Source organism: Trachemys scripta, chromosome 9 (assembly GCF_013100865.1).
Source record: "Trachemys scripta elegans isolate TJP31775 chromosome 9, CAS_Tse_1.0, whole genome shotgun sequence".
In the NCBI taxonomy this organism is placed as follows: Eukaryota; Metazoa; Chordata; order Testudines; family Emydidae; genus Trachemys; species Trachemys scripta.
Genome location: NC_048306.1, coordinates 97,760,990 through 97,903,368, shown reverse-complemented (window position 1 = coordinate 97,903,368; position 142,379 = coordinate 97,760,990). Strand labels below are relative to the sequence as shown.

Here is a 142,379-nt window from a genome sequence, read left to right as displayed (position 1 = left end):
AGGGGTAATAACTTCTCTCGTGGCGAGCAAGACCTAGCTGCAGCTGATGCAGTAACATAAGGGGAGGATGATGCAGACACGGGTGCCAGAGCGTTCTTTTTAGCCATGTGCGGGAACAGCAAGTTGGATCCTTTCAGCCTGTTTGCCTAGTGACTTGGCATGACGTCTTGACAGTGATCAATAGCAAAAACATACGGGCGCTTGCTCTCGCCTGCCTGTGCTTGCGGTTCCGATGTGAACTGGTCTAGCAGTGTTCAATCGAACGGCGCCATGTTCCTTGGAGTAATGTGGAAAAAATAGCCATCTCCCTGCTGTTTGACTAAGAGTCTTGAGATTTATCCTGGAGTTTCCACTCTGTGACTACAAGTAAGAGCAAGGCGGTTGGGAGAGACACCACAGGCTCGGCTAATCACAATTTGGGCTCCGTTCTCTACCCTTCCCTGTTGTGAAGGCAGCAAGTGGCTGTGCGAGTCTGCAGACCCTGGGGTGACTGATTCTGTAATTCAGCGTGCGCCAAAGGGCTATCAGTGGGAATGCAGCCGTTTCCCCTGAACACGATAAGGTGGGAAATGAGCCAATTCTTTGGCTGCAAAGCAGACGCAGGAGACCAGCTCTTTTACGTTTCAAAGATCCTGGGAGTTCCTAAGTTAAATGTAGCCACTTCTTTTAGGACCAAGTACCTTTTGCTTTAATAAAGTCTAGTAATACAGACTTAAAATTTCTCCCTGGTTCCAACCCTCGCAACAACTGCCCAGAACAAGTTGCTCGTGCAAGGGATGTGAAGGGTAATTGTCTCCCAGATCTTTTCCCCCCCCCCCCGCCCCTCCTTATAAGTTTCCTACCATGAGGATTGTAGGCTGGAGTCCTGATGACTCATTGGTTATTTCTGTTCCTTTAAGGATCTAAAAGAGAAGAAAGAAGTTGTGGAAGAGACAGAAAATGGCAGAGATGCACCAGCCAACGGCAACGCTGTAAGTATGGCTAGACCATCCTTTGCTCGCTGATGTTCCTGCGGACTCATTGTTTGGCATCCTTTGGGAGGAGGAAACGTTCCATGCAGCAGCCCTCTGCTGTGTAACCCCGTTGTGAAATGCTGCTACGGTTTCAGAGTCCGTGAAAGCCTCCAGCCCGCGGGTGATTTCCAGGTGTACAGGAGGTGTGGCGGGAGCTCTCTTAAATCCCTCAGAGAATGCGTGTCTTCGGTGCCGCCTCCTTCTAGAAGCCATCGCGTGGTTTGAAAATGTGGCAAACAGATGGGTGGGAAAAGCCTAATACACAAGCAAATCTGGGGTTTGCTTGTTTTTTTTGTTTTTCTAAAAACTGCCAGAGGGAAACTGACAATGCCATCTTTTAATCTGACACGATGTCACAATAGACTTTAGATTCCTGTCTGAGGCTCGAGATGCAGCCGCCGCATTACCATCAAATTTAAGTCCTTTATCTTTGTTTCTGCATGAAGCGTAGACAGAACGGGGAACAGCCTTGAAGTGAAAACACACGTAGCTTGCCTGTCAGCCGGTGGGCACCTGCTATGAAAGCTGAGGGGGGAGCAAGGCGGGGGCCTGTCTCCTCAGCTGCACTTGCTGGTGGGTTCCTAGATCGCTCAATCTCAGGCAGCGGCTCTGTATGTGTGGGTGGGTGGGGATGGGATGGGATGGGGAGGCGAGCGATTTCCCTCCATGCATTTTTTTTTTTAAGTGAGTGTCTTGTCTTGACAAGGAGAACGAGGAAAACGGAGAGCAGGAGGCTGACAACGAAGTAGACGAAGAGGAAGAAGAAGGTGGCGAAGAAGAGGACGAGGAGGAAGAGGGTGATGGTAATTTTTCACCCTGCTTTCTCACCTTAGAGTAGCCAAATCCGGCTCTTAAATGCGGCCCTTTAGCAAGAGGCTTGAGTTACTGCACGTGGCCAGCGAGTGCCGGGAGCAGCATCTCCCCCTTGTGGCTGCTCTGGGCAGTTCTCTGCTTGCTGCAACGGACGGTCTAGCCAGCCTTGTATTGTCCCTCCCCTGCCTCCTAGCGGCCCCGATCTGCCAGCCCGGGGCTGGATTTGTTTCCAGTGAAATCAGCCTGAGTTTGTTCTAACAGGTTGAGGACAGATCGTTCCCCATTCTGGCCATGCTGCGTAGTGCAGAGGCCCTGCGTAAACACTTCAGCTCGTGGCGCGTGGTTGAAACACCCGCCCTTAATCCCAGGAGCTGTGCCGGTACCAGCGAAACGGCAAACCGACGTCGGCCGCACGTGGCGGGCGAAGCCACAGTCTGACTGGCCGGGGAATGAGCCAGGGCTCTGGGGGCCTCCCTTTGCCAGGCAGGTGAAGCGCAGAGCGTATAGGAGGTCGATGCCGCTCTCGTGCAGTCCACACACGTGCTGCTCAATCATACTCACTTCCCAGGCTAATGATTCATGCTAAGCAATTGGTTCCACTTAAGCAGATGCATGAACCGTTAGCTCTTTCCTGCAGCGCGTCTTATCTGCAGCTAGAACGGGAGCAAATGGCTCATTTAAACTTTGTTTGAAATGTCTCCCCTTGCAGCTCCCATCTCCCTCTGGTTTCCTAGCGTAACCCAGCCTGCAGGCGGGCGTCAGTGGACCACCAGTCACTTCCCTACCTGCTTCCCTTCTCAGCCTCTCCCGCTCCTTGTCCAAGACCCATTTAGCTGAATAAAAATCTCTATTTTTAATCCCAATTAAGGCTGGGAGGAGGTTGCGAACCATTATTAGCAAACCATGCTGAAACAAGTCCTTTGATTAGCTATTCCTGGTTAATCCCCTGCAATCTTGGGCGGCAGCAGTGGGTTGTGTGGGGTTTTGAGGCCGGGAATTGAAGGCCTTTAAGCAAGCCCCTGTTTGAATAGAGGAAAGTCTGGGCTCTTCCTAGCAGCAGGGAGGAAAGGGGGACACGGCGCTCTCAGTATAGGGACTGGTTCCTGGATACACCAGCAGCCTGGAGATGCACCAGCAGCCTCAGCCTTGCAGGATGGAGGTTTTTTTTTTTTTTCCAAGAAACCCTCGAAGGGCTGCCTGCTACTTCGGGGTGGTTTGCATAATTGGGCTTTGCTGTGGGTGTGGGGCGTTGCTTAGATACCGTGGTGGTGAGCATGATGCCCCCCCCTCTGCCCCCCCCCCCCCCCCCCAAAAGAAAAGCATGGCTACGATTCGGAGCACTGAGCCATCTGCATCCCTGCTCCCTGGTTAGCGCCTGGCATGGGGGAAGAGGCAGGCGCTCTCCGGGATTCGAGGAGGGATAACGCGTGGCTTTCTAGCCTAGCCCCAGGTAATCTCTGCTTGGAAGAGGTTCCTAAGGGGCTGATCCCAGTAGCCTTGGCATTGCAAAGGAGAGAGAAAAGCCAGTAAGGGCTGCCAGGGACTCTCCTGCCTTCTGCTGGTTTGAACTATTTGGAACTAAACTTCAGCCCAAAGTCATCAAATCCGTTTTTAAAGATCCCTCCCCGCCATCCCCATCCCATTATTTGCTTTGCTTAAAGACGCTCAGGCAGCTAAATATGCCCCCAATCAGCTTGACTGCGGGTCACATGATCCACCCAAGTAACCCGGTGCGTGAGCTCGCTGGCGAAGCGTTGAGCCATCACTTGCAGCTAATCTGGCAGCTCCAGAGGGTGGGGCGATGCTGGGTCTGAGCGTATGCTGGTGGGGGGGGCGTGCCGGGCAGATGACCCTAATCCCCCGCTGTCTATACGTGCGGCTCGTGGTGACATTTAAAGCCAGCTTACTGGCCTGAACGCTGTCCGTTTAGCAGGGCCTCCCGTTATGCAAAGGACTTAGGCTGGTCACTCCCCTCCCGGTTGGACTCGGGCGCAGTAGGCGACATTGTTCTGATCCACTGGCCTATTTGAGCTCAAAGTGGGTCAAGTCTGACTCTCTCTTCCCCCCTTGCTGGAAGGCTGCGGCCTGTCAGCAGAATTTGTTGGCCGTTCTGATAATTAGAATGTGTTCTGACTCAGAACTAATGTGTTCTGGCTCTCTTAACTCATTAAAGACGGACTAATCGCTGCGAAGAGAAGCAGAAGTAATCTGGAGCAGTTAGAGCAGCCGCTAGGAAAAGCTTTATTTTTTTTAAGCAAACGTGGTGCTCGTCAGTCTATTTATCCCCAGAAGGACTGGGCTCCCTCCCCGCCTCTGCCAATGAGCCCCTCTCCAGATGTGGAGGGGACCTTCTCTAGCGTCCAGGTGGCCCACTCAGCTCTTGGCCCCTCTGCTGAGACCCCCCCTGCTTCCCCCCAAGAAAAGGGCCGGGCGATGATGACTTTGCAGCCCAGGCACCTGCGGCGATCGGCATCGGGGCCCCAAGCAGCTGTCAGGTGGTAACTGCTCAGCTAGGATGCAACTGGCTTTGAGCTAGTCGTATAGCGGCCCCGTCTCCTATTCCCAGCTGCCGTCTTTTGTAGTAATCTCCACCCTTCTCGTCCCACCCCTGCACGGAAGACGCGCTGATGCGGTGTCTGGCTGCACGAGCCCCAGGGCGTCTGATGCCAGCCGAGGGCAGCGTGTGCCAGCCCTTGCAGCGGGGGTGGGAGGGCTGTTCTGGGCATGGCAGTGGAGATGCGCACTGTGCCACGAGTCCCTGGCTGTCTGGAGGGGGCCCGCGCAGGCTGGCGCTGGGCAACACGCACAAAGAGCTGGCGCTGCCCTTGAACGTCCGAGGAGCAGGAGGACACGCCCTGAGTTTGTCCCCGTAAGGGTCGGGTTTCCGTTCCAGCGGGTCTCTGCCTAGTCTGGCGCTTTCCTCGCCTGCCTGCCAGCCCCTGTGTCCTTTCCACGTCAGGCTGGGCCAGCGTGAAGCTGCCACCAAAGGCTCACGTTCCTTGTTCTTCCTGCCCCCCCACCCCACCCCCAGGTGAGGAAGAGGACGGCGATGAAGATGAGGAAGGCGACGCACCCACAGGCAAACGGGCAGCTGAGGATGACGAGGTAGGTGGGGTGCATCAGGATTGTCCTCAATTTGTCAAGTCCCGATGAGCGTGGGAGCTGTAGCGCTCGGCTAGAGAGTAGTTGTCTCTGCTAGAGAGGCTGCGTGGGGAGGGGGGAGGAGCCGCTTGCCTGAACTCTGGGTGGCTTTCCATGCTGCACCTCCTCCCCTCGCGCCTGGCTCCGGCGTCTGTTCTGACTGTTCGGCGTGAACTTGGTTTCCAGCCAAACACCAAAAGGAAGGAAATGCTGGGAGCCTGTGTAGGGTTCGGGGGTGGGGGGGGGTGAATGGGTGCTTCCTGGTGGGGGGGGGGGGGTCTCACTTGCTAGCCAGGGGTACGTCTACACAGCACGTTAAGCCTGGGTTCTGATTCAGATTTGAGCCCAAACCCCAGTTCTGTTACACATACGTCAGTTCGACTCTCAGCAAGCACTCAGGTCCTAGCACCCTGCTGTGGGGCGGGGCGGGGGTGGGTGGGTCAGCCCGCTTCCCACTGTGACTGGGGGCCAAGCCCTGTCATTTTGCAGTGTGGACGCAGCTCGAGTTGCAGACCAGAGTCAGAAGGTCCGCAGGGGGCAGTATGGATGCATTAGTGCTGCAGTGGGCAGGCTTGTGTTTCAAAGGGATCTGCTCACTGGTGGGGGGCCGTGGGATGGAGAGGCACAGGCAGGCAATGAAGATATTGTGCTATTAACTCCTTATCCCTGGAGGGAGAGGAGACCTAAACCCCTGCCACCGGAGCAAATGCTAAATCCCTTCTCACTGGCCCAGGCTCTCGGCCTGTCTACCCATGCAGCTGCAGGGCTGATCCCAAATATAGCCAAGACCGAAGGGATGAGAGCTCCACCCGCCTTACCTGCTTAAAGGGGCTCTGGTGGGATCCCCCCCCCCACGTGAAATCCACACTTCCCGTGCCGCCTGGCAAGGCTTGTAGCTGGCACCCGTTGCTGCAGCGCCAAAGGTCCCAGCCCCCTAACGCCTCTGCTCTTCCCCAGGACGAGGACGTCGATCCCAAGAAGCAGAAAACCGATGAAGATGACTAGGCAGCACATATATATATTTTTTAAAATAAGGAGAAAAACAAACAAAAGGCCAGCGCGACCTGTTCACTTTCAGCGTCCCGTCGCAACCCCCCCGCCGTGGTCACCCTCCCCAAGTAGAGCGAACCTGCCCACGATGCCGACGCCACTCGGAACGAATGCCCGAAAAGATTCCCCACCCCACCCCCCATCAGTGGGGCGAGAACCCCTCTTTCCCCAGCACCAAAACTTCAAGGCCCTGCTTTCTTTCTTAAAAATACTTTAAAGGAGAATTTGTTTGTATTTTTTATTTACATTTTATATTTTTGTACATATTGTTAGGAGGTCAGCCATTTTTAAGTGATCTCGGATTGACCAAATGGGGGGCTTTGAAGTGTGTGTCTCTCTCTCTTTCTCTCTTGTTACCCATCTCTGACTTTACTTGTGGTGTGACCGCGTCCCAACAAACCATTCTCCCGAAGGAGAAAAAACGACCTTGTAAAAAAACAAAAACACACAAAAAAAAAAAATTTACAATCTTATTCCGAGCATTCCAGTAACTTTTTTTTGTGTATGTACTTTAGCTGTACTATAAGTAGTGGGTTTGTATGAGATGGCAAGGCCAAAGATAAAAGGTTTTTGGTTTTTTTTCTGTCTATGAAGTTGCTGTTTATTTTTATTTTTTGTTTATTTTTTTTTTATTTTTTTGGCCTGTTTGATGTATGTGTGAAACAATGTTGTCCAACAATAAACCGGAATTTTATTTTGCTGAGTTGTTCTAACGAAGCTGGCTCCCAATTGCTGGTTTGTTTTTTGGTTTTATTTTTTTAAGTTGATTTGATTTGTCTGCTCAGAAGCTGGGCTGGGACGGAGGCAGGATTTGATGGTGGTATTTTGCTGGGAGCTCCAGGCCTTCCCTGTATTCAGTGGGCTTCCTAGATTCCAAGACCAGATGATGGTCTAATCTGAGCTGTATAACACAGATCCATAGAACTTCCCAAATTCCTAGAGCAGATATTTTTAGAGAAACATCCCATCTTAAATTAAAAATGGTCAGTGATTGAGAATCCACCGTGATCCTTGGTAAATTGTTCCAGTGGTTAGTTATCTTCCCTCTTAAACATTTCTGCCTTATTTCCCATCTGAGTTTGTCTAGCTGCGACCTCCATGTTCAAGACCTTTCCTTGCTAGCCTGAAGAGCCCGTTATGAAATATTTGTCCCCCAGGTAAGTACTTATAGGCTGATCAAGTCACCCCTTAAACATCTTTTTATAAGAGAGAGTGAGTGTCTGAGTGTCTCCCGGCTGAGGATCCCAGCATCTAAACGCCAGCCGCTCCCTGGGAGGGAGAAACCCTGGCCTTGCTGTGGAGGCTAAATACTATCTTGATGGGAAAGACGCATGATTTCAGAGGTGGTACTCTGCGGCTGTAGGCCTAGCTCCTCGAAGCTATTGAACTCCCAAGGGAATTGGATACCAAAGTACCTTTCAGGATCTGCTCCTCAGTTGCCCCCAAGGATGAGCCAGTCTCTGCACTGCCAGGGCCCTGGTCTTTCAGCCGAGCAGACTACTTTCTTAGGCATCTTCCAGCTGGTTTCTGGGTTAGTAGGACAGGAGTCATCAGGGGCCTCGTGAGAAGCTGTGCTAGAAGAACATCTGGGGGAGTGTTTAGAGCAGGGGGGTCTCCCTGCAGAGGCCGCTCACGGGAGGTGGCAGCTCCGAGAGCGGGAAGGCGCCGCGGGCTGGCCATTAGGGACGTGAATCCCAGCAAAGCTGCCAGCTTCTCCAGGGTAGTTTCTTCAGCAATTGCAAGAGGCCTGGCTGTGGGCGGGAGCATATGTACAGGTATGGACACCATCTACCTAACCCTGCCTGGGGTTTGCACTCAGTTTAACCTGCCTGTCGCTGCAGTGTTGGGACTCCCCGGCTGCATCTGGCTAGGGTGGTTTCCCCTTTAAGGTCCTGGTGTTTCTAGAAGGCGCAGTGGCTGGGGGTGGGACTAGCACTCAGCCCGTCCTGACAAGGTAGCTGGGAGAGGCACAGGGCTGGCTGTGGTAGGGGAGAAGCCGCTGGAGTGTGATGGGGAGGCAGAGGTACTTTCATGGGCTCCCTTCCTAGCGTGGATTTCTGAATCCCTTTGTAGGACTAGGGAGGAGTTTAAAATAAAAACCCGGCAGCCCCTAACCTGTAGCCTCTCTCTGCTGCTTCGCTCTAACCTCCCTCCAGGGTTTTACAGCTAGGAATCACTTCACCTCCAGCACCAGCTGAGCTTCACCAGGTGGGCCAAGCATTCATGAGGACATGCCCCATCTTTTTGGAACGTGTAACGCTGGTCTCTGTCTGAACTGCGCCAGCACAAAACTGGGAGATTTCCCCTCTGCTGGGTTCCAGGTCCAGGGTGATAAACATATCCTGGCTGTTGGGGAAAGCGGTTTCTCCGCTTCCTTGCTGCTGTGAGCTATCTACATTATCTTCATCCTCATCTTCCTCATACCCCGAATCTGCTTCCCTGTGTGTTTCTCCAGTGAAGGAGTCAAAGCACACGGGTGGGGTAGTGGTGGCTGCACCCCCTAGCATGGCATGCAGCTCCACGTAGAAGCGGCATGTTTGCGGCTCTGCCCCGGACCTTCCGTTTGCCTCTCTGGCTTTGTGGGAGGCTTGCCTTAGCTCCTTAATTTTCACGCGGCACTGCTGTGTGTCCCTGTTATGGCCTCTGTCCTTCATGGCCTTGGAGACCTTTTCTAATATTTTGCCATTTCGTTTACTGCTCCGGAGTTCAGCTAGCACTGATTCATCTCCCCATATGGCGAGCAGATCCCGTACCTCCCGTTCGGTCCATGCTGGAGCTCTTTTGCGATCCTGGGACTCCATCACGGTTACCTGTGCTGATGAGCTCTGCGTGGTCACCTGTGCTCTCCACGCTGGGCAAACAGGAAATGAAATTCAAACGTGCGCGGGGCTTTTCCTGTCTACCTGGTCAGTGCATCTGAGTTGAGAGCGCTGTCCAGAGCGGTCACAACGAAGCACTGTGGGATAGCTCCCGGAGGCCAATAACGTCGAATTCCGTCCACACTACCCCAATTCCGACCCGCTAAGGCCGATTTTATCGCTAATCCCCTCGTCGGAGGTGGAGTAAAGAAACCGGTTTAAAGGGCCCTTTAAGTCAAAAAAAGGGACTTAGCCGTGTGAACGTGTCCAGGCTTAATTCGATTTAACGCTGCTAAATTCGACCTAAACTCGTAGTGCAGACCAGGCCTGAGTTCCTGGCCTTGTATTGTGTTCCCTAGAGTTAGTGGAAAAGACCACGTAGGATGGAGCCTGCTGCAGCCATCAGCGGTTTTCGCTGGTTGCAAGGGTTACGGCTGCCTGCTCATTTTAAGGCATCTAGCTGACTGATGCTCTACATCTGAGTCTCTCTACACTTACGCGGATGTTACTGAGCTCAAAGCCTGGCCCATTGTCCTGAATCACCTGCCTAATTGCACCAAGCACTGGTATGCAGCATTGTGGCCGCGGGGGTCCCAAGATATAAGAGACAAGGTGGGTAAGGACTGACTTCTGGGGGTGAGAGGGGCAAGGTTTTGAGCTTACCCAGAGCTGGTCTTCAGGTCTGTCTTTCTCACTCATGGGGATTTGCAGTAGCTGGTTCCATACCAGCTATGGGGGCTTCCTCTCAGGCTGGGCTGGCTACATCCAGCCACACTCACTACCCTGCCTCTTTGAGGGATGATTAGCAGGAGTGAAGGGTGATTGATGGGTGGGTTTTCCGCTCTCCGCCTGAACGGCTGCCTTGACCGGATTATGGCTTGCCATGGGTCAGAACCATGCACCAAAATGGAACTGGCAAACACGGAGTGTAGGGACCACAGCTCTGTCCCACAAAGTAGCTGGGAGCCTTGGCCGGGGGAGGAGGCGTTGGAGGTGGAAGCACTAAACAGATACGGGAATCAAGGATGTTTGAAGTGAGCACCAGCGAGCACATCCCCTGCTCAGCGGAGGGGCCCTACAACGCACTCAGCCAGCCAAGGGTTCCGCCTGATGCCCTGTTGAAGGCTCTGGCTTTTGGTGGGTGACCAGCGTAGCCCAGATCATCTGTTTCCTGGTAGAGCCGGGGGGGAGACTAACCACGTTAACCCTTTGGAGACTGCAGACGGAGGGGGCAGCTGATGGAGACCTGGCTGGAGGCTGGGCTATCTCTAGCCCTGTCTGGCAGTGCCTTGGCCATCCTGACTCTGACCGCAAATGGGCCTTCCCTTGGAGGGCCATGGCTGTGTGCACATGAGGAATAAGAGAGGGGGGCAGGCCTCTTAAGCCCGCCCCTGACCCTTGGCTGGCAGCAGCAGGCCCCAGACCAGTTTAAGGTCAAGCTTGAGCTCTCTAAAGGACCTTGCTTGTCTCTGGGCCTTTAATGGCCGCAGTGAACAAGACAGAAAGTCAGACCAGGGGCAGCTTTCAGGCAACGTCCGCCCAAGCTGTGATGGGTTTAGCCTGGAGAAGGGGCCTTATCCCTATTTTACCAATGGGGAACTAAGGCCCAGATCCTCAAAGGGGCCTAACTTCTACCAACCTCAGTGACTAGCCGAGGGTCGCCCAGGAACTGAACAGAGGTCTCCCACGCCCATGGCTGGTGCTCTAACCACTGAACCGTCCTCCCCCTGCCATTTGCATGAGGATCTCGCTTTACGAGCGTGGGTGAGTTTAACCCCTCGGAAGTAGGGCGGTACCATCCACCCCAGACACAGAGGCAGAGTGAGGGGCTCAAGGCCACCCAGTGACGGAGGTGGGAATGGAACCCAGGAGTCCTGAGCCCCAGTCCTGTGCTTTAGGGACCAAGCTTCTCTAGCTGGAGATGTTAGCTAGGGCCGCGGGGACGGAGTGTACGGCGATGCCCGTCGTGGCCCCACCGGAGGTTTGAACGAAGGTCTCCGCGCACGGAGCAGGCACAGGCTGGGTTTAGGGCTGCGTGAGGTAAAATATGCCAATGAGCTGCCGGCGCTGCAGAGCGTGGGCGGAGCGAAGCGCTGGCCTCCACAGAGCCCCCGTGGTCCTGCCGCTTCCATGCACACTGAGGTGCTCGCTTTATATTAACAAGAGGTTAAACGAGGGCCGGGAGCCGGAGCTGGGTTGAGTTGGCACAGAGCCGCCACCTGCAGCGTCTGCCCAGGTTACTGTCCAAGGTCGCCCTTGCAAAAGGAGGCTTTGTCTGCAGGGTGAATTTGCCCAGATCCCATCGATCCATGGCCAGCCCCCAGTGCAGCTGCCCTCCTGTAACCCCACATTGTGGAGAAAGGAAGCGGTATTTACCCTGGGGGAGCGCAGCAGATATAAACCCTGGCTTGGCCGGCCTGCAAAGGGGTTTGCCCCAGTGTAACTACGCCAAGGGCTGCGATCAGGACAAAACCCCAGTGCGGACAAGGCACAAGACACGGTGGTTATCGGGTGTCCGCAACTGGGGAGGGAGAGGAACCGGTTGGGGGGGGGGGGATGAGAGACATAGCGGCTGTGACGAAACCGCTGAGTTTATGAACCTCCAGGAGAAGGGGGGAGTGAAACAATCCTGTGAGCGTGAGATCGGGAACGTCCGCTAGAGCCCAGCCTGCAGGCCAGCTTCCCCCGGTCCACCGCTTTCGGCCAGCCCTGAGCCCGCCCACTGTCCCCGCTCATCGGCCTGCCAGCCAGCGGCCCTCGGCCCCCCACCCTCGCCCTGCCAGCCCACCATCCTCAGCCAGCTGCCCGCCACCTTTGCCCTGCCCCCCAACCCCCACTGCCCTCCGCTCCCAGCCTCACAGTCCGGCCACAGCTGCCTTGTATGCCCCCGGGGGTGCATACTGCAGGGCAGACTTGGTGTTGCTAATTGCCAGGAGGGGGGAGCTCTCCTCCCCTGACCGTTCCCCTCAGTCCTGCCCCCCCAGCCAGGAGGGAATCTGGGGGGACCTCTTGACACCCCCAAACCAAGCCCACTGTCAGTACCTCCAAGGCAGCTGGGCCCAGCTGTAACCATAACAGCCTGTGCCTCTGTCCCAGCCAAGCACAATGGCCGGGCAGCTTGGGAAGGCCCCTCCTCCCCCATGTGTGTCCCTCCTGGGGGGTCTGGGAACACATGCAGACCAGCCCTTTGCACGCCGGGCCCGGGCAGGGAGAAGCCCTGAGATGAAAGGGCCCAGAGGAAGCCTCGGTTAAATTTGCTGGCAGGGGACTTGCCTCCCCCTCTGCCCTTCCCACCACGGATCTCCAGGTGCTTCACTGAGCCTCACGGCCCCCTGGGAGGGAAGCGAGTGTTTCAATTGCCATCCTACCGATGGGGAAACTGAGGCACACAGCGGCGAGGAGACTCGCCTAAGCTCCCAAAAGAAAACAGTGGCAGAAATAGAACCCAGGAGTTCTGACTTCCCCTCCCCCGCCTCGTTTCAATCACAAGGGCCTGCCCAGCTGGCCACCAACAGATTGCTAAACCCTTGCTGCAATCCTGGGCTTTTGCAATGGGACTGGGTGCAGTGATAAAGACAGCCACAAGGGGGCGTAGGGGGCTGACCCATAACCTCCCAAGGGGGGGTGGGGAGGGCACAGTGCCCCTGCCAGGTTAGCAGAACATGACGTAGTCGCAGCTTCTGTAGGCAGAGCTCAGGGGACACACAGTAGGTGCCTGGCATCCCTCCCGTCCCCACTCCGGGCCATCCTCCCATCCCCCTCTCTTTCAGGGACTCCTTGCAACCCGCTACGCCCACCCCAACCCTTATACCAGGGGCTGTGTGTGTCCCCCAGACCCTCTCCCCCCAGGGCAGAGTGTCCCATTGTCCCCTCCACCATATGCCAGGAGCATTGTGTGCCCCCAATTTGTCCCTTCACCCCCTGCCCATGGCCCTGTGTGCCCCCTCATGCCCTTTCCCCATCTTCACTCCCTCCTCTGGGTTCCAGCCCTCCTCCCACGGCCCTGTTTTCCCCTCCGCAGGGCCCTGCTTCCCCACCCACCCAGTCCCTGTTCCCTTATCACCGCGCCCCCGCAATCCTTTGTGGGTTCCTGCTTGCCCCACCACCCCATTGGATCCCTGCAGGCTGTCGAGTTGTGGTCGGACCTCTTTTGGTTCAGCCAATAAACCTTCTGTGGGGGGTTTCCACCCCAAAGACACAGGAGAGCCGGGGGAATGGACGGCGTTCCTGGAGATAAAGGGTGAGACCTGCAGGCCCAGCAAGGACAGCCTGGCTTTCCCCACTGGAGTGTCAGTGAGCAATATTTATAAAGCACCTTCCATCCAAAGTATCCAACCGATTGATTGCAAACTATAGACATAGAATGAGGTGACTTAACCCACCCCTGAAATGCAGCCACCTCTGGGGTGGAATACGACAGCTGTTTAGCAACCACACAGCGATGCTCCACCGCAGAATTTAGTGTGCTGCCTCCAATGAGAGCTGCAGGGGAGAAATAGGTCAGCAGAATAGAACCGCCTTCTTCTCTGTTTCCAACCTATCTGGCCCCCTTGCCAGTTTCATTCCTACCTGTTTTGCTTTTCCACTTGCCCGAGGGCCGTGTTCCCGATGGCTCTCCTGTAGTTTGTTGTCTGTCTTGGAGCAGCAGACAATCTAGACAACCCCGGTGCTGGGCTGGGAGGGGTGTCTAGTTTTACTGACATGGGTTAGCATCCCTCCGCCATAGCCTCTTTCTCCGCCAGGAGGCTGGTGTCCCATTCCCTTTCAGTCTCCAGCTCTGTCTTCGTGAGCAGTCAATCTGGACAAGGCCCTCCCTCGCCTGCCCCACATTAAACAGACCCGGGGTGCTCAGACTCTCCGTCCAGGGGCTGCGCCGCACCCATGCCACAAACCAAAAGGCTGCATCAAGTGGAAAACCTCCCCACCAATGGCACATATGAGAGGTTACCTCCTGGACAGTACCAGTCCTTGTAAACCCTGGCCTCGGGGGCAGAGCTGGAGACAGCTCGGGTGGGCCGGTAGCGGGGGCATAAAGCCGTCTTTTCCCGCATTGCCCTGGGCTGTGCTTCCAGGATGAGCAGCTGTATATTGGGGTTGCCTGTTACTTGGCCGGGGTCCCTTTGTGAAGGGACCTGCAATGAGAGACGCTCACAAGTACAGATTCGGCTCTGCAGCAGCGCTTCTCCCGACAAGCCCAGAGACCAGGGACGTGGTCTAGCGAGCTGCCCAGAGACCAGGGACGTGGTCTAGCGAGCTGCCCACGGCCAGGGGGGTCTGCTGATCCGCTGAGGAAAGGCAGCAGTTTTCCCCTTTGGAGGGGAGAGGGAGACAGCTCCTGAGACCCACTGATGCCCAACATGCATCGGCCGGCGGCCTGGGTATGTGAGGCAGAGGCCCCAGATGTTGGAGAACAACAAAGAGCAGGGAGACCACCCAGCCTGAGAATCGAGCCTTCCTAGTCACGTTAGCCTGTAGACTAAAGCAGTACAAATGCTTGCAATTAACCACCCCGGGACGGAGCCCCCGCGGGTGCCGCTTGCTGTGGGGTGGGCGGAGCCGGGCTGGTTTACATCAGCAGAGGGCCTGGCCCTAAGAACGTAGCAACAGCCTGAGCTTGGGTTGGAGTGAAGAGGGGAAAGGGGTGATAGCCTGGCTCCAAACCATGGGAGCCCAGGAGATGGTGCAAAGACAGCTCCTGTGCTGGAGAGGGACCAACTGTCCTCTTCAGAGAGGCCGATCCTAGGCAGACGTTGGGTGGGGCCGTGTTCTGCGCTCCAGGAGCCCCGGCTGGGTTCTAATCCCTCCGCAGACCCTGATTCCCTCTGCAGACTTGGGCGAGTCACTTATCCCCTGTGCCGCTGTTTCCTGCTCTAGGAAAACGGGGGCCAGTGGCAGTTAATGACCCCCCCCCCCGGGAGGATCTGGGAGGTGCTTTGAAGACAGAGTGAGGAGGCTGCACTAAAGAGGAGTGGGGGAAGTGAAGGTGGCCACCGGGCAGCGTGATTGCATAGGAGGAAATGCACAAGACAGCACTGAGAGCCCCAGCACCTGCAGCGAGAGTCGTGGCAGCTGAAGTCTAAGAGCTGCTCAGAGGCCAGGGTGATGGGCAGGGTGTGAGTACCTAGAACAGAACAAGCCAGAGCACTGAAAGCTGCCGGGCCTTGGAGTGTTACGGGGCGGTCGAGGGGGGGAAGGGACGGGGAATCTGGCAAACTGGGTTCTGTTCCTGACGCCGACATGGGCTTCTTGGCTGTGTCTCGAATTCTCTGTGCCTTCTTTGCCCCTGTCTGTGTAACGGGGCTACCAGTGCCTTACCTGGGAGGGACGTGGCACTGCTCAGCCGCTACGGGGCGCTTACGGTCATACACAGCTGTGACGCTGTTGCAAATGCATCTACACAGCAGGAAGGCCCTGGCACCAAGCCCGGGCAGCATCGTCTCTCTGCTCCACCCTGCCGGTTCCTGCTGTAGCAGCCACGGCCCCAGGTGGCGCTGGCGAGCCGGGGCTCGCTGGGTGGGGCTGTAGCAGGCTCCTTCAGTCGTGCGTGGATTGGCACAGCAGGGCCGTCACACACGCCCCAGGGAGTCACAGTTCCTCTTAAGCTGTGCTGGCAGGGGTTGGGCCAGGGGAACCTGTCCCTACTCTGAGGTGCTCCGGGGAGGAGAAGGCCGAGCCCCGGGTGTGCCCAGGGTGATGTCTAGGGCAAGGGAGGCTCCACTCTGCTTCAGGGCCCCGCGTCACCATTGTCACAAGCCCCCCAGCCCACACTCGTCCTGGTGCTTTGGATCTAATCCCTCCTCCCCCAGCAAGGAAAAGCCGTAGCAGCCCCAGTGACAGTGACACAGAGCAGAGAGGAGCCCGGGCACCAGCAGCTTCCCCTCTCTGGGATTAGCAGCCAGTGCCAGATGGAAATCGCTTTGACTGAGCTTAGACACCCAGGGGACTGGAGCAGCAGGAGCACAGTGGCTAAATCAGGGCGTGCCAGGAGCTGGATAGGCCTTTACCAGGGGAGAAACAGGCTCTCAGCCTCCTTCCCCCTGAGCTGCCAGCCCCTCCACCCTGGAGCCTGCTTCTGGCTTCAAGTCCTGTGAGTTTCCCAGCCCGTTGGGCCCAGTAGCAGCGAGATCAGAACCATGGCCCCGGGCTTGTCTAGGTGGGGATCATCGACTGCAAGGCAACAGGTGCTTTACCCGTGCCAAGCGGGTGCCCCTCACACCTCACTCGCGAGATCGCGGTGCCCGTCTGCTCGGTGCTGGCTGGGTTAGCGCCGTAACTGGAGGATTGGGGAAGTGTCCTCTGTTTATAGCACCCTGGTGGGACGGGCTGTGGGGCTAGTGCGTGGTTTTGCAGTGAGTTCAGAGGCCTCTCCCTCTCGGATCGCAGACTCCCACACCCCCAGGGCAATGAGTGCTGTGAGCAGATGGGCTGCAAACTCGCCCAGAGTCATGGACTGGGACCCCACTGCGCTAGGTGCTGTACAAACCCAGAACAACAACACGGTCCCTGCCCTAAGGAGCTTCCCGTCTAAGTACAAGACAAGAGACAACAGATGGGTACAGGCAGACCAACGGGGGAGTACTAGGAAGCAGTGAGACACTATTGGTGAGCGGCCATGGTCACGGCACAGAAACAGCTTACCTGGTGTCCATTTTTTGGGCAGATTTCCCGACAAAGAGTAGTTCTGAAGAGGGATTTGAAGGTGGCTAATGAGGTGGCTTTGCAGATGTTTATGGGGGCAGCCCTGCAGAAAGCACCAAGGGGGTTCTTTGAACCTTTAACAGGCAGTAGTGGCTGAGATCCTGGGCCGACCGGAGCCAGGATCCCACATCTCGATAGCGATGGAGAGATGACGGGTCAGGTGGGGATTGCCTGGGTAAGGCCCGGAGAGCAAAGACAAGCAGCTTCGGTTGGATGCGACAGAGAAAGGGGGATGAAACGAGAGGGGTCAAAGAATGAGCTTTATTACTGAAGTGACGAGTGATCCTGAGACACAAAGAAGGGCCCTGAGGGACTTTTAGAAGATGGGTGTTTAGCCCTTTCTGAAAACCAGGTCCCTTTAATGCATCTCTTGCCGGGAAGCCAAACGCTGAGGCCCCACCAGGTCACTGGTCACTACTGAAAGCGTAGGTCTTAGTGACGGTGTGATGCTTGTCATGTGGGGCTGGATCTCCTGGCTGTCCCCCAGGGGAGATCAGAGCCTACACAGCATGTCCAGGCTTTTCTGCTGACCTCCACGGATCAGTGCGTCGCCCCTAGGACAGCACTTTTCCAAGAGCCCTGGCTGCAACCTGAAACCCAGCCCCTGAGCCGGGCGAGCTGGATTTCTGAAGAAAGGGGGATCTCTGGTGGAAAGTAGGAGAATTGCAAGGGGACTGCAAAACTGCAGACTTTCTAACGCCGCCTCTGCCAGCCCATGGGGCACAGGCATGGCGCTGCCCTTCTCCCGTGTGCCCTCAGCTGGGAAGGTCTGCAAGAGGAAGGTTGCCAGTGGAGACCAGATCCCCTTGCCTGGCAGGGACACAGGCGTGAGCATGTCACGTACAAGCCCCCAACAGCTTGTAGCTTCCCTCCCAAAGATTCATTTGCTACCAAACAAGCTGCCCTGGTGTGGGGGCACCAGATGCCCGGGACGAGGTTTTCCACAGGACACTGTTTCAAACAGCAGCCGCTCCAGTGGGCCGGCCGCTCTCCAGCAGTCTGCATGGCCAGGGACGGCGGCGGTGGGTTCTGATCACGGTACTGAGCCCATGAGATTGAGGCCATCTGAAGAGCCAGGGGTGGAGTAACTCTGCTGCTGGGCCTTCTTCTTGCCCCTCAGGAAGCGTTGCTACAGCGGGGGGCGGGGGCTGACTAGTTCCTCTTGGGCGTGGCTAAGGGGAGCAGGGGGAGTGCTGCTGGGGAGCCCAGCCGGCCGCACACACGAGGACACCGGGCAGAGCAGTAGGTGGATCCCAAGACCAAGATGGAAAGCTGGGGGGAGAGGCCGGGGGGTCATCGCTGCAGGGGATGAGGATGGGTTGCCTTGTTAGTGCGTGTGATGTAGCCGGGGCAGGTGATCCATAGCGCTGAGCTCCTCTGGGAGGCCATGGAACCCAAACCCTCCATCCCCCCAGCTCGGTCACTGCTCCGGGGGGAGGGGGGGTACGCAAAGAGCCGTGTGTGGCTGGCCCTGCTAGCTAGCGCCCCCGGCTCAGTGCACCCTGCTCCCTTTGTCCAGAAGACTCAGGAGTTGCATTTCAGCCAGGATCTGCCACTGGGTTTATTGGCCTTTCACCCCGGCCACTGCTCCCGCTGCCTGTCTCATGCTAAGGGGCAAGGACGCATGTTGTCCGGCTGCATTAAACAGCTGGCGCTGAAGATTTACAAGCCGAGGGCATTCAGCTGGGTATCCCAGCCGGGCCTGGCAACTTTAGTCTTCGCTACATTTCTGAGTTCTCTCCTCCATCGCCTGGTTTGCCTTTTTTGGCCAAAGATTCCTGGAACTGATTAGGGCCCGTCCAGCCCTGCTGGTACCAAGATCTATGAACGGTCCGAGGCGTCCGCCCGCCTTTAACTTCTCCAAACGGATCTCGCTGTCTAGTCTGGGGAGGGGGCTCTGCTTGTTGGCTTATCAGCTGCGTTTCCTGGCTGGTTGACCCACGGGGTGAAGGATCGTGTCCTCTCCGGGAAGGAATCAGCCCTTTTCTGTCTCCTGGGGGGTTTGGGTACGGAGCTCTCGCTCACAGCTGTTGGTAGCTGGGCAGGCGGCTGATTCTTTGCTCTGCGCTCACAGGATCCCCCGCGGCTTGCTCATCCTCAGGCCTCCCACATGGGAACTTGCAGGGGCGTGAGACTGAAGGCTGGTATCTGAGCCTCCCTTGAGTCCCGCTCTGGGTAGGGCTGCCAAGGGGTTGGAAGCATTGTTGTGGTACAGCGCCATCTGGTGCCCCCGCAGGAGAAGTGGCAAAGCTAAGGATGAAAGGCCAGCCCGAAAGATACTGTAATGAATCGGAGGCCACCCACGATTCCGCAGCTGTTCTGGTGCACCCTAGGGCAGTAGCCGGGAAAGACTCCCAGCCTGCTGCTCCATCAACACAGGCGGTGGGAGGCTGTGGCGCCCGGTAGAAAGCGCACTACCCGGAGACTCAGGAGACCTGGGCTCTGCAGCGGGGTGACTTCTGGCAAGTCACTGCACTTCCCTGTGCCTTGGTTTCCCCATCTGTAAAATGAGGATACCAATAGTGCCCACCTTTATAAAGTGCTTTGAGTTCTACTGAGGAAAAGCTGGATAAGGGTTAGGGGGTATTATTATTACTATTTTTATTATTTGCAGTATAGGGGTTAGGATGTATAGTTGGGAGTTCTGGGCTCCTTCCAGCAGGGGGCAGTGGTGCACACACACCCATATGACAATACTTTGGCCATTGCATCTAACTGCAAATTTACAAAGAGTAAAGCACAAAAAAAAGGGGTGTCTTAGAATAAAGATGAATGCAAAATAAAACCGGGACAGAGCAGGGCACAGAAAGGAAATCCAGTTAATATGGGCAAGAAGCTGGGGGTCTCAGCTCCCTTTTCAGACCCGTAGCCTGGGGCTGTTACACTCTGGGAGTGTACAGACAGCTCTTTGTGGGTGACCATGGGCCAGCAGAGACTGTTACACCCATTCCTGTCGCTCCAAAAACGTGAGGTCAATTTGTCCCGATTTTTAAAAAGATCATCGCACTTTAGCGGGCGTTGGAAAGTTCCCGCTCTCTTGTGCATTCCACTGGATGCTCCAGGCTCATGCCCCTACCCTTCATTACCCACCCGGCCGCCTGCTAGGACAGATGAGCCGCTATCTCTGACAGATGCACCATCACGGCTCGCAGCTCTGGGGACAGGGAAGCAGGCGCTGGTGTTAGAATAACCCCTGGCTGGAGATTGCCACCTGGGAATTCTGCTCTCGGCATTGGTTCACACTTCCCCCTGCTTTCCATGAGATCACCGAGCCTGAACGAGGGACATATCCTGGACAGGATGAAAGGGAGATGCTGGGAGTGTAATCCTAGCCAGCTCCTGCCCTCCTCGGCCACACTAGAGTCCCCCGAAGAGGGAGACGGACTGTAAAAGGCTGGGCCCTGGTACTGGTTTTTTGGGTCATCACCTTTTTTCTGTCACAGGCCATTGACCCACAGAAAAAATCAATCGCAGGCCACTCACCCACCCGAGGGGCACAGAGGCTCGGGGCTGGATGAAATTAGCCAACGGGCCTGATCCGGTCTGCAGGCCGTAGGTCCCCACCCCTGGTGTAAAGGGATTCACCCACTGCAGGAACACCGCCTTGTGGCCAGGCATGGCATAGCAGCTCTTGCCCCATATGGCGCCCCCTACCAACGGTTGTGCCATGGTCTCTTTTCCCACAACTTGGCCCTCAGGCCAGGTCACAGTTTAGTCCACCCCTTCCAGGGGAACAGAGCATCCCACACAGCTGTGGTCCAATGACCTACAGGAGGTCTTCCCGTTGCCTTTGGGCTGCATGGTCCTCACACCCCTTACCTCAGTGGAATTCATCCCACCTTCCTTGGTGCCTGGTAGAGGAACCCAGCCCTCCCTCTGCTCTGGGTTCCAGCCAGGGACTCTGTGTCTGGCAGTCAAGGTCTGCTCCCTCAGACGGCTTGCTGACTCCCTGGACTGCTTCCTCCCTCGTCTATCGCTCAGAGAGTGACTGTCGTGTCTCTTGCTGCAGCCTGTTTCTGCTACAAACTCCCTGGTTTTATAATTACCATCCAGCCCCTCCCCGGCTGGGTTTCATTATCAGTGAAGCCTGGCTTCTTTCTCTTCGTCAGATGCTGCCAGGTATCTCAGGCCCACATGAACCACTCCAGGGCCTGTATGGGGTACACACCCCGTCACCCTCTGCCCTGCACTCACTTAGGCAAGTCACAGCCTCTCAGTGACTCAGCCCCCCAATCTGTAAAGTGGGGATGATCCTTCCTTTGACTTGTCTATTTGGATGGTAAGCTCTGTGAAGCAGGGGCTTTCTCTTGCTTTGTGTCTGGGCAGCACCCAGCAAATGGGGGCCCTGGTCCCAAATTTGGCTTGGAGCCACAGATACTACATACAACTACTGATAAGGAGTGATAGAGACGTCGCTCAGAAATTGACGCTCTTTCTGGATTGGCTTTTGGACACCCCACTCTCTAGCCCTTCGTCACGACTAGCGCTGGTCGGGAACTTGCCGATGAAACTTTTTGTGGTGGAAAATGCTGAGTCATCAAAACCGAAACCGTTCAGGGAACAGGGTCAGGGTTGAGGCTTTTTTTTTCTGCTTGAAAAAGTTTTGAGAACAAGAGTTTTGAAATGTTATGTTTTGGCACTATTGGAACAAAAAAATTCCAGTTTGCCAATTCCAACCAGCTTTTTGTTTAGAAAGTTAAGCTAATTATAGTAAAAAAAAGTCAGAAAATTAATCAATGGCCAGACTGAAAATAAAACATTTTGTTTGACCTGAATTGATTTATTGTGATGATGATGATGATGGTGGTTGTTGTTTTGCAAAAAAAATCTGAGATTTCAACTTTTTGTTCCAATTCGGGACAGGAAATTTTGTAGATATCTCAAAAAACATTGCGGGACTGGAAAACTGTTTCCCACCCTGCTCTAATCCTGAGTCCAAACAATTCGACTGTCCTCCCTGGACTTGCTCCAGCTTGTCTCACAAACAAGTTCTTTGCTTTTTTCCCTGGTTCATCTAGCCCCACCTCTCTCTGGGCCCTTTCCCATTCACTGCGGCAGGGCAAAACTCCATCTCCACCCTGCATCCTGGTCCCTGGTGTTCATAGATTCATAGCATTTAAGGCCAGAAGGGGCCATTAGATCATTTAGTCTGAGCTTCTGTATAACGCCGACCATTACATTGCACCCAGGTAGCCCTGTCTTGAGCCCAATAACGTGTGTTTGGCTAAAACGTCTTCCAGAAACAGATGGAGACTCCACCACTTCCCTTGGAAGCTTGATCCAAATGTTAATCACCCTCACTGGTAAAAATTGGTGCCTTATTTCTAATTTGAATTTGTCTGGTTTGAGCTTCCAGACGTTGCTTCTTGTTGTGCCTTTCTCTGCTAGCTGAAAGAGCCCTCAGCTTCCCGGAGGTCTTCGTGCCTTGACCATCGTTGGTAAGAACGCTGTGGCTTGACTTGACCAGGTGGCACATGCCAAATAAATAAATAGTATCTGGTGTTTTCTCCCTGTGTACGCACTTCTATACTGTGATCAAGCCACCGCTCAATCTCCTTTTTGTAGACTAAATGGATTGAGTTCTCGACGTCTCTCATTGCATGGAATTTTCTCCGGCGTTGGAATAATTTTTGTGGCTCTTTCCTGCACCCTCTAGTCACCATGTGGACATCAGAACCGGAGGCAGTATTCCAGTATCCATCTCACCCATGCCCTGAACAGAGGTAAACTCACCTCCCTGCTCACTACGCCCCTGTTTATACATCCACGGGTCACAGCTCCCCTTTTTTGCTACAGCGTTCCTCAGGTTCAAGAGAGCCTTCCGCGCAGCTGCTGGCATCTGGACCCGCCAGCCTCCGTGCCCAGCCTCATGGACTCTCCATCTCATCTCAGGTCATGGTCCCTCAGCTGGGTGTTAGAGATTTCCCCTTTCCCTCTCCTCTGATTGGATACGAAGCTCCATAGAGTGCTTGGAGGATGGAAAATGCTGTTCACATGACACTGGGCGGGGGGTAGGGGACGACGACATCGCCCTTCATTTATTTCCAGGGTTATTTTTCTACAAACACCCATAAAAATAAAAATCCCTGATCCCCAGCCAGCCTCTGTGTTTGCTCTGCGTCTGCCGGTAGCCCGCGAGCCTCCAGCGGGAGGCCAAGAGCGGCCGGGCACCGTCTGTGGGAGAAGCCCAATATGGCTTGCTCTCCAAACCATCCTCTCCCAGCGCTGCCCCTCCCCACCAGGCTGGGATTAGGGTTGTGGTGGCAAGGTGGAGGGGACTGCCGTGGGCGGTCAGTGCCCCCTCGACGGGCAAGGAGCAGGAGGGAGGGGTGGCAGAGGAGCAGGACACTGGCCTATGATTCTCCCCCCCCCAAAAAAATTTGGACCATGGGTGGGTCGCAAAAAGAGAGAAAGTGCAGTTGGTGGGTTGCCTTAGTAAAACGTTTGGAAACTATGATCATCTGACATCAATACACTGTTGCAATTCATGTTCTAGTCTGCAGCTGCTGTCAGGCATGGACATGAATGGCTTATGTTTAGGGCTTCTGATTTTTTGTTTTAACCAATAAAACAGCCATAGAACACCCCCTGACAGAGCCTTTTAAAAAAAATCCATTTATCCAATAAACACCAGAAATGGCTACTTGGACCTAAGGGCTTGTCTACATGGACAGTAGTGCAGACCACGCGGGTGTGATTTCTAAAGCGCACTAACATGTTGCGCGTAAATTGGTCCATGTAGACCCTGTTGGCACACACTAAAGTTTCCCTAGTGCACTTCAGCACGGCGCGGTTTGAAACAGTTTTACGTTAAAAACACATGAGGGAAAGTTACCAAGAGATGACTCATCACGGTATATACTACTGCAATGAATAACGGACATAAATCGCAGTAATCTATACAAAGAGAAAGCCCCGAAGGACCCCGACTTTTGGACAACTACATAAAACTCAAAAATTGCTAAAAATAAACTCCAAAACCTGAAACAAAGAAACCCTGAAAAGCCAAAGCCCTAATTATGTTCCAGCTTTACAAAGATCGGGTTCTCTGTTGGGCAGATGTCTTACCTGGGGATCTCCAGACCCACACGGTATTTTGTAAATGGGGAAGGAGAGGTTTAGAGTCAGGAAAATCAGCTTACCCTTAACTACAGCATGGCTCCCATGGAACAAGGCTAGTAACAATGGGGTTGTGCCTGTGGCTGCCTTAACAGATGCTTAAACCCCCTTACGCTCCGTGGCAGGCTTCCCTCTGTCTAATCTCCAGCCTCCACTTCCTGTGTTCATCTAATACAACCCTCTTCTTCGTCTCACTTTTGGTGCAAGAGTCTTCTCCTTTTGCAGCTCTGGAAATAACTTCTCCTATCATTCGCCCCATGTTGATGTCTCCAGCTTGTTTCAAGTCTCAGCGGAAAATAGCACAGGAAACATACAGAGAGCTCATAAGACAGTTACATTTTCCGTAACTGGTGTTCTTCGAGATGTGTTGCTCATGTCCATTCCATATTAGGTGTGGTGCTTGCCACATGCACCGGTGCTGGAAGTTTTTCCCTCAGCAGTATCCGTAGGGGACCGGCTCTGGCGCCCTCTGGAGTGGCACCCGCATGGCACGGTATAAGGGACACCGCCGGCTCCCCCCACCCATGCCGGAAACTCCGACCGTGGGGAAGGAGGGTGGGTCGTGGAATGAACATGAGCAACACATCTAGAAGAACACCAGTTACGGAACAGGTAACTGTCTTTTCTTCTTCGACTGCTTGCTCATGTCCTTTCCATATTAGGTGACTCCCAAGCAGTACCCCTGGAGGTGGGTACGAGTTCATGGACACGTAGATTGCAGCACAGCTCTGCCGAACCCAGTGTTGTCCCTGGCCTGCTGAGTGATGGCATAATGAGCGGTAAACGTGTGGACGGAACCCCCGCCAGGTCGTAACAGGTCCTTATGCACGAGATAATCCGATTGGAAATCCGCCGCGAAGACACCGGAAGTCCCTTCATCCCATCTGCTGTAGCGATGAAGAGCTGAGTTGATGTAACAAAAGGCTTGGTACCTTCTAAGTAGAAAGCCAAGGCCCTCCAGACGTCCAGGGTGTGAAGACACCTCTCTTCAGTGGTCTTGTGCGGTTTGGGACAGAACACCGGGAGGAAGATGTCCTGGTTCATATGGAAGGTGGAGACCACCTTCGGCAGGAAGGCCAGGTGGGGCCACAGCTGAACCTTGTCTTTGTAGAAGACCGTGTACGGTGGTTCTCAGGTCAAGGCTTTAATTTCCGAGACCCGTCTCTCCGATGTCACCACCATCAGGAACGTGACCTTCCAAGACAGGTGGGAAAAGGAGCAGGAATCAAGCGCTCAAAGGGCAGGCTGGTGAGCATAGAGAGGACCAAGTTAAAATCCCACTGCAGGACAGGAGCCCATACCTGCGGGAAGAGTCTCTCGAGCCCTCTCAAGAATCCAACCATCATATCATGTGAAAACACTATCTGTCCTTGGATTGGCGGGTGAAAAGCGGAGATGGCTGCGAGACGCATTCTAATGGAAGAGTGTGCCAGGCCCTGGTTCCTCAAATGGAGCAGGTAGTCCAGCCTGTATGGAGGAATGCGAGGGAGAGATGCCTGGGCCAAGCAATTCAGATGCCTCCTGACCAGCTTCCTGGCACTGCATTATTTCTGGCCACCCAGCGAGTATGAATGACATGTCCCCCTCCATCCCCCAACTCCCTCCAGATGAGGCGGTCCCGGGGAACTGGGCCTTTAAGGGGTTCAGGTGCCATTTCCCCATCGGCTCCCTTGATCACACGACAGAGCAGGTGACGGAGAGCCAGGCTGCTGGGGATATAAGAGGCAGCAGGATGTGCAGGAGCCAGCAAAGGGCCAGAGCCGAGGTGACCGAAGGCCCTGGGGAGCCAGAGGAGACACCTGCCCAGCAGCAGGCACTGTAGGGAGTGGCCTGGTGGAGCAGGGTGGGCTTGGGGTTAGGCAGGGCAGCTGCCCATGTTATGGAGCACCAGGGCTGGGGTCCACCGCAGAGAGAGGGCAGGGGTCCCTCCTATGATGCCATCTGCAGAGGGGATGGCTGCACTAGTGCAGGGAGCTGTGATGGGCATCTTAGCTTTTGTGGGACTCTCCTTTTGCCCCGGACTGGGGGGCCAATCACCAGCAAGTCCCAAATCCTCTGTCCAGCCAGAGGAGAAATGGAGGCAGCAGGTGCACCCTGCTACCAGCCCAGGTACGCTGTTATTCTGTGCTCATGGGAGGCCAGGCATTTCCCCAGGGCTGCATTTCACCCCAGCTCTGGCCTCCTCGCTGTGCCAGTGCAGCGTGAGCAACTTGAGGGGATGCAAGAGTTGCAAAGCAGGCACTGAATGTAACGTGCCCTCAGGCTACCTGTGCACCTTTTGTTTGCCTGAATCAGATCATTAACTTCATTAAGAAGGCTCAATTGACCCAGCGGAGTGTTAGCAGACAGAACAGATCCAGGGCATCGGGCCAGGAGGAAGGCCGATTTCGCTTTCCAAGGAGTTGAATGAGCTCCCAGCTTTCCCAGCAGTCAGGGATAGACGGTCCGGCCAGAAACATGGCCAGCAATGTGAGATACAGCGTCAGTGGCGTGCTGGCAGCGCCTGGCTGGCTGGATAGACAGTGTGGGAGAGGGAAGGGAGAACGCGGGTGGATCTAGCTATTCTCCGTTTTGCTAGTGACAAGGGGCTGGTTTGACTTCCTTCACTGGGATGTCCCTTTCCCTCCAAGCCAGCCGGACCCACCCCCCCATTCATCAGTATGGGAAGGACAAGGTGACGGCTGATGAATCTCAAACCCCTTTCCCCCCCAGTTGAAAACATCTGGCCTAAGGACCTGGGAGCATGAGCTTTGCACAGTGCCAGGCTCAGTGACTCGACTCCAATCCGAGGGTGGCTTAATCTTCATCTCCATTCAGCCCACAGCCCCTGGGCTAGATTCCCCACCCGTGGTGCCTCTTCCTGCTTATGGCTTTGACGTTAGGAATTCCGGTCTGTCCTGGAAAACTCTACAGGCACCTGGGGATCCAGCGGGTCTCTTACATCACAAGCACCAAGCAAAGGATTCTTAGCCCAGCTGGTTAAGAAAATGGCGTTAGCCCTTAGGTAACTCGAAGGCCCAATGTTCTGTTAGGAGAAAAGGCCTTTCTGTTAAAGACCCAACCATCTGGCTTTGATTGCTCCCAATGCCCACTTCAAAGAGGCTTCAGTAAATAGATAGGGAGGATAAGGCTTGATATGTGTAAACAAACACACAGACCCTAATTTAGGAGGGGGGAAAGAAAGCTTTTAGGCCTCTTCTTTCAGAGAAAAGAAGCTCAGAGGTTTGCAGGCAGGGTTGCCAGGCGTCCAGTTTTCGGCCAGAACGCCCAGTAGAAAAGGAACCATTAAAAGTCCGGTCGGTGGCACAGCGGGGGCCCAGGGCTAAGGCAGGCTTCCTACCTGCCCTGGCTCAGTGCAGCTCCCGGAAGCAGCCACTAGGTCCTTGCAGCCCCTAGGCTCATGAGCGGCCAGGGAGGCTCCATGCCCTGCCCCTGCCCTGAGTGCTGGCTCCACAGCTCCCATTGGCTGGGAACTGCGACCAATGGGAGCTGTGGGGGCGGTGCCTGTGGACGTGAGGGCAGCACGCGGAGCCTCCCTAGCTGCCCATGTGTCTAGGGCGGGGGTTCTCAAACTGGGGGTCGTGACCCCTCATGGGGTCCCGAGGTTATTACATGGAAGGTCGCAAGCTGTCAGCCTCCACCCCAAACCCTGCTTTGCCTCCAGCATTTATAATGGTGTTAAATATATAAAAAGGTGTTTAATTGATAGGGGGGTCACACTCAGAGGCTTGCTATGTGAAAGGGGTCACCAGTACAAAAGTTTGAGAACCACTGGTCTAGGAGCTGCAGGGACCTGGGAGCCGCGGTAAACGCCACCAGGACCCTGCACCCCGAATCCCCTCCTGCATCTCAACCCTCTGCCCCAACCCAGAGTCCCCTCCCACACCCAAACTCCCTCACAGAGCCCATACCACTCACCCCAAGCCCCCTCCTGTACCCCAAACACCTCATCCCTGGCCCCACCCCAGAGCCCGCAACCCCAGCCAGAGCCCTCACACACCCCTCCCGCACCCCAACCCCCTACCCCAGCCCGGAGCCCTCTCCCGCACCCTGAACCCCTCATTTCTGGCCTCACCCAGAGCCTGCACCCCCAGCCCAGAGCCCATACCACCCCCGCATCCCAAACCCCTCATCCCCGGCCCCACCCCAGAGCCCACACCCCCAGCCGGAGCCCTCACCCCCCCCCCCCGCACCCCAACCCCCTGCCCCAGCCCAGTGAAAGTAAGTGAGGGTGAGGGAAAGCGAGTGACGGAAGGAGGGGGATGGAGCGAGCAGGGGGCGGGGCCTCAGAGAAGGGGCGGGGCAGAGGTGGGGCCTCAGGGAAGGGGCGGGGCAGGACTGGGGTGTTCGGTTTTGTGCGATGAGAAAGGTCGCTGTGCCACCTGCCTCGCCGGCCCTCAACCCCTCGTCAGGGTGCAGAGCCGCTGCCAGGTTTGGGCAGGAGCTGGTGCCCTGCTGGAATTGGCAGCTGGACACATGTTAACCCTTTTGGCTCCTCGGGTACATTTCAAACCTCAACTCCCAGCCCTCGGCTGCCTCTCCTTCCCTCCCCCGCTTCCTGTTTTGAGACTGTAGCCTTTGGTTTGCTTTCCGTGCCCAGCACTGGCTGCTCGTGTAACAAGCTCACCAGCCAGCAATACCTGTCAGGAGCAGCTCCACACCCCCAGCTCCCATGTGACCCCCCACGTGTGGCCTCCAGGCGGGTCGCCTAACCCCATCCCCATGCTTGGCCCCCTGCCCTGGGCTTCTGAAGAAAGGAGGGCTCCTAACAGCTGGCCTGCGGGAAGGGAGTGGCAGAAGTGGGCGTCTGATTGGGAGCAATTAGCAGGAGAGTAATTTACTGTCCGCTGGGATTCTTCAGAGCAGCTGCTGCGGAACCCTCACCCACCCACAGTTCCTGGACAGGCTGGGCCCTGGCCTGAGCGGATCCGGACACCAGCTGTACCAGCCAGTGCAGGGACACGCCCGCTCTCAGCATCTCCAACTCAGCCCATGTTTTATAAGGAAACTGGAGAGTAACATTTTGCTGGCTGTGGGGAATGGGCCAGGTGGGATGGAGGCATGGCCGGGGTGCAAGCGGGGGAGGCTTTGACCCACACATTAGCCAGCCTCTGAATCAGGGCTGGCCCTTCCCTTCTGGGAAGCAAAGCCTTCAGCCCCTGTAGTGCTAGGCTCCTTTCCATGGCCATGGTCACCCCAGGGGGTGCCTAAGTCTGGCTGGGGAGCACAGACTGTGACCCACCCCTGGCTCTATCATTGGGCTTTGGCCCTGCACCCACACATCTGTTAGAGGTGCTGTGTGAGCTGGGGGTAGAGCGGGAAGCTGCTTCGCTCCACCAAACACAGGGGGATCTTGGGCAGCAATGCGCTCACCCTTCCCCATTGGTCCCCAAGACCTTGCCCTGCGCCCCTCCCCATGGGCTGGTCTGCTCTGGTTCATGCAGGTCCATGCCCCATCACACAAGCCACCTGCTATATATGTCTCTATCTGGTGACCCCCAGCAACCACAGAAACCTACCAGAGGTGGGGCTTCCTCCCTGTAACCAGCAGCCAGCCCTGCTCTCTGCATGCTGTTCCCCTTGGTCCCGGGATCCACAGACATGGAGGATGGGTTTCCTGTCCCACGTGGCTGGGTCAGATCTGGGTTCCCTGGCCTGTGGGAGGGAGGCTTGCGACAGGTCCTCGGGGAGAGGTCTCCATTCTGCTGAGCCACCTCAGCCAGGCGGCTTCTTCTAAAACTCACCCCAGGAGTTCAGCAGACCCCAGCCCGGAGACGTCCCCGGCCCGTAGCACGGAACGCTGAAGCCAGCTGCCAGCGGAGGGTTATAGAAACCCTTCCTGGGCAAGGCAGCAGGGCTCCTCAGAGCAGTTAAGTCCTCTCAGGGGGCAGGTGTGGCAATCAAGGCCAGCACAGGCAGGAGAGGGAACGCTTACTCCTGGCGAGTTGGGCTCACTTGGAAATCCAGCAGCAGAGTCACTTGGGCAGCAAGATGGTAGAAAGTGCTTGTGGACGCACAAATCATTGGGAGTTAGATGCCTAAAGACCTTTGTCAATTGCACCCTGTCTGTCTATAGCACCTTCCACCCCAGGATCTCCAAAGCACTTCACAATCGTCTCTCTAACATGCGGCCCGAGCACTGTTCTCACTGCGTGGGAACCTGCTCCTAATGCTTCCGTGAAGCCAAACAACACAAGGGATTTTTTCCTCCTCTTTGCAACCATGTCTGCAACCATGTGTCGTCCTCAGTATCTCCTGCCAACAGAGGGAGGGATAGCTCAGTGGTTTGAGCATTAGCCTGCTAAATCCAGGGTTGTGAGTTCAATCCTTGAGGGGGGCCACTTAGGGATCTGGGGCAAAAATCAGTGCTTAGTTCTCCTAGTGAAGGCAGGGGGCTGAACTCAATGACCTTTCAAGGTCCCTTCCAGCTCTATGAGATAGGTATATCTCAATGTTAACAGGTACAGGAGAATCTCAGAGTTACAAACACCTCAGGAATAGATGTTGTTCATAACTCTGAACAAGACATGATGGTGGCTCTTTCAAAAGTTTACAGCTGAACATTGACTGAATACAGCTTTGAAAGTTGACTATGCAGAAGAAAAATGCTGCTTTCTCTTTATTTGTAGTAGTTTACATTTAACACAGCACTGTACTGTATTTACCTCTTTTTTTGTCTCTGCTGCTGCCTGATTGTGTACTTGCAGTTCCCAATGAGGCATGTGGTCTACCGGTCAGTTCGTAACGCTGGTGTTCGTGTGACGAAGTGGGACTGTTCTTAATGTTTCCTCTGAATACTGTGTGGGTGCCTCAGTTTCCCCTATGCATTTCTTAAGTCTCTAGGTGGTGGGGAAAGGCCCGTGTGCATAAATCACTGACACTCTGTCTCCCTGGCAACAAATGGCCAGGGCCCCTTTCCCCCCTGCAAGGAAATAGCTAAAGGTGAACAAAGAGATCAGGTGACCTCCTGGCCCAGGAAAGAGACAAAGCCGAGAGAAGGAGGGGCTGGAGGGGGTTTGAGAGTTGGAGCTACCTGGGGACTAGGAGTGAGGGCAGACGTGGGTGTCTGGCTCTCTGAACCCCATAATGGACCCGGCTGAGGGGTCCAGTTCGCCGCTGTACCTACAAGCTCTGTTTTAGACCGTGTTCCTGTCATCTAATAAACCTCTGTTTTACTGGCTGGCTGAGAGTCACATCTGACTGCGAAGTGGGGGGTGCAGAACCTTTTGGCTTCCCCAGGACCCCGCCTGGGCGGACTCGCTGTGGGAAGCGCACGGAGGGGCATATGCTGAATGCTCCCAGGAGAGACCCAGGAGGTGAAGCCATGTGAGCTTCTTGCCCTGAAGACTGTCTGCTCCAAGGGAGAGGAGGCTCCCCAAAGTCCTGACTGGCTTTGTGGGGAGCAGCTCCAGAGCATCGCCGGGGGACTCCGTGACAGTTCGTAACTGAGGTTCTACTGTATTTGAATTTAGCCATATAGCATGGCCAGGTTTCAGTCCCTTCAGGAAAGAAGAGATCGAAACAGCCTGGATGAAATCCTGGCCTTCTTGAAGACACGGGTAAAGCTCCCACTGCCTTTAGTGGGGCCAAGAGTTCACACTGGCGGTGGTTGGTGCACAGGCTGGCTCTGCGTTCCCCTCAGCCCTTTGCTGCGTTCTCACAGCCAATGATGCAAGCTGGCAGCAGGCAGAGGCTCACCCAAGTCAACAACAAGAGACCACAATGAGCAAAGGAGGTGGGGGGGCACTTATTTGGCCTGGCTTCACCTTTGTCATGCAGGAGCCTGGTAACCAGAGAACTACAAATCTCTCTCTCGAGCCATCATTGTCTTGTGAGCAGGAGCTGAACAGCCCTGTTCAGGTCAAGACAGGTTCCATGGGAACTGACCAGGACACATCTGCGCACAGTTATGGCTTCTGCAGGACTGGATTCACGGAGGCTCGTTACTACAAATGATGCTCACAGCAGTTAATCCAAGATGCACCCACAGCCCTGACCTGGCTTGTCTAGCCCGCCCCGTCCTCTAGCAGCTCTGCCAATGCCCCTTGATCCTGAGCTGCTACATGCTGTGCTAGTCCGGTCCCGGGCCGCCCACAGAGACAGCTCCTCAACGCTGACCCGCACCCTGGAAGAGAAGGGGAGGGCTTCAGTTCTACAGCCGAATCCTGATCTGAAGCACCAGCTGCTATTCTAGACTCGTCTCCATGTGACCGTACCAATGAACTAGGCTGGGAGCAGAGGGCATGCCGGGCAGCTCGGCTGTGTTGATTGGGGCTGGGTGAAGATGACCACCCGGGGAAAGTCCATCCCCAACCTCAGAATCCAGTTGTCCAGCACCTAAAGGCCAAGGGAATTCCCATTACACAGCAGTTAGCTCTGATCTCTGGCCCGCTGAGGCCCTGCCCAGCTCTCCAGAGCTTTTCTTAAAGGCTGTGTTTTCTCTAAGCAGCCCAATCTGCCCTTTCAGTCGCGTCTCCCCCTGCACTGTTTGTGTGCTAAAGAGGAAGCCAAAACCAGTGGGCTTTGATCAAAGTGCCGCTCGTCGTGGGTCCTTCCGATAGTATAAATAGACACTGTGGTGACAGGTGCTTCAGAAATGCAGCTAGAAGGCAAGATTAAAATCAAAGTGTGACGTCAGGGAAGAGAGCAATGCTGGCAAATGACCTGAAGGGACAGACCGGCCCGTGCTGGCCTGTTTGTCCATGCACTGGGGGATGTTCTACACTTCAGCCATCTCTCTCCACCTCAGGGTCAAAGGCACTTGACAGCTGCGAAAGGGCTGGTGATGCACCTGCCATCAGGGCCTTGCGGAGCTCGGCTGCTAGCCACCCACGGGCACAAACTACTCCTGCTCTTGCAGCCCCAGCGCCTTTGGCAGAAAGCTAAGGCTGCAGCACTCAGAGGCCCCACTCAGGAGGCCTTTGGTCGCGGGCAGTGTGGGGTAGCACTGAGCAAGCCTTTCGCAGCCATTGGTGCCCGTCGGGGGATCTACGACCCCACCAAGCAACTTAAAATAATGCAGCAGCATCCCTCTAATTGGGGTGTGTGTGACAGATCAGTTATCAAAGCGTCTCTCACTCGCAGTCCTTGGAGAAGAACCAGCAGGCGGTCTCTCTCTGGTGGCTCGTACCACCCATGTCAAATGCATTCTGACTAGGGCTCAAGCGATTAAAAAAATTAATTGCGATTAATCGCACTGTTAAACAATGATAGAATGTCATTTATTTAAATATTTTTGGATGTTTTCTACATTTTCAAATATATTGATTTCAGTTACAACACAGAATACAAAGTGTACAGTGCTCACTTTCTATTTATTTTTATTACAAATATTCACACTGTAAAAAGCAAAAGAAATAGTGTATTTCAATTCACCTTATACAAGGACCGTTGTGCAATCTCTTTATCATGAAAGTTGAACTTACAAATGTAGAATTATGTACCAAAAAAATGGCATGCGAAAATAAAATAATGTAAAACTTTAGAACCTACAAGTCCACTCAATCAGCCAGATGCTCAGACAAACAAGTTTGGTTACAATTCGCAGGAGATAATGCTGCCCATGTCTTGTTTACAATGTCACCTGAAAGTAAGAACAGGTGCTCTCATGGCACTGTTGTAGCCGGCATCACAAGATATTTACGTGCCAGATGCACTGAAGATTCATATGTCCCTTCATGCTTCAATCACCATTCCAGAATATATGCGTCCATGCTAATGACGGGTTCTGCTCGATAACAATCCAAAGCAGAGCAGACCGACACATGTTCACTTTCATCATCTGAGTCAGATGACACCAGCAGAAGGTTGATTTTCTTTTTTGGTGGTTCGGGTTCTGTAGTTTCCGCATCGAAGTGTTGCTCTTTTAAGACATCTGAAAGCATTCTCCACACCTCGTCCCTCTCAGATTTTGGAAGGCACTTCAGATTCTTAAACCTTGGGTCAAGTGCTTTATCTATCCTTAGAAATCTCACATTGGTACTGTCTGCGTTTTGTCAAATCTGCTGTGAAAGTGTTCTTAAAACGAACATGTGCTGGGTCATCATCCGAGACTGCTATAACATGAAATATATGGCAGAATGAGAGTAAAACAGAGCAGGAGACATACAATTCTCCCCCCCAAGGAGTTTAGTCACAAATTTAATTAACGCATTTTTTAACAAGCATCATCAGCATGGAAACATGTGCTCTGGAATGGTGGCCAAAGCATGAAGGGCCATAAGAATGTTTAGCGTATCTGGCACATAAATTCCTTGCAACACCGGCTACAAAAGTGCCATGCGAACGTCTGTTCTCACTTTCAGGGGATATTGTAAATAAGAAGCAGACAGCAGTATTTCCCGTAAATGTAAACAAACTTGTTTGTTTTAGCAATTGGCTGAACAAGAAGTAGGACTGAGTGGACTTGTAGGCTCTATAAAGTTTTGTTTTGTTTTTGAGTGCAGTTATGTAACAAAAAAAACCCCTACATTTGTAAGTTACACTTTCACGATAAAGAGATTGTACTACAGTACTTATATGAGGTGAATTGAAAAATATTATTTTTTTTGTTTATCATTTTTATGGTGCAAATATTTGTAATAAAAATAATAATATAAAGTGAGCACTGTGCATTTTGTATTCTGTGTTGTAATTGAAATCAATATATTTGAAAATGTAGAAAAACATCCAAAAATATTTAATAAATTTCAATTGGTATTCTATTGTTTAACAGTGCGGTTAATCACAATTAATTTTTTTAATCACAGTTAATTATTTTGAGTTAATCTCGTGAGTTAACTATGATTAATCAACAGCCCTAATTCTGACCCGAGTCCATGTGGGTTGGAAGCAGGATGTGGTATTGTTGATTTAATCTAGATTCTTGCCATCTCCAGAAAGACTTGTGAGCACCACCCTCCAGGATGTGTTACTTACTGGCCTAACAAGAATCTTTTATGATAATCCGCAGTTGAGAGGACATCCTGGCAGCTGGTCCAGTGACTGAAGAACCAGAGCTAAGAAAGGAGCGATCATCCCAGACTGAACAAGAGTAGTCTGGGGGGGAAAGCATAGGACTGGATGTCAGGATCTTTGCTCTCTACCAATCACCACCACAGAAGAGCCACGTGATCAATTTCTCTTGCTGGAAAATGGGCCCGGCCTGCGAACTGGTTGTGAGGCTCCATCAGTTAACATTTCTCTAAGCTCCTGCCAGCTGTTCCCACCCCAGAGTGCCCGCCCGACTGCTACAATTGCTTGGATTCAGACCAAGGTGAGTCACATCTGCAACAGCAGATCCTGCCGGAGGCAAGAACGGGGACAAGACCAGCTGATCTGCTTGGATCTGGGCCAGCATTCCACCCAGAGGTTCTGCAAGTGCCTGGCACATTTGTACCCAGGCCCTGAGCAGCTAAGATCTTGAGGGGAGACGCTGGTATACAAAGATGCCTAAAGATGCAGCTAGGGACCTAGTGGGGGTTATGAAAGCACCTAAACAGGTTATGCACATAGGTATTTAGGTGCCCAATGCCCATTGATTTCAAGGCACCTGAGGATCCAGATCACAACTCCTGTTGAGACAGTCTGGCTACAGTTCTCCATGCTGCCCCGGTCTCAGCGCCTGATTGGATTAGGGATGTGCTCGCGTTGCAGCTACACCCAAACCGCACTCAAACGCCAGGGGGTGCCAGATACAGCTGCTGGTGATCATTCCATCGCAGCGCACCTCACGCTGTGCTCTAGAGACCATGTGGCCTTTTCTTGGTGGATTACAGCACACTGGTATTTGACACACAAAACCCTGTCTGCTCGGAGGCTTGCAGAGGCTCGCCACCTCCCTCCCACATAGTTGAGCTCAAGCGGGAGCCTCAGGCCCAGTTTGTATGGCTCAGGAAAGGGCCATTGGATCCTGCTTGCTGCCAGACCTCACATTGGATGTGCTGAAAGGCTCGGCTCTTGGCTGGGGTTTTTGCAGCTGGGTGAGAGGAGTTTGGTTGGACGCATTTTTTTCTTTGGTCACTAAAAAATATTTGTTAAAAAAAACCCAACACCTTGGGGTAAGTGCCCCCAGAAGGCTCACTAGTGGGCAGTTTACAGCAGAATACACAAATGGGGGTTTACCCTCACTGATCCTTGTTGTACAGAGTACCAGGAAAGAACGCGCTGGTGTGAGCTATTTTCCATAGTACCACAAGAGGGCAGCAGTAACACACACAGCACAAAAACAGCTGGCTTTCGGTCGGTGCAAGGACACTGGGTTAATTGTCATTTTAATGCCCAGGCCAGACTGAAGGCAGAAGCATCATGGCGTGTGCAATTAAACAAGAATGCATCAGAACACGGGGAGTGCCAATGCCTGCATTTTCCAGAGAAACCTGGCTTGCAGCCGGCAGGGCACCACTGACCTTACTGTAGGTGAGGGTGCAGCCATTCCACACTTGACTGGAAAGGGGTGAAGAAGATTCCAGGCTGAAGCCTTTTTGAGCTCTGAAAGGGGGGCCCTGGGTGACAATGTGATAGAGCCTCGCCCCCAGCCTGGCATGACGTCCGACTCTCGGACCAGGAGGAGTTTAAGACCAGGCTTGTTCTTAGTGGCCATTTACTGATGAACAGCGCTCCCCATCACATCAACCCTCCAGCACGACTGGCCTGCTTGCGAGCAGTCGCTGACCGCTTTGATTCCAAAGCTGAAGAGCTTACATTGCTTCCGGAAGGCAGGGATCTAGCATCCGACCGAAGCTAGCAAAGGACCCAGTATCAAAATTCCTAATGACGCCAGTGGGACCTTTCCCTTTAACATGGCCATGCCCAGCCTAAACCAGGAAGACAGTTTTGCAGTATGAGTTGAAGCTCAAACTCAGCCTTTAGCGGAGAGGGAGTCGGCTTCCCCGAGAAGTGCTGCCCCTGAGACGCGGGTAGGCTTGAGGTAGCGTGGTATGCAGAGGGCTTGGACCACCACCGCCTGTTGGTAGCTAAAGCACAGGTTTCAGTCGTGGGGCTCACAACCTTCCCCTTCCCATGTTGCTAAGTAGGAGGGGTCCTGGCTAGATGGACAGGGGGAAGAGGATGAGAACCCCTGTGCTAGAAACTTGGCTCCAGGGCTGTCAATGAAGCATCCTTCACCAGCATTACACTCACCTAGAAACCGTGCCATGCACACCGGTGCAAGTTAATTACATTACTCCGCTACCCCGAGTCCCCAGCCGAGATTGGGGCCCCATTGTGTTGGGTGCCAACTACCTGCCTAGTCCCTGCCCCAAAGAGCTTCACCAGGGCACAGCCCAGTACAGTGGCATAATCACTGCCTCAGGCAGGCGACAGAGTCACCTTAATTAAGATGGAGAAGCTGAAGGCCTTATACATCCTGGGTAAGCTACTCCTAGGCAATTGCACCATACAGTACGCTGTATTGGCGGCAGTGCAGGGGTAGAGGGCGCCGTGCTTGGCCAGCAGCCCTGTGCTGCTGGAGCCTTGTCTAATCAGCCTCTATTTCACACCTAACGAAACGCACCTCCGTTACAGAGAAACGAAGTCAAACCGTCAGGCCTACCTCCCCACCTCCTTGTCTTGCTGCATTTCCTGCGTGGGCGTCACGGAAACCTCAACCACAGGGACAGCTCACATGTAAGAGCACGCCAGCACCTGATGCCAGTGGGACGCTATTTAAAAGCTGCCATCATAGCAACAGGTTGGAACAGGTGCAATTCTCCACGGAGGCAATCACACATAGAGACTGTTTCAATAGGAGCATCGGCTCAAGAGCGTGAAGACGAATATCCCAGGTATTACAGGCCCCACAAACTGAGAGGCTTTTTTAAAAATCAGGTGCATTCCTATTTGATTAATCTGAAAAATGCTCCCTGCTACTAGGTTGTAGCTTGTCTTGTTGACAAGAAGCTGCCTCTGCAGCGTGTCACTGGCTAACTCTGCCTGAACTCCCAGCTGGAGGCATAGTGGTAAACATCACAATATAGCTCCATGTAAACACTGAAGTGGGCTAAACCTGTTTACAAGGGGGACAGTGGTAAGCAGCAGTGTGCTGTAATTTTACCTGGGATACGCGGGGTATTTTGGGTTTGAAAATGGGAGGCCGTGCTATAAAGCTGGGTACTTGACATGCGACTTACCCAGAGCCTTCGGACTCTGCTGGCTTTGGGGTATGTGTGCCTGAACTCGGACCCTGCACCAGGCGGCGAACCTGCTTGGCACAGGCTTTACATTTCATTGGTTAAAGTGACTCTCCTTCCAATTTGCAAACTGCTACCAAATGGAGATTCCCACCCCCAACCTTGCACATATCCCCACCTCTCCTCTCCCAATCCCCCACTGCATGATTCTCGGGGCTTGTCTACACGGTGATTTCGTGTACAGCAAGCCGAAGTGTGAATCTACAGCGCAGAAGCATGTGGACCATGTGGACCCAACTATCGCACACTGGCAGTTTCATAGTGTGCTTTGACATACTAGTGTTTCAAACAGTCGTGGTCCCCTCCTAAGGGATGGCCTAGTTGGGGAATGCTCTGCCCCACAGGTCCAGCAGGCTCCACCACGTTTGGAGGAAGCTGCTGCTGGGGATAATGCACTTTCTTCTCCAGATTAACAATTTCAGGAGCTGAAATGATGCATTTCTCTTATTCCCTATCATTTTCTTATCAATCAGTCCCCATTCACAGGATGGTTTGACCTCACAATCCTCCTAGTTAAGTTCATCAATCTCCACTAATCATAAAACTGCCAGTGAGGTCTGAGAGCAGAAACTGAAGGCACAGGCTGTGCAAGATTTAAGATTACTAAGGGAATGAAGATGGCTAATGATAAGAAATGCAACAGGAGCTGTGAGTGAGTGTATGTATGTTTGGAAAAGCCCTTTGCAGCAGAACTGCCCTGTGGGGTGGTGGATAGGCCCACACTGAGGAGGAAGGAAGGCCCCAGAGAGGCCCAGTGTGTGGGGCAAGCCCTGCCCCTGTCAATCATGTATGGTAGAGAGGAGGCCTTTAAAAAGAAGGAAATGGCTGCAGTCAGCTGTGGGGAAGATCACCCTGAGTAGGAAATGGATGAAGGGATTCCTTAGGCCACAGGTGGAGCTCCCAGCCAGAAGCTCTCCACCCAGACTCTACAGGGAATGCAGCAGATTCCCAAGGTAAGCCCCACAGAGAGAGCCCCATTCAGCCACCCAGCCAGAACTCCTTGAAAACTGCTATACAGACAGCCCTGAAGTAAGAAAGTACTGTTGGCCTCTTTCCCTTTCAGTTGGCTCTGGGAAGTTATTCTTGGGTGTGCTGGGACATTTAACTTCCTTTTGATCCCCATCAGAAGGGACTTAAGAAGGCCCACAAAGGGCAGGGTCCCCCTTGCAAGAAATAAGAAAGTGAGGCCTGTGTATAAGCCACCTAGTGGAAGTAACTGGCTGTGGCCAAGGTCTCCTGTAGCCTGGGAGAAAAGCTCAAGGCCACTCTCTTACACGCCCCCATATACCATCAAAGCTGGGCGCACATTAGCACTTGATGTTAGCCACTGTCGCCCAAACAGAGCCCCCAGTACAGCATTTCAGTCTCTAGTAAACTCAAGAAAGTGGTCATAGCTAACACCTCTCTTCCTGGAGTTCGTGGACTTGGCGGATTATGTTAAGTGCTAGTCTATTCAGTACAACCCCCATTTTCCAGATGGTTTTGGACATACCCAATGAGTTTGGATAAACTAACGTCTGTGCATTGCTGCTCAGGGAACTAGTAAGCTTAGGTTAACCACTGGTTGAAGGAACAGAGACAATCCTGGAGTGGGGAATCGGAAGGAAGCCCTTCCGGAAAGAAGCTATAGTTTTCACCTTATTTGGAGGAAGCCTTGAGGAGCAAAGAGTCCAGCAAGAACTTAGTATGGCAGTGCTGACAAGACCTTTGTTCTGCTGCCGTTGGCTTGCTGACAATGGGCTGCAAGCTGCAGTCTGTCACTGACTCACATTTTTAAAATAAGGGGGGAAAAACACAGCTGAAAGTGTTTCCATTCTTTGGACGGTACGAACGTTTTAATTCAGAAATTTGCTTTAATTACATTATGTAATATCAGACTATTTTACAAGTTTAGGGTATGAGAATGTATAGACCACTACACAGAAATCCAGAGAAAGCATAAAAAAACTAACCATGGGAAAGGAAAAGGTTAACTTAATCCAAAACAAAGTGCCGAGAGCAGGTGCAAGTGGAAATGAGTGATTACGTACCAAGATCCAGAGAAGTACAAAGGATGAAACTAACATAATTTACAGTGTTGGTTCTGCACAACCATTTTTTGCCCATTTTTACAGAGTCTTTATTTCCCCCCATCACTGAGCTGATGGTTGCGTCTCTCAGGGTTGGGTTTGGTCGGAGGGGAAAACCAAATAACTGATGGGCAAACGTCACAACCCCCGGTGAGCTGGTCCCCAGGCTCACACCTACAGGAAGTGTCTTCCACTGGATAGGCAAGGGGTTCTGCACCAAGAACTGTACGGAGGAAAACTAAAAACAGCCCCCAAAAGCCCCCTTATCTCAAACGTAGAAAAGTCTCACTCTGGAAGTGCTTACAAGGAGGTCATCATCGAAGAACTTGGTTTCTATAATAACGTTACCACTGTGGAGGGAAATTAAAAGGAAAGGAAGGAGATATTAGACAAAAGCAATTACAGAATACTGCTGCAAACCGCGCTCTTGCTGGCTTGAGCTAACTCCCTGTCCCCACAATACCCGCTGCCTTTTATTTAAGAATATTTATTGTAAGAATGGAATAATGCAAAGGGAAGCCGCACTGTGACCCGATGACACCAGCAATGGACTAGAATGGAGGGCTGTTCTTTACAAAGTGCTATCAGCCTTATTTTCCCCAGACAATGAGAGAATTGCCCACTGCATTCCTACAGGGAGCTGCTCCCCCATGTAAAGATGAACAGTTTCTGTTCACTGGGTTGAATGTCACACTGGCTGTGTCACAGGGCAGAGCAGGGGAGGGGATGTATACAATACCCATGAATGGTTAACTTCTGCACGATGTTTTTGAAGTCATGGGTAAAGTAGTAGCGTGGCTGGTCACCTTGTGTTACTCATTCTCTACTGGGGGACATGAAAAGCAGCACCACACGTCCTACTCTGTTATTCCTCTCCAGATCCCCATATGCCCTCTAGCACTGGGGGGACCTACCTCAACCAAGGATGTCATTCTCCCAAGAAATGCTTAAAAGCGAGTGCCTGTCCATGAGTGTCTTGTCTGAACCACAGTGGAAAGATCTAGTGTCCCACGTGGAATATAGATTTTGGATATGACTGCACCCTGTGCTGGTCGGAGGTGGTTGTAGGTGTTCTGTATACTAAGCTGAGGCATAGTGCTGGGTGTGCTGTAGTGAGAGATGCTGCTACTCATCGGCGTACCCAATGCAGTGAGGCGGTGGTGGTCGGCAAGAGCTGAGATGCAGGAGGGGATAGAGTCTACTCACCCCACCCCAGAGAGGGTTGGGTTGTTTTCAGACCTGACCTGATCCGACACTTGAAGTCGGGTCCAGCTGGGTTTGGCTCAGGTTCCAAGGCTCTAATTTTAGGAGGCCTTTGGAGAGTGGAATGGAGAACTGAGAGGCCTAGTAAGATTGGTGAATTTGGAACCTACAGAGAACTGGGGGGTGGAAAATGCTCATGTACCCTTGCCACCCTCAAGAGGGCTCAGTCCTGAAAACTTTCTGCTTCCTGGGGTGGGGAGAATTGTGTCTCATCAAATGAGCTTTTGTCTTTATTCTGCATTTTGCAGTCTGGCTTCCCCGGTGCTCACTGGAAGCTGGGGTTGCTTGCAGGCCCCACAAAAAGGGCTCCCAGGTAGCACTGCTCTAACCACTTCACTTACTGTTCCCTCTTCAGAAGCTTTCCTCTTTCTGAAAAGCGCTGTCAAAGACTTTTGTGACATCAAAGACGGTGGCTTCAACCACAGCTCCCTCACTGTATGTCTAGTTTCCATCAGGGCAGGGAGGGAGCAAGGGGAAATTTGAGAAGAAGGATCTTCTAGGAGCACACCAATCTTGGTGTGACCAGCTTCCCGCTATCTGCCTAAACTTGGCAAGATGATTCCGACATCCTCCTGTCTCTGCTGGCGACAGACAGAGAGAAATGTTTTGCCAGCACATATCTAGCCTGGGGACAGCTTCTATAGGGATGATGGCCTTTTTCAGGGATTATTGCTTGCCAGGGTCTGCCTTTAGGCTTCTCTTCCTATCAAACCTCCCATTCAAAGTGATGCCCTGGTACTCACTAGCCTGATCCAAGTCCATGAATTGCTGATCTCCTCGGATGCCAACGTGTAAGGAGTCAATTAGAGGGCTTTCATTTTGTTCACGTGCTATTTTGCATAACTAAGCTATTTTATATCCAAAAGAGGATAAAATATTTGAAGCTTGGCAAAAGTATACAGTGTTAAAACAAGCACCAGAAGCCAACTTCAGGTCACAGAGGTCCCCTGGGTGACACCACCTGAATAATGCCTGCAGGGATCTCAGAGCAAGAACCAATCAGCAACAGCTGGCTTTATGGGAATGCACTGAGTCGCTGCTTAGCCTGGATGTTGTTGAGGGCATTAGAACAGAATTTTTAAAACTCCTCCTTTAAAGGCAGCTCCAGTATTTAACATAGAATCAATTCCAGTTTCTCAAAAGTCTTAGCAGCTCTATTAAAGCAAATTAGGTCTATGGGAAAGAGGAAAATGGGGAAGTCCCTCAAGAGCTGGAGGTATGAAACGTGACAAAGTCAGGAGCAACTCCCCTCCTCTTTCGCATTTTGAACAATCCTCCAATTTTACTCTTCTGCACCCATGGAAATGCCAAGCACTGCTTCCCCCCCAGCACGCTCAGATTCTCTAACCCCAAGCAACTCACGTTAAAACATTAGCTGGCATCATCTGTGATTCTGGCGCTGCCTCTATCAAGGACTGCCAAGTGTTTGTGGAGTTGGGGATCACAAAGCCGAATTCAAAGAACCATTCTGTGAAGGGAAAAAGAGATCCACAAGCTTTTTAAGAAACCCACATTGGTCCTTTTGCTCTTTACTGGATTGCACACCCAACTCCTAAAGCTGTTAGTGACTGACACACCTCATGCTCTGCCAGCAGTTTGTATGTAAATTCAGAAGGGAAATGCTATGTAAAAACTAGGATTGTACAACTCAACCTGCACTAGACATCCTTCCTGCCTCCACTATGCTCTTGAGGAGCAGATCAGAAGAGCAACGGCACAGTCCTGCCACTTTTCTTGTGATTAACTCAGCAGAAATTGGGCCAAGTTAGATTTCTTTAGAGTGTTCTAAATCCTCCCCCTCTTCAAAAACTTTCCCATGTAAGGACAGCTCAAAGTAGGGGCATAATTAATAAAACAAGGCAGCGAGGTTCGGTACTCTTATACCCCCTAGATTAAGTGTAATATTACAACAAGGCATACTAGATCATGCTGTTACAAGGTCACATGTACAAGTCGTGCTTGCATAAGGGTTAATATGCTTATGAAACGGTCACTTTAATGCTCTGGCCCATTAGGTCTGACTAGCACTCCACCTCCACATTACTCTTAAAAATTAAAACAATGTTCAGCCCATCTCATTACCCTCAATCCCAGCCATTTTACAAAGTATCAGTTCACCACATTCTAGTACAGCTGTCCACAGAATGGAGCGATACCTTCTAGACACTGCCCTTTGAAATAAACTTTCTGTTCCAGTCGGAATTTTTCCATTTGTTCTGCTGAGGAGAAGTTTAGCTCCCGAGAGACGGCTTTGCATTTCAGGATTTTCTTAGGAACTCGAGCTGTGGAAGTAAATCAGACAACCATTACTCTGACAAATAATAAAACAAACCCTGCGCTGTTATGCCACCCTCTGAAATGCTAACCCAATGCAGAGGCTCTGAGCACTGTTCAGGCCAAAAAGCAACTAAAAATATGAGTCCCATTTTACAGACGTGGACACTAAAGCACAGATAGCTTTAACCTAATCCCTTGCCTGGAATCTCACAGCAAGACTGTGGCAGAGCCAGAAAAATACCCAGGTCTCTTGACTCCTCATTCCTGGTAATGTACTACTGAAGCCAGGCTAAAATGTGACCTGCAACATTACAATTACTTTAGAAAATGTGCTAAACGTTGCAAGTAGGCAGAGGGTTACTCTGCACATTAAATAGTACCCTTTCCCCCTTCAGCTCTCCTTTACAGGCTCTGTATCCTGGTCAAACCCCAAACTGCCATTTCCCAACCCAGCAAGTGCTATTCTGGAGATTTCACATGGACCCTGGGAGCCATTCTGTAAGTGCACAGGAAGTGTCTGGTTCCCAAAATACCTACCCCAGGACAATAAAACTGTACATTTTTAGAGACAAAATGGATCTGGCATGCCCACGTGGCTGGGCTCCCATGGTGGGTATGACACTGCCAGCAAATGGCGAACTGTAGCTGATTTTGTAAGATCTGTAGGGGAAGAGGAGGAAGTCTGGGAGCATCAGTTATTGTGCTGAAATGTCACAGTAACAAGGAAAAAGGGCATATTCAGTACACTGACGTGCTACCAAGCCCTTCACTCGTAAGTGGTGTGATTATAGAGCCTTACAGTGTACTAGAAAGTCTTTTCATGCAAATTTCTATTTTATGAGCAGAACTGCTCCTAAACAGAAAGCCTATCAAAACGTCCACGAGCAGACGGCAAGCTGCTGTTTAATAACAGGAAAAGCCCATCAAACCCCAGGCAAATCCACCTAATGTACAATAGTTTAATGGCCTGGGACTTTGATACGATGCTGATCTAGAGAGCTACAGGGGGATCATGATACAAGCTACCACTTTGTCCCAGGGAGGAGCACCGATCCCATGATTTAAAACACAGAGCCACAATGGAGCTGCTTGAAGTTTTACCCCCTTAATCCACTAATAGTTTTAAGCTATTTTCATTGCCTAACACCAACATCCACCTCTGTTCCTCACAAGTACACACTGCAGCCTATTGTGAATATGGCCTGCCCATTTAATGATATAGTACCTCATTAAACCATTGTGCATTGTATTAATTTGGGCCTTAAGACATATGGTGTTTTGCTGTTAATGACTGTAAATGTCTTAAAATTACTCAATCTGTATTTTGCACAACTGACCTTTGGAATCTTTTGCTATAGATCTGACTCTTTATGTTCACCATGACTAGACTGTGACTTGCTATGACAAAACAATAGCTGTAATGATATTAGTACTACACACTTCTGACACAGGATAGTCTGAAAGACATTGGAGACTCTGTTTTAATTAAGTCCCAGTTTACCTGTGAGGTAGGCAAATATTATCGTGGTTTTATACAACGGGGAAATCTAAGGTGCAGAGAGGCGATAGGACTTGCCCAAGTGACAGAGCTGGGAATAGAACTCATGAGTCCCAACCTTCTCTTCTATCCACAAGAAATAACACTCCACCTGGTAGTCTCCAGACCTACACAGAGCCAGGAAAGTGTAACAGTCTGTCTAGATACAGTGAAGGAAGAAGATTCAGAAGCTACCAGTGCCTCTGGGGAGAAGTTGTAAGAGGAAGTCAGAGAACAATGGGAACAAATGCCTCAGGATTTACATTTTCTGCTTCCCGCACCCCAGTGTCTTACTCCTCCCTCGGCTGCTATTAGCTACTCTCGTCTCTTTCGTGCCCCTTTCTTGCCTTCACACAATATTGCACAGTGGCTAAAAAGAGGGCAAAGCAGCACTACCCCATAGTTTAAGCAATGAAGCACCAGACTGCAGAATTACCTTATTTTTTTTAAATCTGTGTCTCAATCATTTTACTACAGTTGTATTTAAAATTGCTGGAACCTTTCCCTTCACAGCAGACATCTGAATAAAACCTGTTCTACAGAGTTCTGATGTATTGTTAAATATTTCCTTGGTTTCAGAACCAGGCCCATGTGTTCAGTTGTGTTTGTAATGATGGCATTTCCAGTTTTTTGCTAGGTGTGCGATACTAGCGGAGTATGTCACTAGGTATGTTAACAGGACTACAGCTATTTGCTGCTAAAAAGCACTGGAGTGAGACCAGGAGAGACTTGTCAGGTCCAAGTGCATGACCTCAGAAGAGGCCAGATTAATGTTTTAACACAGTGCTTCTCTTATCTAACTCTGCATTTCAATTCAGACTCTCAACCTTCCCATTACAGCTTCAGGCCTCTCTTGAGCAGAGACTGTCATGCCCAACTGTGCACTGTTTGTGTGAAGAGGAAGAGTGTCCATGGGGGACCTGATTAGGAGTAGCAAGTCCATTTCATTTGTGACCCAAGCTAGCTTTGAAACCAAATCTCTGTAGTTGAAAGACAAGAATTAACCCTGTGTCCTACCCAGCCCTGTACTGCATTAAACAGCTCCAAGAAAAAAGAAGAACAGGAGTACTTGTGGCACCTTAAAGACTAACAAATTTATTAGAGCATAAGCTTTCGTGGACTACAGCCCACTTCTTCGGATGCATATAGAATGGAACATATAATGAGGAGATATATATACACACATACAGAGAGCATAAACAGGTGGGAGTTGTCTTACCAACTCTGAGAGGCCAATTAATTAAGAGAAAAAAAAACTTTTGAAGTGATAATCAAGCTAGCCGAGTACAGACAGTGTGATAAGAAGTGTGAGAGTACTTACAAGGGGAGATAGAGTCAACGTTTGTAATGGCTCAGCCATTCCCAGTCCTTATTCAACTTAAACAGCTCCAATTCTCCATCCCCTCTACCCTGACAGCATTACTACTTAAAAAAAAATCATTACAAAGGAATAATGCAAGAGTTGGATCCTGCTGCCACTCTCTGGTGCCACGTGCCTGCTGCCCTTGCATGATAGGAGATTTTATAATTCACGGGGAGATGAATGCCCTAGTATCACCAAGCAGAATTCAGCCCTTGTCGTTTAAGCAAAAAATTCATAAGTAACGCTGAAGTAAACGGATGACCAAGGTCACTCCACTCTTCATAGACCATTTGCATGATGCTCACATTATCAGAAAAGCCTTTGGAGTGAATTCGCTGAGGCCATGCTGTTCTACATATAGCCAGTGTGACAAACAGTCTATACTGCGGTAAGCCTGCTTTCAATTACTATCCCTTTCCAACACGTTTCCACACTAGCATGGGATATTAGATATCAAAGCAGAGTAATGGAGAACGGAATACTTTGTGAGGCCTCTAGGAACAGATACCACAGGCAGAAAGGGAAGAGAAGCCACAGGCAGAAGTGGAGAGCACAGACGTGTCCCATTTCCACTTCAGCATTAAATTCTCCCAACGCGTTGGAGAAAGTAAGTAATGGTCAAGTTGACAGAGGGCCAACAGTATGCACGTTTCCCCATATAGCTCTCCCACTGTGCCTCAACTGCGATCAATACAACTACTAGCCCAGTCCCAGTCACACTGTGTGGTAAGGCTTATTTTTTTTTAATGGATGAAGAGGAAACATGTGACAATCAGGTGTGCAGAAGTAAATTAACCCACTGAGTGCCTTGTATTCAGCCGTAACATCTCTCCTTTGCCTGCAGCTGACTCACCTGCTCCTTGTGCTGTAGAATCGAAGTCCAAGCACACAGTCTATCCTTCAAAAGCGGTGCCATGCTGACTGTAGTCAGGCCCCGCAGATACTGTATTATCCAACCCAACATGGAGGCCATACCTTACCTTCATGTTCCACTCCAGGTACAGACAGATCTTCTGTTCCTTGCCAGAGGATTTTCCCCGTCTCTGCATCCCGAAGGTTCATCCAATTTCTGATTGGGAGGTGATTAAGGAAAACAAACTGTGCTTTTAGACTCTGTGCCCATCAGTCTTTGTCTAGCACTGAAATAGGCTACTCGGAATTAAGCAGGAGTTATACTAAAACCTTACTTTGACATGCCATGTATTTGGAGCTACGGCATCAAGGAGGGGAGATGTCCCTGTCATGGTTTAAAAACAAACCAACATTAGACCAGAGTCAACACAACAAGCAAAGGGCATCCACTCATTAAGTTTTTCCTTAAAACTGATGCTCTTTGGCCTGGTTGACTATATTCTACTTATGTCTACTGGATCAGGCAGACATCACCGTACTGCAGGGAAGCAAGCACCAGCATTAGCATCTATAGCAGATAATTGTATAATACAATTCCTCACCACCATGCCCCCACCTCTCAAGAGGAATGGGAAAAGGAGAAACATAAGAGAAACACACCCCACGTGTCACTAGAGAAAGAATGTTGGATCAATTTTCCTGATCTGCAGAGTGTGGTAAAGAGCGTTGTTCTAACATTTTTGGCACAAGTAACTCTCATATTAACCCAAATTCTCTAAGACCAGCACAGCCCTGGTGGAGTTTCCCCGAGGAACAAGAGCTAAACACACCTAGTAAGAGTGAGTAGGGGGTAAGTTTGTAAGTGTTAGGTACCAGACTTCTACTGGTATGGATTGATGTAATACTCATGAAAGTTATATAGGAGCGTGGAATACAGACACTTTCAAAGGCACAAATAGCAATTAACCTAAGTGTCATTTGGCTTGTTGAAAAGCTTTCCCATAGCGTATGCTGTGCACACACCCATACTCTGGAATTGGGAATCTGCAAAGCCATTTTGGATAGTCAGTATTGTATACCCTGATGAATAGGGCTATAGCCTTCAAAAAGGCTGAAGCAGACTTGCCATATTCCTAAAACCACAGTCCCTGCTGCCACAGCTGATCAGAGGGGCACTCATGAAGTCACCAGCATTTACATGCTGAAGTATTGGCGCATAGCAGGATCTCTGCCCTTTATAAGATAGCTGCAGCGTGAACCTGTGGAAAAACAGGAGAAAATGCCATTATGACTTTTGCAGCATCCTCTCTAGGTACTGGTTAGTGTATGTCAGTGTCCACTATGCACTTGGCACTTTTCAGGCATCCCCTGCCATGCAAAGCTTGCGTTCTAAGACAGCGGTTTGGGGGAAGAATAATAATTAATCAGGTTATTTATACAAGTCAAAGCTATTCACTGGAGCAGCACAGCAGAGCTGGGTCTTTAGGAGCGAGCCAGAGGGGGCCTTGTGGATGAACTCAGAGGTTACGCTAAGTACAAAGGCCTGCCTGGAAGAAGGCGATTGTGCGAGGAGCTGACAAACTGGCAGATGAGGGTGGGAAAAATTGGAGGAGAGTTGGGCTGAGGGGCAATGTGAAGCTTGACAAGGGAGAATAAGTAGGGTCGGGCAGAGTTACATGCATGTATTTATTTCAGTTTCTAATGTATTTAATCTCTGGGCAGACTCACAAAACTCTTAATCTCTGTATGTCTATTTCAGTGACAGTACTGAAAGTACTCAAAGTGTTTCTGGAGCCTGGGGGAGAAAACACATGCTTTAGCAGCTTTTATTTTACTTAGTGATGTTTGTTTGTTTGAAAATTGTGAATGTGGAGGAGGGAGGAAATTGGGTTAAAATTTCTAATAATTTTTAAATATAAAACTTCCAACAGACAACCGTAAACAGAGCTAGAGAAGAGAGATTTGCTTAGATAGTTGTGTGCAATCCAGACACCTATAAACCAGACGATCACCATGAATGACACCATACTCCTCTATTTTAAGTTATTTCTATGACCCAATTACCACAGTATCTGAGCATCTCACAAGCTTTAACGTAGTTATCTTTACAACACATCTGTGAGGTAGGGAGGTGCAGATTTTTAAAGGTATTTAGGCTGTTGCTCCACTCAGCAGTGCAAAGCCTATGTGACCTAGGAGCCTAATTTTATTTTCACAACAGAGTTACGCACTTGAAAGAAAATCCTGAGTGGAACAACTATCGCCTCATAACTCAATTACTGGCACGAACACAACAGATGGATGAATGTGACATTATTACTCTAAGCACAGGGTTATGGGGCTGTACTGACCTTCTATTTCTAGTCAGTAAAAATACACTGTAGGCATAAAGGACAGAGGTTGACAGTCTAAAAAAGATTTCTCTCTAGTTGAAATCCAAACTAACTGGTAACGTAAATTATGCCTGCATACTGGACACTGCAATCTATTTTGACATTAAAGGTGTTAGACTTCCAGGCAATGTCCTTGTCAAATTTTGTTCTATATTGATGTTCCAGTGTCATGGTAAAGCGGTGTGTGATTGTCTCCTCTGTGCTTTGTATTCCGTCAACTTAAAGATCAATTAGAAGTAAAAAGCTTAAATTGCAGTACCAAATGAATGCGGCTAAAGAACTCCTAGCCAGGATGGATTTGTGTGTAAACTCAGCACAAGCTCTTGTAGACTTCTATGAAGGAAAAAATAAATTTAAAAATCAACCTGGCCATAGTTACGAACGCAAAACAGGGTTTAAAAAAACCCCTAAACAAACGAATGGCACCAGCTACCCTTTATACACTCAAGCATATTTTAACAGACCATAATACACTAGCCATTTTACAATTTTTTCCCCCAAGAAGCTAAGCATTATTAAAAAGGAAAAATAATCTATCTTCATATACATACAAAAGATCATCTTGAACTGGACAAAGTCCCTCAAATTCAGATTTTTAATTAAAATGTTGTATTTTTCTTGAACAATCACCAGAGAAATGGGAAAACTATTTCCTAACTCAAAATTGTAGTTCATTTACAGAGATTACTATAATGGGCTAAAAGGCACTGGTTAGGGAATACCTAGCAAAGCAGCAGCTACACTGCTGACCTAGTTAGGAGCTTATCGGACTATTTCTGTCATCTTGCATGGAAAGCTTGGTACTAGGACATGCCCCATAGTGAAGAAAATGGAGGCCATGAACCAAACCCACATGTGCTGTTATCTCCTAATGTGTTTAATTGGTTTAAGATTCTTTCATCCCAGCAGGAGAGATATTGTTACTAAAAATAAAAACGCTCCATCTTCTGAACAGCAGTTGGGACTTGCAGGCAGGATCAGGAGGGCATCTGAAGTATCATTAAGTAGAAAAAGTACATTAATATGGGTTTAACACAATCATTCTTCTTGAAGAAAGCCTGTCTCAGAAGTTTGAGAAGGAAACTTGAAGGTGCAAGTTAAAGAGAAGATACAGCCCAGTGAATTATGGCCTCATGAAGCTTAGACAACAAGGAGTAACAATAGTGTATCTGTAATCTGGTTTCTACATGCAACATCAAAAAGCATAAGATCCCTTACCAACACTGAGTTTTCATGCTTCTGTTATTTCCTATGGGATTTAAAACTCAATATGTCAAATCACCTTCAATCCTGGAGGCAGGGAACGATTAGGCAGAACAGCAGACGGGAGAACTGTTGATCTATTTATATTCCACCACCTACCAGGTCAGCAAAGTCTTATATAAAAGCTGGAATTTACCTTGCTTTATAGACACTTGACAAATTAGCTTCCTTACAGACATACTTTGCTCAGCCTGATAAAGAGAAATAAGATGTGCATTTCCAAATGCAAGTTATGTTGTCTTGACCATCTCTGATCTATGAAGAGGAATGTTTCTTTTTATTTTTGTATCTGTCAAAGACACCATTTTTCGTCACAAAGTCAGGATGTACTGATTCCTATTTAGACTTGGCATGGCATCCTGCTAATTAAGGATGGCATTGAAGGAGGAGGAATTCAGGAGGAATGATTCATTTATAGTAGGATGTGGCGAAAGAAACCAGGCCTCTATCTACCTTGCTATTGTTTGTACCCTATAATATTTTCCTCCAGTGCACATTTAACTCTATTTTGACTACCTCAAAGGCTGTGGCAGCCAAACTGCTGTCATGTCTTCCATGAATGCCTAGGTCTTTTAGTTTCAGCCTATGCCATCTTGACTGTTCTTTACCCTCTAGGAATTTTTGTACCCTTCATTATCTTTCATAATGAAAGAACCTAGTTTTTGTAGCCACTTTTTGCAGGTAATCTTTCATCCTCTTCCCCAGCTTCTCATTATCAATACGATATAGCATTCAAAAGCTGTGCAAACACATCAGGTATGATCAGGGCGTCAACAAGTACACAGAAATAAGGAGTATCCTAGAGAATAATTGACAAAATAGAGTGTGAAGCCAAAATGCTTCTACATTTGTGTAAGCAATCCCCTTCCCCAAAACCAAGCTTGTGTTCTAAACCACCCAACTCGATTTTATCATGTTGCCTACAGTAGAAAGTATAAACAACCAGGTATTCATGGCATGGATCAGCACATTAGTTTAGAGGACAACAGTTCAGTTCAGTCGCAAACAGGAATGTTTAGTAGCCTATTTATATCAGATATAGATTTACCAGGTAGAACATTTTTATACTAGATTTTTCCTTTATAGCATTTGATTTTTAAGTAGGTAGCCCTTTGGGGCTTAGAAACACAGGAGATGGTCTGAAGGCTATTGGATTAAAGATTAGTGCACCCAAATGGCCTGAGGCTTTCCCTCCGTTCCAGTCACTCACCCTGTAACCTCTCCAGTGCACCTGCTGTTACAGCCCCTAGGCCGCAGTTCAGCAAAGTACTTAAGGCACGTCCTACCCTGCAACAGGAGATGTGAGTGCAGCATGTCTAGATACACCCATGGTATTTTTGATCTAACTAGCCTGAATAACAATAGCAGTGAAGCCACAGCAGCATGGGTGTACAAGCCCGTCCAGGACCCTGGTTAGGTACTCCAGTGGTCAGCCCACGCTGGCACCTGTGCTGCCATGGCTTCACTGTTATTGCTGTTGGAGCTAGCTAAATTAAAGCCAATTCGGCCATCTCCACACACGCTGCGGTCACACCTCCAATTGCACTGCCGACATACCCTTAAGTTGTATCAGGGGCATAAAGTCCACTCTGCTTGTACATAAAAGAACACTGATGTCTTGAAGGTTTTATAAGCAGTAGCTATAGGCTCTGGCAGTGTGTGTATGGAACAGGACCTTCTTCATAGTCAAAGACTAAAATTCAGTGTAAAACCATATTTGAAGGAACTGGAAGAACGTGAATTCTTTTGTCCATACAGTTTGTCTGGTAATAAGTGCTGCAACAGATACACAAACTGATAGCTATTGCTCACCTGTTATCATAACCTTTGGGTATTTTAAGGAATCCACAGAACACTGTCACCTCCACTTACTACCAGGCAACATCATGCTCTCTGGGCTTCAGATTAACAAAAAAGGATGTTTGTATATGCATGACAAGTGTACATAGCATTTTAAACTCCGCTGTTATAAAGCCAGTTTTTGTAAGGGGTGAAGGACAAGCAGTAAGTCTTTAAGACAACGATCACTGCACACATCCAAGAATGACTCAAGGTACTATAAACCACAGAGGTGATCTATTAAATCCCTAAATGGGAAGAAACCAATTAGGTCTTCACAACACCTCTGACGTACTCTAGTATTAGCTGTGAAGGAAGCGGCTCTTAAGCTTCCTGTACAGAACAAATCAATTGTACAACTGCAGTCAGAGAGACCCAAATATTACCATGAACCGTAAGTTAGGATACTGCAGTAATCCTCCCCCAACCAACAGTCATTTCACAGTAATTAGCTAATCGGGGGATATATTTAACAGCTCGCGGCAATGAAACAAAATCCTAGAGTGCTTGTCACATTTTAACCAATAGCAACTGCTTAGTATCGTTCCTACTATTTTTCTTGTCTTTCTTTTTACATATCCCCTTATATCATTACCAATAGTTGCTAACTATATGATCTCATGTTCGCCACAACATGCTTTCATCTTACGTCATACAATCCTCAATTCCGCTGGAGAGTTCTTGGACTGCACTTGGTAAAACACCAACTGATATTACTGAAATAATAAGTCAACACTACATAGGTTCATTTTAATAGAATACTGTGTTAACCGTAACCACTTAAAAGTAATATAGAAGTTAATATAACTGCTTTATATCTACTTTAAAGCAAAATCCAAGTCAGATTTTAGCACCCTACTATGCAGGAAGTCTGGTCTTGTGGTTAAAGCACAGGACTAGGACACAGGCACAGTAAATTATATTCGTGGCTCTGTCGCACATTTCCTGTGTGACCTCAGACAAGTCACTTACACCTTGTGTCAGATCACCATCTCTAGAGCCTCAATGAGTTACTTCCCTACCAAGGGAATGTTGCAAGGATAAATCCACTAATATATTTGTGGTGCTTGGGTATTATGGAGACCATAGAAAACTATAATACCTAAAAGCCAACACAGGGTAACTTGTAATCAGTTCAGTTGCAAAGTGCCACACAAGCTGTAAAAAATACAGAAGCCATCTACTTGACATATTTTGTTAATGCAGTAAAATCATGTCTAGCTTCTGCCAGTAAGGAATTAGAGTGCAAGGGCTTAACTGGTGTAACAGCTGTGTCCAACATACAACCTAGGATTCCAGCAAAGGATTCCAACTATCGTTCACCATTTTTACAGCTAAAACGACAGAATCAGCAATCCTGTTGATGTCAACTAATGGAATTTGGGCATGGAGTCAACTTTTGGTTTTCCCTAATTTTCCTGCTAGTCAGTTCTACTGTCTGAAAAAATTCATAGTTAAATCTTTCCAAGTTACTGGGAAACAGTAAATATTTAATATTTGGTCAGAATTTGGGACACCTGCAATACCACATTTATACTGCAGACTAAGAACTCTTAAGCCATGAAAAGGGGATGGGCGTTTAAAGGTTGTGGGGGAGATTACTTTTAAGCCACTTCCAGGTACTGTATATTGTAAAATAGGCCAAGCTTCAGTTTCACTAGCTTTTTCTCGTCTCCACAAGCTGAATGGGGAACAAGTTTTGGAAGGATTGGACTTTTGAGGCAAGAGTTACATACCGAATGAAGAGAAGCTAAAGGTCATCAAGTTATTGTGTTTATGGGGCACTAAGCAAACAGAATAAATTCCGTGGGGCTCAGTATCACAGCTTGAAAAACTTAGGTAAAGGAGAAACAAGATGACATTGTTTTAATATATTTACTTACCTGTCTGAATGAAACTAAGTTGGCATCTCAGAGGCTAACCCTCTTGCATTTTTATTATTTTGTGGAAAGCTTTAAACAAATTCTAGGCCTCAGCAATTTTAGTCACTACTAAGCAGTAGAAATAATCTTGGCATCTGCAAACGGCCTTTGATTTCTTCAGACAAAAGCAACAATTTGTGACATCCCTTGGTAGTTCTTCTCTGCAGCTGATGAGACGGCTTTCTTGTTATCAGTATGTACCAGCAAAAGTTCAGCCAACTAACAGTCCCAACAGAGCAAGAGGTGCTCTGCACTTCTGCTGTAAACACTTCTAAGCCCAATCTAAAAAGACTCCAGAGTTGAGCATTTGAATTGCCATGCAAGTAAAACAAAAATGACAAATACAAAACACTTGTGGTTTATGGTTATAACTATTGTTTAAAGGGAGAATAAATCATCATACCAAACTCCCACAAAAATCTTTAGCTTACAGCAGGTGCTAGTGACAGATGGAGCCAGTTGCCTTGTATAGCAGCTCTGAGGAAATGGTTTATTCGCTACTATTAGGAATTTGTTTTGTTCCCATGAGAAACAGACATAGCAAAAGTGGTTCATGGAACCAGACTACAGTGCCAGGGAATAAAAACAAGATGAAACAATACAGTCCTTTTATGTTGGCTTTCCGGTGCCTATGTTTGTTAGGTTTCTTTCTTTGGCTCTTGTGAACTGGTGTGCCAGAATTTTTTTGTGCCAGTGCCCCAGCAGAAAAGTTGCAAGTGATCACATCCGGACATCACTGTATTCTAGCCAGTAAAACAATTATTAGTTTAGAAAAACCCAATGTTGTTTACAGGACCATTACAGAAGCATAAATTGCATGAACGAAATGACGTTCTCTTTTTAATTTGACAATATGCAATTCCTGCCCATCCTGCCTAAATTTAAATTGATCTTTATAATTAGCATGCCAGAAAAGCTTCAACTCATGCTAAGAAACCTTTGAATATTACCACAATTAATGTAGTTAATAATGCTCTGAAGTTTGCAGAAACAGCAGGGGAGTAAATGGGAGTGATGTGTGCATCCAAGGGAAGAACTTGGCCTTTAAAATCCAGAGGACTTTATCAGAATGTAATTTTAAAGTGTAAGAACAGCTATAGGAACAGAAGTGAATGCCGCTACAGAGCAAACTAATGGATAATAAGTATACACGAGTAATTGAAAAACCAATTGAAGCACAAAACACTGGGATTGCCTCAGAATAAAAAGACAAAAGGAAGATCTTCCTTCACATGAAAAAGATTCCAGAGACCCCCCCATAGATTTAGTGGATGAACCCTATCTATATATGCCAGAGTATTTTGAGAAACCATTCCCATTCCAACAGATATCATAGTGAAGGGCTTGATGTAAGAACCCCATCTGAAGAGAGAACCCCTGGCAAGTCAAATCACGTTCAGATGGAAAATTATTTTAAATAGATGTTTAAAAGTCCCAAGAAGTTCTGAGACAAATTGTGTGTTAGATTCTGCACCTCTGCTCCTTCATTTAAGTACACCTATCTGTCTCCTGAAATCTAGCACAAAGTTTGGTGTAGTAGCACAGATTGCTGCTATCATGCTGCAGAGCTGGTGCCAGTGGCTTTCTTCACGTCATGTTTCTCTTGCTTTTGGTGGTTTCCATTCACTAATTATTTTTTTTTAAAGGAGGTGGGGGGTTGGATTTTTGATTCATTGCCAAGCATCACTAGAAAAGGAGTGGAGAGCACAAAGGGAAAGAAATAGGATGACTGGTTTCCAGGATGTGACATTATTGGATTAAAATATGACCATACAAATTATTATTGCTACCACTGTTATATAATTGCAACGAATCTTATACAAAGTGGTCAAGTAAGGGGTCAATAGAAAGGGTTAAGCAGCTTGCAGACTAATTGACCCAGATTCAACCTTTAGGGACATATTGATAATGTTTGAGTTTGTTTACATATATATTGTTAGAGATTAACAATGTAAAGAAACAGTCCCTGTCTATGCTGTATTTTGTTAATTCAGAGTGTGATGTTATTGACAAACTGTGACAATATAGATCATTGTTGCAACCAAGGTGTGACATTATTGACAAACTCCGATTGTCTAGATCATTGTTGCAACCAAGGTCCTATGGTTGCACCAGTTCTTATACAGAGGAGGCCAAGTGGGGTGTCTAAGGAAAGGTTGTAGTTTGCTGGTTATGATTATGCTGTCTGTATGTGTGTATCATTTTTGTATTTGAAGTTATGAATATTGGCTATGTATTTGTTTGATTCTAAGTAGCTTCAGTGAAGCATTTGGTCAGCTTCTTAAGAAAGGACTATTCTCAGTAAGTGTCCGATCAAGAAACGCTGAAATGACAATGGACTTTGGGAGATGCCAATCCACACCTGAGCTTACGTTCAAACTAACATATAAACAATGGCATCAGCCTGCAAAAAGCTGAATCATCCATACACATGTGTCTTCCCCAGGTGGCTACAGACTCCATCTTGTTGTTGTGATTTTGCACAGGAGAACAAAGGGGTTTCTGCACACAAGAGAGAAAATATAAGAGGTCTTGGAAACGCCTCCATTTTGTCTTCAGCTGGCTCAAAAGATAGTCTCTCCACCCCAAAGAGATGCCTGAAAGAAACTGGAACAAAAGACAGTAACTATGGGGGTGTGTGATTGATTGCTGGACCCAGACTAAGAAGGGGTCTAGTCTGTGAAAGAAGCTTATTGGAGCATCTCTGAGAGTGAGATTTACCTGCATTTAGTCTCCTACTGTATTAGGCTTAGACTTGCATGTTTTTGTTTTATTTTGCTTGGTAATTTACTTTGTTCTGTCTGTTATTACTTGAAACCACTTAAATCCTACTTTTTATACTTAATAAAATCACTTTTTGCTTATTAATTAACCCAGAGTAAGTAATTAATTCCTGGGGGAGCAAACAGCTGTGCATATCTCTCTATCAGTGTTATAAAGGGCGAACAATTTTATGAGTTTACCCTGTATACACTTTATACAGAGTAAAACGGATTTATTTGGGGTTTGGAGCCCATTGGGAACTGGGTATCTGGGTGCTGGAGACAGGAGCACTTCTCAAGCTGTTTTCAGTTTAGCCTGCAACTTTGGGGGGACGTGGTTCAGACCTGGGTCTGTGTTTGCAGCAGGCTAGCGTGTCTGGCTCAACAAGACAGGGTACTGACGTCCCAAGCTGCCAGGGAAAACGGGCTCAGAGGTAGTCTCAGCACATCAGGTAGCAGTCCCAAGGGGGTTTCTGTGACCCAACCAGTCACACAGAGATCAAAAGAAAATATTAACATTTAAACAAACTGTAAACAGTGATATCACTGTATTCATCTCTCTGAAATGTATAGCAAATCACCTGCGAATGGTGGAAAACACCACCAATTGCCTTATGTTAATCCCTGTAGCTAATTACTGGTGATGCTTAGGAAATAGGTCTACTTCAAAGTCTCCATGATTGCCTATTGTTCGGACTCCGAGCTATCAAAAGAAGTCCTGGAACTGTATAAAAGCCCTTGGGTCCTGATCCTTTTTATCTCAGATCTGCTTGATGCTTCATGCAGGGGAAACCTAAGTCCTAAAAGTGGGATCTCCAGCCCTATCTGGATCACCTTGAATATGAACATTGGACTATAACCTAGGGACTAATTCTGAAAGAACTCTTTGCAACTACAAAGCTCACCATCTCTACTATGAATCTGATCTCAGAACTGCATTCACGTCTGTATGTATACTGATCTTTTAACCAATATCCTCTCTCTTCTTTTTTAATACATTTTAGTTTAGTTGTTAAGAATTGGCTGTGAGCGTGTATTTGGGTAAGATCTGGAATATCCATTAACCTGGGAGGGAATGTGTCCGATCCTTTGGGATTGGTAGAACTTTCTTATATGATGAGTAAGATTTTCAGTAATCCTCATCATATTTGACTTGGGTGTCTGGGCGGAGGCCTAAGGCTGGGTTGCTTTAAGGGAACTGTGTTGTTGGCTTCTGGGTAACCAGTAAGGTATTATAGAAGCTTTTTTGTGCTGGTTTGGTAAATCTAAGTATTGGAATATCCACCAGCTTTGGAGATTGTCTGCCCCATTCTTTGCAGTTCACCCTAATTGAGTAACTACAGCCTGGTTCCCTGGGACTCCAGTCACACAGAATAAGAATTATTTTTCACTTGGTCTAAAGTGGCACATAAGCAGAACAAAATGTGACTTGTCAGCGCCCACAGTAGCAAAATGTTTCTAACTAGAAAAGTGAGCAAACCCTACCAAGCACATCCATAACCTAGTATTCTTGTATTCACACAGCCCTTATCTAAAAGGTCATACAAAAACATGACATTGTTTGTTCCTCAACTCAGTTTGTTCATCAAAACGGAGTTGTCATACTAAAGTGTTTAGTTTCTCTTTTAAGAGTTTTTCTTTTAAAGTTTGTGACATACAAACATTTTACTAAACCCAGATTTAGTCAGACTCCAACAAAATCTATAAGTTGGCCATGTTTCACAACATTTTTAGGGGTTTTTGTTTATTTGTCACAAATGTCCGCAGGCAAATGGAAATAGGTTTCCCCAGCCTAAGAACAAAAGGAGATGCCCTCGGAGCTCAGCTATCAATATATAAATTTTAAAAACACACAATGGCTTCCTTCCACATAAGGCATACATCATAAGTGGTAAAAGGGAATGCATTCTGAATGAGTGAGGTCACAACACCTGTCCAAATATACTCCTTAGACGAGCTGCCCTCAACGCTGTCAGCTCCAGGAACAGTAGTACTAGCTTTGCCAAATGTGGTTAGCTGTTAGTCTTTCTCCTAAATTTAGGGTAGATAACTATGACAGATCACTTACTGAATGACCATTCAGGGCCTCTTGCAGAGACCCACCCAGAGTCCATTCAGTACAGAATAACTGAAGCCCATTTTAGAAATTACATTTCTAAAAGGGACTCTTAAGAGCTGAACCAACATAAATATCATCCATATAAATATGTCCAAATAGTCTCATATTATCTTCACTTCCTCAGCACTTGCAAACATAAGAATCTTTCAGCTCTGGGAATCCAGATTTATACCACCATCTTGACACTAAACACCAGTGCTGCAGCACTATTAGTCTATGATAGTATATGCCAACTCCTGAACGTATTTGGTTAAAATACTAAAAATAGTTCATTTCTTCTAACCACGATGATGTTTCCAAAATGAATGCCAAATGACCAAAACAAGGACTTCACAAACGGAGCTGTAACCCAGCAACATTCCATTACAGAATTAACACTTCAGAAGTAGGTGCTTCCACATCAAGTTGATTCAGGAAATCCTGACTTCTGGGATCAGTGTTAATAGGCAGAGAGCAAGAAGAACTTGGAGAGAAACCAGGCTCCATTTCCTTTTTACTGCTGTCATCCAAGTTTATGTCTTGCCCCTTATTTCATTGATCTGTATTTTGCAGTCAGAACCTATTGATATCAGTCTAGAACAGACAAATGCACTGATTTAGACTGCTTTGGGACACTGCGTGTCCATTGCTGAAGAAAGAGGAAGTAGTCCCTCTAGCAAAGTTTCTGTGAGGGGGTTACATCTGCTAAGAATTACTGGACATATTAGTTGTAGGAAGTTACAAAGGTTTAGAAGAGAATACAAAGTGACTGACAGAAACATCACACCATCTAACTCTAGAAACCCTTGCAGTAAAAACCTGCCATTCCTTTTTCTTGCTGTTCCTACAGAACAAACAAAACAGATCAAGGAAGGCTAGTTTATATCCAGAGCATTTTAATGTAACCAATGTAGACCTCTTGCTTCCACCAATAACTTGTTCTATTTAATTTTCCAGTTTTATATTCTCAATGGGACCTCTTTAATGAAGAAACCAGGTCTCCGTGTTATCCACCCACCCACACACACACACCCATACACACCCCTACCTTTAAAGTCTAATTCTAAATCCAAGTCTCCTGGCAGAAGAATTCCAGTGATGTACAATTAAGACCTCTACTCTAATAAGAAATTTAACTGAATTAATAATTTAAACCCTCCCCTGATATTACTCTTGTAATACCTACACACAACAGGATAATGAACAAACTTTGTTTCTTTCCTTAAAAACAAAACAACAAACGAAAACCTTGATTTCCTTAGGATATTTTATGTTAGACCACGCACAGAAGCATGTACACCACAGAAGTGCTCTTTGCCTTAGTGAACAGTTTTTGTAGATTTCAACAAATATTGCCCTCTGACAGAATGATGAAATTGACACATAAGTAATCCAGAGTTTGGTCTACTTTTAAACATACTGTTACCAGATTTGATGGTATCTCTGTAAAAAATACATTGATAAAGTCTGAGAAATAGGATGACAAGAATACATTTGATGTCAGTAACCTCTCACTTTCATATTTGTGGGGGTTTAAAAACATTTGAGAAGTATAGTCCTGCCATGAGTGCAGGGGACTGGACTAGATGACGTCTTGAGGTCCCTTGATTCTGTAGTGGGTACAAAGGGGAAAGCTTACTTCTGGCCAACAATCCTGCAGGCTCAGTTTCCACACGGCAGAGCAACTTTATGAAGCAGTTACAAACCAATTTTGTTAAATAGAAAAAACACCACTCAAATAGAATTGTATGACTGACATGCTGTGACAGATTCCAGCCAGAACCAGAACAACCCTATGTTTATTACTATGCTTTAATTGCTTATTTTCTACCAATTCCCGCTATAGGACAAACAAGGATGCCACAGAGGATGCAACTCCCCTGATAATGCCATCAGAACGTGACCAGGCAATGACAACAATACTTTAAATAATGGCTTCCTTTATGTTTGATTTATAAATCCGAAAGAGCCACAATCTCCACAAGTGCTATGCTAGTATGCTGCCAGACTTGGGGCAAGAACTCATCTGGATTCTCTGCATTTGTAATCAAAACTTCTAAGCAATCACCAAACCTTTAGAGGAAGGCTAGTCATTCTACTCCCAGGAGAAAAAACCCCCAGCAATATGGTGCCAGCTCAGAATGCCTGTTGGCTCAACGGCATTAGGTTCTCCATACTACCCTTTCTTTGGATCGTCCCCCATGCCAAAGATAAACTCAAAGCAGATCACATATATCAGATACAAGTACTATACAAAGCAACAGAGGGTCCTGTGGCACTTTTAAGACTAATCTGCTTTTTACAGATTCAGACTAACACGGCTACCCCTCAAGTACTATACCGACATCCACGTTTATGAAGCACCATGTAGATTTGTGGTGGTTTATAAATAATTAATATTAAAGAAGTTATTACCACTTTCAACTGGATATCGAATGTTTAATAATGTTACTGTACCCCATCAGTTAGCAAAAGACTACACATTCTAATCCTTGGCACAGAGACACATATTCCCTCTTTCAGCAGTGCCACAGAGTGGTCTTTTTATTATATATCTGGCAAAATATCATAGCAACCGTCAGCAATGTGAGGCAGTTGCCAAAAAGGCTAATAGTGTCTGGGGTGTTCTAACTGGAGCGGTGTGTGTTAGACACAGGAGATAACTGTCTTACTCTGCTCAGCACTGGTGAGGCCTCAGCTGAAGTACTGTGTTCAATTCTGAGCACCGCACTTGAGGAAAGATGTGGACAAACTGGAGAGAGTCCAGAGGGCAGCTACAGACACTGCTGATAAAAGGTGTAGAAAGCCTGACCTATGAGGAAAGGTTAAAAAAAACTGGGTATATTTAGTCCTGAGAAAAGAAGGGGGAAACCTGATAAGTCGTCAAATATGTCAAGGGCTGTTATAAAGAGGATGGGGGATCAACTGTTCTCCCTATTCACTAAAGGTAGGACAAGACATAATGGGTCTAATCTGAGATCTAGATTAGATATTAGGAAAAACTAACTCTAAGGGGAGTTAAGGGCTGCAATAGATTTCCAGGGGAGGTTGTGGAATCTCCATCGTTGGAGGTTTTTAAGAACAGGTTGGATAAATACCTGTCATGGATGGTCTAGGTTTACTTGGTCCTGCCTCAGTACAGGGGCTGGATTTGATGACCTCTCAATCGCCCTTCCAACCCGACATTTCTATGATTCTGTGACCTACATGCACCATAAAAAGCATGAAGAGGCACATACAAGGAGCCTTTCTAGTCGGCTGCAGTGTAAGCCCCTTAAATATCCCTCAGAGAGAGACGCTGTTAAGCAAGATTCCCTCCATGACAATGCTCCCATAGCAATGTGTATACTGAGGGACTAGAGAAGAGGAAGGGAAATGGTTACTCACTATAGCAACAGTCTCTTTTCCCTTGATGAAAATTCCCCCTAGCGACACACAATAAGCAGAGGAAGATATTACTTTGTCAGTGAGACAGTGGAAATCCAGGCAAGAAGATCAGTAGTTCTCTGCAGATGCTTGGCCCCAATATTGTTCACTACTGAAACAAAACAAGTTTCTTGGCCATCCAGATTCTAAACCTTTAAATGTCAGCTTCAAAACCTAATCTCTTTGCAATCCTGCTTTAGTGCAACGATAGAATCAGGTTGCAAGTGTGACAAATGAGATGAATTCATGCCCCTTCACTCCACTTTTTGCTATTACTTACACACTGAACATGTTCTAAGGGGGCTGATCTTGAAACTAGTCCATTTCTTTTTTATTCTAGCTGATCTTAATATTACTAAGATTAATTTCCAGGGTTCTTGTCATCCTATGTTACCTATACGTTTTTGATGAAGAATTTTATACCTAACCTTTACCTGAGAAATCAGTCTGATAGTCTGAAACCTCCAGAAGGGGAAATTAATATGGTAATGTGATTCATCTACTTAAACAAATAAATGATTCTACATGTGAGGCATTGATCAAAGTGCTAAAGCCTTCACACATAGCAGTGCTTCCATCAGAGGATATTTTGATTATTAATTATTATTATTACTAAAACAGTCTAAAAGTTTTCCTCTGGGTTTCAACTGCAAGTTCTCCATAATTCCTTAACACAGAAACTCACGATGGCATGTTCAACAGTTTGTATGGAAAGCTTGCTCATTACAGTGGTTGGACCTGGACTACAATGAAAGCCCCTGTACTGATCTACAAGAAATGTTAGCTTGTATGTGCCTATGTACAAACTCATATTCTTGGTTTTATTTTCTGAAGTACGCCAACCTCTATAGCTTAGTTGGTGGACTAATGTCCACAACTTGCCTTCTACCGTCATGTTATATATAGGACTCCATTAAAAAGAGAGGTCACTTGTTCAAGAGTCACCTCTGTGTCTACCTCAAGTGTGAAGATGGCATCCCTGGCTGAGCAGCAGAACTGCTTTGAAAAGCCGTGTCTGTTGGGGTGTGCATGAGAAATCTTGTGCAAAGGTGACATCATTGTGCAATGGAGTTCACCCTGCCCCCAACCACCTCAGCTCCTTCTCCCTAAGGAAAGTCCTGATGTTACACAGAACTCGGAGGAAGAGGGGAAGGTGGGTGGGTGAATGTGACTGCACAGAAGCAACTCTTGAAGAGCAACAATTACTGGAAAGTAACCTCTCCTTCGAGGGCCTCTGTGCATTCCCACTTGTGAGACTGCCAAGCAGCGCTCCATCAGGAGGATGGTGGGTGCACATTTCTTAGCTAAATCTGGACTGTCGCATGGCTCTCTCAAACTGGGCAACAGAGCATGATGTTAAATCCAGAGAGTAGCGACTGGTGAAAGTGTGCACCGAACTCCAAGATGCTGCTTTGCATGGCTCCACCAGGGGAACCTGCCTAAAGCATGCCACTGATGCTGTGGTGGCTGTGGTGGAATGGGCCTTTAAAACCAGAAGATACTAGTTTCCTAGACAAGATATACAAATGTTCTATATAGCTCATAAGCCAGCGAGACTCAATTTGGTAATGGATTTACATTGGCATCTCTCCCCATACGCTATAAGTAACCTATTTTTTTTTTCTAAAGGACATGATCTTTTCCAAGTAAAACACACTCTCTTTACATATCGGGTATGGAGAAGAGTTTTCCCTAGGTGGGAATGGGGTCTGGGGAAGAACACAGGGAGGGAAGTTCAATGAGACAGGTAAAAATCTGAGACCACTTTAGGCATGAAGCTGGAATGATCTCTCATAGTGACCTTCTCCTTATGGACCACAGTATAGGGTGGAATGGCCATCAATAACTTAAGCTCACTCACCTTCCTAGCAGATACAAGTGCTATGAAGAAAGTTGTTTTGATCAATAAAGTCATGAGAGGCTTGTGCCAGAAGCTCATATGGATAAGATTTGGGTCCCTAAGGCTCCCTGAGGGGGGTCAGAGGAACATATTTTCCATGCCTTTAAGGAATATGGAGACAATTTTCTTGCCTTCACTCATAAGAACTGGGAACATGTTTCTCCCAGCTTGTTGATGTAGTTCATGGCCATGGTATGGCCATAAGCCCCATACTACATGAGGCTGCAAGGATGGGTAAAAGGTCTTGAGGGCTCACTGAACTGCCCTGAGATCCAGCATGCTGATATGGTGTCTGGACTCCCAGGTGTTCCATAGGCCATAGTACTTGGAGGTCTAGACAATGCGCATCCCAGGTCTAGACTGGCAGAACAGGTGGCAACTGTGATGGGAAGGGAGAGCACAGGGTACCTCCTAGAGGACATTGTCTCAAATCCTCCCACAAAGCCCTGGCTGGGATGATTTAGTTGGTGTTGGTCCTGCTTTGAGCAGGGGGTTGGACTAGATGACCTCCTGAGGTCCCTTCCAACTCTGATAGTCTATGATTCTACCAACAAAACTAGTAGAGCAGTCAAGGAGGGATGATCAGTCTCCTTCGAAGGTTGTGTACATTAAAAAGCAAGATGATCTATGCAACCTCTAAAGATGGCATTAAAAAGAAATTTACAGGTATTAAACATGATGGTTTGGATTATTAAGAACTGTTCAACACTTGGAGAAAAATTGGGAGGCAATGAGGTAGTTTTACTTAAAGGAAAATCCTTATAAAAAGACTAACAAGTGCCAATGGAACAGCATTAGTCTTTCCTACCACTCTCACCCCCCATCTTCCTCTCTCTACACACCTGAAGGAGATGTCATTAAGTTAAGCAGTCTAGCAGTGATTGCCATTGGATTAGAATATCTAATCCTGTTTTATGGCAGTTTTATGTAGAACCAAGAAATGCCTTTATGTCATACTTAGTCATAAGCTACATTGGATGTGTTCCTTGCAACATATACAATGAATGAGATACTTAATGTGAATAGTCTAGCAAACATCAAAAGCTAAACTAACAGAAGGCTCGAAAGTATTGTGCACTGGTCAGATGGTCGACTCTTTTTTCAGTATTTACAGTTGCACTTGATTGCAGTTCCATGAGACTCTTGTATATTCATACACCTCACCTGCCTTGATAAGCCTATTTTTTGTGAAATGGCAGACCGAGAGATAAGCATCTCCTTAAGATAAATTACTTCCTGTCTAAAAGGAATATGTCTGAGGTATGTCACCTCTTGGTGACCTGCTTAACTCCCAGATCTTAAGAACATACTGTTTAGTATAAATACATAATTCCTTACATATTATCTTTTACTGACCCTTGCTCAGGACCTGTCCCACAGGGTCCTAACCTGCTCCCCTTAGATTCTCCTACCAGGCTTCTTGACTGTTTAAGTCCTATCCCAGGGCTCTCCATGGAGGATCTGCTCCCTATAGGTTTCTCTTCTCATCCCCTCTGCACTCTCTTCCCTACTGAGTTCCCTCCAGTTCTGTATAAGACCTGTGTGTCTAATGATGCTTACCTAGCTCTGTCCCCTCTGGCCAGGAGGCAATCAGTCACAGGTGCACTAATTGGCACTTACTCCCATCACCTGTTGGACAAAGAGTTAAGCCCTATCACATAGCTGTTCTGAGGACTTTCATGTCCCATTGAATATATGCTACTGAACAGGAGTTACCTATTTACCATGTGAGTCATACAACACTGAAGTTGTTTTGTAAAACATCAGCCATTATACCAATTTTTCTGTGTAAAAAGAGCCTGACATGGAACAAGGTTTTTGAAATCAAGAAAACTGGCCATATTGCAATATAACCTGTGGCTTAAGATACTTCTTGGGTCTTGTGTCCATAACCGTGGCACAGAGGCTGTTCTCAGGACCCTAAATGGGCCTGCTGGAGTATCAGGCTGTAGGCACTGAGAGGCCAGATGAGACTAGAACCTCAAGGGTATCTCCCTTCTAGTACAAGGAGTAAAGGTGCAGCAAGTTGCACACCTGGTTACGTCCTGGGTCTCGCTCAAACACAGGAAGTACTGGATATGGGCACCAGTCTCAAATATGATTGCTAGGCAGGAGGCACACTTATTGAAGCAATTGCAGGACTTAAGGCACAACATGGTTCTGGTGAGGGTCCAAAGACTCCAGGATCAGGGTAGCAATGTACACTTAATTATCCTACCCTATTCTATGCAAATTATAATAAAATAATAATAAGCTAAACTAAGGGAAGATCTAGCTTGAAGACACAAAGCAAGTTCCATTCACTGCATCCCAAACAGCAAAGATACTGGAGGGACAGGGTGGGGAGGGGGAGTACACTCTCTTACACAGAGTAGGGCAATTGACATCCCCTTCCAAAGGACATGGCAGCTCTGCAGTTCAATACCAGCGGCATCAAGTCCCACAAGTATGAATACCCAGATGCCCTCAAAAAAGAAGAAAATGATTTGTGGAAAGTAATACAGTAACTCAGATGGATTTTCACTTGGCTATGGAACCTTCCAATCCAGACCAGGTCAGTAATAATATAAAATCACTGCCTTCTGAAGACCACAGGCTTGAAAGAAATGAGTTGCCAAGTCTTAATCCAGTTCTTAATAGACAGGTGTTCACATCACAGAAGTCACCTCTAAAATTGGCATTAACTGCAATCTTTGTTATCAGTCTCAGCAGAGAGAGAAAGGAATGAAAGATCAAAGACTGAACTCCTCTTGCATACCCTGATACAATAACATGGTCTATACTCTCCCTGTTCAGTGGATTGAGGACTTCAGTCTCCCAGAACTTCTTATCAGCACTGCATTCACTTTTAAGAACATTTTCCCCCTCAATAACTGAACTAAGTAAGTGATTAGCTTCATTAGGGATTTTTGCACTGGTGTAGTTACTGGTTGTTTGAACTTTGGATAAAATGCACCAATGCAAGCCCCACTTTACATCAGTGCAGAACATCTACATTGGAGCTCTGCAGCAGTATGGCTATATCGGTGCAAAAATCCCTAGTGTAGACAAACCCCAAGCCTCCGACTCCAGTTTTCTAACCTGGCATGAAGACAGGGAATACACCCCAATGGCAGGATTACAATTCTACATGCTAGTTGGGAAAGTATGCCAAATGATCAGAGCCACATTGTTTCCAGGAGTGTGTGTTTTCTACAGTAAGTAATATGAACAAGTTACAGATTGAAATGAAATGCTGAAAAATACTCTAAGAACTCAGGATCTCTGTTGCTTTCACAGCAAATGCCAGTTGCATCCTTGAAGGAAAGGGTGTTGCTTCATACAGTTATTAATTAGTCCATAAGGACATTTGTTTATAACAGGAGTGAAATCTAACTACTCTATGAGAAATCATATTGGCTAAGGAAAGCTCTACTGTCTTTTTCAAGACCACAGCAATGGTTAAATATCTATCCTAATATATTTGCAATCAATGGTTACCATGCCAGCAGATATTTGGTTTTGTTAAGAACAGCTTACTACAGGACTTCTAGCTTCCTTGAATTTATGCACATTTGTTTGCCCACCCATTCACCCTGAACTTCACCACACCCAGCATGTCCCCCACTGTTTCAATCAGATATGTTATTCTGTGAATAGGAACAAGACTAGAGAATGCAGGAGGTTCTGCAGAATGGGACTCAGTATCCTTGAAATATAATTAAAGAGTCACAAGTGGATTTAATCTTATTGAGATTTTACAGTAAAAGTACTTAGCCCTGGCAGTAACATTGTGCATCTAATAAACAAAATAAAAATTCAAATCAACCAGAGAAACTGCTAAGGAAAGCACTTTTATAAAGTCTACATTGACCAACAGTCATATGCTTGCTGATACAGCACCGCAGAGAAACAAACCACCCTTTTTTGGCATTATGAATTATTCCTCTGATGTACTATCCATACGGACAGTATTGGCCTGATTTTCACTGCCGCAGTGGATGCTCAGCATCTCTAAAAGTTAGGCCAGGTGTATAGGAGGGAGAAGTGGACTTCAGACATACAGAGAACAACCATAAGAACCCTGGTGACTAAACATGTAGGCCAACAGCATCTTCATTTCAACCATGTTTACTACTCATAAGCCTATTCTTCATGAAGAGTGCTACCGCCAACCTAGAGTCCTTCTGACTAAGATACAACGTATGCTACAGCTGGAGGCCCCCTTAACTCAAAGGGCCACCCTCCAATTTAGAGTTTGAGAATGTTCGGCTCCAGATTTGAACTTCTTTCAAAAAAAGAACACCCTAAAAGCACTATTACTTTTGAGGGATCTACAAAAAAACATGACATTTTCTTATGCTTCCTCTGCTGACATAGCACAATTAGTTAATTCTCAAAGTTATGAGCAATTCTGCTGGCATTATATGATGATGCTACATGAACAAGAAGTAAAAGTCACTCTGGTATCTGTGGTATTAGAAAAAACAGGAAATAAAATCAGCTGCTGGAAAAAGAGAGACAGATAAGTTATTTAACATTAAAGCAATAGGGTAGCCTAATGAAAGGACTCCCCACTACAATATAAACGACTGATTCAATTCTCAATCTCTCCCTGGCCAGCCTGACAAGCCTGAGAGCATCAAGGGAAGCCAGGACACCATTCTGCCTGTGGTGGGGAGGTGAAGAGGAGTCCAGGGGCCTGGTCTACACTTAAGTCTTAGGTTGACATAGCTACGGGACTCAACGGTGTGAAAAATGCATACCCTGGAGCACCATAGCTATGCTGACCTAACCCCGGGCGTAGACACAGCTACGTCGATGGAAGAATGTGTCAGTTGACCTAGCTACCAAGCAGGAGGTGGAGTTCTTACAGCTACAGAAAAAACCCTTCCGTCGCCACAGCTATGCTGCTATAGTGCCTGTAGTGTAAACATGGCCTTGTTGTATGAGGTCTACGTGGGGAATAAAGGCAGATTTGGCAATATACTACATTTTTTCTAACAGCTTTCAGGTCAAGTAAAATTAAGCAAAATTCCACTTATTCTTGCTCATTACTCTATGCCAGGAGGGGGGCAGGATAATCATCCCTTCTGATGTCTTAAAATCATGCATGTAGTCAACTCCTATGTTCCCCTAAGGCTGAATTAATCTGATGCTATCAATGAATTCCTTCTACATCTCCGTATTCAGCCACAGCACAAAACACTTTTATTAGAGCTTTCCTACACTGAATTCTACCACTGTCATAGTGAAAATCCTTGTCTGTCAATCAAGGTTTTAAAAGTCCTGCAGTTGGAACGTTCAGCTTTGGCTCCCGCTGTCATTCTAGAGAACCTCAGTTGCTGTACATCATTTCCAAGCGAAACTGGGCATACTGTAGCCTGCCTTAAGACCATAACAAATGGTTGAGGATCTTATTTACTTAACTTACAGAGGTTCCTTGAATCATTTGAGAGAACTGATTTCTGTTTTATTCCCAACAGGTACCTGTTTATGGAAAAGCCACAGTGAAGCAGATGTTTATGTGGTCATCACAAAGAATATAAAAGGTACTTAATTTGTGTGAAGTGATTGTATTCAATGTCAAGCATTGTAGGTACACATGTATCACAAATGTAAATACAAGCTGCTATTTTAGCAGGATCACTATTTAAATGTTTCAAAGTGATTTTAAGTGTTTGAACAACTGACACGTGGGGAGGATTTGAGGAATCAATTCTGCTCTCAAACAACTAATTTTTTTATACCAACCTTAGATGGAGGAAAGTGCAGAAAACTACTAAGTTCGGTATTAAAAAAACTAAGTACCAATCTTCAAGTTCTCCTTTTTTGCCTCCATGTAGGAGCCCAGAAATAAGCCTTTCTATGCTAGATGTCTGTATACGTCCATTTATACAAGGTTTTTCCAAGGTGTCTTGGCGCATCTAGGTTCAAACATTTTGTGCTTTTCTGTCTCCTTCTATTGGAGGATCTTCACTCTTTACAAATATGAACTAAGCCGCAACTCCCATAAAGATATTCTCCTCACTTTCCAGATGGAGGGGGAGAAGGGAGGAAGAAGTTAAATGACATTTCCAAAATTCACACACAGTTAAAGGAAGAGCAGAGAACAGAATGCAAATCTCCTGACTTCATCATCTTTTACATGGCTAACTTGAGAAGTCAGTTTTCAGAAACAGTTAACATTCTTCATTAAACAATTCCCATTCAGAGATGTCCACATGTCAAGATGCTATAAACAAGCACCACTGCAGTTAATACCTGGAAATTCAATTATTCAAGTAGAATAACTAGAGTGGCCAAAAACACCTGGCCTAGATCACCAGGTTATCCAAGCATTTACTGCATAAATTAGTCTTGTAAGAAGGACTTACTCAAACTTCCTAAAGCCTTTCTCTACACTTACTTACACATACTACGGGTATTTAATAAGACAGTTTTGCTACACCATCTGGGTACTAAAAACAGAGGATAAGATGAAGTTTAATCATTTACTCAGACAAGTAACTTGTATGCCACTATGAAACGTTACAGGTTTTTGTTTTTTACAAGTTTGCAGCATCAGGGATTATCATCTTTATAGAAGATCTCAGCTCTGCTGGATGTGGCTCACTATATCAATACAGAGGTGTACGTACACTGAAATAATGCTGCTAGAACTAGATTCCCTAAACTAGAAATAGTAATTATTCTTCAAACATGTACCTCCTAGGAAAACAAAGCAGCAGTTCATTAAAACAATAAGCAAAACTTCAGCCTTCTCTTGTAACAATGTTTGAATTAGCAGTCCACACTTGTTTTAAGTGGCAGTCTCTCCATAGTGAAGGATGCAACCAGGTTCCTTTATTTTACTCTTGTATTACCATAGTACCTAGGAGTCCTACTCATGGACCAGGACCCCACTATGCTACGCGCTATACATAAACAGGACAAAAAGATGGTCCCTACCATAAATCCCTCATCTAGCTCTCTAATTTTTTGGCTTTGAAAGTTTATTTAATCTGAAATCTTGAATTTAACTTGAAATCCAGGCTTTTGCAAAGTTTGAAGAAAATTCACTCTTAGCTTTTAAGTTACAGGTCACTAACTTGACATTTTAACTAACTCCTCCCATATCCCTCTAGCTCTGAAACCGCTTGTTACTAACCCTTTGTTTCCCATGCAGTTAAGTGTTCTTGATCTCATGCATCAGCCATGTGAAGAAAACAGGTTGTAGTTAGTTATGAGCTACTCTTGTCTTGGGCACTTCAGTGGGGGAAGAAACCATGGGGGGTATTATGTAGGCTGAGTGCATCTTAAACAATTTCTACAAGAGGCAGATAACAGAGCTCTCTTGCAGATGGAAGAATTAGGGTTTCCTGTCATGTGTTTCCTATTATGGAAGGGTAGTAGCCATTATAGTTATGGTTGCAACCAATTGCTTGTAATGCTCTCCCCACCCACTATCTCAAAACCCCTTCAAGTTCCAGTGTTTAGGGTTAGTGCCATTAACTAGATCTTTTCTGAACACCTTAAACAGAGTACTTTGACTGACTGCTTAAGTTTCAAACAGAAACTTTACTGTCCATCAAATGAAACGGCATCATCAAATTTGAAATAGACTACAACTAGCCCATTCAAGAGGCCATTTCCAAGGGGCAGAATGGTAAAAGTTAATGAAATTGCTATTAGATGGACACTAAACAACATTATGACAATTAAACTTTCGGGGGGGAAGGGGGGGGGGCACTGTTTCCTCTGAGCTAGCCAGGGCTAACTTTCAATAGTGAAAGGAAACCCCTAGAATCTAGTAAAATTGCTGTTCCTGAATTCCTCATCAATATGCCTCTGGACCTGTAATTGTGCAAAAATCTGTCTTCTGCGTGAGCTAACTGAGTAACAGATTATTGACAAACATTGCACAAGAAACTTTATATGAGTCTTCTAGTTCCAGCTCTGCCTAAAGTGGTAGATTTTGTACCTTAGTCAATTTATACAAGCTCTATGATGGATAAAGTTTCTGGGTCAAATCCTGGCCTCTTTGAAATCTATAGGAGTTTTGCCATTGACTCAAATGAAGCAGGATTTGGTCCTCTGCATTTAGTTAGGTCCTGTGGCCTGGTGGGTCAGGCATCCGTGGTGGAACCGTGATACCTACTACTCGAGAGGCGCACACACTACTTTGCTATGGGTTTTAGCACTTTTTTAAATCAATGTCTGTAGTAAAGCGAGTGGTGTGTGCAGCACTTTATAGAATGTGCTTATCTAGTTGGGATTCATTTAATGGGGCACAGCACCACAGAAGCCATAATTAGCTTGGCCAGCACCCCGTCTTTACTTTAACTAGTGACCCATCTCTTTAAACTTGAGAAACGGTCGTCACTTATCTACTCAAGGTGTTTTTTACACCCCTGAGAAATTCCAAACCACAATCTACTTTCAAAACTCAGTTAAGGTTGAACTCGCTTATTACCTCCACTTACAAAGCGCAAGCAAGCACTTAAAGGCAAGCAAACATAGTAAAAGACTTGAGCCATTGTCATACACCCAAACATAGAAATGCCATCTAGTTCAGTGTAACAGCTTTTGAACACCGCGTGAGATTAATTCTAAAACGTCAGGAAATGTTCTAGGCATCAGGGGACAAATCCCTATTAACTTTGGTGAAAATCTGAAAACCAGAAGGGGGAAAATGGAGGTCTGTAATTGTCTACAGATCAAAAAAGCCATTAACACCTTTTAGCATAATCCCTCCACCTTAGCTCTGCCCATCCTCCCAGTACAGTTGAATATGCTGACACCCTGAATGACTTTTTGCCCCAAGAAAGAAGAAATAATGATGAGAAGCATAGGGTCTCTTGGTCTCCACTTCTCCTGACATGGGGTAAGAATAGGGAACAATGATATAGGGGGAGAATACAGTCCCTGGCATGGGGGAGGAGAGAATGGGCAGGCCCTGATATTGGGAATGGAGGCACACAAAACCCAGGGCATGGGAAAAATGGGGACCCAGGAATAGGGAGAAGGGGGACACATGGGGGACAGAGCCCCCAAGCATGTGATGGAGGGAAGAATGGGGAGAGGGGGAATGCAAAGCCCTTGCATGAGGGAGGGGTTACAGGGAGTCCCTGAAATCAAATCAAATAGAACAAGCATTGATTCCATAAGTCTTGTGGAATGTCTGCATGCTAACATATGGAACAGCCTCGAATGCAAACCCACATACATAACTTTACCCTACCCTGATAACTGTTTGTATAACACTTAGCACATGTAAATTTTTAAAAGTAGTGCTATATGTGGAGTACCTTTGGCACTATTTGCTTGCTATTAATGGTCTTGGGAAGTTACATTTAGGAACTTTAATTAGGCTATGAAACAAAGGTAGGGTTTTTACTGTTTTGGATTAAGACATTAAGAGCAGTTTCCTACGAGCTGAACTGTGGTCCCTTAAGACAGTGGTTACCAAACTCCTTACTAAGGCAACACACCAACTGCATTTTGTCTCTTTGTGCAGGGGGGACTGTGATGGGGTGCCTGCCCCACACTGGGCTCTAAGGGGTTAATAGAACCCTTGGGAGGCTGTACAGGAGACAGCCAATCAGGGCTGGGCTGGCCCATATAAGAAGGGCTGCAGAGCAGCTTCAGTCACTCCCTGGAGCTTGAGGAGGACTAGCTGCCCTGCAGGCTGAAGACAGCAAGCACCCTGGACAGAGTGGTGCTGCACTCAGAGACCCGGGGAGCTAAAGGCAGCTCCTGGTGGGTTGCAAGGATCTGCAGGCTGAGGCAAGGGCAAAGAGGGTGCTAGGGTCATGAGGAAGTGGCCCGGGGTGACCTACAGAGGAATTGGAGGGGATGCAGCAAGTGGTGGCCATCTACAGGGTCCCTGGGCTGTGACCTGGAGTAGTGGGTGGGCCCACATGCCACCACCCCTACTTGCTCCTGAGGAAGTGGCTGGACCAAGAGACTGCAACATTCCCCTGGAAGGGGGGACAACAGAGTGCGGCACAGCCGGAGGGCTGTCACTGAAGAGGATGCTATGGTCCTGGGAGTGATGTGGGTTCCAGAGCAGAAGTGATGGCAGAGAGGCACCACCAGAAGAGGGTGCACTGGCGAGAAGAGCTAATTCCCATGACAGCCGGCAGAAGGCGCCAGAGTGGTGAGTTCCACCCCATCTTCCCCCACCCCAATGCCTTGCTTACTAGCCCTGCACCCTCCTCTCCAGGGTCAGGCCACAATCTCTACCAGGTTGCTGACTGCTCTCTGGCTCCAGCCACTTCCTCTATGTTGCTATTGGTGTGGCCTCTCTTTCCCTGGGCAGCAGGGAGTGGCAAGGGAGCAGGATCTGGACAGCAGTAGCAGTGCAAAGGAAGAAGCAGCCTGTCCCCATCCCACACATGCCCCAAAAGCACTTTCTCTGCTGCTGTTGCCTGGATCCTGCACACTGCTGCCCAGGGGAAGGGAGAGCATAGGCAGGAGGTAGGTAGCTCATCTGGGGAACGTGGGACCCATTAGTGGGCTGGAATTCACCATTTGAGAAATGCTACCTTAAGAGTCAAACATATATCAACCACTACAATCTATGACCAAACACATCTGATTAACAATACCGATGCTGCCGCTAAATGGAAGGGTAAACAAAAATAGGTCTACTGGACTTAAACAGAATTTAGCTTAGAGAGAGAGAGATATCTACAGATATATCTATCTCATAGAGCTGGAAGGGACCCCGAAAGGTCATAGAGTCCAGCCCCATACCTTCACTAGCAGGACTAAGTACTGATTTTGCCCCAGAACCCTAATTGGCCCCCTTAAGGGCTGAACTCACAACCTTGGGTTTAGCAGGCCAATGCTCAAACCACTGAGCTATCCCTCCCCGTATAATCAACCTGTTCTTAGTTTTCCCATGCAATTCTTTATTACTTGGGTATTTTACATTCTACAGAAGAGATGTAGAGGGAACCCAATAAAGAGATTACAAATTACCAAGGGGTTTGATGAGAGCCAATTTAGAGAAACTGTTCAATCAGCAGGACATACGTCACAGCAAACTGAGTCTTCCTTCAGCTCTCTACCCTTGTATGGGAAAGGTTGCTAAATAAATACATTGAAATTAAGGGTATAAACTAGTTCCAAAGATAAAATGGCAGAACAAATATTGAAGGCTATTCTGTGACAAAGGTAAATGAGGTTCAGATAACCAGTAAGGAGGCACTCAAGTTGGCCCATAAGGCTCTTTCCTCTCCAGAAATCCTAGTACCTTCAGAATCTGTTCTGTATCTTGATAAAATATTAGGCACTGATCCTGCAAATACTTAAGCACAGTCTTAACTTTATGCATGTGAGTCACCAAAACTACTTGTGCATACACACTTGCAGAACTAGGATCTTGGCTAGTATTGCCAAAAGGAATGTATCCTCAGTTACCTATAGAACTAACGTCCTGTTTAGCGTGAGGCAACTAAACTGCTTTCCAAAGCAAGGACTAGCTTGTAGATACGCTTTATAAGTGTAACGGGATTGCTGCCTACAGCAAAGTGCCATCAAAGAATTTATAAACAGACTAAGCTTTTAAGCGGTCTAGTTTAATTTACAAGAGACAACAAGCTATCAAATTGCTTGCTGGTTATAGGTTTTCCATCTGTTCCTAGGTAGCAAACCCACAAGTTATACAAGACATACCCAGATAATGCGGATGGGTGCCATATAAATACCTAAAACACAAAGGTGAGATTACGCATGTCTATCCTCCATTTACCTGAAAGCCTTAAATACTCAATAGTTTTTAAAAAAAACAACAAAACAAAAAAAGTAAACAGAATGGCAAATATAGGCCTGCAAGAGCCTGGAGCAGATGCTTCTGGCTTGAGGTTTTTATGGACTCTACCCACAGCATGTTTCTGTGCTACCGTCATACAGGAAGGAAATCATGCTTCAGCCATGCGAGTCAGGGTAGATTTCTAAAATTTAACTTCCACAGAATCCTATTCTAATCAGTTGGGAAAACTTGCATTTGGCTTTTCTCAAGAACCACAGGTAAACCGTATCTGAGGAAACTAACTATCCAGGGTGAACTAGACTTGTAGTTAACATGTCTGTTCTATGTTCCAGTAAGCAATTTAACAAGCCTGCTTTACCAATGAAATTTTCTACTCTATAAACCCATCTCATGACATAAGAAAACTGGCATGATGAGGCCTAAGACAAGAATATTCTAGTTATCTTCAAGCTAGATGTTCTGTTGGCAGGTGAAACAAGTTCTTTACGGTTCCATTAAGTTGAAGGAAGTGACTGTTTCCCTCCCCAATGCTGCTAGGGGAGATGCTGCCATCTCTCCTAGCACACACACTTTCAGGACTGTCTCTTCCTATTAAGGAAACTAGATTCCCATAAATAGCTTCAGAGTCAGCAACAACTTAGTATTTCTTTTAAATGTCTTCTAGACTATGGGACCACTTTTTAAAGAGGAAATCCTAAATTTTAGCTGATCAAATGTTGCATTTGGCTACTCTACAGAATGTCACCACATTCTGTGCATGAGTAGCTTCCTGTGTTAAGGATGCAATGCCTCGGTGTTTTCCTCAGGGACGAAGAATGCCTGTTCATCCACATGCATCTTTTTATTGATGACTCGTCAAGACAGTTCTTCAATTAATGATTAAAAGAATTGCTTTAACTCTCCCTTTTTATAAAAAGTTCCACTTGTGAAATCTTTGCAGAAGGTCCTCCTTTTTCCTCAGGCCTAATGATCTTTATTTCCTGCTGTCTAGCTATTAGGTCAGATAGCAGCCTTTCAAATGAAGAATACATAGAGCTTCTTTAAGTACCTAAAAGCTGTTTTCTAATGCACACAAGGGATCACTTTCCATGTGATGCTTGCTTTTTGTCTATTCATCCATCAGGGCTGAACTTCTATAATGCTCCGAGACCCGGTCACTTCCAGGGAGCAAATAACAAGAAAAAATTTAATTTGTGTTGCTCCCATATGACCATGCTGAGCACCATCATTAGGCTACTAGGCTGGGCCATAATCTATGTTAAAATTAATTACTTTAGTCTATACTTTCTATTGTAGACAACTTAATTTTATATTTGCATATGCAGTGGTGGTGTAGCCCTGTCAGTCCCAGGAAATTACAGAGAAGGTAGATGGAGTAGTATCTTTTATTGGACCAACTTCTGTTGGTGAGAGAGAAGTTGGTCCACTAAAAGATATTACTTCGCCCACCTTGTCTCTTACATTTGCATGGCATCTTCCCTTCCTAAAACTGAAAAAACCTTACTATTTTAATCAACTCTATGCAGAGATTATTTCATACATCACTGAAATACAGCTGCTTAAGTTTCCTAGCCTGCAGAAGCTGGAGGTCCAAATAAAAGCCGGAGGTTAGAGTTATGCCCTGGGCACTTCTTAGGTCTCTAGCTAGGGGGAAATAACCAAGAGTCTAAACTTTTGACAAGTTCAGGCTAATAAATTCATCTTCTCTAATAGCCTGAACTTCTCAGCCTTCTGTTAACAATCTTCTTGACAACTGAAACATCACAGTTGCACATATAAGGAAGAATTTCCAATGCTGCTACTCTGGAAAGAATTTTTTAAAAAGCCTGACTGGGCATAGGGAATCACTACTTAGAAGAGGGGAAAAAAATACCATAGTTCCCCAGGGAGAAACATCTGCTTGCACTCTGATGGTAGCTATTTGACTAAATCCCACATATAGCCGCTCAGAACATCATGCCACAGCTGTTAGAGATTATACACAAACTGATGCAGCAAAAGTCTGAAAAAGCAAAGTAATACAAAAATACTACAGTATCATATAAGATGCTGCTTCCACTTTTGCGCTCTTGAATTTGAGCAGTAACTAAGGTTTCCCCTAGTGCCCAAAGGTGGGGTAAGACCAGCCCACTTCCACTTTACATTAATGATATGGAAAAATGAAAGGTTGGAGTTTTTTAAATAAACTTTTCACACACATACACCCCCCTTTTGATGGAATCTGTCCACCCTTTTACTAAAATGCTGGGTAGGTGAGGCATCCAGGATCTCATTTCTCCTTCTTGCCCAGGTTTACTCAACAATGTGTTCATAGTTAGATAACGCAAAAAGTCCGATTTAAGATGAGCTGCAGTGAGTCCCATAGAAGAGCAACATATACCATATTAGTAATTACACACAACTTGCTCCCTAGAAATAGCAAGACATACCATATCCCACTACCAGTTAGGCAAAAGAAAATAAGGGAGCTTTTTGGTCAATAAAAGGAACAAGGTACTTCTCTAAACTGCTGGGGGACTTTGAAATTAGGTGTTTCCTTTCCAAGCAGACAGGGGTCCTTAAGTTGCAGCAGCTCTTTAGAACTTAGGGCTGGGAAAGAAGGGATATGACAGAGTGGCATGAGGGTTAAGAGGAAGCGATCGCCGTATTCTCAAGACTCTGCCCGCACGAACACACCAGCCCACGCTTCTTTCCCTCTTCCACGGTCTGCTTCTCACAGCAAGAGCCAAAACTAAAATCACAACGCTGCGCTCCACAGTAGCCACTGCTCCCTTTCAGCTGCCCTAAGTGCTGTCCAGCAGCAGCCCCCCCCTTGGACAGCTCCAGACAGCTCAGCTCGCCAGGGCAATTCAGGAGCGTGACAAGGGCACCTGCTAGCACAGACCGCTTGACGCTCTTGCCCTCCAGAGCAACATCAAAGGCATAACCCAGCGAAGCTCGCTGACCGAGGCGGGGCAGAGCCCAGGATGGGGGACACACACCCCAGAGCCCGGCAGTGGCGCTGAGGGGCTCCCCCCACCCCACAGCTGGCCGGGGCCGTACAAGGCTCCCGGGGGGGGGGGCAGGGCAACAGGATCCGCCACCAGCTCCTGGGTCCTTCCCGGGCGCTGCAGCGCGGGGCGCTCAGCGTGCGGTGACAGCACCCGGGGGGGGCCCTGCTCCCCGCCCCCCCACACACACACGCGAGGGGCTCCCGGAACCGGACCCCCCTCCCCCAGCCGGGCCGCCCCCCCGCCCAGGCCCGTCCCCGGCGGATACAGCTTGAATCCCCTCAGAATCTCCTTGGCCCGCTCGTCCTTGGCCGACATGGTCCCGCTGCGGCTCCGCTCCGCGCCCCGGGGCCGGGGGTGGGGGAGGGGCTGGGCTCGCTCACGGGGCTCGCCGGGACAGCGACCGCGGAGGAGGAGACAGCGGCGCTCCAGACGCTGCACCCGCCGCTGTCCGGCACAACCAACCCGAGCGGACGGGAGCCGCCCCGCCCGTGGCAGCGCCGGCCAATCGCCGCGCCCCGCGCCACCTCCGACCCGCCTCCTCTCTCCCGAGCGACAGCCTCTGCAGCCAATCAGGCAGCGCGCTCTCGAGAGCACCCAGCAAGGGAGGCTGCGCGACGGTCGCTAAGGTGTACGCCCTAGCCAACTGACGTCGCCGAGGGACTGGGAGGCCGGGCCGGGAGCGGAGCTGCAGCTGCGGGTATCGGCCACGAGGGGCGCTGCCGGGCAACTCCCCATGCGCCGCTGAGGGTGCTTCACTGCGCCCCCTGTCGGCAGCAGCATTGGCCGCAGCACCGGTGGGGGGTTGACCCCGGTCAACCGGGGCAAGCCCCCCCCCAAATTCCCACTTATTCTGTAGCTACACATCTGTCATGCTTCCCCACTCCCTCACAATTCTGCAGTGCAATTTCCTTTGTTCCCCTTGCTTTTATCCATAATGGCTGTTCAGTAAAACCACTTTTCCCTGGCTGGTGGAATTGATCTGCAAAGGGATTTATTAAATGCAGCTGTTTTTTAAAAGAAGATATTTAGCCCACTTGCTTTACTCAAAGGGAATATTTGTGTTTAGGCTTGTGCATCCAGTGTGCCTTCTCTAGTGGCTAGTAAGAGGTAATAAGTTCACAATTATTCTTTTGAGGTCATGGATTAGTCCAGGAAAGGAGAGACTAATTAGGTGGCTCATGCTAGGAGATTCCCTATGCATCTACGGGGGGGGGGGGGGGGAGAAGAGGGGGGGGGGGGGGAAGAAGTCGGTTCAGCCTGCTTATGGAGCTACAGCAATAACTGCACTTGTGTATCCCCCCTCTATCACTGAATTGTTTTCTTCCAAACCAGGAGTCAGATTCTGTTCTATTCTATTCATGTTCTTAAAACAATGCCCATCCCTGACTTATGTGAGTGCCCTGGGGCCTTGACAATTTGTCCCTTATGGACTAAACTCATTCCTCGGATTTAAGCAAGTTATGTTAAATGGTCACATTAATTTACACATTTTGATAAAACAGCCAAAGTTTTATGGGTGGGGTAAAACATAGAAGTACTGTTAACTTTCTATAGCACTTTATGCGCTAAAAGAGGTTGGTGCCTAACTCCCTTAGGCTACCACTTTTTCACTGAGGCTTACACATGCTTTATTTGGTTATGTTGACTGAACTGTAAAACCCAGCTCAGCCCTTTGGCCCTCACACCAGTCAGCTGACTCCTGGGACAAGGGACCAGGCTGGATCAGAGGTGCTGGAACAATTTTTATAGTGGAGTGCTGAGAGTGCTTCCGGACCCACAGACAAAGCCCGGGGGGAACCACTCCCATTTATACTTGCTGGACACAAGGCTCTTGCTCGTGTTGTACAGGAGGCTAAGCGACCCCCCTGTTATACACTGAGCAATGAGGGCTCCCTCCGTGTGGGGCAGAGGCGAGACCCTGCGCTCCAGGGACGAGGTAGCTGGTGGACAGACCCCGCCGGAGTGGGGAATGTCGGCAGGCGCCACTCTGCCTTGGACGGAGTCATCTCCACTTGAGCAAGCGAGACTCCCCGCAACCACCAGGCACCTCTTCTGTCAGTGGACGGTGACCCTGACTCCAGGAGAGACCCCTGGGAGAGCGAGAGAGAGACGGGGTGTCCCCTGGGGCGAGATTCAGCCCAGCCGCAGCGGGGTACACAAGGTAGTAGGTGGAGAGGGGAAGGAGAGAGAGAGCCAGGCTGGAGGCCTCCGGGCTCTGCTCCCCTCTCTGCACCAGCTTGAGTGGGGGGCCTCAGGGCTTTTCCCAGCATGTACCCAGCTCACACAACCTTGTGACATAGGTCCGGGCCAAGCCTTCGGAATGAGGGGAGAGAAAAGGGCAACGCTGCCTCTGCCCAGGCTGTGCAGAGAATCACCCCGCCCTTCTGGAACTATCTCTGGGGACCCAGCTGAGATTGTAGCTCATTGAGACTTCCAGAGCCTGGCCCAGTTGCGGTCACACCATGAGGGAGAACAGAAACACCTGCCTTTAAAATTCAACTGTATCTGGGGTGACCCCACCTGTATTTCAAGTTCCCACATAGAGGACACTGCTGCGGGGCGGGGGGGTGAGCTTGAGGGGTATTTCGGGGTGCTGGAGAATGTGTGTATACTGGGAGATGGTATTTGGGAGGTGCTGGACAGAGTATTTGGGGTGTCAGAGCAGGGGCGCCTCTTGGGACCGGGGGACCTCCCGCAGGCATGGCGCCGAAGGCAGCCTGACTGCCGCCCTCAGGGCGACCGGCAGGCCGCACCTCGAGGCTTGCCGCCCCAGGCAGGCGCTTGCTGCGCTGGTGCCTGGAGCCGCCCCTGCCCCTACAGCCTTGGGGGTAACATATCTGGCTGTGACCCCTCCCCCAGCACCCTGCACCCCTTACCCTGGTCCCCCTGCTGCAATGGCCCAGCGCCTCCCACCTAGGCATGCTCCAGCCAAGGGCTGGCCATCCCCCACCCCGACATGAGTCTATCCCAGAAAGCCTGCACCCTGTAATGTTCCCCACAAGGGTGGTGGCAGCCCCTGCACAGTCAGGCCCTGTGCCCAGCCGGGGATGAACATGCCTCTGACTGCTCCCTTGCTGCTACACTACATGGGAATGGCCAGACTGCATCCAGTTAGTCCAGTAGCCTGTCACCAATAGTGGCCAGTATCAGATGCGGCAAAGGAAGGTGGCAGAATCCTGCAGTTGGTAGCTTGGCGTAACCCGCCTCCATGAAAAGGTTTGTCCTAACCACCACGAGCTGGGAGCCTGAGGGTTTATAGTCCTCCCAAACCTGTATCAGCTCAGGAAAAGGACTTGGGCGTCGTTTGCAGATCAGCGAGGACCGCTGCTCAATATGCAGTTGGGGTCAGAAAAACAACCACGATGTTAGGATGAAAAAGGAATGGGATGGAGAATAATGGGGAAATATGCAGAAGCCGGTATATAGATTGGTGGGGCAGCCTCAGCTGGACACTGTGTGCACTACAAGTCACTCCATCTCCAAAAACATTTTGGAGGATCAGAAGGGTTCAGAGAAGGAAAGTGAAAATGATCAAGGGCCTGGGGAAATTCTCATCTGAAGAGAGGTTGAAAAATCTGGGATTGTTTACCATAAGAGGGATTCATGATAAAAGCATATAAAATTATGACTGGTTAAGCGATAGTGGATTGGGAGCAAATTCCTAACAAAATAATACTTCTCCATTCAATGTATAATTAGACTGCGGAATTCACTGCTACATGATGTTGTTGAAGCTTAGTAAGATTCAAAGAGGGACTGGATGCTTACATGGATAACAAGAATAACCAGAGTTATAATTGCTATTGCAAACAAAGAATTTTGGAATGGCTAAAAACTTCATTTGTCAGGGCCTAAACCAATCTCTAGTAGAGATTAGGGTGAAACTTTCCTGAGGTCAGACTCTCCCACATCTGCCTGCTGTGCGGTTCTTGCAATCTTCATCTGAGGCATCTAGTACTAGCCACTGTCAGAGACAAGCTAGAGGACTAGATGGACCATGGGTCTGATCCAGTCAGGCAGTTTTTAACATTTTTTTTTGCGCATTTACTGTTATAACATTGGATATTCTTGTTATCTATATACATGTCTAATCCTGTTTTGAATCCTAATAAGCATTTGTCCTAAATAATATCTTGTGACAATGAGTTCCACTGGCTAGTTGTACATTGTGTGGAAAATGTGTTTCCTTTTATCAGTTTTGAATTTGCCACCTTTCCATTTTTCCAATGATTATCCCCTTATTCATGTATGTTAGAGAGGATTAATAGAAAAAGGTCATGATGTAGAGTCCCACATCTCCTATGTAGCCCATGTGAGTGCTCAGATGTGATATGCTGGGACACTGGTCCCTCATTGCCCAGTTCCCTACTGGGAGACTTTCCCAGCTGCTCTGACTCCACTCAAATCCACTGAGGTCGGTTATAATTTCTTCTGATAATATGTGCGGCCCTTAGGCCAAATTCATCTCTTGGATAGCTGGGATTGAACTCAAGTGATGAATTTGGTCTTTGGCGTTGTGGGACTATCTTGCTTTATGCAAGGGGTGGCCCTGGCTGGTTTAGTTTGTGCATGCAGGTTAACTTCTGTGCTGCATGTACCCTGGCTAGGCTTAAAAGGGCCAGCAGGGTAGGAAAAGTTTTAAATTAACAATTCGTTTTCTCTGGAACAAAAGCAGCCTGGTCTGCACTAGAGAAATTTGGCCTCTGCGTTTGTGTAATAAAGTAGATTCTGGTGAAAAGTCTCTGTGTAATTTGCACATTCCATGAGCCAGACTGGTTTTTAAGTACAACAATTAACTCTTTTCATTAACACCCTCGACATAACTAATACAAATCATTAATAAATCACAAGAAAAATAAATCCATCAGAGGAGATGGGATGCGGGCATGACACAACCAGAGACAAGGACAGATGAGCAGTGAAAGGCAGTGTGGTGAAGATCCTTGAAGGTGAGGCCTAGAAGCTTGAACTTGATGTAGTGGAAACTGGGCAGCCAATGGAGAGGTTCAAAGATAAGGGTTTCTTATCATTGATTTCAATGGGCTTTGGATCAGGCCCTCACCAACTCCTGACTGAGCGACTGTCCAACTGCCATACACGTTCTAGAACTTTCACCCCAGGTCTCTGTGGCCCCACGGCCCAACTGACTCGTGGCGTTACTACAGATTTACAAACAGGCTCTTTGCCAGGCACTGATGGGAAACAAGGTGAATTATCCACTGTCTAAAGAGGACCCCGGCTGCAGCGCTGCGAGGGGAGGAGATGATGTGAGTTAAAGGATAATGCCGACATTAAAAGATAAAATGGATTAAAAGAGTAAACCCGTGATTTGCTGGATGCAGACAGCAGCGTGGGCGGAGGCAAAGGCCTGTAATAGCAGAGTCGGTTTAAAAGGGGAAAGAGACAGCTGGACATTTTCGTATATTTTTTTAAAATTGGAGCTTTGCTGAGCTATTTCTCCACATTCAACATCATCCAGCCACGTTGGTGTGCAGCTGAGGCAGGAGATGTCAGGACTCAAGTCCAGTCAAGAGGCCATCCGGACTGATCTGTATAGGGTCAGCTTGGGAGGAAGTGATGCTATCCTATTCAGCCTTTGTCCTCAGGCTCCACCCACAATCCCAGAGTAGGTGCCATGTGTTTGCAAAAATAATCCATGGCAAATAACTAGAAATTAATATTACCATGTATATTTCCAGCATTAGGTTTCAGAATCAACACTGTCCTGCCAGGGCAAGACAGGTCAATTGCTGATGGTCCTGTTTCAGTTTCTCAGACATTGTTTTCTGCCATAAAACAGAAAAGACAAGGTGGGTGAAGTAATATGTTTTATTGGACCAAGATATTACCTCACCCCCCTTCTCTCTGAGGTCCTGGGACCACACAGCTACAAGACTGCAAACATCAAATGGAAGATTCAGTCTACACAGAAAATTATAGTTAGACATAGAGTCCATAATATTAAATGGAATTCATATATTACACAGACAGGTTCCCTAAACTTTCACACCACTGTATTAGGGAACAAACAAAACATAGCTAGGTCCCTTTAAAATTGAATCCCTTGATAAAGTTCATTTTGCAGTGCAGAGACCCTGAGACGGTGCCACGCTCTTTCACATTCACAAGGTTTTCTTTGCAACCACAAGGGTAAGAAACATCATTTGTTTTTAATGAGACCTTACATTCTGAGATGTGCTGTGGCCTCAGAGAATTGCTGGTCTGAGGTACCACTACATCCTGCCTCCGTCTTGCTTAGTTTATAAGAACACAGCAGGTAAATCTTCCTATGTATTAGATGCAACTCTGTACTGTAAATTCTCATCTGGGGTTTGTTGACTCCCCACTTGATTAGTCAGTTTGTTTCATTAGTCCTGCCTCCCCACCATCCACCCCCCATCTCCTCCTACTCCCATCCTGGGACTGGAGCATAAACTAAACTTGTCAGTGTCCAGTTGTCTTCAAAAAAGGGATTGAGAACAAAAGAGCTGCATCAGTTGCGAAGAGGAAAGGGTCAGGGGAAGGACAATTGGCTAAAAGCATGATCTTGAAATTCAATTGCTGTCTGGTTCTTGGAAATGTATTCCCAATCCCTCAGGCAGACCAGTGAAATTAAGCAGGCTGGTATCACACTTTTTCCTCTTTACTATCACCTAGCTGCACACATTCATCATTGATCCCACTGCTATAACCCTTGTCTACACTTTGGTGATCTGCCATCTTAATTATTATAACCTTCTCTTTTCTTGCTTCAATATCTTTAGTCTGTCCAAAACTCTGCTGCTAAAGAACACTCAAATAAGAGGGTGTTTGGGGTCATATAAGCACCAAGACAGAACTTCACTCATCGGAGATATTCCAAGGCTAAGATATATTGCCTCCCCTAGAGCATCTTTCATCTGAGGATCTCAAAGTGTGTTGCAAACATGAATTAGTTAAGCTTTGTAATACCTTTAGGGGCCTTATTTTCCCACCAGAGGGTATGAGTAATTCCCACTGACTTCAGTGAAAGTTACTCATTTCCTGAGGTAGGAGACCCAGATTTCTGTGAAGTATGAAATTGTTACTATCTCCATTTTACAGATCAGGAGACAAGCATGGAGAAGTGAAATGACTTTCCCATTGTCACACACTGAGTCTTTGACAGACTAGGAAAACAAACCTAGGAGTTCAGATTCCCCATCTCTTATTCAGACCATTGTTGTTCCTGCCTCTCCTCCACCATCAACTACTGCAGTTACTTTAGGAAAAAATAACAATTTTCAAGAAGTTTTCATTAGTTCTGTGTGCCTCAGTTTCTGGGTGCCCAACTTGCGATACCTTGGCTTAAAGGTATTAAGGCACCTAATTCCTATTTAATTAGGCCCTTGTGTCTGATGTTCATAGGTTCTAAGGATTTCAGTAGGAGTTATGAGTCCCGAACATCCCTGAACATCTGCCATACAGAACTGAGGCACACAAAATTAGTGAAAACTGAATATTTAATTTCCCATCTCTGTCATGCCATGATGCAGGATGACTGTCAGTTCTCTTCTAGTATTAGTGATTTGATGAATTAAGGGATGGTGCTAAGTCTGATAGCCTAAAAACAGTCCTGTACCAAAATTTTGATTTGACGAGTGCTTTTTCTTTGTACCATGATTTGGCTCTGCCTGTCTGCTCAACCCTGGACAAGGTTATTGAAAAATACAAGAATCCTTCTCTGGGAGAGTGACAGAGAATATTTCAATGCCTTGTCATAAATGCAGAGACAGGCTAGTGTAATATGCCGTCGTATGCCAGCAAAGATATGCAGCAACTTGAATTTTCATTGGCAGGCTGTCCAGCAGAGTAGCTGCTATTTTATCCAGCCCACATTTTGGTTAACTGAGAGATTATCTGAGATCAGAACAGGACAAGTTTTATAATTTTTAGGGCCCCAAGCTACCAGAGGAGGGATTGGGCTATGAGTTAACTTCCCCCTGCAGTCTCACAGTGCGGAAACTAAACTGGCCCATGCCCTGCCAGATCAGTACTTGTCCTAAACATAGGTTCCCAAGTGATTACATGCCTACATTACTGTGCAAGAAAAAGGTCAGGGAAAGTGTAGGACCCTTACTGAATGAGGGAGGCAACATAGTGACAGATGATGTGGAAAAAGCTGAAGTACTCAATGCTTCTTTTGCCTCGGTCTTCACAGACAACGTCAGCTCCCAGACTGCCACAAGTACTCCTGTTCTTTTTACAGTGTGGGGAGGAGATGAACAGCCCTCAGTAGTGAAAGAACAGGTTAAGGCAGGAGTTCTCAAAGTAGGGTTCGGGGCCCCTCAGGGGGTCGCAAGGTTCTTACATGGGGGGAGGGTCATGAGCTGCCAGCCTCCACCCCAAACCCTGTTTTGCCTCCAGCATTTCTAATGGTGTTAAATATATAAAAAGGCATTTTTAATTGGTGGGGGTCGGTCTCACTCAGAGGCTTGCTATGTGAAAGGGGTCACTAATAAAAAAGTTTGAGAATCACTGGGTTAAGGACTATTTAGAAAAGCTGGACGTGCACAAGTCCATGGGTCCAGATCTAATGCATCCAAGGGTGCTGAGGGAGTTGGCTGATGTGATTGCAGAGCCATTGGCCATTATCTTTGAAAATTCATGGCGATCGGGGGAGGTCCTGGATGACTGGAAAAAGGCAAATATAGTGCCCATATTTTAAAGGGAAGAAAGAGAACCCAGGGAACTACAGACCAGTCAGCCTCACTTCAGTACCCAGCAAAATTATGGAGCAGGTCCTCAAGGAATCCATTTTGAAGCATTTGGAGGAGAGGAAGGTGATCAGGAACAGTCAACATGGATTCACCAAGGGCAAGTCATGCCTGACCAACCTGATTGCCTTCTATGATGAGATAACTGGCTCTGTGGATATGGGGAAAGTGGTGGATGTGATATATCTTGACTTTAGCAAAGCTTTTGATACAGTCTCCCACAGTATTCTTGCCAGCAAGTTAAAAAAGTATGCATTGGATGAATGGACTATAAGGTGGCTAGAAAGCTGGCTAGATTGTCGGGCTCAACGGGTAGTGATCAATGGCTTGATATCTAGTTGGCAGCCGGTATCAAGCAGAGTGCCTCAGGGGTGGGTCCTGGGGCTGGTTTTGTTCAACATCTTTATTAATGATCTGGATGATGGGATTAATTGCACCCTCAGCAAGTTCGCAGATGACACTAAGCTGGGGGCAGAGGTAGATACGCTAGAGGATAGGGATAGGGTCCAGAGTGACCTAGACAAATTGGAGGATTGGGCCAAAAGAAATCTGATGTTGAGGTTCAACAAGGACAAGTGCAGAGTCCTGCACTTAGGAAGAAAGAATCCCAGGAACCGCTACAGGAAGGGTTCTCAAACTGGGGGTCGGGACCCCTCAGGGGGTCACAAGGTCATTGCATGGGGGGTCGTGAGCTGTCAGCCTCCACCCCAAACCCCGCTTGCCTCCAGCATTTATAATGGTGTTAAATATATAAAAAAGTGTTTTTAATTTAGAAGGGGGGGGTCACACTCAGAGGTTTGTGATGTGAAAGGGGTCGCCAGTAAAAAAGTTTGAGACCCACTGCGCTACAGGCTGGGGACCAACTGGCTAAGCAGCAGTTCTGCAGAAAAGGACCTGGGATTACAGTCGACGAGAAGCTGGATATGAGTCAGCAGTGTGCCCTTGTTGCCAAGAAGGCCAACGGCATATTGGGCTGTATTGGTAGGAGCATTGCCAGCAGGTCGAGGGAAGTGATTCTTCTCCTCTATTCGACACTGGTGAGGCCACACCTGGAGTATTGCGTCCAGTTTTGGTCCCCCCACTATAGAAGGGATGTGGACAAATTGGAGAGAGTCCAGCAGAGGGCAATGAAAATGATTAGGGGGCTGGGGCACATGACTTACAAGGAGAGGCTGAGGGAACTGGGGTTATTTAGTCTGCCGAAGAAAAGAGTGGGGCGGGATTTGATAGCAGCCTTCAACTACCTGAAGGGGGGTTCCAAAGAGGATGGAGCTCAGCTGTTCTCAGTGGTGGCAGATGACAGAACAAGGAGTAATGGTCTCAAGTTGCAGTGGGGGAGGTCTAGGTTGGCTATTAGGAAACACTATTTCACTAGGAGGGTGGTGAAGCACTGGAATGGGTTCCCTAGGGAGGTGGTGGAATCTGCATCCTTAGAGGTTTTAAAGGCCCGGCTTGACAAAGCCCCGGCTGGGATGAGTTAGTTGGGGTTGGTCCTGCTTTGAGCAGGGGGTGGGACCAGAACCTCCTGAGGTCCCTTCCAACCCTGATCTTCTATGGTTCTAAGAACACTCAGATGTCTTACCCCAACCTTGTCCCCCGCCTGACCTCTGACCCTGACCCTAATCTGACCTCTGACCTACACAGGCAGTGGCCAAGAACGCGCAGAGGTCAGCGCCCTGGGCCAGGCTGAGCCGCGGGAGCGCGCCCGTTGCCCCGCCCCTGGGCCCGGCCGGCGGGCGGAACGCGGTGCGCGGGCGGCGGGGGCCGGGGGAAGGCGCTGAGCGCAGGACGCCGGCGCCGCTGTCATGGCGGCCTGAGGAGCAGCGGGGGAGGCGCCGGGAGCCGGACGGAGCAGGCAGGTGAGGCCCCCGCTCCGCTCCCACAGCCCCTAGGGCGGCTCGAGGGGTCTCCCCGCCCCCGCTTCTAGTCACCGCTCCCCGGCGTCCGCGCCCCCGAGCACCCCCTGGCTCCCGGCCCCCCCCGCCGCCGGGGTCTCCCGGCTCCAGGCCCCCGATGCTCCCTAAGGGGACGAGGCCTCCCCATCGCCCCCTCCCCCGCAGCTCCCCTTGTCTGGGCTCCCATCGCCCCCTCACAGCTATCGGGGGTCTCCCTGGCTGCCCCCCATGAACCCTCCCTTCTCTGAGCTACCCCGGGGGGGGGAGTCTCCCTTTGGGCCCCCATGGACCCGCTGTTCTCTAATTTAACCCGGGGGAGGGATTCCCTGACTGGGCTCCCCTGGACCTCTCTCTTCTCTAACATACCCCAGGCCAGGGGGTCTCCCTGACTGGGCTCCCCCTGGACTCCTCTGAGCTACCCTGGGAGAGGGGTTTCCCTGACTGGGCCCCCCATGGGTCTCTGGGATCTTCATTGACCCCTTCCTTTCCATCTACACGAGGGGTGGAGAGAGGGTCTCTTTCTTGCCCACCTACACTTTCACTCTCTACTACTTTGGTGGAGAAGACGGGGTTAATGTGCTCTGGTGTAAACTAGCCGTTTTCTTGTTGCCTTCGGTGAAAGGTGCATTCCCAGTGCTTGGTGTGAATCGGTAGCTTTGTCTGCCTGTAGGTGTGAGCTATGTAACTTGAGTCTGCCTTTAATATTTCTGTGTCCTGTGCAATGAGAGGTTTCTGTCTCCAGGACTCTTTATTTTCCTTAAAAAGCACTTGCATCTGAAGAAGTGAGGTTCTTACCCATGAAAGCTTATGCTCCCAATACTTCTGTTAGTCTCAAAGGTGCCACAGGACCCTCTGTTGCTTTTTACAGATTCAGACTAACACGGCTACCCCTCTGATACTTTATTTTCCTTCCAGCCCTTTGCCAGTTTGAATTAGTTTCTGATTATGGTCTAAACACGTGGGCATTTGCAGAGACCTCTGTTATGCTCCTCCTGTTGGAGGCAAATAGTTCTGCACAGAAGATGCACGGTATGTTCAGCTTTAACTCTTTTTGTTCCGAGTGGTTTGCCTGCTCCATCCAGGAAACCCTTTGCTTTCTCCCTTGCACTCACACTGACCTCCAAGCCCTAGATGCTCTGATTTTTGGCTAGTATGTCGCTGTGGGAAAGCTGTATGTTCTTTTTCCTTTTGCTCCTGAGGGTCAGTTTGACTTGACCCTGCCTTAGGACTTGTGGAAGGAAGAAATCCAGGCAGTGAGTACTGCACCTGTCTCTGGAGCTTTCAGGCAGCAGACATGCATGGTTTTTGTATTGGAAAGATAAAAATGTACCTGAAATGTGGAGTTTGATAAATAGGGTGGAAAAATCCTGTTGTGCACCAGCCTAGACAACCAAAAACACGGTATGAACAAGTGAAACGTGACTATGAGACACGTGCGACTGTGCAATTGAAAATACTGGGTGTATGGCTTGCCAGGCTCATCTAAACTGAAAACAAAACCTACCTACCTCCTCAGTTCTTAGCAAACTGAAGAAGAAATAATGAATGATTTTCCCACTGGGCCACTCATGCCAGGCTTGCCATTTGCTTTGGTGCTACCAACCTGCTCCTGGGGATGGCATTTCCAGAAAAGTGTGCATATAACTGGCTGTGTGGAAAAGTGCAATCTGGAGTGTGGACAGCAGAACAGATTCAAAGAAAGAATCCAGCAAAATTGGTAAATGATCAATTTCTTTCAGGAAGGTAGCCCTGACCCATTGTCTAGGGTCTGGAAATGAGTCAGAAGATCTGGGTTCTGTATCCATCTCTCACCAACTCGCTATGTTCTTGAGCAAACTATTTCACCTTCAGGTCTGTTTACTCATCTGTAAAATGCGGATAGTAATGCTTACCTAGTCTTGGAAAGCACTTTGAGAGCTACTGATGAAAGTACATAAGTGTAAAGTTATGCTGTTTCATAGGTCACACAAAAAATAAGCTGGAGGAAGGGAATGTTTCCTATAGGGCAGCCATAATTTCATGCTGCATTTGTGATGCTGATTGTCCTTTGATAAATTACCTTAAAATATTTCTTTCATCTACATAGCAATCACTTTTCATCAGGCTTAAAAAATCTATTTAGTCTTAATCTGGTAGCCTCAAATGATACCCGGGAACAGAAAGTAACACTATGGTGCCTCTGTCACCTGTGATTTTAAAAATAAAAGAGGTGGAGACTTTGCACAACTTTCACAACAGGATCAGGAAAACCTACTCTGTCACAATCTTGTACAACACATTCAGCACTTGTAGTGCCTTGGAGGATAGTCTTGTGCTTAAGGCAAATGCCTGGGAGCCATGAAATTCTCATTCATTCACAGTTCTATCACATTCCCTGTGTGACCATGAGTTAGTCACTTGACCGCTTTGTGCCTAAGTTGCCTTTTCTTTGAAAGCAGATGATAAAACTGATTTACCCCTTAGATGTATTTGGAGACACAGGGTAGCTATACTGCCAACACAGAGTGTGATGGCAGCTCAAGTAGACCTACGTGAGCTAACTTCAATCTAACTAGCTTGGATAGTGGAGTAGTAAAGCTGCAGCAGCCTGTGCTTCAGTGTAGGCAGTACAAGCCCACCCAGAACCCTGGGTATTTGCTAATGGGACTAATGCAGACAGAAAAGTTAACAACAAGATCTTAAAATTGTCACCAGAATATGTCCTTTGTAAATAGAACATGAAAAAATCATGTCCACTAGTGATTCAGGGCTTAGGAGATCAAGTTCACTGTAGCTTGCACGTGACTTGTAATTTCCCACATTTATTTATTTTCTGAACTTGTCAGCTGGTAACTGGATTTGACATTTCAGAACCCAAATTATAATGCTCAGAGTGAAGAAACAGGTCAGACCAGAATTGTATTGGACCAGAATTGAAGACAAAGATTTACCTTTATAAAGAAAGGGTATTTTTTTTTTTAATCATTCAAGCCTTGTAATGAACACAAATCAATTTAACTCTGCCCTGTTGGCAAAAATGCACAGTAACCAAGTAAACTAGTGACAGAGCTTTTTCATTTTCCCCTCTGGCTCTGAAAGCAGTTGGAGTTCTGTGTTCCTGCCTTGTTAACTGACAGGTATTCAGATACTATTAGGCTTGTATAGTGCATCCTTCCTATGTAAGTGGATTATTTTTTTACATATATATATAAGGGTTAAATCAGTGGTTGTTCGTTTGCTGTGTAATGAGTTGTGAGGTGGAAGGAGTCTCAGCCAGTTCCTAGTAAACATCACAAAACCCACCACCAATGTTGTCACCACTTGGCAGTCTCAAAAGAATTGAAAGCCTGAATTGGCCATGGAATCTGAACCCCCCCTTCCTAGTCCCAGAGGAGCCCTTCCAGGGCATAGGTGAGGCATGTTGACAGGACAGTGTGCAGGAAGCTTTTAAGCTAGTGCCTGAGCTGTTGCTGCTCTATGGATAAATAGGACTTTGGCCTCCAGGGCTTAGTCCTGCACTCATCACTAGCACTGAATTATCATGAAAAACGAGGCAAAGCTAAGTGTGGAATGTTACCAACCTGGACATGCTTCCTGATCCACTTCTAAGCAGTGCTTTGCACAGAGATGGAGAAAAGAGTCCTTAAAACCATTTCTTTTTTGGCAGATTGAAAAATCTAGAATGGCAGGAGAACAGAAACCATCCTGCAATCTTCTTGAGCAGTTTATTTTATTAGCCAAAGGCACCAACGGATCAGCTCTGACTGCTTTGATAAACCAAGTGCTAGAGGCTCCTGGGGTTTATGTCTTTGGCGAGCTGTTGGAGTTAACAAACGTGCAAGAGGTAAGAGTTAAGTTTCTATCTCTTTTCTCCTGCTCTTCCCCCCTCCCCCCCCCACTCCTGGTTTAAGGGATTTCCTAGGAATTTCTATGCACATAGTAGACTAGGATGGCAAAATCTCCATCTTGGGGAAAGCCTGACACAATTTACCACAGTTTTCCAATGCTTCTATCATTCCCTGAGTCAAAATGGCAGATTTACAGAGAATTGTGAGGACCTGGTATACATGAGGGGATCCCTTTTGTCATATGCATTTATTTGGATTTAAATAATGATGCCTATGCAAGGCTCCAGGCATCCTAACTTGTGACTGTTAATACAATAAAATTTCAGCAGCACTAAAATAATCATGTAAACTACTATTTCAGCCAGCCAGTCAGTCACCAGCAAAAAAGCTCCTTTATATTCCGTCATTGTTCTGGGAAGCATACGGTTAGCCTTCTCTAAAACTCCTGTCACAGATGTATTTTGCAGCATGCCCAGAAGATCACCACGTTTGGGCTGTGTCAGAGCAAAATGGGGAGCAAGTTCCAGAATCCCAGAGCCCGCCTGCTAACGGAGTGTTCTCTAGCTCCCTGTCTCTTACAATGAGTGAGATCTAGCTCCAGCACCTCTGCTGATTGCAGTTATGGCACTATGGCACGCAGGAAGCTCAGCTTTCCAAACAGGCTTTTGTGCATGGCCAAAAATGCCATCAACAGTTTTTAGCATCAATTTCTATGTTTGGTTTCCTCCCAGTTTTTTCATGCAGCAAATCATGTAGATTAGGAGAACTGAAATACCAACCCAGGCTAGTGTAACAGCTGTTGTTCCAGTGCAATATTTGCTTGTCAGAGGAAGTACAGAACTTTGAGGCAGACAACTTAATGCTCTAACCTGCTTTGCTTTGAGATTGTTTGTGGTTTTGCAGGTTAACTGGCTCAGTTTCCCAGTGGCTAGTAAGGATTCTTAACCAACCAGCACCATAATCTGTTCGTCTGTCATGTGATAAGAATACGTAGCTGAATTGAAGGGGACACGTTCTTCATTTTCTCTCTTAAGCAGCTGACTGTATAAACTAAACTCAAGTTCTAATACATGGAATTGGCTGTATCATCCTGATTCTAAACTACTGAAATATAGTGCTGATTCCATGACTTTGGAACGGGTCCAGCCCTCTGACAACTGAAAATAGCCCTTCTTTTATGTATTTTTAAAAAGATACATATTCTGTGTGGAATTAAAGCCAACACTGTGGAGCAGCTGTATACCTATTGGCCATTATTGGCTTATGTAAGATTGCTTTTGCTTTCCTCCTCTCCAGCTTGCTGAAGGGCCTAATGCTGCTTACTTCCAGTTGCTGAACCTGTTTGCTTACGGAACGTATCCAGATTACGTAGGTAAGAGATTGCACTTCACAAATGCTCTTAGAACCTGAGATTGAATGGGCTGTGAGTGGTGGTAATGCAGTCTCTTCAGAACTAGCTTGTGCAGCTTCTCATTTTTCCAGCCAGGAAGCTCAAGGTAGCTGACTTACCCAAGTGTGTGATGTCTCCGTGAATGTGGCAGGTTGAAAGGATCTAAGGGTAAAATTCTGTCTGTCAGAGGCTTTCTGGATGAGTGGGGGCTACCCAGTTTATTGCACCCAATGCAGCACCGAATGCAGCACCTGCCCTATGTGTGTATTCAGTGCAAGGAGCTCTTGGCCCTCAGAGACCGTATATGGGCTTTGGAGACCAGGGTGGTTGAGCTGGTTTAAGGGAGACAGAGAGGTACAGAGATGAGACTTTCTGGGACACAGTAGAATGGTCCCACTCCCGGTCTGACAGCCTCTGTGCTGTTGAGGAGGGTGAAAGTCTCAGGGAAGGAGAGCATCGAACTGGAGCAGAGGGAAACGATCCCATAGTTGGGACCCTCCTTCCAGATGATGTGGTATCCTTTCACACTGAGGATACCTCTCCGGGGGAGAGAACGCCAGTTATTAGGAAGAGACAGATATTAGTAACGGGTGATTCAATCATTAGAAACATAGATATCTGGGTTTATGATGACCGGGAGAACTGCATGGTGACTTGCCTCCTGGTACGAAGGTTGCGGATCTCTCGGGGCATATAGATAGACTTATGTGTAGTGCTGGGGAGGAGCTGGTGGTCATGGTATATGTAGGTACCAATGACATGAGGAAGGATAGGAGAGGGGTCCTGGAGGCCAAATTTAGGTGCTAGGTAAGAGATTGAAGTCCAGAAGCTCCATGGCAGCATTCTCTTAAATGCTTCCAGTTCCACGCGCACAGCCAGTTAGCCAGACAGAACTGCAGGGTCTCAATGCGTGGACGAGACGATGGTGTAGGGAGGAGGGGTTTAGATTTATTAGGAACTGGGGAAACTTTTGGGAAAGGGGGAGCCTATATAGGAAGGATGAGCTCCACCTAAACCAAAATGGAACCAGATTGCTGGCATTTAAAATTAAAAAGATTTTAGAGCAGTTTTTAGACTAAGGGCTGGGGGAAAGACGAAATGTACGGAGAGCACGTGGTTTGGACAGACATCCCTTAGGGGAGGATCTACTAAGAGAGATTCTCTATGTCCTAGTAAGGAGGAGAGTATGGAAGATAAAATACAGGTAGGATCTGATGAGAAACAGTCAAATGAAAAAAGTCTCATACAATTGAATGATGCAATTGAAATGGGAGACAGCTAAAAAGTGACAAGTTTTTAAAGTGCTTATATTCCAATGCTAGAAGTCTAAATAATAAGATGGGTGAACTAGAGTGCCCCATATTAAATGAGAATGTTGGTATAATAGGCATCACAGAAACTTGGTGGAATGAGGATAATCAATGGGACACAGTAATACCAGGGTACAAAATATATCGGAAGGACAGAATAGGTTGTGCTGGTGGGGGATTGGCACTATGTGAAAGAAAGTGTAGAATCAAATGAAGTAAAAATCTTAAATGAACCCCAAACTGTACCATAGAATCTCTATGGATAGTAATTCCTTGCTCGAATAATAAGAATATATCAGTAGGGATATATTACTGACCACCTGACCAGGATGGTGATAGTGACTGTGAAATGCTCCGGGAGATTAGAGAGGCTATTAAAACAAAAAACTCAGTAATAATGGGGGAATTCAACTATCCCCATATTGACTGGGTACATGTCACCTCAGGATGGGATGCAGAGATAAAGTTTCTTGACACCTTAAATGACTGCTTCTTGGGGCAGCTAGTCCTGGAACCCACAAGAGGAGAGGCAATTCTTGATTTAGTCCTAAGTGGAGCACAGGATCAGGTCCAAGAGGTGAATACAGCTGGACTGCTTGGTAATAGTGACCATAATATAATTAAATTTAACATCCCTGTGGCGGGGAAAACACCACAGAGGCTCAACACTGTAGCATTTAATTTCAGAAAGGGGGACTACACGAAAATGAGGCGGTTAGTTAAACAGAAATTAAAAGGCACAGCACCAAAAGTTACATCCCTGCAAGCTGCATGGAAATTTTTTAAAGACACCACAATACAGGCTCAACTTAAATGTATCTCCCAAATTAAAAAACATAGTAAGAGAACCAAAAAAGAGCCACCGTAGCTAAACAACAAAGTAAAAGAAGCAGTGAGAGGCAAAAAGGCATCCTTGAAAAAGTGGAAGTTAAATCCTAGTGAGGAAAATAGAAAGGAGCATAAACTCTGGCAAATGAAGTGTAAAAATAATTTGAAGTACAGCTAGCCAAAGACTCAAAAGTTTTAACAATTTTTTTTTAAATACATCAGAAGCAGGAAGCCTGCTAAATAACCAGTGGGGCCACCGGACGATTGAGATGCTAAAGGAGCACTCAAGGACGATAAGGCCATTGTGGAGAAACTAAATGAATTCTTCGCATCTGTCTTCACAGTTGAGGATTTGAGGGAGATTTCCAAACCTGAGCCATTCTTTTTAGGTGACAAATCTGAGGAACTGTCCCAGATTCAGGTGTCATTAGAGGAGGTTTTGGAACAGATTGATAAATGAAACAGTAATAAGTTACCAGGACCAGATGGTATTCACCCAAGAGTTCTGAAGGAACTTAAATGTGAAATTGCAGGACTACTAACTGTAGTCAAATGACTGGAGGATAGCTAATGTGACGCCAATTTTTAAAAAGGGCTTGTAGTGAGGCAGCTGCCCCATTCTGGTGTGGAAGGGGTTAGAGAAAGCCAGAGAGGCTGCGCAGAGCCTCAGCCAATCATGGAAGGGCTTAGTGGGAGCCAATCAAGTGGAGGCTTGAAAGCAGCCAATCAGGGCCAGGCTGGGCCCTATAAGAAGGCTGCAGGGCAGAGAGGAAGGCAGTCTGTTCCTGGAGGGCAAAGGGAGAAGAACTGGCTCTTGTGGAGAGAGAGAGAGAGAGAGAAGAACCTAAGACAGAGCAGGGCTGGGTAGGGTCAGCAGGAGCTGGGAGAGCTCTAGACTGATGACTGCCAGATTGGGGCCCTGACACAAAGAGAAGGTGCTGGGGCTATGGGGAAGTGGCCCAAGAAAGTAGGCCCTGAAGGGGCTATACTAGAGACTGCAGTTGGCCACTGAGGCAAGTAGAAGGACTGAGGACCGCCTGTCCCCCGAAAGTGGGGAGAGGAGGCACAGCTGAAAGGCTGTGTCCCGAAGAGAACGCCGCAGTCCAGAAGCGACGCGGGTCCAGATGGTGGAGACGGTGGAGGAAGTGGAAGTAACAGTGAGTGAGACATTGCTAGTAAAAGGTGCCCTGGTGGGCTAAGAGAGCTAATTCCCAGCATGACCAGCAGGAGGCGGTGGGTCTGCACCGTTACGTGGCTCCAGAGGTGACCTCGGCAATTACAGGCCGGTAAGCCTGACTTCAGTACCGGTCAAACTGGTTGAAACTATAGTAAAGAACAAAATTGTCAGACACATAGATAAACATAATTTGTTGGGGAATAATCAATATGGTTTTTGTAAAGGAAAATCATGTCTCACCAATCTACTAGAATTCTTTGAGGGGGGTCAACAAGCATGTGGACAAGGGGGAATCCAGTGGATATAGTGTATTTAGATTTTCAGAAAGCCTTTGACAAAGTCCCTCACCAAAGGCTCTTAAGCAAAGTAAGCAGTCATAGAATAAGAGGGAAGGTTCTCTCATGGATTGGTAACTGGTTAAAAGATAGGAAACAAAGTAGGAATAAAAGGTCAGTTTTCAGAATGGAGAGCGGTAAATAGTGGTGTCCCCCAGGGGTCTGTACTGGGCCCAGTCCTATTTAACATATTGAGAAATGATCTGTAAAAAGGGGTAAACAGTGTGGTGGCAAATTTGCAGATGATACAAAACTACTCAAGATAGTTAAGTCCGAGGCAGACTGAGAAGAGCTACAAAAGGATCTCTCAAAACTGGGTGACTGAGCAACAAAATGGCAGATGAAATTCAATGTTGATAAATGCAAAGTAGTACATATTGGAAAACATAATCTCAAATATACATACAAAATGAAGGAGTCTAAATTACCTGTTAGCACTCAAGAAAGAGATCTTGGCGTCACTATGGATAGTTCTCTGAAAAACATCCCCTCCGTTTGCAATGGCAGTCAAAAAAGGTAACAATGTTAGGAACCATTTGGAAAGGGATATACAGTAAGACACAAAATATCATATTGCCTCTACATAAATCCATGGTACGCCCACATCTTGAATACTGCGTGCAGATGTAGTTGCCCCATCTCAAAAAAGATACATTGGAATTGGAAAAGATTCAGAAAACTGCAACAAAAATGATTTGGGTATGGAATGGCTGCCATATGAGGAGAGATTAATAAGACTGGGACTTTTCAGCTTGGAAAAGAGACGACTAAGGGGGGATATGACCGAGGTCTATAAAATCATGAGTGGTATAGAGAAAGTAAATAAGGAAGTGTTATTTATTCCTTCTCATAACACAAGAACTAGGGGCCACCAAATGAAATTAATAGGCAGCAGGTTTAAAACAAACAAAAGGAAGTATTTTTTTCACACAATGCACAGACAACTTGTGGAACTCCTTGGCAGAGGATATTGTGAAGGCCAAGACTATAACAGGGTTCAAAAAAGAACTAGATAAATTCATGGAGGATAGGTCCATTAATGGTTATTAGCCAGGATGGGCAGGGATGGTGTCCCTTGCCTCTGTTTGCCAGAAGCTGAGAATGGATCACTTGATTACCTGGTCTGTTCATTCCCTCTGGGGCACCTGGCATTGGCCACTGTTGGAAGACAGGACACTGGGCTAGATGGACCTTTGGTCTGATTCAGTACGGCCGTTCTTATGTAAATCTTTTTTTCATCTGACTATGGAAGAACAACAATAGGCAGACTGTTACGTGCTGGTCTAGACGTTTAGAGTGGGCATTTTACTAGCCTCTCTTGGGCTGAGTCACTGTGACAGGAATTGACTTGCACTGGTATTCACGCTCTCTTCCTAAGATTCAAAAGACACTCATTCTGCAGAGGACAAACTCTCCATCTCTTTGGAAATTAGAGTGGTACCGATTAGAGAATCTCCCCTTTCAGGGGTTTGTAACCTATTCTTGAAAATCCATTCTGAATTGAAACGTGGTCAACAAGGTTTGTATCATGTTCTGTGTAGTGAATGTGTGTGTGAACAAATAGAGTATTTGTGCGCGTAGGCTGTTAGACAAATAGTCCATTTTTATGTGCAAAAGTCCAGTTTGAATTTATTTGTTGTGATAATTTTGCATGCAGATTAGGCACACAGTTGCATGTGCTTTTCACACACAATTGCACACATCTGTCTTTGGAAACTGGCCCCTCGCTATCTGTTTAAATAAAAGCACTGCATCTACTAGTGAGTTCTTAGGAGTGTAATGATCAATGTCCCAATTTGACTGGGTTGAGTTGCTTGTCTCCACTTGAATGTCTTAAACATCTTTCTTTGGGAGATACTTAGCAGGAACTAAACCTGTGCTGTAGTCTAGGCTTTGCTGTGTTTTTGGAATACTGAGAAACTAGCTACAAAGGGAAGAATCTCAAAGGAACAGCTTTTCTAGTCAGCCTTAAAATAGGCCAGAGAGCCTTCTTGTTTGGAAACCATTGGCTGTACTGAAGAAGGGTGTCATACAAAAGACCTATCTTGCTCTTAGGCTTCTATAACCTCTTCATGTGGTAAAGCAAAATAAAGACATGTCCACCAGGATGCCACCTTGGAAATAGCCACTTGTATATAATTTCAAAGGCACCAAATCTGAATCAGGATAGCGTGTCTATCTGAAGGTGCATTCTAACCTTGCTATGCCTTTGTGCTTACACTTCAATTCTGATGCAGTGCAGTACTTAATATTTGCGAGCAGCAGCCTGAATCCAGAATAGCACAATGCTTTACAAATAAGTCTGCCCAGAATGTCATTGATGCCCATCACAGTAGTATCTGAGCACTTGAGTTGTAAAATCTGGAGAACAGCTTTAGTAGATGTATTGGGGTGAAAGCTCCGGTAGATATGGAGCCAGCACAAGCTTCATGAATTCTTTGCAGTCTGTGGATCTCTAGGATGTGACCAGTTAGAGGACCAGTCTGCTCTGCATGAGTGTTAGATCCCAGGGCATGGCTTGTAAGAGTAGGGATGTTCACTAATATCCTGGACTTCAGCTTCCCCTTCCCATGTAAGTAAGATAGTATGGGAGAGAGTAATCACCGCCTTCCAAATAAAAATGGGTACGGGACAGAGGAGGCCAAAATGGAAAGAATTGGGTGAGATGAGTAAGATAACCTTAGTGTCACGGAAATACTAACTCTTTCATTAACACGCATATTCCAAAGAGCGCCTTTGCTTTTGAAAGCAGCCAGCCTCCCTTCTGTTTGTGAATACACTAGAGGCATGTGGCTACTGCGGTGATAGGATGGCCATAGAAGAATCTAGATTAATAATTTCTCTTCTCTCCATGAACCTGATGTTTGACACTTTCATGCATAGTTCCCAAGCACTTCAAAGAAGTAAGTATCATCCACCTTTTACAGTTGGTGAAACCAAAGTCCAAGGTTTTGTTAGCATGAGCTTACTGAAAGAGGACAAATAGTTTGGTCTTGGAAACAAAATATTAACCATATGTCTTGGCAGGATTTCACCTGTAGACGTGTGAATTATGTTCTGTATTTTTGTGGTTCTGGTTTTGGAATTAGAACAGTTAATAACTGACTTTCTTTTTAATTCTGCCTCTGTTTCTCCTTGGGTATGGTCCAGCTGTTACTTATAGCAGCACTGCCTTCTCAGTAGCACCCCTTCGTAGCAGGAGGAGTACTTGGTGCTACTGACTTCTAGGGTGTAACTCAGTTGAAGACTTTAATCTGAAGGTTTTGTTTAATTCTTGAAGGAAACTCCGTAACTTTGTTCTCAATTTTTTTTTTTTTTTTACATTGAACAGCAAACAAGGATCACCTGCCAGAGTTAACGGGGGCCCAGAAGAACAAGCTGAAACACTTAACTATTGTAAGCTTGGCTGCCAGAATGAAGGTAAAAGATAGAAATCTTGGCTAAGTAATGCCAGCCATTTCTGCAAGTGGCATCCAAGTATTGGACTCGGGTTTGCATTAGGCTGCATGTGTGCTCTGGAAAACCTGTGACTGGAAAATTACCTGCAATGTACAGTGCTCCCCTGTATTCATGGGACTCAGTAACTTATGAAGGACTTCCAAGGAGTGAGAGCTTGGAATGGCTGAACAGTTCTATAAAGAGCGAGAAATGGGCATTCTGGGAGGAGAAATCGGATTGGCTAATGGAGGCGGGACCCAATCGCCCATCTACCTCTTGAAAATCTTGTCAATTCTGGATGGGGGAGGGAATTTGGCTATTTTACCTTCCACAGTGCTGCCATCCCAACCCACTCTCCAGAACTTACTGTAATAAAAGCTTACAGGAGTGTCTTATGTGTGACGTAACCTAATAGTATCTGCTTCCTTTGATACTATTTGATACTTTCCCACTTGCTGTTTACCTGCAGGATGTGTATAATAAATGTTTGTTTGATTGCAAGCTTCTACAAACCCTACTTCCAGACTATGCTCAACTTTCCATTCTGGACGCACAAGTGACTGTTTGTTCTTGGATTTCTTGTTTCTAGTGCATTCCTTACTCTGTGCTGCTCAAAGACCTGGACATGAGGAATCTGAGGGAGTTGGAAGATCTAATCATTGAAGCTGTGTATACAGACATTATTCAGGGGAAACTGGATCAGCGCAACCAGGTGCTGGAGGTGGATTTCTGTATCGGCAGAGACATTCAGAAGAAGGACATCAGTAATATTGTTAAAACACTCCAAGAATGGTGAGGCAGGAGGCTCCTCCACCTTGTCTGATTTGCCTTTTAGGAATGTCTCGAAGGAAATAGCTTGCCCTGGCTTTTTCTGAGTCCTGTAAGAATCAAATGTTAGCTTAGTTTCAGCATATTCCATTCATTAGCACTCTTACACCATGAAAAGTCACTTTGCGAAGGGTCCCTCCTGGACAAAAACCCTGATACCCTCTCCAGTATTTCTTACAGACGCTGTCATAGTAGTACATCCAATTGTACTACTGGTTTCAGATTCTGAAGTTACCTCAGTTCTTACCTTAGTTACCTCAGCTTTTTGCTTTAGGGCCTCTCCTACAGTCATGCCAAATTGACATCGTGGCCTCAACCTAGAGACAGACGTCTTGTAGAATGACCCCTTCCTCCTCCTACCATATTAATTTTTCTAATGAGCAAAGACAGATTTGTCCACTAATACTCTGGTAATGAGAATTACAGTTTGTTAAGATTTGCCTGAGTATCTCAGAGTCACAGTACTTTAAACTTCACCTCTGAAGTGTTTCAGATACCTCTGTAGGCCTCCCTTCATTGCTGGAGATGAAGCAGACCTCATGCTTTTGGCTGAGACCATCTTGTTCTTGTTCTCGTGTATTTTTTTTATCAAGTTTCCAGTAATCTGCCTTTCAGTCCTGTAGGATTCGTTCATTACCCAAAGGAGTTGCCACTTTTCTAGGCCACAGGGACTGTGACTGATTCCCAGTTGAGTACATAATACAGTCACTGCCTAGCCGTTACGGGTACATTAGAAATAACAAAGATTAGTAGCTGTGGAAGTGTGGTAACCTGGGTCACTTGGTTTTTCTCTTTTTCCCCCTCACTGCAAGGAAGGAGTGCAGCAGCTTCTTGGATCTTTCTACATTGCTTGGTGTGCAACTCTGAACCCACTTCAGATCCCTTTCCATTCCTTCCCACTGTGAATGGGAGCTGAAACCCTCACTGAGTGGAGGAGTGTTCTTGTCACCCTGATTGTTTTTCTTAGGGGGACCTTGTCAGTGTGACTTTTATTTTCTGAGTAATCTAAAAAAAATCAGTTTCTGATATATCCCCCTTTAAGTAGCAATTCCTGACTTTTTAAAAAGGTTTGAACATGTTTTTTGGCTTCTCTGTGGTGAATCTAATAGGATCTAATAGAGCAACTCCACCAGACATGCTGGGACCAGCCCCTGCTTCCTCTCTGTTCACACACCTCTCTGCTGCCTCTTTTGTTTGGCTTTGCTGCCGCTGGCAAATATCTTCTTACAGGGCGCAAGGAAGTATATATATGTGAGCTCCTAGACTGGCCATCAACAAAGCAGCAAAACTGAGTAGATACATGTTCAAACCTTTTTACACAAAGTAAACACTGAAACAATAGAATAAAACATCTTTTTCCACTCAGTTCTTTCAACTCTAATAATCTTCGCTGCTAATGTTAAATATAAGCCCCCAAACTTTCAGACAGAACTGTGTTTTGTTTTTTTCAAACTGAGTGTCCCTTTCAAACTGTCCAGCATTGAACACACGAGTGTTGTTACATTTTCAGGTGCGATGGGTGTGAAGCGGTTCTGTTAGGAATCGAACAGCAAGTGCTTAGAGCCAACCAGTACAAAGAGAACCACAATCGAACTCAGCAGCAGGTAGAGACAGAGGTAGGTGTAGAATCACTCCTGTCCGCTCTGGTGATGAGCGTGTCAGATACACCTTCAAGTTTCTCTTTGGTGAATTTCTGTGCTCATTAAAGTGAGAAACTAAGGGGCCTGGCTAACACATAGAGTGAGCAGGAGTCTTGTAACCGTCCTTTGCACTGCACTGCCGATGTCCCTCAATTCTTACCTTGCAGCACTCCCTGGTATTCAGTCCAGGGCTTCGGCTAGGTGGAGACTGACAATCGTGCCACACAGGTGTGCTAATCTTGTGATGCACCCTCTAGGAAAGAACTTGGATTCCTCCTCTTCACAACCATATTAACTTCACTGATGGGCTAAGCCAGATTTGACCACTGACCTTCTGATGTGTGGGTTTCTGAGTCCTCCTTTATAAACTTGCTGGGACCTCCTTGCGTTGATTTGTTAGGAAACCAATTTTTTAACACACACAACACGACAGAAATCTGATGTTTCTACAACTTTAGATTTCACTGTGAATAATGAAAATCCAGAAGGAATAAGAAAAAATAGTTAATTTATTGTAAACCTAGGAATGTCGTTAAAAATCTCTCCATAGCCATTCCTAGACATCCCTCTGAATTCCATCTGAAGTGGTGAAAGTGTGGTAAATTCTTTCCTTAGAAACCCTAAATTGTAGCCGCAAAAAGTGCGTTTGAAAACTGCTTCTATCACTGAGAGTGCCTTATTTGTTAACCCTGCAAACGTGGACAGCCCTCTGCCATCCCAAGGAATAGATACAAGGGACTACATTTTCAAAACTGGCTAGTGATTTTGGATACCCAACATAAACTCCCTTAATAGAGGTTTGTCATTCACTGGATGAGTCCTCAACAATTTCTGAAAGTCTGTTCGATTTAACACGTCAACTTGAGTACCCCCAAAATGACACCCAAAATCTTGAAATCGCTTTTTGAAAATTTGAGCCAAAATGTTTTTCCCCCTATTCCTGTAATATCCAGAGATGGCCAACAGAGGGCAGCATAAGCACACAGTCTCTGCTGATTGTATTGTTGTGAAAACAGAACTACAACTGCGAAAATGAGAGCAGTCCTCCTGAGACTGTAGCTCGAGGTTTATTTCTTGCAGTCCTGCATCCCGGCAGGTTCATGCTGGCCTTTTGAAGCTGTTTATATGCTGTGATTTGACTGGTACCCGGGACACATTTGAGGAGTCCAGTGGCACGTTAAAGACGAACAGATTTATTTGGGCATACGTTTTCGTGGGTAAAAAACCCACTTCTCCATGCATCTGAAGTGGGTTTTTTACCCATGAAAGCTTAAGCCCAAATAAATCTGTTCGTCTTTAAGGTGCCACCGGACTCCTCGTTTTTTTTTTTTTGTGGATACAGACTAACACGGCTACCCCGATACTTAGGACACATTTGGTTTGCCGGGTGTTTCTAGCCCTGGGGAGTCTCATAGACTCATAGCAAAGTCTGGACTCCTGACTTCTATGCTCATTTCAGGCTGCATTTGTTTTTGTCAGTTCACTCATTCTTTTCGTGGCACCCCCCTGAGGTCCGGTGTTTGGAGGGTGAGGTGCCATGCAGATGGCACTTCCCACTGTTTCCTGGTGCATGGGGAGCATACCACTGTGTGCTTGCTCGTCGAACACACCCCAGGTCTTGAGGGTAGCCTCCATTCCTACCTTGGAGGAGAAATGTGGCTGATTGGTCCGAATAGTTTTCCCTTCCCTTCGCTCTGCAGAGCTGTTCTAGGTGTGGGGTATTTTCCTCCCCGCGTATCCCAGGCACTCCCTGACACTTGAGGTCTGCAGACTGGTGAACTGGCTGCCTCCTGCAATCAGGCAGTGGAAAGTCTTTCTTGCTTGTCACTGTGCTATTCCTGGTGTCTAGTAACAGGTATCTGCAGCCCCCAGTTGCCTCCAAACCAGGTCTAACATGGAGTATTACCAGGTCAGGTCATCTAATACCAACACCTAATAAAATCAGATTGAGAGAATGTGTGTGCATGGGGAGATTTGTATCCAGCGATGAGTTACTCTTCGAACTCAAGGGCATTTCCATCCTGTGCTTAGGAGGGGGCTTCCTCTCTGCAGTGGGGGTGGAAGAAGCAAATGCTCATTCGCTGTCTCTTTTCGCCCAGGTCACAAACATAAAGAAAACATTAAAAGCCACGGCCTCCTCATCAGCACAAGAGATGGAACAGCAGCTGGCAGAGCGAGAGTGCCCGCCCCACGCAGAGCAAAGGCAGCCCACAAAAAAGATGTCCAAAGTCAAAGGGCTGGTCTCCAGCCGCCACTAGAACCTGCCACGTAGCCATCATTCAGCCATGAGTGACGACAGAAGGAGCGACAGAGGCCCCGTGTCTCCTTTTTGGTGGGTTCTGGGCCAGGCCTCTCCAAGCTGGCAAATATAAAAGCCCTGTTTGAATACAGCCCCAAACCGGCCGTGCCTGGCTAAGCTACAGTGTGCAAATCTCATTCACGTCCAAGATGCCACCTGTTCTCCTAGGCCTTTAAAGAGGGACTTTCAGCCAGAGAGAATTCCCACAAGGGGCAGAAAATCTGCGACACCAGGGGAACGGAATCTCTGTGGAAGGTTTTGCTCCCTCCCAGCCAGCCTTCCCATGCTCCCTCTTGCGAGGAGTTTGCCATGCTGATTTAGAGTTCAAGATAACGTCTACCATGGCAACTGGCTGAATCCCAAGATTGGGACTTGGCTATTGAAGCGCCAGGCTGGGGGAGAGGAAGCTACCAACGCAGACTTCTCCAATCCCAAAGGGAAGGCAAAACATTACTAGGCCGGGAGCAGCGCTACATTGAAATCTTCAACCTTCCCCGGGCCCCTCTGTATTTTAATTCACACTCTACCTCACTCTGTGAAGGTGAGATCCAGTGCTGGGCTGTGTTTACTAATCTCTTTACTGCCCTTACTAAGCCTATTAATCTGCCACTGATTTAAAGAACTAGGCTACGGCTGTGAGGCTTCAGCACAGCAAGGAGGAAACAAGTTGCTCTCTCTCGAGCTCTCCGTATTACAGCTGGCTGGGGACCTATTGGGAGTCACGTTCCTTCTCAGTGTGTCTGCATCCTCCCAGGGCTGCTTGTGAATTGTTCCCTTCCTGAAATCTTTAAAGCCTAATACCGTAAATCTTCCTTGGAGATGACGTTTGGTGTGGAAGAGGAGCCGCTGTGGCTTGGTGGCAGGCCAGTGGCCCAGAACCCGCTGACAGGCGTGGCAGTGACATCCCCTTGCTGAAGCGATGGACTTTACTAGCCTTTCTGAACTTGAACAGTTTCAGGTTGTATTTTACTCCTTTTTTTTTTTGTACATTGTTGTGATTCTAAAGCATTTCAGCCTTTGTTTTGTGTTTGATATTTGTTACAGGCTAACTTCAGGGGACTTGCACCTCATGGGGGAGGTTGGTGGCTGTTTGTGGTTTTTTTTGTTTGTTTGTTTTTTTAAGGGGAGGGCAGGGTTGAGATCTAAACTGCAATTCACATGAAAAAGTGCATTTTGGAACAAATTAAATGCTGATTTAATGTAGGAGTGGAGTCTTGGCTTTGGAGCAGCTGTGGGCAAGCACTGGGTAGGCTAGCTGGGTTATCGGAGTACCTCGCTGATTCCTGACTCCATCTTCACGCACACCTGGCAGGCAGGGAGGTGTCCTTCCCATTTTACAGATAGGAGCTGAGACGCAGCGAGGTGCGACTTGCCCAAGTTCATGTAAGTGGTCTGTGTCAGAGCCAGGACCTGCACCCAGGTCTCCTGAGTCTTAACCCCTTACCCACAGGACCAGCAGGAATGAGACTGTCATACTTTGCTATCACAGTCTGCACAAAGCGAGGCACTCCCGGGGAGGGACAGTCAGCTTGACTGAGCGCTGTTTCACAGCCTGGCCCATCTTCCTTTCAGTTTATCCACCCACTCTGCAGTGAGAAGCAACTTCTGTGCTGGGAAAGGCAGGCTGTATAAGCAGAAGCTCATGTCTGCTATGGGAACCAAAGGCTCCTTCGGTACAAAGAGCAGCATTTCTGAGGCTTTTCTAGGGGAACACGGGGCCAGGACCTTGCTATAATTCAACCACCAACAGCTTCAGCTCGCCTTACATAGGTGTGTCCCATGCTAGGCACACACCCACCCTCCTCTTATTAGTAGCTTGAATTCTTTGTTCTCTGCACATTCCCATTCTTTACCCTAGAGCATGTTCTAGGGTTTGGCATGAGTCTGCAGAAGTAAATGACTCTTCTCACCTATGCACAGGCACAACCACCACTAATAGTGGAGACAGGTGGACTATCTAAAATACCTTTAACCTGACAGGTGAGGAACAAGACTGCCTCTGGGTTAGCTCCCTTGATTCCTGACTGTTTTCCTCTTCTGTGTGCCTCCCCCCCCCCCCCCCTCCAGCTCCCAAACTAACTAAAAAGCCCAAGTGCTGGTGACAGATGCTGTATTGACAAGCCTAGAGCATGAAGTTGTCTTTGTAGTCTTTGAACATATCCCTTCCCTAGGCAGCATCTGTGCTAGCTTTTCCACGCTGCCTGGCTAAAGGTGCCTCTACTCTGCTGGGCGGGGAGAAGCGTGTGAGCTTCCTACATGCTCACTCCTTGGCCTCTGGGGGGCTACGTTGGATTTCTGTGATGCGGGCCCCCAGACTGAGCCCCACTGGGGAATTCAGGATACAGTGCTGCATGGCTACTGCTCACAGGGGGAGGGATAGCTCAGTGGTTTGAGCATTGGCCTGCTAAACCCAGGGTTGTGAGTTCAGTCCTTGAGGGGGCCACTTAAGGATCTGGGGCAAAATCAGTACTTGGTCCTGCTAGTGAAGGCTGGGGGCTGGACTCAATGACCTTTCGCGGTCCCTTCCAGTTCTAGGAGATAGGATATCTCCATATATTTATTATAAAAACTGTTGTCAGTCATTGTGCAAACCCCCACCCCCAAAAAGACTGGCTGTGAACCAGTGCCCTAGAGGTGAAAGGGCTCCGTGGCCACATTCTCAATCTCCTGAGCCTCCATCCTCACCTGTTCTTCTGCTAGCTCACGTCCAACACCTGCCTTGTTGTGAGGAGGCAGGTTCAAGTTGACTGTCTTGAAAGAGGCTGAGGTTTTCAGTCACCAGTGGCATGCAGGGATCATGGGGGTGAATTGGCCTAGTTCGTGTTCTTTGCCAGTCTCACCCGCTGTGCTGTGCTGAAGGGGAGCAGCCTTGGGCTCCTGAAGCCTCCTCACCATCAAGTTTTTACATTGTCTCGAGCTCTGTGCAAAAATCTGAAAACCCCGTTGGACGCTCAGGCCTTATTTTCACGGCTGGGTGCAGTGCCTTTGTTCAGTAGAGAAACAAGGAAAAGCTGCGCCGTGCCTTGAGTGAAGAATGAATTCTTACTTCTGTGCACTGCGGTGAGAGAGATGGGGGTGGAGCTCAGAGGAAAACCAGCTACTTTGCCCTAATCGCTTACATGTTTGAGTGCGGACCCTGTGCTGTACAGAGAGAGAGAATCCCTGCTCTGAGGGCTTGGTCTGAGACAAACCTTGATAAAGGAAATCCTGCATGGGGGAGATGCACAGCTGTGCTGCACCTTGGTAACTGAGCTTTGAGGGAAGGCTTGGAAGTCATTCCAGGAGCACCGGGACAGCGTGGCCACAGACAGCAGGGGAAGGCGTGGGAACGCCCAGTGACTGCAGTGGACGCTGCTGCCTGGAGTTGAGCTGTGTAGGAGTTTGGACAAGCAGCTTAATGTGGTAATAGATGTTGAATGACAGAACGAAGGGCTTTAGATGACAGGTGGGGAAGGGGGTGGAGCCTCTAGCGCCTCTCGAAACGCCACAAGAGGGAAGTGGAAGTGGAGAGGTGGATCTGTGCTGCGCAATAAGTGATGTGAAAGCCGATCAGTTGGGCTCGCCTGCTCCGTGCCAGCCAATGCCAGCTGCCTCTGCTAACACGCAACGTGCCCCAGTCGTGCTTCCCAGGTGTTGGGGATAGCATCATGCCATGCTCCGTTTTACGGTCACATCAGGCCGCTGCATCTGTACTTTGCTTCAGGATTGCAGCAGGCTGGTGGTCATGCTGCTCACGATAATGCCCGTTTGCCTCCTGCAGCTGCGAGGTGCCAAGATTCTTTGCCTCAGCTGGAGAGACAAAGTGGAGGGAGCTCTCGCCCCTCCCCTCCCTTCTTCAGTGCTTTACTGTCTTGCTTCGTATTCTGCACTTCCCCTTTCATTGGTGCTTGTTCACTACAGAGAATGGCAGCAAGGGAGACAGCCTACTGTTGCACTAATAGGCTGCCGTATCTCTGAGCTGTGCCTCTTCCCAACTCATGTCTATTGGCACCCCTGCCAGGGCTCACAGCACACCAGATAACGTCAGGCATTTCTGGGACAGGGCAGAGCAACAGGGGATGCTGATTTTTTAATTTGTCTTCTGACTGCTTGAAACCTGTTCCTCTTCCCTTTCCTCTACCTGTCGGAAAGACAGATCCAACAATACCCAGTCTTCTGTCAAGCGCAGTAAGAATAACACTCCGCTACACTGATAGATCCTTCTGCATTTAGACCTGGGCTCCGATCCTACACCTGCCTCTGCGTTGACTGAAATGCAGGGGTCTGCCCCTTTGAAGCCAGTTGCAAGATTGGGGGCTTGCTCCGCAAGCTGATGCCCCAGTGACAGTACTGGGCTGCTTGGGATCTTCAGCTACCTATCAGATACTCTCAACAGGAGCTGGGGGGAGGCTGTGGTGGTTCAGAATGCCAGTGGGAAAGAGTTCTCCCCATGAAGGAGAGCTGCAGCAAGATACAGCCCCGGTACTTTACGCTTCCATCTGCCCTGCAGGGTGAATTCTAGTGAATAACGTTCGGTTCCTGTTGGGAGAAGAAAATACACAAACCCAGTATCTTTCAAATTCCATCCATCCTATGGGAAAGATGTGTGGAGTGTTTGAAACAAACGGGGAGCCAGTTTTATTCACCGCAGTGCTGCCAGAAATGTAAGGGGCCAGGGCTGTAGTGTTGCTGTCTTTGTAGAGATGTGGGGCTGGAGGGGACCTCGAAGGTCATCTCATTCAGCACCCCCATGCTGAGACAGGACCAAGTAAAACTAGATCATCCCTCAGGGGTGTTTGTTTAACTTATTCCTAAAAATCTCCAATGACAGGGATTCCACAACCTCTCTAGCTAACCTGTGTGTAACTATCCTCGTAGTTAGGTGAGATATTAGGAAAATCTTTCTAACTCTCTCGCTGCAGATTAAGGCCATTACTTCTTGTCCTACCTTCAGTGGGCATGGAGAACAGTTGATCATAGTCCCATTTATAGCAGCCCTTCCCATATTTGAAGACTCTTATCAGGTCTTCACTCAGTCAACTTTTCTCAAGACTAAATATGCCCAGTTTTTTTTAATCTTTCCTCACATGCCAGGTTTTCTAAATCTTTGATCATTTTTGTTGCCCTCCTCTGGCCTCTCTCCAATTTGTCCACATCTTTCGTAAAAGTGTGGTGCCCCAAACTAGACACAGCACTCCAGCTGATGCCTCACTAGTGCCAGGTGGAGTGTAACAATTACCTCCTGTGTCTTACATACAACACTCTTGTTAATACTCCCCAGGATGGTATTCGCCTTTTTCACAACAGCATCATATTGCTGGCTCATATTCAATTTGTGATCCACTCTTAACTCCCAGATCTTTTCCAGCGGCCCTACTGCCTAGCCAGTTATTGCACAAGTACAAAATGGGAATTTGATTTTTCATCGCTAAGTGGAGTACTTTGCGTTTGTCTTTATTGAATTTCATCTTGTTAATTTCAGATCAGTTCTCCAGTTTGTCAAGGTCATTTTGAATTCTAATCCTGTCCTCCAAAGTGCAGCTTCACACAACACACAGTCAACCTGTGGAACTCATTGCCATGGGATGTTGTGAAGGCAAAACGTATAACTGGGTTCAGAAAAGAATTAGATAAGTTCATGGAGGGTAGCTCCATTAATGGCTATTAGCCAAGATGGTCAGGGATGCAATCTCATGCTCTGGCTGTCCCTAAACTGCCTGCAAGGAGATGGGACTGGATGACTGGGGATGGATCACCCAATAATTGCCCTGTTCTGTTCATTCCCTCTGAAGCATCCGGCATTGGCCACTGTTGGAAGACAGGGTACTGGACAAGATGGACCATTGGTCTGACCCAGTCTGGCTGTTCTTATGTTCTTGCAACCCCTCCCAACTTGGTATCATCTGCAGATTTTATAAGCATAGTCTCCACTAATGTAATCCAAGTTGTTAATGAAAATATTGAATGGTACCTGACCCAGAACAGACCTCTCTGGGACCCACTAGATACGTTCTTCCCGTTGGACAGTGAGCCATTGATGACCACTCTTTGAGTATGGTTTTTCAACCAGTTGTGTACCCAGTAAGTCTGTTAAAGAAATAAATTAGGTTGGTTTGGCATGATTTTTTCTTGACAAATCACCCTATTATTCTCCAGGTGGGTACAAATTGATTAGTACATAAATTTATTCCAGTATCTCTACAGGCATTGAAGTTCGGATGGCTGGGCTAGAATTCCTTGGGTCCTCTGTTTCCCTTTTTAAAGATAGGTCCCATGTTTGCCCTTCTCCAGTCCTCCATTAAAAAGATCACTAATGCTTTCGAGTTTGCTTCAGTAAGTTCCTTAAGTATCCATGGTGAATTTCATCAGCCTCTGCCGACTTGAATACATCCAACTTATCTAAACTTTCTTTTAACATGTTATTTCCCTATTCTGACTTGTGTTTCTTCCCCCTTGTTGTTCATAGTCATTGTGTTAAGTATCGGGTTATAATTTAACCTTTTTCATGAAGACTGAACCAAAATAGGCATTAAACATCTCAGCCTCCTTGGTGTCATCCATTATTAGTTCTCTTTCCTCTCTAAATAGTGGACCTACACTTTCCTTTGTCTTTCTCTTGCTCCTAATGTATTTATAGAACCTCTTCTTATTGCCTTTTATGTCCCTTGTTAGGCTAACTCATAAAATGAGTTAAACCTTTCTGATTGTCTCCCTTCCTGCTTGTGCTTTTGTGCTCATCCTTAGCAATTTGTCCTTGAACCCACTTTTTGTAGGATTCCTTTTTGATACTCCGATATTAAAGAGCTCCTGATGCAGTCATATTGACCTCTTCCTATTCTTCCCGTCTTTCCTTTGCTCCAGGATAGATTGCTGTTGGGCCTTTAATATTGTCTCTGAGAAACTACCAGCTCTCCTGATAGTTATATAGAAATAGGTGAAGGGATGCTGTGAAGTTAAACTTGCCCTAAAAATTAGGTTCTGTAAAAATCAGTTTGGATAAAAACTGAGTTGTATAGAGTTTTCCTCCCAGAGGAAACTTTTAAAAGACAAAGGGAAGCATTCCGACATCCTTGAAATGTAGAGAAATATTACCCTATTTATTTTGTAGATGGGGAGACTGAGGCAGAGAGGTTAAGTGCTTGCCCGTGGTCACACAGCAAGTCAGTGGCAGAATCAGGAAGCCAGACCTCTTGAGTCCCAGTGCCGTATGAAGCCTCCCCTACAGCGTTTCCACCCAAACCCTGTGCAGCATTCTGCTAATGTGTGAGAACCAGAGAGTGAAAGTGACTAGCTTATTTTTGTCCCGTTTGACAGAAAGTACTCAACAGCTTCATGAAAACTCAATTGGATTTTTAAATGATCTCACTTCTTATTTGTAACCTTGGCTGGGTGCCCTGTATTTTTAAAATATGATTTTTAACCTGACAGCTTGGCTGGCTTTTTCAGCCGAGTTTTTAGAAATACCTGTCACTGTTTTGCTCTTTCAGCTCAGTGGCTGGAGTCGGTCTCTCTCTCAGGGACAGTTGACATTTTGCTGAGATTTCATCAGACTTGGACCCACCATGGGGAATATAATTAAAGTGAGAAAGAAAGAAAGGTATTTGAAAGAGAGGATTTTGCCCTCCAATCTGATTGGTTACACCTGGCATGGTGACAGTGCCCTCATTTCTGACTGGTGAACCAGCCAATCTCCCATGTAACTAACTGATGAACCGATTTCCCAGGTAAGTCATCAGTCACTATTAGAGCAACTAGTTCCTCCACTCCAAACTTCCAGGCAAACACCCTTTGTTGCTTCACAACATGTAGAACGAGGAAGCTGCTCTGATGCATTTGCTGTGGACTGCAGCTTACATGAGAGAGGGAGAACGAGGCCCCCACCTTTTCCAGGTCGGGAAGAAAGACAGACACCCACCAGGCAGCACTGCAGCGGAATGAGCGTGTTCCTCAGAAGTGCTGCTTAGGAATGAGATGCCCTAAGAGCTTTTGACAGGTCTCAAAGGTATCGCTCAAGGCAAAGCTCAGAAGAGTCTGCTGCTCGTGCTGTACCATCCAGGGATCTCCTAGAGTATGGTGGGAGGTCTGATTAATTAAAGCCCGTTCTCCGTGTGCTTGACGGCAAGTCACTTATTTCTGTGCCTCAACTTCCCCAGCTAACATCAGCCGCAGAGGGGGATTATGAGGCACTGATGTTTGTAAAGCGCTTTGATCTACATGCAGGCACGTTTCTAGAGAGGGGTGAAGGTTTGTCATTAAGGTAATTGGTGAGGATGTGTTAGATTTCTTTTTCTGTTTTTTTTTTTTTTTCCTACAGCTTTTGAGCTTTTTCCAGGTAGTGCCTTCCTCCCCTCAGTCATCTTCTCCTCCTCCACCGATGCGAGTGACAAGTGGTCTGTTGTGGGAATGTAGGCCTGGAGCATTATGGGTAATATACTGGGTTAATTGTTGTGGGGGCAGAAAAAAGGCGATATCACAGGGATGCCACCTGATGATTTTCCTATTAGCTCTGTCCTTAGACCGCAAGAGCCACGGCAGAGGTGTCATTAGCCAAGGCAGCTTGCAACTCATTAGCCTGGATTTTCAGTTCTTCTCCAGAGAACGTGGGCTTTCGCCGCAAGCCCTAACCTCAATTGCCGCATGCTGCCATCGATCTGGCCAGTTGAGGCACTGACTGACGGGCCCTGGATTCAATCCCCTGGTGTTTGCCACTCGTGTTTATGTCAAGAGAGGGATCCCTCTGAAAACCTCTCCACGGTCCCTTCCCTTCCCCTTGCCTGCTTCCCCTTGGAGAAACTGGAGAGGGCTGATGTGCGGCTGCCCCTAGGAGCTCCTCCTGCTGTTGATACATAGGGTGTGAGGGGCTTTGTGCTTTTCCAACTGGCAAATTCTCTCCTTGCTGCTCTGGGTTCTTCTTTCTCTCTGCTGGTGTCACCTGATCTGGGCCTTGTCAAGGTACAGCCGTGAGCAACCTGGGGAAGTGGCTGGAAACGGCAGGTAACAGGAAGTACCTGGGAGAGGGCCTGGAGCAGAGAATTGATTGGCTGAGGGGAGAGGAAGGATGGAGTGGGATGCCCAAACCTTTCCTCCCCTTGTGCTAGGGTTGGGGCAGCTACTCATTGGGCCCCTGAGGGCCGCAGCAAATGTGCATTTGCAGTCGTCCTCTAATGAGGCTCGAGGAGGATCTAGGTCCCACGTGCTCCATTTTCACCTGGGCAGCCTGACTGCTCAGACTGAGATGGGGCGGCGGGGCTCGCTGGGCACTGCCCCTATGGGTTAAAGAAAAGGGCAGCTGCAGGTCCCGCTGTGGGATGCTGGGTCCGCATGGGCCTACCCGGGGCAGGGAGAGCCCTTACATACCCACTGCCCGTCGCTCTTTGGACTCAGCATTTGTAAAGGTGGTTGTGCTCTAGCGGCAGGGGGCATTCATTGGCCTTGTGTGAGCAAGGCCAATCTACTTTCTCTGTGGAGGCCCTTGGCTCGTCTCAGGCTGGGAGCAGACGCCCGAGGGGGTGATCTCCCTGCCCCATGCTGTAAGCATGTTCTCCCACCTGATACTAGCTCTATCTGGCTCCTACTGGTAAAAGCGTGGGGTTGCTCCTTTCCAGCATCCCTGACAAAGTTCTGGCTGCAGATCATGAGGGCATCAGTGACAGCAGGGTAACCTGCTGGCTGGCCACTCAACGTGGCTGGTTGCCCAGGATGCTGCTAACTACAGTTTGTGGGCAGGGACACTGGGGGACCCCTTAATACTATCCCCTCACTCCCCCCTCCAGACACACCTCCCCTAGCTCTGCCTGGCACCACCCTTCCCTGAGCCCACTTTTGACCAGTCTGTCTCCAATCCCTGGGCCATTCTGGGCAGAAGTCCCAGCCTCTCACCTCCTTTTGCTTGTCCCTGGGACACCCCTGCGTGGGGGGGAGCCAGAAGCAAGCCCCAGATGAGCCGGGAGCCTGGAGATCAGGAAGTGTAATTGCCCTGCCATAGCCAAATCCAATGTGGTTCAGAGATGACGGGGGAGCGAAGGTCTCGGGGGTGCTGTGCTGTAGCCCCACAGCAGAGCAGGCAGTTGGGCGGATGGGCCTCTTTCTCTTCATTCCCTTAATTGGATGCGTCATGTGTCTCGCTGCATTTCCTCCCACCGAGCCCCTGTCAGGGAGACCTAATTGGGGCCTTCTCCGATGCTCACTGTGCGCTAATGAGCCATCTATGCTTCAGAGACTGACCACTCGGTGTTGCCTGCTGCCTGCCAGGCAAGGGAAAGTGAGTTAGGAGAAGGAGCTCGGCGACCTCCCTGAAATCAGCCTTCTTTCTTCCCCCGTCATCCCTTGGACCCACCTCACTGGTCATGCAGCAGATGGTGCCACGATCAGGTTAGGTATCTCTCTGAGGTACTTATCTGGCCCCCAGCACCGTGATGTCCGAGTGCCTCACAGACATTGGTGTATTTATCCTCACAGCACCCTGGGGAGGCAGGGCAGTGCTGTTATCCCCATTGTACAGATGGGGAAGCTGAGGCCCATCTCCTCAAAGGTATTCAGCACCTAAGCCCATTTGAAGGTCAGAGTCTCAGTAGGGTGACCAGATAGAAAGTGTGAAAAATCGGGGGTTGGGGGTAATAGGTGCTAATATAAGAAAAGCCCTGAATCTCAGGACTGTCCCTATAAAATCGGGACATCTGGTCACCCTAGGCCTCAGTTCCACAGGAAGTCTGGCAGAGCCAGGGTGTCCCAAGTCTTAGGCTCCTGCCCTAACCACTTGGCTGTCCTTCCCCTCTGCCCAGCTAACAGAGGGACATCTGTGTCAGTGTCCCTTCAGTTAACGAGGCCTGGCTCCGCAATCTCAGGTCTGATCAGTTCTAGTGAGTTAGGGGCAGCCTCTGTCCTCACAGAACACACATGGCCTGGGCAGCAAGGGGTGTACCACACCCCCAGCAGGGCACACTTCATGCCCCATTCTGAAGAAGCCACGTCTTTGGGGGAGAGGGGACTCCAGTCTCCAAGGTGCACTCAGCCCTGGGCCTCTCTGCTGAGGCTGCAATCAGTAGGGCCCGTGAGTTCGAGCTGGGGTAATGGATTTTGTGCTGCGAACCTCCTGTCCGCTGGGACATTGGCTAAGGTCCACCATTGCATGGAAGGCCACCCAACAGCTATCAGGTGGTACCATTTTAGTCCCTGGATTTGAAGCAATAACCTAATGGTGCAAGGGAACCGTATCCCATTCCCAGCCAGGGCCATGCTATTGGACGTCTCTATTTTAGCTTTATACACAGTAAGCCTGTTCCTGGGATGGATGAGTACCACCATCCATCACTGGTCTATCACCTTGTCTTTCCCTGGTACTCTGGGTGGGTCTTCATTCTGTTACCAGGTTCCTTCCTTGCTTTCCCTGGGGTTTGCTGTTGTGGTGTGAGGAGTTTGGTTTAATATATCCTCCTCTAACAGAGAGTCTCTTAGGAGGGCATTGGTGCAGGTCCCCTCTTTCCTGGAAGGCAGCAGGGGCTGCAGAGTGTACATTGGGAACTGCAGTGCCTGGCTGTAGTCTACAAAGGCAGGGATGCAGTTAACATAGCAGCAAATTTGTGATTACGTAGAAAACTCTATGGCGAGGTTGCTATGCGGTTGTGATGGTTCCCAATTCGCAGTGTCTTAGAAGGGCTTTCAGACACAGACCTTCCCCTTCCAGCCAGACTCTGTCTTAGGACAGATGCTGACTATCTTCTTGATGGGTACGTGGTTGCTGTTTGCTCTTACAAAGTCAGAAGTGTCCCCATGGATCACTGGCATCCTGCTGACTGGGCTGTCACATGTACAGGCAAAATCCTCCAAGCTTAGCAGATCAACAAGCCAGCTGTTTTCTACTGCGAGGGGGTCTGGGTGTAGGTTTCCATAATTCTCTGACTGTTGGCAAGGAAAGGCATCACCCTGGCTGTGGGTCTCTGTGACCCTCCAGTCAAACTATGGCTGAGGAGAGGGATCGCTCTGCCTGTAGGTCTCCAAAGCTCTGAGCTTGCTGACTTTCTTTTTGCCCATGGGCCATTGCTACGTGGGTCAGAGCAGTGCTATCATTCGTCACTGGGCCTAACTGAAACCCGTGGCTGTGAGCCTGCTGCTCCTCTCTACAGCTTGAAAATTGAGGCCAAGGAGGTTCCCTGCAGGACCTATGCTTGGGGGGGTGTTGTCCTCTCTTTATGTTTACTTTAAAGCTCCGAGTCATTCTAATGATCTAGTATTTCATGCACTTTACAGAGCAAGAAGCGGTAGCAACAGCTGTGTCATGAATCCTTAGGCTACCCTCCGTGTACTAGACTGTCTGCTTGTCGTCTTAAGCACAGTGAAACAAATCTGCTCGAGGAAGGGGCTTGTAGCCTAGTAGACAATGGGAATATCAATAAGCCACTTAATCATCCACTCGCTCTTAGAATAACAGTGATCATCCAGGGGCTCTTTCCTACTAACGCTAATGGGGCCTGCTCCAAAGCCCATTTCAGGCTTTCCATCAGTCTCAGTAGGTGTTGGGTCCTGCTCTATACTCACTGATTATCTACCTATGGAATATATCAAATTATTTAATGAACTACAGGCTTAGTCCTACAGATCATAAGACGGCAAAATCCCTCTTTAAATCAATAGGCCAGAGTCTGCTCTGCTAAATCCAGAGTAAACTGATGGAAAGTGATGGACTTACTCCAGATTTACATTGATCAGGGTCTGGCCCCCTGGGTAAGTTGCCTGAGGCTCCAGTTCTGCGAAAAACCCCTCATGGATGGACCCTGCCCAAATTCAGAGGTTCATGCAACTTCGCCCAGGCATGGCCGTGCTTCTGCTGAGTTCACAACAGGATTGGGCCCTGATTAAATGATTTCAGGATTGGAGCTATAATGATTTCCTCACTGAGCACCCTGCATGAGAGGGCAAAGGCTAAAATGCAAATCGCTTTCTCTCGCTCTGCTCTGATACAGAACATATTGCTTCCCTGCTGTTAAAATGAATTAATCTGGCACTTTAAAAAATGTGACTCAATCCAATAAATGAAGACAGGTTACAAGATGCCACATGGAATGATATTTTTTTTTTTTTTTACATTTTTCAACTATTTAGGACAAAAAAAAGTTACACTGCTCGACTCGGTTCATTTAGTTACATAAATAAAATTTTTATAAATATCTCTTTATAAACAATATATAAATAGCTTTACAACATAAATACATTTATGCATGACATGGATTTTCAAACAGCAATGTTATACAGCTGGCTTCATCAGTCTTTTGGAAAAGCACTGTCCTTTGTCCTGGTGAGTGTTTGTATAGAATAAGATAGAGAGAACTTTTTAATCTTAAAAAAATAAGAAAACCAAAACAGCTGGTGCCATGACTCCTCGTACCGAAAAGAAAAACACAACCACGTCGTCTGTCCCATTTCCGGTGTTCTCTTCTCCTCTAGGTGTCGGTTGGGGAGTGGCCAGACATGGCCATGGGGGGGGGAAATGTATTCAAAGCCCTGAAACAAACAAGAACAGGAAAATACCCATTAGTATTTCCTTTGTGGACAGCTTCCCATCAGCACAGAGTCCCCCCCGTCCCCGCCCGTAACAGTCCCAAGGGAGGTTGGCATTGGGAAGTCAACGGGAGTAGAGGCCGCCCTACTGGCGGGATCAGGCCTCAAGCGTGCCATCTGCCTGCCCTAGCACTGCCCGCCAGCTTCCCTGCTAGTAGCACTTAAAAGCTGAATCCTGAGTTGCTGCCTGCAGCTGTCCTGACTCCAGTTGGAGTTTTGCTTAATTAAAAGCCTATAAGGCCCTGCAGATTGGAGCTGTCAGTTATCTATACAGCCCCAGTGCTGTGTGCCTGGTGTTGAGCTAGTCCTTTCCACCTGCAACGAGCTTTACAGATGCCAAGGGGCTGCATCTTGCAGCTAGATCAGCGTGCACGGGAGGGCCTCAGCGCAGGGCTCTGACCACCACTCAGAGCTGGTGGCCGAGATCTGGCCCGTGGCAGAGATCAAATGGCATGCTGCTGTGTCTTGTTGCCACTGGGGTAGCAGAGCAGGCCCCTTGATGTGCAGCTATAAAAGAAGTTTCTTTCTGGGGAGAATTTAGTACATTTCTGAGCTTCAGGTGAGGGGGTTTCTTTCCAAAGTCCCGAGCTGGGCTGCTCCCTGCCTGGATAGTCCTTTTAGATCATTCTCTGAGCAACAGCAGGCGGTGGGACAACAAGAGCCGAGACCCTGTTGCTGTTTCGTATGAGCAGACCCACTAGCAAGCATAAAAGTCATTTGGGTCTGATGTTTAGACACACGCACCTGGCCTCTCAAATTCACAGACTGCAAAATGCCCGTTTGAAATTAACAGTGTCTCTGATCTCTCGTGTTAGGGCTGAATCTCTGTATTCTTCCATTTGCCTTGTTTGGCAAACGTCCATAGCCCATGGGGCAGATCCTTAGCAGATACAAATAGGCCACGCTTCATTGATTTCAATAGATGTAGGCCAATTTGGACCAGAGGAGGATCTGTGCCCAACTAGATTATTGCAGGAACGTAGCATATTGTGCTTGTGTGTAAAGTGCTCGACACACCTGTGGCCCTGCAGAAAGAAATAACTCGTGGCTTGGATTGCAAACAAGAGTGACCCTAAATGCTTAGTGTATCTGCATGTTGCCTGCTTTAAGAATCAGAGCCCTCGGACACTGCTTAGGGAACATAGAGTATACCCACACAGTCAGCCAGCAGTCAGAAAACCGCTAGTATCCCAAGGGCTGCCCTGTTATTGCTGATTAATGTGGTCATCGCTTGAAAGTGAAAATTCTGTTTCACATCGGACCTGGGACATACAACTCTGCCTGGAGACTTTTCACAGTCTAATACCGGACCAGATACAAAGGATGGGCTGGCAAAGGGATCTCTCAGGAGCTGTGTAAATGAACTGGAGAAGGCTCATGAATGTAAAACTAATGTTTCAAAATAAATGAATGGGAATATGGCTTAGAGCAAACCCTTCAGCCATGGCAGGCATTTGCTATGCATCCTTCACTCTCCTAAGCTACAGAAAATATCTCGCTACGCTTCCGAGCCCCCCCTAGGCCTTCATTTGGAGCACACGGTAGGTGAGTAACGTCCTTTATTGGATCAGTGTCTGCTGGTGAAAGAGACGAACTTTGGAACTTACACAGAGCTCATGGAGCACATGGCATTTATGCCAGACACCTGTGACTGGGCAGCTATACTTAGAAGCGGACTCTGTTAGCTTCCGTAGACTCCTCAGGGGTCAAGTTTAAACAGGAAAGAAGCTTGGTGACATCGCTATTGAACTGTCTAGGAGGCATTTATCAATGGCAGGGGTTTGATACAATTCCATTGATGTGGTTAAGAGCTCATACAGTGAGGTTGCTGGAGGGGGGGGGGGATTTACAGTGGGGGAGTATACGGTGTAGTTTTCTAGGATTGTAAAGCATCAATACCATCTTCTGATTTTCTGCTCCTACCAGAAGAGGGCATGGCATATAAGCAAACACCAACCATAGGACTTAATCCGTACAGCTCACAGACTAACTGTCCAATGAGTAAAAGTCCTGCCAGGCACCACCCCCTCCTTGGGAATCTATGTCTATACAGTGCACAGTCACCCCGGTGCCTGCTGTGATCACCCTGACAAAGCTACACTAACGAATCCCACAGCAGTGGCCCCAACCGTGGCAGTAACGCTGATAGACACGGCCATGGCTGGACCATCCCTGTAGTATTTTGGTTGTTAAATCCGGGCAGGTGCAGCGATTCCAAGCAATAGACATTGTTGCTGTGTACTGTACATACAGTAGATAAGCAGGCATGTATGTGTGTGTATATATACTCTTCCAAGTTTGTGCCAAATCTTTAGAACAGTAGCAGTGCTAATTATAATTACCCATCGCCTCCAATTTAGGAGTCAACAGGTGCAAGCCAAATCTGGGGCAGGTTGCATGGAAAAGTGGCCAGTCCCGTAGATTTGGGACCCGGTGTCCTTTCAAATCGGAGGACTTTATCACTATATATTACAGTCCCACGCACCCCAAAATAAAGGATTGACAAGCACACCTTAGCTACATGGCCAAGTACATGGATGTCTGCTCTCCGCTATGCAGGAGTTATTCCACTGAAGCCAGTGGAGTTATACCAGAGGGAGTGCAGAATCAGACGCCTGGGATAGCACAAATGTCACTTCATGCTTTCAGACGGCCTCCCTCTTGGACACAGAAAGAGACAGACTCTTGTCTAAAATCCATGTTCTGCTGTCTGGGCTCACCCCAGGGCAGATTAAATCAACAGCCCCACCAGAAGAGGGATCACCCTTTGGTCACCTCCACGGAGGGTTGGCATTGGAAAGGCTTGTGCTAACCATGGTATGACTCTGCAATCATTACGACAGCACCCAGCCCCATAGCACCCCCAACCACCCAGTGGCAGTGATGGTAAGTGAATGACCAGGAGTGTTTTGCTGGAGATAGGCAACACACCTAAAAGAAGAACAAGAAATTGGGCAGACTGGGCAATACCCTTCTTTGAAATACAGCTGCACGCTGCAGCCCCAGCCCCTGTCATGCGACTGTAGGCAAACCTGGTCTCCCTGACACGCACGTATTTCCAAGCGTCTAGATGCCACCATAACGGGCGCTAAGAAACGCACTAGAGCGGGCAAAGAAGTGAACTCGTACCGTTGAACGGTCACATCTTGACTCATACTAAGGTGGCAAAGATGCAGGACTTCAACTAAGCTGCCCTTTAAGCAGCCTGATTTTCAGTCCGGGACTTTGATACCTGGCACGTTTTCTGGGGGCGGGGGCGTTCTGTACACATTGAAAAAAGTGTGTTTTACCCCCTCAGATATTTTCTAGTTTGTCTTCTCAGCTCTTATTTGTTTGCTTCTCTGCCAAGACCAGTAGTTTGGGTGAACCCAACTGAATTCTCCAACGTGCCCCGCAGCCGTGCTTGGCCCTTAGAGAGAGGGGGATGCCTGCCGAGATGAGCACGGATGCTATGGGGATGGGCGTCTGGCAAACACCTTTGATCGTTCCAAGCAGGTGAGGCCCTAGCTTGATCCTAGTGGCCTTGCCAGGATCAAAACCAGGCGTCACACGCTGGAATCTGGAGTTTCCCTAGGCTGCTCCTGCCTATTAAATATAAGGGTGACTGCAATCCGCTGTGTCCCCCCTGGGCCTTGTGCATCCTGCTGGTTCCCACCACCCTGCCCCAGAGGTGGTTGCATTTCTGCCATGGGAGAGACACTCCCTGTATTGATACAGAGTCCAGGCCTGATGCCCTTGCTGGAGGATTCAGTGCTCTGGGGTGTCCCTACACCTCTGAGTGCCGGAAGCTGGGACTGATCTCTCTGAAGCATCTGGCCCCTGTCAGAGCCAGGTCACTCGCCTGGCTGGACTCTTGGTCTGAGCCACTCTGGCCCTTCTGGTGGCTTTGGCCGGCCCGGGGCGGGGCGGGGCAGGGCAGACAGTCAGGGGGGTCGGTTCTGCCCATAGGCGGGGGCATTCAGAGGCTACGGTGCAGGGGGACAGCTAGACCCAGAGGGCCAAGGCAGGTGCACGGGGGCGCGGCTGCAGGGGGCACTCACCGCCGCCAGGGGTCGCCGCTCTAGCAGCCCAGGCCGCTCATGGAGCCGATCCGGTCCAGTTTCAGGCCGAAGCAGCCCTTGGACAGGCCCTTCTTGCTGACGCCCTTGTGCCGCCGCGTGCCGGGGTAGTCGCGCAGCAGCCGGGCCCAGGCGGCCCGGGACTTGGTGTCCACGCGCAGCTCCCGCAGCAGCCGCGAGCCCGAGCCCCGGCCGCCGCCCGCCGTCTCCCCTCGCTCGGGGCCCGCGGCCAGGCTCTCCGCCAGCTCGTGTCCCGGCGCGCTCCGGGGGGGCTGCAGGGCAGAGCGCAGGGGCACGATGCCGTGAAAGCAGCACAGACCCCCGGCCCCGAGTCCACCCCCCGGCCCCGGTTCCGACCCCCGAGCCCGATTCCAGCCCCCCGGTCCTGAGCCCAACCTGCACCCCGGTACCGAGCCCCACGGCCCCCCGAGCCCGGTCCCGAGCCCAACCCCTCCCGGCCCCGATTCCAGCCCCAGGGACCCCCCACTCCCGGTTCCCAGGGCCGGGAAACGCGGCGCTAGGGGACTCTGTGCCCCCCGCCGCCGGGCTTGCGCGCTCCCCGGGAGCCCGTTTTTCTCGGGCATCTCCCCGCCCGCCCGCAGGTTGGTGCAGCTGGACCCGGTGCCCCGTCCCGCAGCTTTTCCCTTGAGCCCGACCCCGCCTGGCCCCTTCGGGTCCCAGCCCCCTGCAGGCTGCTGCTGCCTCCTGCAATGTGCACCTCGGGCCCCGTTATGCACCTGCCGCCCGCCCCTGACCCCCCGGCTGGAGGCTGGACAGCGGCACCCCGCAGGTCGGGGGTCCAAACGGGGGACTCGCGGCTCCGCTCCCAGCCCCCTGGTCCCTCAGCACCAGGGGGCGGAAAGCGGAGTTCAGCCCTTCCCACGGGGCAGCGCCGCAGCCCGCTCCCCGCTGATGTCCCAGAGGCTGGGGCGCCTTGCCCGGGGGACGCGCAGGGAGACCCTGAGACCCTGGGGCGGGGCGGGCTGGGGATGCGGGGCTGGGATTGGGGGGGATCTGCCCCCTCGTTATCCAGAAGCACCAAGCAGGGCTAAGGGGGCAAAGGACCCCCCCCCCCATTGTCCAAGTTCCCCTAACTCCTCGCCTCTCCCTCCGGGGGATCCCCCTTAGCGCGCTGGGGAGCCGGGGGTCCTGTCCCGTCCCTGCACGGAGCAGCCCCCCGTTACCTTCTGCTGGGGCTGCGCCGCCGGTCTCGCCTCCAGCCGGATGGACAGCAGGGCCAGGGAAAGTCCACAAGCCAGAAAGTGTGAGATCCGCATCCTGGGGGGCAGGGCCCGGGGGGCTCGGAGGTCGCTGCGGCCCCGCTGGGAGAGGGACAGAGGGAGTCGCGGTTCCGCGCGGCGAGTCGGTCCTGGCTGCCTGCTTGGAAGTGCGGAGCGGGGCTTCTCCTTCATTCATTTATAACCCAACCTGCCCGGTGATGTCATCGGCGGGCCAGGTCCAACCCAGCCCCCTGCTTAACAATGGCCGGGATCGCGCCCGGGTCTCACTTCGCACGAGCCAGGGGCACCAGAGGGACTCGCTTGTTTTCGGGCAGAAGTTGCTTCTCAGAAAGCGAACCAGCCCCCCGCCCCTCACCCCCTTTCCACTGGGATCCTGGGGGCTCGGGTCCCTGCGGGGGGTGGCAGGAGGGGGCGGGGTACAGGGCGCTTGGGGGATCTGAGCTGAGAACAGGGGCACTCCCCACGGGTGGCCAGCCCCGGCCCCCAGCCCGCTCCTGGGTCTGCTCCCGCGCAGGGGAGGCGAGCCCGAGGCGAGCAAGCTGCTTCTCACTTGGCGCTTTTCATTCAAAAAAGGCGGAAATCTGGGGGCTCCAGACAATGCCCAGTCTTCTTTTCACATGGGGGGGGGGAAGCTCCCAGTTTGCTCCCCCCCCCCCCCCAAAGGGCTGCCTGCCCCGCTTTGGGGGCTTCCCCCTTTCCCCCCTGCCAGGAAGTTGCACTTTCAGGGGGGGGGGGGGGGGGGGTCGAGACCCCTGGTGTCGCCCCCCCACCCCACCCCAGCTGATCCCTTTGCTACAGTGTACGCACGGCCAGGGAGTGGGGGCTGAGCTGGCAGAGGGGTTTGCCCCTCCCAGCTTGGACCGAGCCTGGCAAAGCGAATCTGGCCTCTGGTGCGATGGGGGGGGGACACCCCTGGGACCGGGCAGTGTCTGCCCTGCCTGGCCGCCTTCGCCGCGCTCCTGCTGGCTAGGGGTCGCTTCGGTGCTGCTTTCCCTGCGCGGCCGGTTCCGCTCCAGAGCTCGCAGCGAGCTCCCGGGCACCCCGGGGGTTCCCTCCCCAGCCAGCCAGCGAGTGGGGCAGGAGCCCCGAGGCTCGACCCGCCCCCGGCTCGGTCCCACTCCATGGCCGGGCGAGGGCTGAGCAGCGGCGGGCGGCTGCCCCGGCTCCCGGGCGCCAGGCGCTAGCTCCGGGTGCGGCTGGGGGCCCGCGCGGTGCAGGGACGGGGCCCGGGGCGCTAGGCTCGGACACCGCCTGCATCCCGGGGCATTGCCAGGGGGAGCCACCCTGCTGCCCCCAGGAGCCAGGTCCCCGCCGCACAGCCAGGAGGCAGGCGGGGCTGGGGCAGGACAGGTGCTAGGAGCTCCCTGCGCCCTGGCTCTTACAGACCCGGCAGGCAGAGCCCCCGGGTGAAGCTAGTTGGGGGGCGCTGATTACGCAGCGGGGATCCATCGCTGTCAGGCCTGTCGGGGGTCAGGCCCGCGCCCCCCACCCGGCTGAGTGCAGTGAGACGCTGCCCATCCCACCCCCTGGGCTGCTGGGCACAAACGGGCTTGAGCCATGTGAACAAGGAACTGGAAAGCGAGTCTCTCGGGTCCTTTTTCCGTCGTCGTTGCCAGGCTGGGATAGTCGGAGCTGCTTTCAGCTCAAGGGTTTGTTCCTGGGGAGTTTTGTGTGAGTGGCAGATAAAGGAGATTGGCGGGTTGTGCCCTGGTGATGAGCGGCATCCCAGGGCATCCGTGCAGGAAGGCTGTAACCGAGAGCAGAATTTAGCCCAATAGCTTATTTTCTGGCTAGAACTTATTTTTCTTTCCAAAAGAGCCTGTGCAAAGGATCTAGCCGGGAATCTGACATGCAGCCACCTCTGGGGGCGGAAGGAGGCAGCTTTTAACAGCTCACAGCAACACTAGGTAGTTTAGGAGAGGAAGGGAAGAAAGGCAGGCAGAATTCAAGTGGGAGACCAGCGTCAACTCCCCAGCAGTGGCTGCATTTCAGGGATCTCTGGAAACCCCCTTTGGGATCGACTGCCCCAAAGTGTCAATATTAAGGGTCATGCTTATGCTCCCGGTTGGGAAGGGGCACTTGGCTGTGCCTAACCAAGGCACAGTGCACTGATCTAGTCTGAAATGGCGTTCCTAGTCCCTCCCAGGCAGAATGCATCAGTGAGGACATGAGGGCCCAGCTCAGAGGGGGTAATCGGAGAATCTGTGGGTGCCACTTGCTAAGGTGCCCGCTGCCAGGTTACGCAGGGATAGCCGCGGGGCTGCATCATGCCCTGGCTTAGACCTTACAGCTTTGCCCCCTGTGCAGCCCTGGAGGCGCAACCAGTGCCTTTTGGGGGCTGGAGGCTGGCCATGCTTTCCCAAGCCAGGTGCCCGGGGCTCAGGGTGCTTTACCAGCCCAGCCAGAGTTGTTATTCCAAGGACCCCGCTTGACCACGGGCTGTAAAGACGTGTGCTATAGCCCACACCAGGCAAAGGTGGTTTCCTTTTCTGAAACCAGATCGAGGCGTCCCGCCAGCTCCTTGGACGTGGGGATTGGGAAGCCCAGCGGTGGGAAGGGGCAGGCAGGGTTAATAGTGAGAAGGCCGTCCCTTTCCCTGCTGTGGCTTGGAAACGTTTTAGAGGCTGTGTCTGTGCTCGGATCTGACCCTGCAAGCCCTTACTCCGGTGAGGAATCCCATTGATTTCCAGAGAGCCAACTACCTGAGGTTCATGCCCTTATGGCCCTGCATGTGTAACCCATCCACCACCATGCCCTGTAGATGATCTAGGTGTCAGGCAAAGGGAAGAGCAGCGTGTGGGAGAATCCCAGGAGGACGTGATTACCCAATATCCGTCGCTCTGAAAAATGCCACCGTTGTAAGGGTTAAACCGAAGGTTCCCGCCTAAGCCACAGGTGATTGCAGTGATGCGTTTTGCGGCTTGGGTTGGGGTTAACTGGAAAAGGAAGGAAGTGCAAATGGTCACATCCATATCTGGCAATGAATTGTTTTGAGTCAAACCTCTTAAGGGCCCCAAATCTACGAGGTTTGTACTGTGTCTGCAGCCGGACTGATTGTGGCAGGTTCTTCGGCAGTGTCTGGGAGGAGGTAGAAGCGTTCCTCTAGGCCCCTTTTTAGACAGGGACGGAGCATAGAAAGGCTGGTAGCCAGGGGAGCTGTTGCCAAAGGGTGTGGATTCAAGGGTGGCGAGTTGTATGGGCCTGTGGTGCCTGGGCTCCAGCAAATTCAGGGCCTGGGGAGCCCGGCTCCACCAATGTTCGCGGCCGGGTCTCTCCCCCGCCTGCTGCCCCTGAGTGTCTCTGCCTGCTCTGGGCACCAGGTGGCTGCGGCCGGCTACAAGGGAGCAGTACCGGGGGGAGGGGGGAAGTCTGAGGTGGCTGCTGCACCTGCAGAGGGAGGAGGCGCATGGCAGCCCCCCCCATCCCTCCTGGCAGGTGACTCCGAGTTGTCTCTGGGGGGGCTTATCCTGACTGGACCTCCTGAGCAGCAGCCTGGGGGGCGGGGCTTGGGTGAGTGTTGTGCTGGGGGGCTGGGGAGGGGCCCTCCCTCGGAGCTGGCTGCTGCTGGTGGGGAAAGGGCTGAGGGGAGTCCTCCTCTCTGGCACCCCAGCCCCGGGACGGCCTGCCTGTTGCACCCCAAACTCCTCATCCCTGGCCCAGTCCCACGCCCCGCACCCCAACCCTCAGTCCCAGCCCAAAGCCCACATCCAGCACCCAAAGCCCACATCCAGCACCCAAACCCCGTCCCAGAGCCTGCACCCAGCACCCAAACCCGCTCCCACACCCAGCACCCCAAACCCCCTCATGCACCCCCTCCTGTACCCCAACCCCCATTCCAGCTCAGAGTCTGCACCCAAACTATCTCCCAGAGCATGCACCCCAACCCCCCTCCTGCACCCCAACTCTCTCCCAGAGCCTGCACCCCTTCCTGCACCCCACACTCCCTCCTGCACCCCAACCCCCTGTCCCAGCCCAGAGCCTGCACCCCACACTCCTGTCTGCACCCCAACCCCCTGCCCCAGCCCAGAGCCCACACCCAGCACCCAAACTCCCTCCCAGAGCCCACACCCCTCCAGCACCCAAACTCTCTCCCAGAGCCTGCACCCCAAACCCCCTCCTGCACCCAAACTCTCTCCCAGAGCCTGCACCCCTGCCTGCACTCTGCCCCAGCCCAGAGCCCACACCCAGCACCCAAACTCTCTCCCAGAGCCTGCACCCCTGCCTGCACCCTGCCCCAGCCCAGAGCCCACACCCAACACCCAAACTTCCTCCCTAAGCCTGCACCCCAAACCCCCTCCTGCACCCAAACTGCTTCCCAGAGCCTTAGATGGGGGTAGGAGGGGGGAGAGGCGGGACTTGGACCCATTCCAGGCACCACCAAAAATTATACAAACCTGCTGCCCCTGTTCTGACCTATCGCAGGTCTTGCTGGACATCACCACAAACTCACTAGGGTCCAAGGCCTTGTCCCTCCATCTCAGACAAGTGTTTGGGAACCTCCTGGCTGGTCAGTGACATTCCATGAGCTACGAGAGCGGTGGCCCTCTCCCTGGAACAGAACTTTGAGGAGGAGAAGGACTTCGTAGCTTCCTGGTTAACGTTTTGATTGAAATACTGAACCGGTCCGAAAGCCAAGTGGGAAAAGTCTGATGCTGGGCTCAACACATCCAGAGATGTTATGACACTGGAACAACTAAATTGGATCTGGATTAATGGCTATTGCTTGGCAAAGGACTTCATCTGAGGTGCTGGAAAAGCAATAATGGTGCGTGCATAAATGAATTAATCAGAGATGTGGCCATGCTGCCAGCATGATGGAGGGTGAGCTGCAGACCCTCGCCTAGTGCATGTGATGATAGTCTCCGTCCAGCCACACAGAGGACTCAAAGCTCTTTTGCTGAGGTTGTTTAAAACGCAGTTTCAAACCGGTACAGCTTCAAACATTTTAAACACCGTTTTGGCTCTAGGTCCAAAGTAGATCCCAAGCTTTCAACCCACGTTCTAACCTCAGCTGATGTGACATCATGCCAGCAAAGGTGAGATCCAGCCCCAGGGGGACTGACCCAAAGAAGTGGCAAACAAGCAACTGTCCTTGTCCCTCTCATTTTTTCTTCATTTAGGGGATAATTTTCTGTATTGGCTTGTTGCCTGGGCTCATGGTTGCCCTGACTAATGCCTCATCTAATTCCCTCAGCTCCATTGGAGATACGCAGGCCAAGGCCTGGCATGGACCATCCTGATGTGAAGGGAGAACACAGGTAATAGGGTTCCTAGCTGAAACCCCGTGCAGGGGAAGTTTGCTTATTAGACCCTTGATTTCAATGGAAGTTAGACACCCAAATATCTTGGAGGATCAGGGCCCATGTCAGTATCAGTCAGAAAATAACAGGCCAATGGGTAGCTGGATCGCAAGCAAGAGGTTCAAGATGCCCATAAAGTCAGCTGACCTCTGACCTTGGATGCAGCCCCAGCATGGCGCCAGTGCCCCAGGGAGTTCCCATTCAGGCTGATTTGAGGCCAACCCAAAAACCGGTGAAAGACTCCCCTTGACTTCAGAGGGCTTAGGATCAGGGCCCGTGGTGCACAGCGTACCTGGCCTGAGCAGTGGCGGCGAAGGGGTTAATCTCAAACCTTTGCAGCAGCTGTTCCATGGGAAGGAATTTCCAGGCCACTCTCTTGATAACGGGGCTGCTCGGCTCATTGACGTAATCACTGTCTCCTGAAACACCTGCCTCCCGGTGTTCCGGCCGCTGGCGCTATGCTTCCCGCCTGGCACTGTCTTGGGAACAAGCAGATGAAACCCCCGCCAGCCCCCTCCCCTTACCCCTCTGGGCCCTGGGGATGACAATACACCCCTGCAATGCCTTCACCATCCACAGCACCGTCAGAGCTTTAATAATAAAAGGGGATCAGGTGCTAGTGGGCCTGATTCTCATCTCACTGACTCTGCTTCTACCCCAGGGGTAACTCCACTGGCTTCCAGGGAGTCGCTCCTGATCGACACCGGCACGGCCACAGAATCAGGCCCAGTTAGTGTGACCTCATTGCTGCTGCCTTGAAAGCACCGGCAACAGAAATCTCGCCTGTGCCCGTGATCAGAGAGCTCCCACTCACGTGCAGAGACAGCACCAGGCCTGGCCTTGGGGAACGTGTCAGGGTATCTGCTTCAAGAACGTGCCCGGCAGTGAATCTGTGGCCATGTTCCTTCAAAGCCATCTAACATCAGGCACATGTAGTATCACTGCGAGTGAAGGGGGTATGGGAAGAAGAGGTGTCTATGTCCCCACAGCAGCTGTCTGGCTCTGAACCCCACTGGGGTGGGGGTGGGCAGGAAGGAAAGCCGCTGGGATTTTGTTGGGATAAGAGAACCCAGTGAGGTTTGGGGCCTCAGAAACCCTGCTGTCCTTTATGGCAGAGTTCAAGGATTTTAGGCTCCAAATGAAGGCTTTGTACTTATTAAAAGGGGGCGTTACAAAATGGGCTGTGAAGAGATGGTTTGAATAGGGTCGGTGAGGTGAGGGGATTTCAGTCTGAAAGGCCAAACACTCCAGCACAGGCTAGGGCAGGAGATGCACAGAGTGAAACTGCCCCGACTGGTTTCGCTGGCATGGCGGGGGCGCAACAGGTCGCCCGGATGGCGAAAAGGCGATTCGATTGTTTGGTTTTAAACCCCTCCCAGTTTCCATCCTCTCGGCTGTCGTTCGCAGTAACCTGGGCCAGCATTTTCAACCCTAGCGGCTCAAAGTCGGTCATTGAAGTCCAAAGGGAGGATCCTGGTTTTCAGAGGTGCCGCAGCTCTCACTGAGGTTGATGGGAGGACAAGGGTTCCACACATGTGAAAACTGAGTTACAAGGGCCCAGACCCTCCAAGGTGTCCAGGCACCTCAACTCCCATTGATTTTGAGGATCTAGGCTAAGATCTGGATTTAGGTGCCTTGCTTTAGGCACCTCTGTTTGAAAACGTTGGCCATGGTTTCTGACATGCCTGGGCACGTCTGAGCTTCATCTGGCCAGTTTCCACTGAACAAGACCTTGCCGCACAGGGTTTGGAATTCAAGAACCCAGGAAATTCTGATTGGTTCTAGATCCCCCCAACCCCTTTCCAGGGAGCTGGTCTTTCCTTTGGGTCCGTAACAGGGCACTGGTTCCTGGGCACATGCATGGCCAGTGCAGCTGTCCTAAGGCTGGCCCTTAGGAGAATTGGGCTCACCTGTGCCTGATGTAGCCAGTCAGGTGACATGATGTACGGTAAGCCTGTCAGCGGCTTAGCAGTAAGTCTAGCCAGCCTGCTGGTGGGAGGGTGTGTTGGTAGAAAAAGGTCTACAGGGAGCAGAAGTCTGCTGGGGGAAGCTGTCAGTGACAGTCCTAGCTGCAAAGGGTACAATGGACAGTTAAGTGTAGCCTTGAAGGCGGGCTGTGGGAAAATCTGCACCAGGAGTGGAAGGATTACTTGAGCTGGGGGACAAGAACCATGGGACTGTGAGGTGCAAACCCTAAAGGAGGGTGGCACAGAAGCTGCACCAGGTGGTGGGACCCAGGGGCGGTGATACTTGTTTTTCCAGGAACTGCCGCTTTGTTAGTAAGCCCCAGGAAGGCTGGCGTTATTGGGGGAACCACCAGCGCTGCGTGTGTGTGTGGGAGGATGTTCGTCTGACTGACTCAGGAGGTAACCGGAAGCAGTGGATGAGTCTGGCACTAGAGGGGTGAGTCCTTACTGCAGAGCCATTGATCAAATCAGATGTGCGGTTGGGGGAGCAGAGAGAGGCCCCTGTCTTGCGTTGCTCCCGCCCTTGTAGGCGCTATCTGCTTTTGGGTCAGAGATATGATGCTGCTGCATCCTTCTTCCCTGACAACCAGCAGGAATCGGGCCCCGTATGTCTGCTATCTGCCCAACCAATCATCTCCCCACCCCTCTCCCACTCCCCCAGTAAATTTGCTACTTAATAAATATTAGTGACCGTGTTATGACCGCGTTATAGGCAAAGGGCAATAAGGTTCACCCCGGCGGGTGTGGAGTAGAACTGGAGGCTATCTTTCTGCTGCTGAAGAAGCTAATGCCTACAGCACAAGGTGGGAATGACTCCCTAGTGAGCTCGTATAAGAATTTGTCACTTATGTTGTTTACAGTGGGCTTTGTCCTTCATGGCTGTAGGTTGGCATGGCCCATTAACGTCAGTGGAGCTGTGCTAACTGAAACCACCTGCGCATTCGGTCCATGTGTTATTTCAGACCCTCTTTTGTCTGTGCTGCTCAAGGTTCCCTTCCTAGCACCCTTAGCCTTGCAATTTGGCCTCTGCATGTCCCCACAGGGCTATCTTTGTGCCAATGCTGCAGTGTACAGGAATCTTAGGGTGACCGGAAGTCCTGATATTAGGAGCTTTGTCTTATATATGCAACTACCCCACTCCCCCCGCAAAAAAAATAAGTGTCCTGATTTTTCACACTTGCTATCTGGTCACCATAGGAACCTTCTGTCATTTTGTTCTGTATGATCTGGGTGCCCTAGTCTCTTTGCTGCTTCTTTGTGTGTTCCCTTTTGTCTGTTTCTTCCCCTTGGGGCTAAATCCAGGGCTGTCTCAGTGAGCTGACTGCGGGAAATGGAGTCCTTAGTTGAACGGGATAAAAATGATGCTATTTCACTTTTTGTGGGGACAAGGTTGTGTTCTTTTTCCTTCCACTCCCCGTGCCATGGTGATGGTATGCTCCATTCTTCCTCCTGCATCTCAGTTGGCATTTGTGAGGAGTGAGGGTCTGGTGTAATTACCCCCTAGCATTAATAATTATTAGTATCATGGTAATGCCCTAGAGGCTCCAGTGGAGATCAGGGTCACGCTGTGCTGGATGCTGCACAAACATGTAGTCAGCAGTCCCTGCCCAAAGACTGGACAGTCTGAAGAGAAGGTGGGTGAGATATCTTGTATTGGACCAAGTTCTGTTGGTGGAAGAGACTGAGACAAGCGTTTGAGGTCCACAGAGCTCGTCAGTTTGGGAAAGGTAATCAGCGCGTCCCGGCTAAATACAAGGTGGAGCAGATTGTTAGGGCTTGTCGACATTGGAAATGCTAAAGAGTAGATGTTCTGGCCTGGCCTACACTAAAAAGTTCAGTTAACATAGCTTCGTCCCTGAGGGGTGTGAAAAATCCACACCCCTCGGCGCTGCAGGTAAGCCGACCTAACCCCGGTGTAGCAGCCGGCGGTAGGTCAATGGAAGAATTCATCCAAGCAACTGCCTCTTAGGGAGGTGGATTAGCTACGCTGACAGGAGAACCCCTTCCATCAGTGTAGGTAGTGTCTACACTGAAGCGCGACAGTGGTGCAGCAACTTGTAGTGCTTCAAGTGTACACAAGCCCCTACCTACGCACGCCAACGGGAGGGGGGTCTCCTGTCACTGTAGTTAATGCACCTCCCTGAGAGGCTGTAGCTAGGTTGACAGAATAATTTTTCTATTTAGCGCTGTCTGCACCGGGGATTAAGTTGATTTAACTACATTACCCAGGAGTGTGAAAAATTGTGAGAGACATAGCTGTGTGGATATCAGTCCCCAGTGTAGACCAGCCCTTAAGAATAGGAGTTAAGACCTGTTGCAAGGGACCATTCAGAATGAAGTGGGCCATTAACATAGGACAGAGGAGGGTTATAGAGGCCTGGTCTATGCTAGGAAATTAAGTCTGTATAACTACATTGCTCAAGGGTGTGAAAAATCCACCCAGCTGAGCGATGCATTTAAACTGACCTAACCCCAGTGTAGACAGTGCTAGGAGAATCCTCCCACTGGCCTAGCCACTGCCTCTTGGGGAGGTGGATTACCTGTGTCCACAGGAGAACACCTCCAATCGGTGTAGGTGGCGTCTTCACTGAAGCAGTGCAGCATTTTAAGTGTAGGCAAGCCCAGAGTGTTGTAAAGAGATGCAAAACCAGTCTCTCTATTGAGTCCTTGATTTTGAGGAATGGTCGACGCTGGAAACTTACACCGGCGTAGCTCTGTGTCTCTGGGGTGTGAAAAATCCCCACGTAGCTAAGCTGACCTAACCCCCAGTGTAGACGGTGCTAGGTTGACAGAAGAATTCTTCTGTTGACCCAGCTACCACCCCTCGGAGAGGTGGATTTACTACAGAACCCCTCCTGTCAGTGTAGGTAGGGTCTATGCTGAAGCCATCCAGCTGCACCACTGTGGTGTTAAGTGTAGACAAGTCCCTAGGGTCTAGCAAAGTAATGAATTTAAGCTCCCAGGCTTGTCTGTTGAAGTCGTTGTACAGGCTTCCTTTGAGAGTTGAGAGGTCCGATATAGAGTGACCATTTTGTGAAAAGCGTTTGCCCGCGAGTCAGAGGGTGGTGTTTTTTTTTTTGTTTGTTTGTTTTTTTTTTTACAGAATATCAGGGTTGGAAGGGACCTCAGGAGGTCATCTAGTTCAACCCCCTGCTCAAAGCAGGACCAATCCCCAGACAGATTTTTGCCCCAGATCCCTAAATGGCCCCCTCAAGGATTGAACTCACAACCCTGGGTTTAGCAGGCCAACACATTCGAGCGCATAGGGACTGTCTGGTTTCACCCACACAGCGGCTGTTGCAGCGTTTGATGCACTACACCACATGTTGGGATAGGCATGTGTGAGACTCAGGGATCTCTTCCACCAACAGAAGTTGGCCCAGTGAAATACATTATCTCACCCACCTGTCTCTCTCATATCCTGGTACCCACCCAGCTACAACAACGCTGCCAAGGACAGACCCAGGATGGATTAGAGAGTGGGTGACTTGCCCACAAGAGAAAGCTGAGAATTAAACCTAAATTTCCCAAGTCCCAGTCCAGCATCTTAACCACAACACCATCCTTCCTCTGAGTCTGAGCATGACAGGCCACTCCTGTTGTGCACCAAGCTGTAACGAGGTGCCCCCAGGGGCAAAGCTGCAATGAGCTACGTGCATGGCTGGGACGGGCGAGCAGGCCTTCACTAGTTGTGTACTAGCACTCTGTATCGGATGACGATGCGTGTCCCGTCTTGGCAGTAGGCTGGATAAAGCTGTCTTTGCTGATGGGAACTGTCATCAGTTCCCTGATTTCTCTTCTTCACGAGCCTTCTGGCTAGTCCTGTAACTTCCCTTTCCTGTCTTTGCTGACTTTCGACATACCCGTGTGTCAGGGAGCCTGGGGAAGGGTGGGTTGGTGGTGCTGGCAATGGCAATGAAACGAATGGGATCCTTTGAGCGAAGGAGGCTCTTCAGGCCCATGGCCCAGGAAGAAGAGAGAGGGCCACAAGTCCTGCTAACGTATGTTCAGGACATAGTGAGGATGTTAGAGGGCAAGAGAGAAGCCCCTGCTAAGTTCATGCTTTGCCTTCTATAGTTCCAGAAACCAAACCCACGCGTGTCTCAGATGGCACACCAGTGCCTGAGGCCTCGGACTCCTCCCAGAGCACGTTCTGGTCACAGCTTATACTAATGTTGACCTTCTTCAGAAGCTAACAGCTGGGATTGTTTGTCTTGTTTTCTGTTCTTCTGAAGGAGGGGTGTTTGTCTGGGATCCCCCCCCCCGTCCCGTCCAACTCTACTCACAAGCTTTGTATCAGGTTGACAAGGCTGGATCTGCTACTACTGCCCCCACCCCTTTGGCCCCCCTGGGATCAGCTTGTGTTACAGAAATAACTTACCTGGGAAAGTAGCTGCTGTGGGAATGTCCCATAGTCATGCGGGAGAGGGTGGGGGGGAGAGAGAGGCCGGGCAGTGAAGAATGGGAGAGGAAGCCTCCAAGATACCATCTCTGTTCCCATATAGTTCACATGTGTGAACCCCCGGCTAAGCTCCTTTGGGCTGGTGACTGTGGCGAGACTGGGCCGTGGCAGGGGCGAGCACATGTGAGAGAATGGGAGGTGGTGGGCGCGGGCTGGTACGGGGGTCTCAGGCGGGTACGACCGGAGCAGTAGCTCTCCAAGGCTGAACTGTAGTCACTCAGGGGTGAGGGAAAGGTGAGGGAGGGAACCAGAATGACCCCGTCGTGAACCGCGACCTGAGCAGATTTATGCGCCGTGGATGATGCGGCGGAGGCTGTCGTGCAGCTTTGCAGTCCAGATAACGGCGTGTTGTTTTGGCTCGGGACGTGCCTGGGAAACGAAACGGGTGATGTTGCTATTCCTGCGGAGAGCCGTTTATTCTGGGGACGGTGGGGTGGGGGGCGGGTCCGGCTGCCACACGAAAGTTCAGGGCCTGTGTGGACGTGCTGTGCTCCACAGAGCTAACCTTTTGCAACCAGACAGAATAACAATGCGAACCAGCTAGGATATAATGCCCAGTGTTTGCTTGAGATACAAAGGCACAGGGCTTTCACATGAGGTAATACTGATAAGTTACGCTTGCATTCACTCCTCAGCCTGCCAGAAAGCAGCGTGGCCAGCCTGTCAGCTGCTTGCGGGCGAGGCTTGGGCAGCCAGATTGGAGCTAGCGTGCAGGGAGTGCTGAATCGGCAGGACGAGGGCTGCCGTGGCCGCTGGCCGCGGGGTCTCTGACTGAGGGTGACACGATGCTCCCCACCCCCGCTTCTCCGCTCTCGGCCGCCCTAAGGGCAGAAGCACGAGCATTTTCTGTCCCAACCCGCTGCTGTTCTAACCCTTTCGGTGTGTGTAAGGTGGGGGTTTCAAAGCAGAGTGGGTGTGTGTGATGAATTTTGGGGGGTTCGTTTAGGCCTGGCATTTCCCCATACGGCTCGGGCTCCGGGATATACAGAGTACATGGCACAGGCTGGAGGAGAGTGGCTAATTAGCCCCTGGCTCACACAGATATGTCCAGGGCCCCCGATACCACCGTCCCTCCCAGTCTCTGATGTTGAACACCCCCGGGAGGCAGGGCAGTGCTCTCATCTCCACTTTACAGATGGGGAACTGAGATACAGAGACTTGGGGGCAGGCTTTTAAAGGCTTTAGGGTCTAGCTTCATTTTTAGGCATCTAAATACCTTTAAAAATCTGGCCTTAAATGTCTCGTCCACGGTCACAAAGGAATTCAACTGAGGTCACTGTCTCATGCCCTAACCACTGGACCATCCTTCCTCCACCTAGATTCCTGTCTCCTCAGTCCCTTTACAGCTCCTTTGCTATCACCGTTCAGCAGTTTGATGTTTTCCCTTCCTTTTGCTCTGCCCTCTGCTACCACCGCAGTAAGGGCTACAGGAAGAGGGATGCATTTCTCCCTGGCCCGTCGCATTCTCCTCAAACGTTTATACTGCAGCTTTCAGAGCCGTTGCATGCTGCGAGACATTTGTCATGGGCTAGCACTGGGCCGACGGGGCGCTTTGCAGAGGGATCTAGGCAAGGCCATTGCTCCAGTGAGTCGGCAAGCTAATCTAGACTTAAATGAAGCCATTTATGAGTGAGGGTAGACTTCCACTCTAAAGTAGGCAGGGACAACTTCATTCACGTCAGTAGAGGGATCTGGTTCTGAGGTGAGCCCTTCAAGTCTGACATAAACATTGTACTTCTTAGGCAGGCAATCATACCCTCCAGGGTAGCCCGTTTGAGTTGGAGAGAACCGTGCTAGGATTTCTCCCTATGGCACATTTTCTATCTTGGCACCTGGTTGCAGGATGAGGTGGGTCTCTTTCTTCTTTCTCCTTCCTGGAACTGATCCTCCACAACCTTGGCATGTGGTCACTTACAGGTGGCCAAAGCATGACCAGATCAGAAGTCTCCCATTTTGCAGCCACGTTGACCAGAGTAAATAATGGCACAAAATACAAGGCAAGGGAGATGCCGATTCTTTGATCTTTCTCCTGCTGAATTCACCACCCCAAAAGATCTGGTGCCTATACTTAGTCAGCTGGGCTGAGCAGAGGGGCCCTGTCAATAATTACGTCATTACAAAAAGATTAGCTACCATTTTATACAAAAATATGTCTATTATAGACGGTATATACAGTATTGTTTTCCTCTCCCCCACTCTTTGTAAGTGATTTGTCACCCTAGATCATGAGCTCTTTGGGGTAGGGATCATGTCTCCCTCTCTGTGGTGCCTAGCCCAGGGACCCTGACCTGACCTGGGCCTCCGGGTGCTACCATCATATAAATATTGTAGTCCATAGTACCTCATGTCTTGCCGGGAGACTATTCTGACATCACAAAGAGGACTCGGTTGTCAGGTGGGATTTCAGAAACTTATGGACTCTTAAGAGAAACTGATCTGTTCTCAGGCAAATGCCTTTAGGACTTGATCCTGGTCTTGCTTACTCCGTCTTCACAACTCCATTAGCTTCACTGGAGTCACTCCTGATTCACCCTCATGTAAATGACGTCAGGATCAGGTGTTCCTTCCTTAGTAAAGAAGAAAGCTCTAGAGAAGCCCAACTGTTTGTAAAGGGGGAGCTTTAGTTCAAAGATTTCCAGGAAGCGTTGGCTGCTGTGTCAGGCATTGTAACATGTACCGCAGCGTTCTCTCATTTATTTCTTCATCGACCACTTGCACCAGCCATCAGGTACCGCCGGAGGGAATGATGGTGAGATAATCACACACTGGGGGAATGCAAGCCAATGTGCCAAGCTGGGCTTGCTCTTGCAAAACACCTTGTGAATGAGAGAACTATCCTATAACCTCTTCACCCTTGAGTTGCCACCCTTGGGGGTGGGGTGGATGGGAATGACCCAGTGGCTGTTGCTGAGATTCCTTGTACTTGAATTGCCCTTGAAGGGTGCTGGAAATTGTGGTGTATTGAAAACTCTTAAAATGGTAGGCTGTTGCTTTTAACTTCAGAGGGTTTCCCTGGTCCTGCTGGCAGGCGAGGGGGCTCTGAAGGGAAGGGTGTAATCTGGGCCCAGCAGCAGGGAGTCTGCAGCCAGCCAGTCTAGAGTAAGGTGAGCGGAGTTGTGCCTCTTGTTATAGGGACCGTTCTGAATTCTCAGAAATAAGGTCGTGTTACGTCGCAGCCTTCCCGCAAGAGCGTTTACCCTTTTTATCGAACTTCTTTCTGGAGGGTGTGAACGTAACGGAAATCTTCCAACTGGAATGTGAACAACCGTTTCTTTCCCCGCTAAAACCATAAACCTAAGTCGGTTTTGTGAACGGGGAGATAGAGAGGAGGAAAAAACTCAGACTCACCTCTTCCCTACTGGGCTCTACTCTGATCTGGTGTGGTGAGACCCCGAATAGGAGATTATATTATTAGTAGTAGCACTTATTACATTAAGTGCCTGCAATGAGTGTGATTGCATATGAGACAGGAAAACACAGTCCTTGCCCCAGAGAACTCAGTCTAAAAGTTTACAGTCTATGGATTATAGGCATAGTTTAGTGACCGGGGAGGGGTGCTGCCTAGCAAGGAAAACAAAATCACAAAGGCAAAAGCCACTATCACCCCGCTTCCTGCGATCAGCCCCCCTGGAGTCGGTGGCCTAGCGGGGCGCAGTGGCCTCTGCGGCTGCCGCCTTCGGGGAGCTGTCCAGTGGACGAACCCCATCCAGAAGCGCAGCATGAGGTCACAGCTACAGACCAGCACCGGGCAGGCGACGGCAACGCTCACAAACGCCCCCACCGCCTGGGGCCCCTTCGTCCATTTCCTTCTGCGAAATGCACGAGCGCTCCAGTCGAGCCAGCAGGAACGAAAGTGCTTGCAGCTGGTGGCACCATCTGGTGCTCGTCTGATTCCTGCCAAAGAACCGTCGTCCCCTTCCCCGACAGTTGCGAGAGAATCGAAGAGTGACTCAGTGACAAGGGGTGGAAAGTGAGGGCAGAGGCTCAAACGACTGAGCATGGTTACAGAGAGTTATTGGTGGTGGTGATGCTCATGTCCATGCACAGGCATGACCCTGCCTCCCCCAGAGGTCTTCCACTTTCTCTGCAGCAACTGAGGGTCGAGGGCCTCAAATATCTGTTTAGCAAACGCATCCGAAATCAAACGTGTGCACCAGCTCTGCACAGCTGTAGCTGTGCCACGGCTGATCCCTCTTAACCCCGCGCCACATGCCAATTGCTTTACTTAGGCTAGGCTGGGAGAGAAGGGGGGGAGACCCTTTGCAAAGAGAGCAGTTCCACGCAAATATGCTCCTTATGGGAGCCTGTGGCATACAGCACCAAGGGACCTGAGAGACAGATGACACATGCCCTCAGGCTGCAGTCAGATCTACATGGAGTGGTAGGTGCCCACTTTGTTGGGACCCGGTAGCTGATGCTCACAGGGTTAAGGAAACTTCTCTTTTTCACTGCCTTGCTTTCTTGTCCTGAAGATGCTACGTCACTGACAGCTGCTGGCAGAGCTCCTTCCCCTGACAGCACTAGACCTGACAGGCTTTCGCTGCCAAAGAGCGGAACCA

General features: G+C 48.9%; 4 protein-coding genes across 7 annotated transcripts in view; 2 read left to right on the top strand and 2 right to left on the bottom strand.

Annotated features, from left to right (window-relative positions):
• The window catches only part of PTMA (prothymosin alpha), an 11,648-nt gene extending 4,914 nt beyond the window's left edge, over nucleotides 1-6,734 (top strand). The window contains exons 2-5 of one of the 4 annotated variants that reach the window (XM_034781611.1): nucleotides 900-971; nucleotides 1,720-1,810; nucleotides 4,858-4,931; nucleotides 5,925-6,734. In XM_034781611.1, the coding sequence (XP_034637502.1) occupies nucleotides 900-971; nucleotides 1,720-1,810; nucleotides 4,858-4,931; nucleotides 5,925-5,972 (285 nt within the window). In that variant the 3' untranslated portion in view covers nucleotides 5,973-6,734. Of the gene's footprint in view, nucleotides 1-899; nucleotides 972-1,719; nucleotides 1,817-4,857; nucleotides 4,932-5,924 lie in introns of all 4 variants that reach the window. The other 3 variants (XM_034781612.1, XM_034781609.1, XM_034781610.1) reach the window with 3 other exon arrangements.
• Nucleotides 6,735-39,676: 32,942 nt separating this feature from the next.
• On the bottom strand, nucleotides 39,677-80,024 carry PDE6D (phosphodiesterase 6D). The gene is made up of 5 exons (XM_034781999.1): nucleotides 79,823-80,024; nucleotides 47,350-47,438; nucleotides 43,349-43,474; nucleotides 42,555-42,660; nucleotides 39,677-40,279 (listed from the first exon to the last, which is right to left on the bottom strand). The coding sequence occupies exons 1-5, from the start codon at nucleotides 79,870-79,872 to the stop codon at nucleotides 40,198-40,200; spliced, it is 453 nt and encodes a 150-aa protein (XP_034637890.1). The 5' UTR covers nucleotides 79,873-80,024; the 3' UTR covers nucleotides 39,677-40,197.
• Nucleotides 80,025-90,052: 10,028 nt separating this feature from the next.
• On the top strand, nucleotides 90,053-108,462 carry COPS7B (COP9 signalosome subunit 7B). Its single transcript, XM_034782174.1, has 7 exons — nucleotides 90,053-90,151; nucleotides 93,834-94,010; nucleotides 95,311-95,386; nucleotides 102,386-102,474; nucleotides 103,082-103,284; nucleotides 104,831-104,936; nucleotides 107,060-108,462. Exons 2-7 carry the CDS (start codon nucleotides 93,849-93,851, stop codon nucleotides 107,216-107,218), a joined length of 795 nt encoding a protein of 264 aa, XP_034638065.1. The 5' UTR covers nucleotides 90,053-90,151; nucleotides 93,834-93,848; the 3' UTR covers nucleotides 107,219-108,462.
• An 11,908-nt stretch (nucleotides 108,463-120,370) lies between these two features.
• Nucleotides 120,371-126,226, bottom strand: NPPC (natriuretic peptide C). The gene is made up of 3 exons (XM_034782679.1): nucleotides 126,035-126,226; nucleotides 124,833-125,122; nucleotides 120,371-120,735 (listed from the first exon to the last, which is right to left on the bottom strand). Exons 1-2 carry the CDS (start codon nucleotides 126,125-126,127, stop codon nucleotides 124,853-124,855), a joined length of 363 nt encoding a protein of 120 aa, XP_034638570.1. The 5' UTR covers nucleotides 126,128-126,226; the 3' UTR covers nucleotides 120,371-120,735; nucleotides 124,833-124,852.
• Nucleotides 126,227-142,379: the final 16,153 nt, after the last annotated feature.

Coding starts and splice junctions, on each gene's coding strand:
- PDE6D (XM_034781999.1), bottom strand. CDS start 79,872: ATGTCGGCCAAGGACGAGCGGGCCAAGGAGATTCTGAGGGGATTCAAG. Junction 43,475..47,349: donor ACCTGGAGTGGAACATGAAG/GTAAGGTATGGC, acceptor TTACTTCCACAG/CTCGAGTTCCTAAGAAAATC. Junction 42,661..43,348: donor CAAAGGGCAGTGTCTAGAAG/GTATCGCTCCAT, acceptor TTCCCTTCACAG/AATGGTTCTTTGAATTCGGC.
- COPS7B (XM_034782174.1), top strand. CDS start 93,849: ATGGCAGGAGAACAGAAACCATCCTGCAATCTTCTTGAGCAGTTTATT. Junction 103,285..104,830: donor GTTAAAACACTCCAAGAATG/GTGAGGCAGGAG, acceptor TTACATTTTCAG/GTGCGATGGGTGTGAAGCGG. Junction 104,937..107,059: donor AGCAGCAGGTAGAGACAGAG/GTAGGTGTAGAA, acceptor CTTTTCGCCCAG/GTCACAAACATAAAGAAAAC.
- NPPC (XM_034782679.1), bottom strand. CDS start 126,127: ATGCGGATCTCACACTTTCTGGCTTGTGGACTTTCCCTGGCCCTGCTG. Junction 125,123..126,034: donor CGGCGCAGCCCCAGCAGAAG/GTAACGGGGGGC, acceptor TCTGCCCTGCAG/CCCCCCCGGAGCGCGCCGGG.